Genomic DNA, 144179 nt, shown 5'->3' with positions numbered 1-144179 from the left:
GGTCCCTCAACCTTCTTGATCTTTTGTAGATGTGGAAGCTTGGTTTGAGGGTTGAGATCAGACATTCATTCCAACCACGGATCTCTGCACCATATAGAAGTTGCAGGATGATTTTATACTGCAAGTTTCAGGACCAGTTCAACTAAAAATCCTCCTTTTGAGATGTAAAATTTAAAGATGGCCCCAGTAGTTCTCAAAAGATAACTTTTGTTATCTCCAAGTGGGCTTTCTATGAAAGAGTTTCACTAAAGGTCCCCCCAAGATACTTAAAGGTTCTACATTGTTCAATGGGATTTCCATCTATTGACTATTTAAATGTTCATGTTTTACTTATGCATTTTAATTGTAATGGCTTTTGGCTGCATGCAATAAACGTTATTCTGATTTAGATGTGCGAACTTGCTGCCACCAGAAGAGAGCTGAACGATCGCTGTGCAGAAGCAGAATACTACCCACGGTATTTTGGCTCCTGGCCATAACAGCAAGGACCATCGTTAATAGTGTTTTAATCATCCCCACCTTCTTAATTATAGTAACGCATTAGATTTAAAATAGCCTCAAAGAGTAAGAAGGCAGAAGGAAGAAATAAGTGATCTCACTAATTAAAGTTTCAGATGATTAATCCACAGATTAAAGCTTGTAGTTGCGGCACAACTCTTAATGGTGCTATGCCTTATTTTACCAGAATCGTACAAATGATGCAAGTATCCATATCCCTTTGAACTTATACTAGCAATGAGTGTCTTCATATTGCCTTGAAGGTAAAATTATGCTGTGCACAGGAAAAAATAGTGGGTCGAATGGTTAAAAGGGAAGACAAATTATCTCTGAGCACTAAGGACACAAGAAGGGTGGTACAGGATTTTTTATTTGCTTTGTCGCTATATTATTTATCACGCCAATGTTTTTTTTACTCTTTTGCTTTCCTTTTTTTGTTCTGTAGTTATGCCTATGAGAGGCAGTTTCAGTTGAAGTGCTGCTCCCTTTCTCAGTTCTTTTCACTGTAATTGTTTCAGTCTTTGAAAAGGGTTCCAGATGCAAGTTGACTATTCTTTTTCCAGCCGGTTTGAAGACCAGCAATGCATTTAAGGTTAGATAGCTCGAATTGCTGGGAGGCTTAACGTTGATTTCTCTGGGCAGGCGAAGCTCATGACAATTTAGGACTGCAGGTTTTCTGCGTCCTTCTGAGTACTTAATCTCATATTGTTTCATTGGTAAGGTCCTCTTTTCACCAAGGAACCTCTGCATGCTGTCTAGTTTGCCATTCATTCTTTCTCTCTCAACGTGAGTCTTCATCACCGGAATATAGTTGTATGGCTTCATGTAGGAGGCCTCTAACTTCTTGCAGCTTGAAACTGCATCTCCTTCAGAAAACTTACAATATTGGTTAGACTGATCTCTCGCAGATTGTGTTATCCAAGTCAAATTTGTCTTGGAAGCAGGAGCTGTACTTGTGTGAGATATATTAGAGACTGTTTTGCTTATCGTTGGTTTCTTGGATGTTTGACGGATCTTGCAGCATGCGAAAGGAGTAGCTCTCCCCCAGCCATATTCCTGGAAAAATAAAATGATGTTGCATATAAACTAAGAATTCTGCTACTGGAATTCCACTTTGTGGCAACCAGCATTTAATGCAATGTACTTAACTTTAGCCAGAATTTCTGTTTAAAAGTGATTCTGAATTTTGACCAAATTCTTATTTTGCCTTCTCAGGTGATGGAAACTTTCCATGCCATATGGCTTTTAAATAACTACCCATTGTACATAAATGTTGGGCATAATTTGGGTGGTGGTGTGATAGTCTGCATACTGAGTATCAGGATCAGGATCCAAAAATCTGCCAAAGTTAGCACTACATAATTGTACTGAGTACATTTTCCCTGTAAACAATGGGCCCACCCATTCCCTTCAGTTTACAAATAAATCTTTGCCAGTTTTGCATAGAAGGCTGCTACTGAAGAACGCCCAAAACTTCCTTATAATTTTTTTATCCTGATTTTTATAGGATCTTTAGGTTCATTTTAATTACAACCTAAATCAAGAAGTCTCTGTGTATATCAGTACCTGATGCTGAATACAGAATAATACAATCTCCTATCTTAGCGAGGCATGCACTGTGCATTCCATTATCGTTTTCTTTTTTCCACATCTGTTGTGGAAAGTTCAATGGAATCAAGTTTTCTTTAATCTCACATTCTAGCTAAATTGTAGAAGGGAAAGATCAGTGATGTTTCTCATTCTCACAAAATGTTAAATACAAATGCTGTGTTGTAGACAAAATACAATGAAGTGGATTTTTAAAAAAATTAAGGAATTAAAAGGAAACTGATAATGCAGATTTGTAACATCTGTTCTTTTGTGCTGTAGGAGAAAGGGGGTATTAACAGTGAGTATGTTTAGAATATTTATATACCATGTCACCAAAGAATGTTGCCACTTTGATTTCAATAAGCGAGTTAAGCGCATGATAAAGACTTCCCCCCCTTGGACTCAGTGTGGTATGTAGGCCTGACTGTTCCTGTTAAAACCCCCTGAAGAAGCCCTATGTTCTCTGTGCTACTGGGTAAGAATCCATTAGATTAAAGCATTTGGCTGGATCAGATTTTGTTCACTGTAGTGCCAGATTCCCCATCCAGGTTGCTTGCCAAAGCAGCAGAAAGCATAACTTTGATTCCTGTTGAACACTGTTCTTCAGCTGTCTCACTTGGTTTAAATGGTAAGTAAATCCTCTTGAGTTACTGCTTTTCACATTGCAGAGCAATAGCTGTGTTGGTCTGTCACAGCAAAATAAAACAAAACTCCAGTGGCACTCTGAAGACTTAACATTTATTTCAATATGCACTTTTGTGATTCAAGAGCTGACTTCTTCAGATATGTGAATAAGTCAGCTTATTCACGAAAGTGCATGTTGAAGTAAATGTTAGTCCTTAAGATTCCATTGGACTTTTTCCACATTAAAGTCTGAGTATTTTCATTTGCCCAAATAGCAAATGCCATTTACTTCTTATTTACCATAAATAAATGATTTCATACTTAGAAAACATCATGGTTTTCTGTTGTTAAGAGGCACAAAACAGCACTTTTTTCTACTTATGCTTATTTTCAACTACAAAGAAATTTATCATAAATATTAAGGCATACCATTAAGTCTAGTCTACATAGGTTGAATGCAGGATCCATGTAACCACCTATCCATTTCAGTATGTCATAAAATATCTTTCTCACTTAGCCAAATCATGCAGTCAACTGACTCACCAACTAGTCAGAGGCATATCATGGTACATTACAACTTTGCCTATATCCTCCCTTATCCAAAAGCTTGCTTAAAACCCTCTTGAATTAGATCACACAACCCCACAAAATTTTCTCCGGGGGAACATTCTTCATTTAACAGGTGCCAACAATTGGATTCAGACACATTAGTTACACAGATTTTTACTTCCTAAGAAATACAATTCAGTTATTGGCTTCATTCAATTTATGGATGGTTGTCCCCATAAGGCTACAAGGCATATACTTGTAGAAATGGAAACTTTAAGCACAATTCTTAAAAGCCTCTCATATTACAGAATTACTCATCATTGCATTAATGGAGGTAATTGTGTTTTCCTAGGAAAAAGGCTATTTGGGGGCATTTCTTCTACGTTGGTGGCATTTTAACAGTTTTGTTTAGAATGCCTTCATGCCATTTTAAAAAACTGAAAACCAAACCAATGCAGGCTTAAAGAACAGTGACTATCTTAATTCTCCAGCTTCAACTGAGAGTACTGATTCTTGCAATTTCAAGTGTATTGTGGCTAATTTGTTACCCAAACAGCAGACCTGTTCGTTCCTGGGCATGCATTCATGTTTGTCAAACGTAATGGGAGATCTGGAGTGTGGAAGGGATAGCCAGCAGCAGCTCCCATGATGTTTTCCGGTGGGTTACAAGCATGGAAATTGCTGTAAGCCATCTCCACAATTGCACAGATGACACTGTGGGGAGGACTACAGCTGCTTGCCAGGGCAATAAATGCATTTTGTTAACTAGTGGGCAATACACTTGCACGGACAAACACATTATTGGTGGATAAGACCCTTTTGCTGACTTCTTTCAAATACAGCATTTAGCTCTAAGGTACTGGGAGTAGGAGCCCTAATGGGTTATAACCTAATGGGTTATCTATATAGAGTATAAACAATGATGTACAAACTTTTTTGAGATTAAAAGTGATTTGCAAAATCACTGTTCAAATCTAAGTGGCTTTTGAGAATTTCGGATTTAGAGTGACACTGAACTATCAGAAATGCCATTACCTTCCCAGTATTCCAAATGCATCAGATAAGATGAAAGATAACTATGGCAGGTGAGGATAGGAAAACCTCTTGGACTCAAATACTGAGACCGTTCTATCACTGTGCACGCAAAAAAAGTATTTTATTGAAGCTTGTCTATATTATACAACGTTACCTAAATTTGGCACGAAGAGAGAAAATCCTACCAACCTTAAACTGAAAAAGTAACAATCTACACAAAGGAAAAAAATACAGCTAAAAGCTAGTTTTGTTTGCTTATATTCTTAACCACATATTGTTCAAACATAAATGGAAAAGTTAAAATTAGGGCATCTGAATATGACCTTATCAACTATTTTGCCGTGTTAGAACAGAACCTTTCTAGGTTCTGTTCGATTAAAGCACTTAGGCCTGGCCCACACAAACTGTGAACCAACCAAACTGCATACAGCCTGCCAAAATTCCCCAGTCTTTGCACCATGAACAGAAGTTTGGGGGCTGTAGCCATCTCGACAAGTCCTCAGTTGTGCAGGTTTCAGGAAGGCGAGGTCCAAGTACTCAGCCATCAAAGACAACTCAGCCATGTCTCTGTCTAGTTTTTCACTTTCCCAGTTTGGTGCAGCAGCATCAGAATCCTTGGGGAAAATACTACATTGCTGGCCCTGCAGTGGCTCCTGCCAGCTGGTTACACCAATGAGGACACCACAGTTTGATGCAGCTCATGCTCCTGTAATATGGAGGACAAGATGTGCTGAAACAGCAAATCCGATCCCCCAAATTAGAGCTGTATGGGTCTCCCTTTAAGAGCATGAAGGTTTTACTATGCCAGGGGGCCTCATCCAGACAACTGTAATTTACTGAGGCTTACCTCCAAAAGCCTGCACAACGTAAAAAAAAAGTGTTCAAGGATCTACATATAACAAGAGGCAGTAAATGGACAGTGTAAGTTTTGTGCAGTCAATTCTTAGCAAAATAGCACCTATGCTATTAACAAATGCCCAATCTGATTTACAGCAAACCTTCAATATTTTCTTTCATAATACAAAGAGCGTCAAACAAATCCATAAACAGCTCAGCATGAAAATTACAAGAAAATACTCAGGTCAGCCTAGAAGGCAATGCAGTTATTGCAACACGGCTGACCGTTAAGGACGGGAACAGTCCAGAAAGCAGAGGAATCTCCTGCGTATTTGACTCAGTTCCTTGTTTGGGTCCAGTGTGACTCCTGCTTCTGGTGCAAGGGTCCTGGTTTTCATTGGCTTTGCTGCCACGTGCTCCTTTTGTATGCAGAAAATGCATGCCGGAGAGATGACTCTTCCTTCTCATTGCAATCGAATTAGATAGGGCTGTAATTTTTCTATCGGATAAAAAACCACAGCGCCAACAGCCCTGGTCCGTGGTTCCTGAGATACATGAAGTCTTGGGAAACTTCAGGGCAAAAGAGGTTCTCTCATGAATTTTTGTTGGCCCCTTCAACACATCACCTGTCACGTCTATTTCTCTCTCATATTTGGGTTCTTTGGTTTTTAAAACCCGAGTGCAGGAAGTTGTCCCTAAAAAAGCATGGGGTGCTTTTTCATTTGCTTGGAAAATAACTGGCTTACTTTTCTTTGGCGAAGGGTCCAAGCTGTTTTTGAGAGCTGCGTCCTTCAGAGGTGGCAAAAACATTGAGGATTTGACAGCGGTTGCTTCAGAGTCTCCCAGATTACCTATTATAGGCTCATGGGTCTTCGTATCTTTACATTTCACAGGTTCTAGACTTTTTGGCTTTCCAGGAGGAAGTATGCTATACTCTCTTATTGGCACCATTTTCTTTTCTGCTTGGAATAGCTGACTTTCCTTCATTAGAAAAATCTTCTTGTCGCTTAGTGAAGCTTGAGTTTCCTTTAAGGACAATCTTTTTTTTTCTCCTTGGGATGTATGGATAGAATACAATTTTGCAGAATAGCTGTCTTTTTTCCAATCATTCACTCCAGGGTAAGAGCTCAGGGTGGTATTAGAACAGAGCAGAGTTTGTTTTTCGGGACTACTGTCTATGGTGAAACTTGGAATTAACTTGGGGTCTTGCTCCAAGCCTTTCTCAACAACGTGCATCAGATCTAAGCAATACAGGCAGCCACTGACTGACTCACTTGTCCTTGATTTTCTGGCTCTTTTTTGTAACTGAAGGTGAGCAAAAGGGGCTGTTTTACTCCAGCCTTGTACCTGAGAGCAAAAAGATAGGAATGCAGATTAAAAACAGGGCAGTTTTGATGCTTTTTTAAAAAAACAAATACAACTAGGGTTGTCAATCATAAAATGGTGAAATTTACCAGCAATTCTTTTCAAACTTTTAAAAAACCTCTAGGACAGTTTTACTGTAAAATTTCTACAGGAAAAGCAGTAGTCAAACCAGCTTTTCCTTCTACTTTACATTATTCTCTGTTCAAAACAATGCAGCTGAAATGCTTCTTAGCTTTGACAACATATCCCATTCAGAATTCAGATGGCACTGCTCAGCAAACCTTGTACCTTAATTCAGTCCTCAACAATGGCTAGAGAGCGGATCTATGGCCTTAAAACAGTTACCTTCTCTTTCAGACAAATCTGCAAATGTAGCTTATGGACTGAGTTTATTCGCAGATAAGACCGCTAAAAGAGGCTTGCCCCATCCAAATATTCCCAGAGCTATTGAAGCTGTCTTTACTTGTTTAAATGAGAAGACTACTTCTATTAGTGCTTAAGTAGTGGAAAGTCTCGATTTCATTTTACAGGAGAAAAGGGAGATGAATGCACTAAAAATAATCCATTCTCCATTTTGCCCTTTGAGGTAGGGTAGTTTAGGAGAAAATGACTGGCACAGTGTTACCCTGTGGATCCAATATCCATACACTACATTACACTGGCACTCTGTGTCAAGAAAGGCAGATTCAAAGAACAGGGGATGGGGACCTTATAGCAAAGTGTTCTTGTAAACAGCTTTGGGGGAAGTGGGATAAAAATGCCTAGAGGTATAGTGGAGTTTCACTCACAAGTGGAAATGTTGCAAGTATGTCATGCTAGAACCAAGTACCTCTTCCTATGGTACAGCTCTGTGTCAACAGTAGGAAGCCAGTTGTAAAAATCACAGGCACAGCCAGTGTTTCCATCAATCATGCATACAGGCAATAGTTCAACTGGGGCTGAAGCCACCAAAAGACATCCAGCCGTTAATTAAATAAACTCCATATACACACATCCACTGGAATCCACCACAGAATAAGATTCTGAATCAGAAAACATGGCCCAAAATAACACACAAGCAGTAAATACCTCTAGTGAGAGCAAAAAGCACATCATGTATTAACCAATAAAATATTTAAACTTTGATACCTGCTGCACAATTCAAAATAGAGAGTATAGATTCATTCCAGTATAATTCACTGCAATCCTATGTATGCTTACTTGGATGTTAGTCCTGCTAAATTCAGCAGGACTTGCCTCCAAGTAAACATGTAGGGCAAACTAATGAGAGACTTGAACTAACCTGAGTATCAGATGAAACTATAAATACTCAGTAACTATATAATAAATACTTAAGTCTGCGATATAAATGGAATTTGTTAAAGGATCACCTCTGATGTAAACTTAGAATACTAACACCATTGATTTCAGCAACACAGAATACTTCTAACATATTTATTCTATTTGACTAAGTGTTTAGAGACAATCACAAATGGTGTCTAAACTTTTAGTCAACTTAACTACAAATTCAACAAAGCACACTCTACTGTGACATCCAATCTTGGCAATTGGTTGACTCAGATTGAGAATCTCAGGAAGTTTAAGTATTTATGTATTTATACCCCACTTTTGTCTCCAATTGGAAACCCAAAGTGGCTTACAGTATCATTCTCCACTCCACCATTTTATCTTCATAACAACCCTATGAGGTAGGTTAGGCTGAGACTGAGTTACTGGCCCATGGTCACCTGGTGAGGTTCCATAGCAGAGTGGGGATTCAAACCGACACATCCCAGATCATCACTAAACCACACTGGCACCTCTCATGCATGTCAGGGGAGCCAACTAACTATAGTTCATTGCAACAGCTAAACTGGCCAAAACATTAAGCTGTGGTTTGTTGGGAACTAGGAAATCTTCGATTTCTGAGCTGCGTGCAAAAGAGCCCAGTCAAAAGAATTTCCAAGGTTCTTTACTGTAAAAGGAAACTGCAGTTTGTTGTTACATCTCTCAATGTAGCTACAAAGTTCACAAAGTATAAAATGGGTCCTTCTAGGGAGCTCTGAGCAGTTGCCAACTCTTCTGTATTTTCCCTTATAGGTCTTGGTTGGGCTAAGTGATTAATTCTGATCTGCACTGATCAGACTAAACATGTGCAGCTGTGTTTTCTAGCTGCTCTAATAATAATATTTGATTTATATACAGCCCTTCGGGACAACTTGGAAGCCCACTCTGAGTGGTTTGCAAAGCAACAGTCCCCATGACAGTCACCCTGTTAGGTGGGTGGGACTGAGAGAACTCTGGAAGAGCTGTGACTGACCCAAGGTCACCCAGCTGGCTTCAAGCAGAGGAGAGGGGAATCAAACCCGGTTCTCCAGATTAGAGTCCTGCTGTCTTAACCATTGCACCAAACTGGCTCCTAATAGATGATATGAGGTAGACCCAATCTATGCCTGCTTTTAGGATGTATTTATTTCCTGTTGCCCCTTCCGGGTATCTTATTCTTTTAAGGTTTTGTTTACTTAATTTTCCTCTAATGAGTTCTACTGGAAACATAAACTGTGTTTTGACACACTCAGATAAAAATATTCACAGTATATTCCACGAAATGTGTCTTAACTACTGGGTAAATAAAAACAACAATAAAGGCTGAAGGAATCAGTCAAAGCAACTGAGCTGTCCAGTTCAGCGACTACTTCAAGCAATAAAACACAACTGATTTATGAACATGGGTTTTAAAAGGAATGCCTTATCTATTGCATCGCATGTTGGAATTTTATCAGGCATTATGGAAAATCTAAATTTCAATCTTTAAAGCAGTTTTTTATATTCCAAAACTCCTTGCTTCAGCCAAGGAGGTTCACATACTTCCCATACCTAAACCAGCTTCTGCCCGTGTATCAACTGCAGCTGTAAACTGGATGCTTCAGAAGATCTGCACATTAAAAGGCAGATGTCTCCCATTCAGCTCCTGAGAAATCCATAAATGCCACTTAGTATGCACTTAAAAGTAGATCAGGGTGCCTGCCAGTAATATATATTATTTATTAAGTACTTAAAAACTGTTAGAAGTATGCATTTATTAAAATAAAGATCATTCAGATAATTTATTTCCGTTCCTGCTTTAAACATTTAAGATAGCCAGAGTGCATGGTCCTGGCTTATAAATGACGCTCTGTTATGGCAATTTGTTTTTGTTTTGTTTAGGAGTCTTTAGTTGTAACATAAAATTCTCACTCACTGCTTCCTCCCATCCTGTTCCATTAACACACTCCAAGGACTTCTCCTCTTGCTCATGTGCACTGTTACTGATGCTCAGGAGAGTGTAGATTTGATTCTTCTCCCTTCTCTCATTCGGATACGTACAGCGCCAATCTCTTTCCACGGTCCTCAAATTTGCAGCGGCTCTTTCAGAATTTTCACTTTGGTTCTGGCCAGAGGAATTCATTACAGTTGCTGACTCTGCAGGTTACACGCCTACTGCCTGTATTTTTACGGAAGATCGTTTTTTAAACAGTGTACTCCAGAAAATGATTTTGTATCACCATAAATGAAACAAAGCATAGACGGGGCTTTTATTGATCCGCTTTCATGTGTGTGAAGCCTTTCGAGTTGCATCAAGTAACTTTGATTTCTGCAATCCTTATGAATTCTGTTTCACCTAAGAAATAATCCTACAGCCAGGGCTTTTTTTTAACAGAGTGTGTGCTGGTATGGAGTACAGACACGTCTTAGGGTGAGAGGGGAGAAGATTATGAGTACTGGCATTTCTTTTTTTAGAAAAAAAAAGCACTGCATATATCTCAACAGAAATTGTTCCAATATATATTATTTCCTTGTTTATAATGTTCTGTTATTAATTACGGGTTTTTAAAAGGCGTCTATTCTATTACTTAGATGGTCAGAAGTACATTAGTCATTAAAAAAAACTTTCATACATTCCAAACAAGCCAGCTCAAAGTGAATCTCCACACTCCTGATTTTATCCCCCGTTCCTGTTTTTATGAGAAAGGCACAACTGCATATGACACCCTAACCTTTAAAAAACAGAAACAAAGGTGCCGCTACACTGCTGTTTTATTTTAATAGTGTTCAAATGCTAGCTTGAACTGGACATCCATCCCTTCACCTGCCTTTCATCCATCCTAACTTACTTCCTCGCTCCAGTTCTGAACTCCTCCAATAACTGTGCACTCTGCACATGTTCAGAGGCTCTCTAGTCTTCTAAAAAACCCCAAAGTCCCACTTTTCCAACTGCTGGGTCTTAGGATCTTGATCTAGAAAATCTATCACCCCTCCACTTCATTTTTTTAAAAAAAATCTGTACCATCTAACCTGATGAAGATCAAAAGCTTACACAATATTTGGGGTCCTTTCGGTTAGACCTAACAAAGGTATTACATGGATTTTTGTTTTGTTTGTAGTTTGGGATGAAACTAAACCACTACCCTCCAAACCCCACAGCTTTCTCTCAATCAGTGTTTACTTTGTTATACTCCATTATTATTATCTACATCATTATTTACTTAAATTATACCCCCATTATTATTACCTCCATCATTATTTACTTGTTATGCCCCATTATTATTCTTTATTATTTACTTGTTATACCATCATTATTATCTTTATTATTATTTACTTAAGTTATACCCCCTTAATTACTACCTCTATCATAATTTACTTAATATACCCCACTATTATTACCTGATCATTATATAAGTTATTCCCCTCAGTATTATTATTTTTATAGCCCACCTAATTTCTCTTTGTGTTCAAACAGCAATTACCTGCCTGGATAGAAATCTCATACCTCTTAAACGCCTGGCAACCCCATTCAAATTACTGTTATTAGTATTATTTCTATAGCCCATCTTTCTCCTCTGGGACCCAAGGCGGCTTACAGGCGCCCCACCCTGCAGCCCCAGCCCCCTCAACCCGCAACGGGTGACTCACCCCATAACACCGTATTCCCTCCTTCAGACGTCGCGGGCCGGGCTCCCGACTCCCGCGCTGCCCTAAATCTCACTCCCCGCCAGGCTGCGCTCAGCCTCCCTCGCCTGTCAGTCTCCCGGCTGTGCGGCGAGGGCGGGAGGAGAGCAGGGGGCGGTGCCAACCGTGACCAGCGGGAGGCGGAGGCGCGCGCTGCGTGGAGCCGTTGCCGTTGAGCTCACAGTCCCCCAGGCCGCGCCCTCCTCTGACGCCATCACGCCCGCCTCCCTTCAAAGCCGTTGCTCCGAGTGACGACAGCTCTGGAAAGGGGGCGGAGTCGAGAGGAGGCTTGGGCGCTCGCGCGGTGGGGGAGGGGGAGAAAGGGAAGACTTTTGAGGGGAGAAAATGAGAAATGTTAAGAAGGGAGGCTGAGGGGCTGAAGAGTAGGGGAACTCCCTGGCCTGTAGCTCAACTCCTGTTTTTATTTTTTGAAATATATATTTTTAAAAGGCTTTTGATATTTTACTCTTTTTAAAAAAACCGTTTTATAAGAGTACCCAGCAAACAAAACACTATGCAAAGCTATTTTCACCTAACCTCACTTGATAGTTCAATGTGGCTTACTCTCGAGTAAGTGTGTGCAGGGCTATGCTTCACTGTCTCTGGGTGGGGTGTGTGTGTATGCTAACCTTTAGGTGGAGCCTGGATATCTCCCAGAATTATAATTGATCTCCAGACATCAGTTCCCTTGGAGAAAATGGCTGCTTTGGAGTGTGGACTCTATGGCTTTATAGCCTGCTGAGACCCTCCCCAATCCCCCATCCTCAAGCTCCATCCCCAAATCTCCAGGAATTTTCCAACCCAAAGCTGGCAACCCTAAAAAAAATGCATCATTGTTCATCAATCACAGCTGTTAACTTGGCAGATAAAATCCAGATAACTTGGCATATGAGGCATTGATTTATCACGGTAATTAATATGTCACATTTCTGTGTGAAAAATGGAAGGGGTGCCTTTTTTAAGCCGGCATCTGCATTCTGCACTTTTCAGAAGCATAGGAATGGGAACTTGTAATGAGCAAGGGGAGAAAAAAATGAGACAATAATATTGTAGGAAGGATTACGGGAGGTACAATGGACTGAGGATCATATCCAAAAATGTAATTAGACTCTCAAGTCTTGTGTCTGTGACAACTGCATGGACATTAAGGAGGTTTGTTTCTTTAAGATTTTGGAAACTCTTATGTAATCCAGCCAGCTAATAAGTATTCACAGAATGTTTGGTGGACAGGCAAAATAGGGCATGTGACTCCTTTTACTAGATTCACTTGTTTGTGTGCTCTTTCATCAACAGAAGCTGGTCTAACCTCATTGTATCTCTTGTTCTGGGTCACTTTGCTAAATTAATCTTTGGTAAATCATGGGGCAGTGGCAAAGACTGAAAGAGATTTGGAAACAGTCAAGCCAAGCTAGTGATACATAGGCATCTGCCTTCACTAGCAAAACCCCCAAAACCAAAACGGTATTAGTTTTTCTGCCATCTATGAATCACTGATAGAGGGCCTGTTTCCTCAAGGCATTTTTAGCATATCCTACATGCATGCATTTCTCACTGCAAATCCAATAAAAATTAATAAAATATCTAAGGTGGAGAAGAGTCCACTACATGCAGGACTGTCCCATTTTCAGCTTTACATTCCTGGCTGGCTGTGATCATTCTCCTCCTCTGATCCAAGATTTCTTTTGAGCTCTTACAGCCCAGCTTTTTGTCTCATATATGACTTGGTTTATACTGTAGTAGCAATTATTAGAAAACATGTCCAAGCCTCTAGAAGAAGGGGTTAAATCTTTCATTTTTATACTTTTCTAGCAATGCATGGGCACTGCAATCACATGTAACCTTGCTCTGATGGTCCCTTCTCCTTGGCAAACCATCCTCAAGATGGAGTGCTTTGTAGCAAAGAAAGTGTTTAATCCTTCCTCTTTGTATCCCCCCCATAAAACCCTACCCCTCCCAGCAGATTCCATGCCAGTGTCCTGAACATGTGCTTACTTCAAAAAAACCATATGGCTTTTAAAATGTATTTCATTCTTTTTAATGATTAGCACTCCTCTAGCATTTTACTTCATGTAGGGCCAAGCTACAAGTGACAAATGACACTTGAACGGCAAGTGGATCGAACGGAGAGCAAGTGAACTTGCCGTTCAAGTGTCATTTGTCACTTGTAGTTTGGCCCGTAGTCTTTCAAAAAAAGAGTGGAAAAAGACAACTTAGGCTCTTCAGAAGTGCTTCACCAATTTAAACATCCTTGATTTTTAGGACATGCTTTCCTTCAGATCCCGTAGTTTTCAAAAAGGAGGGCAGGCAACAGATGGATGTTTTTTTGAACTGCCACAAGCCCTATCCTATCACTTTGTATACTTCACACAAGACTGGTGCCTGTACTACACAACATCAACCCAAAAGTTGTTCTTGTTGTTTCCGAGAAGTAATAATCTCTTCCATTCCTAATGCTGATTATGTTTTTTTGAGAAAGTACTGAATCTACTTCCTATACAACAACTTCATTTCACTTATGTAGCATCTTGATTTGCAAATACTTTACAGTATTTTGTTTTGTCCTCAAAAACAACCTGAGATAACGCTTATAGACAGGGCTTGAGGTTGAAAAATACTGTTATCCAAGTTCACCAACATGTCTACAGCAGAGGTAAGATCTAGAACACTGGGGAGTTTACATAAAACAGAGAAGATAGAGTTAATCTTTATCTTTCTCCTGCACAACTTAAATGACATATACTTATGAACTAATCAGATATTGTTTCAGTCTTACCCTCCTCCCCATAGACCCCACCCAATACTCCAATGTTTCAGCCATTTTTAAAGAAATGTGAACATTCATCTATGCATTCATCACATTTAAAAAGACAGCACAACCAATTTTAAGAGAGTTATGGAATCACAGAATGAGGTGAAAGTATGTACAATCAGTGCTGTACATACATCTGTGTGCAAAAAAATGTACAATATGAAAGGAATTATTAGCGAGTAACACCAGTCTACTCTAGTAATGTAGTTTTTATGCCAAAAGACCATCATAGCACAACAAACTTTTTTAAAAGTTCTGTCCCAAAAAGTTCATTCCAGAGTGCATAAGGATCACCAGGCAACAGTATTCATTTAACTGAATTCCTCTCATTCAGCAGTGGGTTGTCCTGAACATCACAGAGCTCTTGTTGGGAAGGTAGTAAACTAATTAAAGAATTTTAATTAAATTATGCATATTATTGAAGTCACAATATAGATACCTTTTAGAGAATGTGAGATAACTTTATTAAACTGTAAGTTATCACTCAATATTTTATTTAAGATCTTTATTCCCAATTCACTACCATATATCAGAATGAAGAGATGTTGTAATAAGCTGTTATACTTTACAGTCCAAGTGACTAAATGTTGACATCATTGATGAGCCAGTGTGCACCCTGAACTTATACATGTTTATCCAGAAGTAAGTGAGCAATCCTAAGCAGGTCTATTCAGAAATGAGTCCCGTATTATTCTGTGGAGCTTTTTCCCAGGGAGGTGTCATTAAGGATTGCGACCTAAATCTAACTTTAACAGAGCAAACAATTGCAGTCAGATTAGAACTGCAGCTCAGTAACCTGCCAATTAAAGACTTAGAGCCAAGCTACAAGTGACGCCTTACACAGGTTGGGCACTTGTCAGCTTCCCTCAAGTTTTGATGGGAAATGTAGGCATCCGGGTTTTACAGCTTGGCTCTCCATTACAGCTGCAAGACAAGGATGCCTACATTTCCCATCAAAACTTGAGGGAAGCTGACAAGTGTCCAACCTGTGTCAGGCTTCACTTGTAGCTTGGCTCTTAGTCCACATGTAGGTTTGCTAGCAATAGTAGATGGCTTCTGCGGTAATAAAGAGGTATGTGCAAGAGTGTTTCAGGATTGGTCACTTTAATCTGGTATATTTGTCATCAGTGGACTTTTTTGCCTGCAGGATCATATAAAGCATGAAGGAAAGTGACATCTTCCCTTCTCAGTGCTTCAGATGGCTTCATTTCATTGTTGACTAGTTCATATTACTTTGCTTAAACAAGTCTACTCCGTTCACCGTCTGTTTTTTTTGCACAACACACTTGTTAAAAGTTCATAAAAGATGAGTATGAGTAGATGCTTGGGAAGCCAAGATAAGTAGAAAAAGATTGAGCTTTCTGGCATATTTACAGACTTCTAAGTCTTCTGTGTATCTGCTTTAACAGGAACCAGCCTCAGAGAAAAATTAGTCATCACTCTGAGGAGGACACTACGTGACTGCACTCAAATACAGTGACTCAGGAAACTTTTCATCTTCTGATAAATATAGCTGCATACCCAACAAAGGTAAAGATATTCTCAAAGCACATTGAAATTATTTATAAAGGGCAATTAAGTTCAAGTTGCAGGTTGCTTTACAGCAGTCCAATATTAACCTCACACAGAAGGTATGCTTTTCAAAAGAAATACTCATGAAAATAATATGAGTTTGGCTTTTGTCAACTTCTGTACAGTTGGCCCTGTTCCATGGACTATATCATGTGAGGTGTGGAATGACCTCCCTGACAAGGCCCAAACCTGTATATTTCTTATGGCTTTTTGGAGAGGGGAGGGGCTGAGACTCAGTGTAAGATCCTCTGAGTTGTGTGCAAAAGGTCCCAGCTAAAAAGACCAGGCAGTAGGTGATGAGAAAAACCTGACACCCTGGAGATCCGCTGCCCGTCTGAGTAGACAATACTGACCATGATGGACCAATGACCTGGTTCACTATAAGGCAGCTTCATGCGTGTTCATGTGTGAAAGGATATAAAACCTGCCTCTTATGAAAGACCAACAGAATAGGTGTTGCTAGATCTAGTACTGCTTCTCTTTTTAAAGATTATAGCTAATGAAATTGTCATTTTAATTTTTCATTCTTTGTAGTTTGATTTACTTTGTTGGAACTCAAGCTCAGCCTTGTTGGAGAGACAGAACAAACATGTGCTAAATTTATTTATGTTATTTGTAGTCCACCTTTCTCACTCAAAGCAGATTACACAGGGTAATCCAATATGATCGACAGCTGGAACATTCAATAAACATAATAGGGTATAGATTGCAGAAATGTGAATTGCAGAAATCAAGCCGAAATCTAATAGAGTTGAAACAATGCTGAAACGTTAGTAATTTGACATGACAAAATAAATAATATTAACAGGCAGTGCACAGTAGTGGTCTACAATCCCTATCCCTTTATCCAAGCATCTATTTGAACAATTTCCTTACAACACAGCCCTGTTACCTGTGTATGAAAGCTCTCCAGAATAATGCAGTTTTGCAGTTTGTGGGAAACCAGGAAAGTGGGAGCTTTTCTAGCCTCTTCAGGCAGACTGTTCCACAAGGTGGTGGTCACTACAGAGAATGTGTGTGTACAGATAGCTGTAGATTTTGCCCATTTGCAAGGTGGCATTGCAGAAGACCCTGTTCAGATGAGTGAAGCTGCTGTGGAAGATCATAGGGAGAGAGGCACTCTTGTAGTTATAAGGGACCAAAGCCATAAAGAGCTTTCTATGTGATAACTAAATCTTTGAATTGCACTTGATACTTGATGGCAAAAATGCAAACAATTCATTAAGCAAAGAGGTTTCTATCAAACCTGTATTGATTTATTCCTCCAAACAGCCAATTTTCAAATACAAGCAGAAGGTACGAAAAGTACACATATCTCTAGGTGTTAAAAAAAACCTGGAGGTAAAATCTACAGTGTGTGTACGCGTGTGTGTGATATGTATTTATACGGAAGGATACATGTATCTTCTTTGAAGGTCATATTTACAAAGTATCAGCATTACTATGTACATGTAAGAGAGAGGAAAAGCTTTTTTAATCTGTGTTACTAATTTTGAAATATTCTGTTACTACTTGTTGAAAATTTCCCTCCTCCTACCCACTTCAGAACTTGTTCTGTATTACCTCTAATTTCAGGCACACCATCAATATCATTCAGCAGTTAAAAATCTAAAAACAAATATGTGTTTTTATATTTACCATTTAAAATCCTTCTAACATTTCAACGTATAGATGCTGGGTTTAGAATACGGAAAGGCATTTGTTAGCTGTCATCTCCCATGGAAGCTGACATTGGCATTTCCAGAGGCTACTGTTGGGATTTTATAGAAATACAGACAGCTAGATTTACTGTCCAGGTAGAAAATAAAATGGCTCTTCTTATTTATGTATTTACTTCATGTATACTCCATCTTCATTTTCAGTGGGGGCCCAACAGTGGCTGAAATTCCTCTTTTCTCCTCAATTTTGTTCTCACTACTCTGTGAGGTTTATGACTGGCCCGAAGGTCAGCCAGCCAGCATCCTTGGCAGAGTTGGGATTCCAACCATGATAGAAACTCTAACCACTACGCCACACTGGCTCTCAGATGGAAGACAGAACTAGCTGTGATATTTTTGCTTTGGCACTGTGGTCTTTTATTAGTTTTGCTGTTTTAACATGGCTGCTTCTCTTTCTTAGCATTACACTATTCTATGTGGTTTTTTAATGCATTTTGCCTTGAATACTCCTTAGTGGGTGTTGGCTTCTCTCTCTCTCTCTCTCTCAGTGGTCACGCATATGGCCATGGGACTCCTTGTCCCCTATCCCTTGTGTCATTTTTGGAATCTTTACTAATTAAAAAAAAAACAGGAGCACAACATATTAAAACAGTGATGAAATGAGACAAGTTGCTAAATTCCTTCTACTTTTATTAAGATGGCATTCCTTCCTAATGCTCATAATTTTTACATCATTAGAGTACTGTTTTATAATAGCATTAACTTCCTTTTAAAATAGACTAATGCTCAGATTAATTTGTAATCAGTGCCTTTTGTTCTTAACCGTGACTGAGCAGTTCTGCAGCTGAAGCGTGGTTGGCAGCATACTAAAAGTGCATTACATGGAATTAAACTGGATTTTAAACGTAGGCCGCCAGCCTCAGTTTGCAAACCAGCTGCGTAGTTCGTAATCTTATCTTCCCGAGCCGCGCTTTGATCCTGCTATTTCAGTAACTGATGAGCATAGGCAGGGTGGCACAACGCGTTTTAACGGCTCTGCCGGGGAATCCCTGCTGCCTCCTCCTCTTTTGGATCAGGCTAAGGACGGAGGGGAGGGGAGGCGAGAAGAGAGTTGGAAGAATCGTCACGATTAAAGAACGGGATGGCGATGAGGAAGGAAGGAAGCTCATGAGAGGCCGGGGGAGGCGGGGGAAGCGCAGTGGGAAGGGAGGCAGAGAAGTGGGGGCGGAGAGTAGCGCCGTGATGAATTGGGAAGCTGACACGAGGCCGGAGATGCGTATATTTTGCTGCATGACTCCGCCACGACGTCAGCAGCAGCAGCGTCTCGGGAGCCGCGGCACGTCCAGTCGGACTCCCCCGAAAGCGCGCCGCACTCTGCAGCGACACGCTCGCCGCCGTCCAAGGGCAGAGCACCGCGGCGGCGGCAGCAGCAGCGGTTCAGAAGCTTCAGGACCCGGGGGGGACGGGGGGCTGCTGCCCGAAAACGAGCCAGCGACGCCACTTCTCCCGAGTCTGAACCGCGACCTGCCGGGTCTGCAACTCAAGCGGGACAGAGGCGCAGCTTCTCCGCGCGTCGCCATGCCCTAAGGGGCTCCAAGGGGAGAGAACCGGCCGCAGCCGCCTCCGACGCCACCATGAACTGAACCGCCCGCCTGAGCCCCGGCAGAGGATGGAGAAGGCCGGCTCCATGCACGCCTCGGTGCCCACCCCGCCGCCGCGCCTCTACCTGCCGCGTAACTTCAGCTACAGCGCCTGCCTCTACGGCAGCCTGGCCGAGCAATGCAAGGGCGGCTGCAGCCCGGAACCCGAGCCGGTGGAAGCGCCCTCCTCGCCGCCCCTCTCGCCGCCCGTCACCCGAGAGGCGCCCCCGCGGCCCCCGCCGCGCTCGCCTTCGCCGCCGCCCACCTCGCCGCCGCCGCCCTCGCCCTCGTCCCGCGGCAGGGAGCCCACCCTGCCCTCGGTGCCCCCTAGCCCGACCCTGCGCCGGAGGGCCAAGTCCCTTCCGACGCCCGGTGAGCGGGGCTTGCGGCCGGCCTTGCAGCAGAGCCCGTCGCGCCGAAAGACGGTGCGCTTCGCTGACTCGCTGGGGCTAGAGCTCACTGCCGTGCGCCACTTCTGCCAGGCCGACGTGCCGCGCGTGCCTCCGCCGCCGCCCCCGCTGGCAGCCTCGCCGCTTGCCCGAGCCAACGCCGCCGCCGACCTACTGAAGACGCGCAAGCCGCCGGCGCTGGGAGAGCTGGAGCCGGTGCTGTTCGGGCCGCCGGCGCCCGTGCTGGAGCCCCTTTTCCCGCCGGCGCCCGGTTCGAGCGCCGGCTTCCTGGAGCGCGTCCGCCAGCACAAGGTCAAGCTGGAGTCGGTGCGGCCGGAGGCGTCAGCGCTGCGCGGTGCCGTGCGCGTCCTCAACCTGGCCTACGAGAAGGCCGTCTCGGTGCGCTACACGCTCAACCGCTGGGCCAGCAGCAACGAGGTGCCCGCTGCCTACCTGCCGCCCCCCGCCTCAGGCCACGCTGCCGCCGACGGCGGCCTAACCGACCGCTTCGCCTTCCACTTGCCTGTGGGCGCCGGCACCACGTTTCTCGAGTTCGCCCTGCGCTACCGCGTCGCCGGCACCGAGTACTGGGACAACAACGACGGCCACAACTACAAGCTGCGCGCCAGGCAGAGGACGCCTGCCGCTTCTTGCCTCGAGCCCGACGGCGCCTGGATCCATTTCATCTGAGGCCCAGGCTGGCAGCCTCCTGCCCGGATTCGCTGCCCTGAGGGCCCTGGTCTTTGCAGCGCCTCTCCAGGATTCGTGTTGGGGAGCAACGCCTGACACCAGCAGTTCTTCGGGAGACGCTGAAGAGAGGGACCGGAAAGCCCAGGAAAGAGAGCGCCTTCCTGAAGTGCAGTGGCAGTGTGGTGGCTTCATGCGCCTTACGGTCAGGAATCTTCTTGCTATGGCCAGTGGACATGGAGAACATTATGGAAAGTCTGCTTCCAACTCTGTGGCTCATTGAATTCACTTCCTTCATGGTATTTGTGGCTTGGCAGTTCACTTTCTTTCAGGCACAGATGTGACAAAACCTTCTCCATCCATCTTTGGCACTGCCCATGAACCACCACAAATGAAGTCTCTTTTTGCAGCTAGGTGTGCACTTCTCAACTTGCATCACAGGAAGTTTTTTCCACTGAAGCCTAGTGTAGTTTTTGCCAAGGTGATAAACTACATTGTTCCATAGCAGATTGATTGAATGTTCCTCCATACAAAACAGTTCCCTGCAAGTAGAGAACTAGAATGATAAGGGAGACCCTGTGCTATTATCCTTGTCCCTGACATGTTAATTTTAGATCAGCAGGAAAAATTTTGCATGAAGGAGCATTCATTCACATGATTCTGCAGCAGAAATTTGAAATGGTATAGCTCAGACAGAGGTTTGCCACCTCAGTGAGAACTGGCGCTCAAGTAAAACACAGGCTTCATATATAATTTAGGTTTGGGTCCATTAGCACTGTCAAGACCAACTTGATTTTAAGGTGCTACTGGACCTGAATCTTGTTGTTCTAATACAGACCAGCAAGGCTACCCACTAGAAACTGAGTTGTGAGCCTGTTGTGGAAACACACTCACCATCCTGTGTTTCAATTGTCTGTTCCCCTGAGGTCAATCTTTGTGTGTTTACCGCAGTAGCCTACTGCACAGAGTGATGATTGGCTGGAGACCGGTGATGTCACTAGTCCACTTCCCCCAAGCAGTTTCTCAACATTTTACAAACTGGTTTCATTTAAGGTGTATAAAAAAGAGTCCAGTAGCACCTTTAAGACTAACCAATTTTATTGTAGCATAAGCTTTCGAGAATCAGAGTTCTCTTCGTCAGATGCATGGAGGGCCCTCCATGCATCTGACGAAGAGAACTCTGATTCTCAAAAGCTTATGCTACAATAAAATTGGTTAGTCTTAAAGGTGCTACTGGTCTCTTTGATCTCGCTACTACAGACTAACACGGCTAACTCCTCTGGATTTAAGGTGTATAGAAATTCATTAATTGGATAGATGTACATGCAATTACTTAAAACTGAAAACAGGAAGGAAGCAAACCATACTGTTGAATGATTTACCAGCTAGTATGTCTGTTAAAGCTGTAGCAAAAGTAGGAGGAAACCATCAAGCCAAGTGAGGAAAGATAATGCAGAGACACCTGATTTGCTTGTATCCATCTGTACTTCCTGGTCAAATGTCTTTAGAGTTTTGCTGAACGGATTGTTTCAGTTGGTGATTATAGGTAAACAAGCTGCATTGAAACCCACAGTCTCCCAAGGATTTAAACTGTTCAGTCAGAAGAATGTGACGGGTATTCCTGCTCTCCTCTTCCATTGAGGGTTCTGTGTGCTTGAGAAAGTATAAATTGGCTTCCTTAAAGATCAGGAAAGACCTGATTTAGTCGAGTTCTTCAGCTTCCTCTTCTTCAACCTGGCTTGGTTTGGACCTCAAGAACTCTTCTACCGTTCTCAGGGGGTGTCATTTTCTCTGTAGTTCTTCCCTCACTGAGATGTGAGATGCTCGTTATTTGTACACCACCAGATGAGGTTTTCAAATTGTGTATTTCCAAGTAAATACAGATGATCTATGTTTTATATTTTGAGAATTATAGAGCCAAAACACACGTTAAGAAATACCTAGGTTCAGCACGTGTTCTCTTACCTCAAGGTTTGCCGGGATCTGTAGGCGTCCTGGAAGCTTAAAGTAGGCGTCCTGGAAGCTTAAAGATCTGTAGGGGTCCTGGAAGCTTAAAGTCCTGGAAGCTTAAAGGATCTGTAAGCGTCCTGGAAGCTTAAAGGCGTCCTGGAAGCTTAAAGCTTAAAATACAGGCGCCTGTATTTCCCTTCCCCTTTTTGCTGCTCTGTAAATGCTAAACTTTAAGCTTCCAGAACGCCTACAGATCCCGGTAAACCTTGAGGTAAGAGAACACGTGCTGAACCTAGGTATTTCTTAACGTGTGTTTTGGCTCATAGAAAAGGGAAGAGCTTTTCCAGTCTCTTTCAGAGAAGTGACATAGAGGCAGAATGCCCGGAAAGTGGTGTGTTGTAACAATTTGAAAGGCCCTCAGTTTCTTACACTGAGTTTCTTCCTTTCCTCCCTCCCCTCCTATTTGTTCTTAATACTAAAAGCATTTGTTTTGTATCATAGGCTATTAGGCCAAACTAAGGAAAGTTGTGTAAATCAGTGGCATCATATTTATTACTTTTGTCTAGGTGTCTGGAGTGAGACTGGAAAATTATTCTTAAATATTTGAGATGGGTGGGGTTAGAAGCCAAAATGAATGATTGAATACCAGCCAAGCAAAGGACTTCAACATGATACTGGATTTCACAGAGCTCAGACCACCTGCCAGCTGGATTTTTCTTAAGCTCTGGTTAACAAAGCAAACAGCACTTCTGCATTAGAAATGATACAACACACCAGGGATAATGTGAAACAATAGGGTTACCAACTCCAGGTTGGGAAATTCCTGGAGATTTGAGGGTTGAGCCTGAGGAAGGCGGGGTTTGAGGAAGGACCTTAGTAAAGTGTATTGCCATAGAGTCCACACTTAAAAGCAGCTGTTTTCTCCAGTGGAACTAATCTCTGTCGTCTGGAGATCAGCTGAAATTTTGGGAGATACCCAGGTCCGATCTGGAGGATGTCAACCTTGTGAAACAAGCACCATAACAGTGCTGACCTGCCTTGCTTGCTGTTTGATCCTATGCACATTCACTCAGAATTGTGCCACTGAATTCAGTGGGCCTTACTCTTCCAGAAGCATTCCTAGGATTGCATTCCTAAAGCCCAGGATTCCCCAGAATACAGTATCCCCCCCCCCAGCATTATTAACAGAGGGTCAGAAGTTCTATTTTTCAAAGAATGAAGGGTCAGAAGTGTCTGTGTTGGATTTACAATTCATTTATATCTTTAGTTACCTTTTAAAGTAGAAAGCATAGAGCTAATATTTTGTCTAAGCTCTGTCTTATCAGGGATGTGTTTTATTGTAATCCTGTTGACTGAAGAGAAGACGGCCCATTTCACAGGGTGAACCATGTGCCCATTTAAAGAAAAAAAGGGAAGCCTTTCTATTTGTGATTCTAGTCCGTCCCGAATTGGTGATTTAGGTTTACGATTTAACTTCACTGAACTCTATTTTGCAGTTGCAATTGGGTCTTCCCCTATGATAATCCCCTCCTTATATCACTGGCAGAAAATAAATAAAACCTTCCGGGACCAGTAGAGTAGTTCAGGAAGGGCTGGGCACATTCCTCCTGAAATCCTCTAGTATCAGCTCCACAGAAATGAATGGGTTGAGTGGGGCATAGCTGGCACAGGGGAACTTCCCAATGGATTATTCTCCTTTTAATTTTATTAAATCTTAAGCCTTTTTAAAAACCCATGCGCCTTAATACAAAATAAATGAAATGTTTAAAGCACCTTTCAAAAACTAAATTGGCCTTTTATATTTTTGATGGTGTGTGCACTAACCATCTTGCTTTCTTTCCGTATCAGAACTTTTCAGCATTTATTTTGCAAACCTTCCCACCTAGCTGTTCCTTGCGAGGATTGTGGCCTTAGACCAAGCCATCCGAGTTTGAGATCAGGGAGCTGTGCATGTTGGCCCAGGAAGAGCTTGACAGACTTCCTCACTCCATTGCCTGAGATTGCAAAAACAGGAGCTTGTCAAACTGATCAGTGAAGGATCACATTATGTCACCTGCTGTAGTTTCTGCTCATAAGCAAGCTAGAAAAAGTTTGCAAATCCCTAATGCTGCTATTTTAAACCTCACCTTTGACTAGTGTCTGTTCCTGGCAGGACCAATGCTTGCTTCTGTTTTATTGATAAAGGGATAAAGTTTAGTTTCAGGTATTTGTTTTTAAAGTTTGGCACCTGGTAATGTTATTTGCAATTGTGAGAGGGCTGTAAAGTACCTTGTAAAAGCAAACTACATGTGCATAGTTTGTGCTCTACTGTAATCCCTGGAGCTGTGGTTCTCATCGCTACTGCAGTACACTATTTTACCAGGAAACCTAAATGCATGCATTATACCATAAGGATTGCACTATTTCACTAATAGCCAGCAAACAATATTTGTGGTTTATGCTGCTGTATCAGATTTGTGTTGTTTTTAATAGTCATCTCTGTACTGGCCTTGCCACCTTGGTTTTGCGTTCCTGCACCTTTAACAGCAACTTGAGAAGAAAAAAAGTTGGACATAAAGGAGAACTTCTCTGCTCAATTTTTGTATGTCTGGCTGCCATTGAAAGCACAGGAATGGAGCAAAACGAAGAAAAGAGTGGTACGTGGCATTTGTGAATTTATATGCTTGTGCTCAAGTACTTACGTTGGGGCATTCCTATAGTGCTGTTATGAGCAGCTTTTCAAATGTCAGTGGTCTTAAGAGTGTGAAAATACATAGAAAGCCTAGAAGAATATATTGTTTTAGAAAGGGTGGCTACTGATCCACTTTATATTAGTATGTTGATTTTGTTTAAAAGAGCTTTTGGAAATAATTTCTGTGTTTTTTAAGCTGGAAAACCCTCATACGTATTTCTAAAATAATTTATTCTAGATTAGCTACCCTTGAGTAAGTGGGATGATCAGACCACAGTCATATGCTGTTCGGTCTGATCATACGCTTACACTTGGAGGCTTGGGTCATGTAAATGCAAACAGTTCGCTCTGGCTGCAGCACGGTTTGTTCCATCTGCAACAGGTACTTCTGTTTGTGCGAAATCAATGATTTTCAAGTGTCAGAGGAAGCAGGCGCCCTCTAAGATGGAGTTAAGCATGCATGCAACGCGTTCACAGGATCTATGTCCAAGTATCCAGATTTTCTGGAGTATTTACCAAGTATGAAGTTGCAAATAGCAGTATTCTAAGAGAATACATTCAAATTTTGTTATAATCATGATCCACTTTATATAGCTTCATAGGTTTAGGGGGAAGATACTGCATAGGCCAGCTCTGCTTTGATTAACCACTTTTGAAAAAAAAAGGCAAACGAGTTGTCTCAGAATGTGCAGAATTATTGACAATACCAGTGACATTATTTCTTGTTTGTGATAAAGATTAAAGTTGTTTGCTTTAGTATAGCTAAGAACCCTATGACTCTGACAAGAGCACTTTTCCAAAAACAATATTATCTGTATGTGTCTGTGTGTGACTCTAGTCTGTATGTTGTCAAAGCAGTTATCAGTGGTTGCTGCCTAGTGCTGTAATAAAGCCAGGCTGGACTTTCAGAGCAACAAACAGCACTGCTTTTAAAAGAGCTGGGCAAGGTTTGAACCTGATTTTGCTGAACACTTATAACTTCAGCAGGAACAGAAGCAACTTAATTTTTCCACATGAACCAAAACTGTATAGTATTCTCATATTGAAAAGAAGACGCTATATATTGCCAAGGTAGAGTCTTAAGAAATATATATATTTTCCCTAGAAGGCTTGGGTGTTTTTAAATGCAATATATTTTTAGAGAAATTGTCTGCTGTACTTGTGTCTCTGTCTGTACACAAACCAGCATACCCCACTATCCTTTTCCTAATAGCATTAGAATGCTTTCCCCCAAAGCAATATTTAGAGCAGTGGTTTTAAAACAGTGTGCCAGAGAATGCTTATCAGGGTTCTTCAGTAAGAAGATCACAAAAGGCAGACTAGCTTCCCAGAAACAGAGTTATTTGCCATTACCAACCTTCCCTTTCCACTAGACTATGCACCCCCAGGGGAATTTGCTTAGTAGTTCATTTGCGGCAAAAGGTATGGGCTACAATGCCTGGTTCTGTGAGAACAGGAAAACTTGCTCTAGAACGTGCCTGGAATCCTCTACAATATATTTGGGGGTATGGGAGGCTCTTGGGAGTTCTTTATTAGATACACCAGTGAAGGTGGAATGTTTGAGAAACCACAGTTATAGCATATATTATTTTAATATGCATATTTATTTTTAATGTTGCAGTAATAAATTAAAGCTGTTTATTGCCAGTTTAAAAACTGTAGCTTTGTGAAATGTGCCATTTTATGAAATGTGCAATATATTGTCCCAGTTCCTTTGGCCACAATAGGAAACCTTAAAATTCCCATAAACGTAGCACTCAGGTAATGATGTAATACCATCCCATGAGTATTTTTAAAATGAATTGTTCAACTGTTGGTGACCCCTTTAACATGAGCTACTGTTTTTGTTATAAGTGCATTTGATTGGATATGGGAAATGACTGAAAATTTGCATCTAGGACTTGTTCTTTGGAAGAATAACCACTCAGTTGCTTTTGCATATAAGCCACCAAATGGACAAATATGTGTTCATGCACAACATTGGTTTTTTATCAGCTAGCTGAAGCATAGTGTGATGAACCTTGCAGGCAAAAATCCGCTAAAACTGTCATTCTAAACAAAAAGTTAATCAGTAAATTCAGATTTTAGGTGCCTTCCAAAGATCATCTCTGTAACGTCTGACGTGTTCCTTAAATAGTTTCCTTAATTCTAAAGAATACATTTATGGCTTTTACTTCGGGGTGAGTTTATATCATAAACACAGAAACTAGACTAGCCATTTGCTAGCATTTTTTACAACTGTCAAAATGTCCCAGTGACAGTGTGCAAGAGTTTTCAAAAGCCTAAAAGGTTTTCAATTTTTAGCTGATTGTAGTGAAAGATGTTGCAATGAGAAATTTGTCTGTATGCATCTCTATAAAACACATTCATATTGTCTAGAAAGTAATAATGTGATCATAGATCATACATATGTGTGCAACTCTTATGCAGATGTAATTCTAAATATATGTGTGTCCTCTAGATGGTATCAAATTCTAATTTTTATGGAGTTGATTTTGCACAGAATTTATTGACAAATGTCAATCAAATGTCACTTTTATTCTGCATTGGTACACTGGATGGGTTTTGTCCCTTTTGCACATTTATAATTTAATTAATATGCACGGCTGTTTAGCAAAACTTGAATAAACTTGTGTTGTATGTGTAACTCATATGCAGCCTATATTGTGTGAAAGGCTTGATCTGTATTTGTTCATTACTGCAATTGTGGTAGCTTTGAAATTGTCCTTATTAACATTGTCAGAAAAATATTTTGTTATCATTAGGTTAATTTTCTGTAAATGGTTCAGAGGGAAACATTAATAAAAACAAGTAATGTATTGTCATATTGACATTAGCATGCAAAGTGAGTAATATATGTAGAAAAGTAAGAGACAAGCTACTAGCAATTCCAAAGAGCAATCCCTTTTTTCTTTAAATGTAACTTGTGAGATATTGAAATGTGTGGGCTTTTGTTCCAGTTAAATACAGTCCAAAAGTATCTTGTGTCCAGAGTAAATGCATATTTTTGCCATGGATTTTTCTATGTAATGTTCCCCTTCCTTTAAAAAAAAAAACTTCAAAAGTTAGAGCCCAGCCAAGCCCTAGTTAAGCACTTTGGGGCCCTATTGATTTCAGTGGGACAGTTAAACATGTTTAATTTATACTGAAATCATTTATGTTTAACTTCATATGCAGGCTTGGCTGTGCCTTCAGTTCTAAACATTACTGTATTGAGCCACCCTATAGAGAAGGAAAGTGTTGCATCAGCATCCAAACTCAAGCAGATGCTAATAAGGTGCTGTTTAAAATGGAGTAGCTTTTCAGGAACATTAGATAAGATCATTTTTGCAATGCAAAATGCATTGTTTAGATTTTTTTTTTAGTTTTTTAAAATTAATATTTGTTTATGGTACAATTATACTGAGGTTAATCTTAATGCTAGACAAAATCTCTGGCAAGTTGGCAACTATCCACTGTGGGAGCAGTGACTTCAAGTGTTAATATTCCCAAACTCTTATAATAGACAAAGCCCTGACCAGGCAGGCAGTAGCAAACCTCTTCTGTTAGTCTCTTGCCATGGAAACCTCACCAGGGGACACCGTAAGTCAACCATGACTTGAGGGCAGGATTTCATTCATTCTTACAATAGACAAACAAGTTATTTTTATTTTTTTACAGCCAAGTTGGTTCAATAATGCAAGCCCACCCTAAGGTTGCTACAGTATATTTGGTAGAGTAGAAAGTCACTATAAGCGTGCCTCATTTCGGGGAGTGGGGTGTTTTTTAAAGCTGTTGTTACTTTTGGAATGGTTTAAATGAAACATGAGTATCCTTTAAATTGTTTCTCTCTCTAAAGAGTGCAAGCCACAGGTCCCATTCATTTCAGTGGGACTTGCACACGACAACTTCCTGGTGAAATGTGCCCAAACTTGTTATAGAAGTATAATTTGTTTGTTTGTTTTTAGCAAGACATACACTTCATGGTAATAGGACTTTTATGTTAATGATTCCATTCACTTTGACTTTAATTCAGAGTTGACTTTTACCTGCTGAACATGAACTGGTATCCAAATTCTGTAATGTTTGTACTTCAGAAGTTGTTTGGTTTATAGTTTTCTGATTTTTTTGTAAAAAAAATTATTTCACGTCATTTTATATTAATGCCTTTTACTCTTTTTGAGGCCAGTGAATACAAATGTAATATATCTTGCCTTATGATAACATTACATACCTTGTCTACCTAAAAACGTTATCCAATCACTGGTTGTATTGATATGGTGAAAATATATTTATAAACATGTAATGACCAGTTGTCATTTTTAAAGCTGAATGGTGCAAAATATGACGAGATCGTAAGAATTAATGTATGTTCTGAGCTGTCCAGTTTTATAGGTAGAATCACATTCAGGTATTTCCTCTGACTTATTTCTGCAAGTAGATTAGAGACACCATTAGTCAGCTGCTTTTACAGCTGTGGTTGACAGTTGACTCTTAGCCATAGAATGACTCAGCAATAACCAGTGACCAACCCATAAAGCATTGGTCCATCTAGCCAAATATTATTAAGCAGATACATGTGCAGGAATTTTGTAGTAAGGAGATAAAGAACCATTGTGGAATGGCTAGAACATAAATATAGGTAGGTACTCTGATATGTTGTTCAATAGAGGTTTTTCCCCCTTTATTAACATTTAAAAATAAGGGCTTGGTTTTTGTATTGGTTGGCCAGAATGTTGGAAAATGCAAGCCAGTTTATTTCTTACTGAATAATTGTGAGTGTACTACCTGTTCTTTTTAGCTTGCATCTCCACAAGTAAAAAAAGACTAGAGACTTGTATTTTTAAAATGAAAACCAGAAATACTGGGAGAAGTCCTGGAATATTCCTGAGGGGATCCAGTCCTCACAGGCAAAATTCTACGTGCATCCCTTTTACAGAGTGTGTGGTGGTTAGTCACGTATGTCGTCTACAGTTTCTGTCCTCTTGCAGCCTCTTACCAATACAGTGAGACCCATATCAACTATATTCCAAAAGCAAGTTTAAGAAAAATGTTTGTGTACATGGCCTACAAGGTCAGGTCTCAGAGGCAGCTGATTCTGTAGGGCCACAAATCCCAAAGCCCCAGCCCAAGTTCTAATCAGCCTCAAATTTTGATTGGAAGGGAATTCACACTGGAAACGGCACAAAAAAGAAGCCAGATGAATAGTACCAGGAAGGGATGTGGAGGAACTGTCTCATAGACATAGAAAAAGATCAGTATCACACACAACCTGAACTATCAGCATTCAACTGAAAATCACCAATGGTTACTATGTTCTATGTATATAGAGTAGTCTCTCTTTTCTGCTCCCTCTCTCTGTCAAAATCCTTTGCATTGGAAGATTAAGTAAAAACACTTGATTCAATTTTACAGAATTCAATTTTTATACAATTTTATACAATTCCATTTTATACATATAAAATACTTTATATACTTTATTAAGACAGAAACATCCAAAATGAAGGTAGAGATTGCTGTTGTGTAGTTCTTGTGTAGGATGTTAACCTTCTTCAGTGCAGGGGTGGGAGGGAATGGATGGGGTGGGAGGCCAGTGATGAAGGGGTGCTGCAGCCTGAAACTCTGTCTCGAGGCTCTCTGTGCCGGTGAAAGTGGCAGAGTAAGCTGCAGAGAAGAGTGCAGTGGCTAGAGAAATTCCCAAAATTAGCTCTCCTTCTCACTTTCTGAGGCTTTCCTTGGGAGAGAGATCCATTATACTAAGCTACAACAACTACGTTTGCTTGCCATTGCCTTGTGCTTGGTGGTTCTGCCACTATAGGACAGATAATGCAAGTACTTGGTTCTGTTTTATGGTATTTCCCCACTGGCCCAAGGTTCTGCCTGGCTTCTATGAGTGACACCAGTTCTGTTGGGCTTGCAACAGTGTCCTGTGCTTCGGTTTGGTTTTGGTGGAATTCATTCCCCTTGTTTCACTTTGGTTCCGCGGGGATTCCATTCCTTTGCTTCAGTTTGGTTCTGTTGGGCTTTCTCTAGGTTCAGCTTGTATTTGGGACTGGCCAGTGGTTGCCTTGCCCAATGTGTCTGCCTGAGAGCCTTGGGAATTTTCCCAACATAGAAAACAATGGAGAGTGGCTAGAGGCACCTTTTTCAGGGGCCCATAGTATTGGCCCCCCCAGGGTATAATCTTCTTGAAACTTGGAGGGTCTTTAGTGGACAGCCAGGAATAGATTCTCTGCCAATTTGGAGTTTTCTTGAAAATTGTGCCCTCTTAGCCACCAGATACTTTCCCACTTTGGGAATAATGGCAGGATAAATTCAGAATTCTCTTAATTTTGCCAAACCAGATTAGAGAATCTTACCCAGATTTCAGAGATACCCTTTTGTTTGTTTGTTTCCCTGAAACCTGGATGCAGATCAACCAATTTGTGTGCGTGTTTGTATATACCTGAATTCATAACGATGGTTTGACAGTGTCTGGTCTGAGCTGTAGTGGCATGAACATTCCCACAGGCCTTAATTCATCAGATAACATGTTGTGAGAGAGCCCCTTAGCTGCCTTTCAGTTTATGTTCCTTGGCTTTTATGTTATAATGCACAAGAAATAGAGCCAACCAAAGGACTCCCCCTGGCCAAATACAAATTTTTCCATTAGGAAAAGTGACAATAAAAAATATAGCAGGCTGTTGAGTAGCAACTGCAACCGCCTATAAAATTCCTGACTCATTCTCTGCAGTGTTAAAATGGAAACTTCTCAAGGTGCCTTGCAGTTTTGCTTGTTTCTTTCCGTTACTCAGTGCTCGATTACTTCATGGCTGCCCTTGGTTATATTCTGATTGCTAATACTGAGACTATTCCATATTCAGTACTGGTTTTAATAATATATGCAAGATATCCTTTCTCTTACCAGGGTGCCACCCACATCCTTTTAAAAAAACATAAAAGTGTACATGTTTCCTTATTTTTCTGTTTAAGAGACAGTGTGCTGCCCTGATAGTCTGTAAAACCCAGAGCTGTTTTTTCTGGAAATGCATGCTGAGGTTCAAATGAGTTATTTGGCTCTTATGTTTTTGCTCTGCAATCCTAAACACATTGATTTAGGAGCAACATCTGAATTTTGTCAAAAGCAAAGCTTGAGGCAAATTTGAAGGGTCCTGCTCAGGTGAAGAATCTGTAGAAATTTGCAATGGAAACTTTAAAATGTTCAATAGGATTAAAACATTTCTCGTATGTGAGTTTTCACCTAAGTAAAAGGCTCTTGAAGATTAAAGTACCTATAATGGTTTTGATTACTCTTTCTTTGGTCATCCATGATGGCACAGTATTACTTTGGCTGCAATTCTGTGCCCAGTTAGGCACTACAGTGGGGCTTACTTCTGAGTAACCCTGCTGAGGCCTTTTATCTCAGTTTGTTGTTGAGTTTCCCAAGGCAGACAAAATATGAACTTTGCTCACTTACATCCTTTGTACCAAGTTGGAAAATCCCCCCATTTTCAAGGATAGTAGTTTAGATATTAAAGAAGATGGATGGACAAGAGATTACAGTGAGTATGAATATTGTATTTACCTGAAAGGGAGACAAGTATGTCCCCTCTAAAAATGTTATACACAAGTTTTGTTATTACTAGATATAACTAACTTGCATGCAAATTTAAGATGAACCCCTCTTGGTGGCGCACCTGGAAAAAAATCCTAGACTTGCTTTTGAGTAAATACGTATTTGTGGAGATGTAACATTTAGAAATTTAAAGGGCTTGCTTTTATTGAAACATTTTATCAGTAAATTGCTATGCACATTTCTGTAAAGGGCAAGAAGTTCTAGACCTAAAGCTACAGGACTTAAGGAGACCCTATGCTGCCTTTGGGACCTATTTTGTTAGAAAGGGGGCATATACATATTTTAGATAAATAGTTTCCTTTAGTTGAGAAATCACTGTAAGTGTAATTTTCATACATTTGCTTGATAAATATTTTGGATTTTTAAAATTCAAAATAATTTTAAACTCCCATTTTGGTCAGAACAGAAAAATTACAATAAAAACAGTACAATATCAAATTCAGAATAACATAAATTCAAATAATCAACAAAATAATTTCAGAGGGGTTGGTCTTTTGTAGCAACAGCAAATAGGAGCCCTAGGGCAGAGAAGGGACTTCCTTTGGCACATTCATGCATACACCTGCCACTAAAATTCACAGACAGAACTGGAACAGTCCCATCAAAACCACAAAGTGGTAACTCCCCCACTGCCCACCCCATGGTTGCAGTTCTTCCGAAGAGTACAGGGTCTAAAGGTGCTAGAGGAAATGTTTAAACCCTTTTTAAACATCATATACTGGGCACTCAAATCACAGGAGACAATTAGTAAAATCCAGAACAAATAGCAAACCAACCATAACACTGCATTTCAGAGTTTTAATCAACAGTATTAGTTTGTCCAGTTTTCAGTGAACTTAGACTGGAGTAATTCATCTTAGGGTTGCACTGTAAAAGAGGCAGAGCAAAGCAAGAGAAGGGAATTCTACAGGTTTAGTGCTACCACCAAGAAGGCCACCCACTGCAGCTTTCATAACAGGAAACCATCAGGGGCTTTCTAGGACATCTTAAGTACACCTTCCTGGGAGTCAGACCTGAGTAGGGTTCTGAGTAGACTTGCTTAGGATTGTTCTCTTTAATTTACTTAACTAATTTGGAACTATTCTTCTCAAAACCTTTTTAGAATAGCAAACTAAATCAAACATAGCCATTATTAACCTCTGCTCCATCCCCAGAGAGCTTCCTCCCATCCTATATTTAACCATCTAGCTGTATATTTAAGTAGCAGAACCATTTTACCAATCCCTTGGTGCTAGATCTCTTATGATACCTTTTAAATTTAACTTTTTATACTCAGTGGCTCTTTCCTAAAGCATGTATTCTCTTAGCAGTAACAAGCGCTGCGGGAGGAGGAAATGTAAAAGGCTTTGTCTAGCTGGCAGCTCTGTGTAGATAAAACATGAACGTATAAAGCACAAGTCACGTACGCATAGACAGTGTGCCATATAAAATTTAACTGCAATGTCCCACTTTGAATCTCCAAGATCTATTGGCATAATCTTGAAGGCGTGCCCAGTTAACAGAAATAGTTTTGAGACTATACCTCTGCAGAGTAATGATTTGCATGTTGAGCTAGGACCTGGAAAAGGTTCAGATCCTCATTCACTCAGTTATGACCTTGAGCCAATCACCCTGTCTCAGTCAATGTAACCTGCCTCACAAGGTTGATGTGAACTATTTATGCTGCCCTGCGTTCCTTGGAAGAAAAGTGGGTCAAAAACAGAACAACAGGAAAATGCTAATGTATAAGGCTTTTAAAAAGTCTCACTTAAGCTTTTCTCATAAAGACAATGAAAATCAATACAGAGTGCTTACCTGGTACTTTTTCTTAGCAACTTAGTCTTGAGACATTGCAACATTAACTTCCATTTACTCATAATGAAAAAGTTGAACACAAAATTGAGGAAGGAAGAACTGCTAATCTACTGTTTATACCTCACCTCCTTTTAATATATTGATTTGCCTTTGGCCTGCTGCTTGTGGGATAACAGCTCATATCCTGGTTGTTCTTGTTCAGTTTTTTTTTCTGTGTCATGTGGTTTTTAAGCACACATACTTTAATGCTGTTTTATATTCTTGTGATACTGGTTTACTTTTATGGATTTGTAAAATGTCTTGATTGCTCTACTTGCACAGAAAGGGCAAGACAGAAAAATAAGCATTTGAGCTGTAACTTTCAATGAGAGTGGCCCTGAGACCCGCAGAAATAGCCGTTGTATGGTTCTATAGAGAATTCAACTGCCATTTATGTAAACAGTCAGTGCTGTGTAATGGTCAGTGAATCGGGCTAGGTTCCCATCTCCCCTCTGCCATGGAAGCTTTCTGGGTGACCTTGGGCCAGACAGTTACACCCTCTCAGCCTAGCCTACCTCACACGGCTGTTATGAGGATAATACGGTCAAGGGGGAAAGGATGTAAGCCGCTCTTTAGTCCCCATTATTGGGAAGAAAGTGAAGTGTGAATATGTAAATAAGTAAGCAGGATTGTCCTGAGTTATATTAGTTCAGGCCACAGACATAATACAGGCGAGTTTGCATGTTTGAATGCTTCCTAAGGAAAGGGGGGGGGGGGAATCCTGCATTTTAGAAAACTAACCTATTGAACCTTCCTCCCTGACTTGCTAGTTTTCTTTTTAAAGTAATGTTTTTAAGGTTTTACATATAACATATACACACAAAATATTATACACATTTTACACATATCATACATGACATAGAGAAACAGTTATAAAAATCCATATGTAAACCAAGGGTCCAATGGTAGTAACTTAAGAAAGGTTGCCAACACAGAAAAAAAATGTTTTTGCTGTCTCCCATCTCTTAGGTGTACCAGCTCTGTCAATCTGGATAAGTTCTTTAAATACTATGTCTTTTGACCCCATAACTTAATACTTATTTTAGTATTGCTATTCCAATGTTTAGGTATTAACAACTTTGCAGCTGTTAACAGATCCAAAATCATAGTCCTCTTTATGATAGGTACATATTTATCGACCAGGCCTAATGATATAAACTTTGATGTAAAAAATAATTTAAAGGTGGTCATACACTCTCTTTACAGCTATTTTTAGCCAATAACTGAACAAGATCACCACATATGGTCAAAATCCTCTGACTTAGAGCCACACAACACCCATAATGCACTTCTCCAGACATCTTAATTTATGAGTGAAATACCCCAGCTATAATATCTTGTTAAAAAAAACTTGTAAAACCCTCAGTCATATTAACAGTAATTGCTTTAACAGGGCAAGTAGTAAAGATCTAATTTTTTTTAAAGCAGGTCAGTTCTTTTGATAGTATATGATTTAATGAACACCTGTATTGTTGGGACAACAGTCCCTTTGTTTCTTGTTTCTTAGGAATTATATTCTCAAACTCAGATTATATAGAAATCATAATTCAACTATTTTGTATTTATGTAGTGTCCCAGTTGTAAACACTGTTTAATATTGGTGTTTCTTTCTTGAAATTCAATCATAAAGATGCACTTCTTTATGGATATAACATCCAAAACCCTACAGCAAGCATTAAGAATCCAGCTTGCCCATGGTTTATTTGAAATTCAACATTATAAAGAAAAGAGGTCCATGGGGAAATTGACGGACTCAAATATGTATGCAGTTTATCCGACATTATCTAAACACCTTTTATTAATTCATTAGGGTATTTTATACACTTTAAAAGTTCTCTAGTGACAGAGAGATGGACAGGCATAGAAACCCAGTCAGATTTGTAGAAGGCAAGACTCACATCAAGACTCCAAAGATATACTCAAGGTTAAATTGCAAAAATAAAAATAAACACACTTTAACATTGCAATCCTACGCAGAGTTGTTCCAGTCTAAGCCCATTGAAGTTAATGGGCTTAGACTGGAATAACTCTATATGATTGCACAGTTAGTGCATTTATTGTGATTACTGTGATCTGAAATGGTGAAGAGGAGACTTCCTTTGACACCCCCCCCCTCCCAGTACTTCTGCATTCAACCATCGCCTGCAGCCCAACATACTTCAGGAAGTCTTCATTGCTAGACTCTGCTGATTCTGTATAAATTGCCAGTCAGGTCAATAGGATATCTCCTCGGTTGCTTTTATCTCTAATATGCGAGGTCTTATCAACGTGGCAGTCACTAAATTCAGAGTTAGCAGGGAAAGAGGTTGTTCAGTGGCCAAAGATTACCCTCCATCTGTCTTGCAACAATGGCTCATCTTTTTTCATTGCATAAGCTTTAACCCTTCAGAGTCTGAAGGACACAGTGGAAGCTAGGCACCAGGCATCCCGGTACAGTCTGCGCTCGGCTTCAGCCCTGGTCATTTCCCCAGCAGCCTCTTGTATTGCATTTAATTGTTATTTGTATAGGATTTAAATTGCAATGAGCTGCTTTGGGAGCTAATGTTTGGCTGAAAAGTAAGCAGATTAAAAATATCATAAATAAGTAAACAGTTTCCTTCTTAGCTGATTAGATAATGAGTCTGTACGGTACAGTACATAGAACACTGGGTTTCATTGGCAGGAGACTACAAACTCGTACAGACTTTTAAAAAACATCTTCCCTGTGCAAATAATTTCATGGAAGTGATCTGTTCATGTGAATGGTGTAACATTGGAGGAGCTGCTCTCAGAAGATCTCTACTTCTTAACAAAGGCAACCTGAGAAGCAGAACTTTTCACACATTTTGTAGCTTCAATCGTTCATGAGCAGCTGCTCTGTTGTTGCACTGTTCACAAAAGGAGATCACTCACCAAAGATGGAGTCTCCAACTCAGTTGGGAAATTCCTGGAGATTTGGGGGTATAGCTTGTCGAGGGTGGAGTTTGGAGAGGGGAGGGAATTCATCAAAGATGTGATGCCATAGAGTTAATTTTCTCCACGGAAACAACTCTGTAATCTGGGGGTGAGGTGTAATTCTGGCAGATCTCCAGGTTCTACTTGGAGGTTGACAACTAGACATGGGCGCGAACCAAAAAAATGTAACGAACCAGCGGTTTGCGGTTCGGTGCCAATGATGATCCTGAGATCGCAAACCGCAACTAACATTTCCTGTAACCGAACAGGTTCACGGTTCGTTAGGCGCAGAACGTCCCCCGTGGTACTTACACAGCCCATATTCCCGGGGAGTCTTTTGCAGGTTCTCCCCTACAGCCATCACCCATGTTTGGACAAGATTGCAAAAGGGATCTTGGAGTTATACCCTCTCCAATCCAAGGCCCCCAGGAAACTCCCACTCAACACAATTAGAGCCACCATTTGACGTTGTCCCAGTGTACAGAAGGTGGGTGTTGATGGCGGCTGCCGGGCCCGGCAGCCACGGGGAAACAGCAACAAGCCACCTCCCCTTTAGGGGGTGGGGGGTCTGGCCGCTCACCCGCGGCACCCCCCATGTGCCTGCCCGACAGGCCAAAGAGGAGCGCGCTGGTATTCCCGGCGTGGGTGGGAGAGGACATGTCATTGGGATGGGGGCCTGATCCCCTAGCAAGTGAGGGTCCTCACCCAAGGGTCCCACTGAGGAACAGTGCGGTAGCAGCCGACAGCACACACCTTCCTGCCTTGCTGGAAAGGACGGGAGGGAGAGGAGATGTCATTGGAGGGGAAGTGGGAAGATCCACCAACAGCCGCGAGGCCTCCTCCAAAGCTCCCACTGAGCTACTCTGTGGCAGCAGCTGACAGTACCCACCTTTCTGCCTTGCCAGAAAGGATGGGAGGGAGAGGACCTGTCATGTGGGGGTAAGTGGGAAGATACCCCTGCAACCGCCAGTCCAAAGTGGAGTGTGCTGGTATTCCCGGCACAGGCCGGAAGAAGGGTGATGACAGCGGCCGCCGGGCCTGGCGGCCATGGGGAAACAACAATGAGCCAGATCCCCTTTAGGGGGCAGGGGGTCTGGCCGCTCGCCGGCAGCACCCCCCATGGAAGGATGGGAAAGGAGATGTCGTTTGGAGGGGACAAAGTGCTCCAGAGAGGGAGAGGTCGAAAGAGGGTCTGTGAAGTCAGAAGATCCTAACAGCCACGAGGCCTCCTCCGAGGATCTCACTGAGGAACTCTGCGGCAGCCGCCAGCATCAACCACCTTCTTGCCTTTGTGGAAAGGATGGAATAGGACAGGACCGGAGAGGTCGTTGGGAGGGGACTCAGTGTTCCGCAGAGGGCGAGGTGAGAAGAGGGACCGTGTACTTGTGTGGGAGAGGAGGGCCGAGCCTGAAGCTTCCTGGCCTCATTGTGCAGCAGGACCAGGATGGGGAGTGCGCAGACTGTTGTGGCAGAGGCTTGTCCGCTCCCCCTGTGTCACAGTGGAGGCTGTCACCAGCATCACTCACCTTCCTGCCTTCGTGGAAAGGATGTGAATGGTCGTGGTGGCATTACCCATTCACCCCTGCCCAGAGGGGACCACCGCTGCTGTTGGCAGAAAGCGGCATCAGCTCGCAGCACCACACCTTCCTGCCTTCGCGGAAAGGACATGACTGGTCGTAGCGGCATTACCCATTCACCCCTGCCCAGAGGGGACAGCCACTGCTGCTGAAGCGATGCGACAGCAGCTGTCAACCAGATTGCGCGTCTGCAAGGTTCCCTCGTCCCAGCTGTCCCTCGGCTTGCTCCCCAGCCCGAGCACATCCCGCATCATGAGGTGTAGCTTGTGTGCCATGCACACCAGGCCCAGGAGGGATGCCTCTTTCAGGGCTGCCAACATGTTGGCTCCCGCGTCCGTGACCATGAAGCCACAGACAAACCCTTCCACCTTGGACGTCCACTCCCTCAGAGCCGCCTTGACAGTGGTGGCAATGTTCTTTCCGGTGTGGACCTCGTCCATCCCCCGGGCCTGAAGAAGAACCGTCCTGTAGCCCGGTGTCAAGCTGGGAACCTTTTTACGGCTGACAGATCTTGGCCTGGGGAGGCGGAGGTCCTCTGGTTGCCACCAGTGGGCGGTGATGGCAAGGTACCCGTGATGGCAGCCGCTCCACAGGTCGGCCATGAAGTGCACTGTTCTGCCTTGGGCGGCTGACAGGTCTCTGCACACCATGTCTCACACTGCTTCGTACAGGGCGGGCACAACTCGTCGCCCAACATGGTGAACCATGAGGCAAAGTGCTGGAGCAGCAGTTGGAAGCCCACGCCCTCCACGACCAATAGGGGGAAGCCTTTCAGGGCAATCGTCTGAGCCACCACATGAACGCCCGCCTCCTGAACCCTTGACCTCACCCTTTTCAGTGGAGCCAACCTCGACCATGATGGAACAACTTCCCCCAGGGCGGCCTGCCTGACCCTTCTGCTCCCACCAGCCACATCCTCGAGGAAAGGCTTCTTGCTCGGGGTGCATTCCGGAGACCCTCCCATCGATCCCAGATCAGACGAGCTGGTGGCCCTCAGTCTCCCCCCGACGGATGTTACGCTGGCCGAGGACGGAGACCACAGGCTCGGGTGGTGCCTCTTCAGGGCCGTCGATGACAGGTGCTTCAGGTCATTGCCCCTGCACACCAGGCCCTCACACACACAGCACCGCATCACGCGGGGGTCAGTAGGAAGGGACCAAAAGTGCCTCCAAACATTGAGGTTGAACCGTGGCCCACTAACGGTTCCAGGGGAGAAAGGACGAAGGGTTGCTGCTGGATGTGCCACGGAGCTGGCAATGGTAGACGGAGTGATGGGTGGACTGCAGGCAGGGACAGCACCACCGGTAGTTTGGGATGGGGATGGGCTGGATGTTTCCTCGAACCCCAACCATTCCTCCAAGTATCCCTCGGCCTCCTCCTCCCCCCAAATTTTCAGGAGTTCCTCTTCCATCACCGGCAAGACCTCTTTGGCCTCCTCCACAGCTGCAACTGGTGATTTTGGGGGAGCGGAAGTCTCTGCTGCTCCAGAGACCTGCACAGCACTGCTTCCCAATGCTGCAACTGGGACAATCTCTGCACTTCCCCCCATGACCACTCTTGTCCCCCACCCAAAGCCTCATCATGCCAGCAAACAATTGAGAAGAAGAACAGAGATGACACTGTGAACCCTCAGTCAAGGTGCCCACCAAGCTTGGCCCCAGGGCCTGGCAGCAGCCCTGGCACCAGAGGGAGGGAGGGACTAGAGCCCTAGCCTACCACTCCTGAACAGATCAGGCACTGATCAAAAATCAATGTGAGCCCTCAGCCGAGGTGCCCACTGAGCTTGGCCCCAGAGCCAGGCAGCAGCCCTGGAACTAGAGGAGATAGATCCCTATCCCCCAAATCCAAGCTGAATTTGTCTCTCTCCCCAAAGGCTAGCACGTGGCAAGCAAGAGCTCTGTCCCACTCCACTGCTCACTGAAAGTGAAAACCAGCCTGGGAGCCCATGGCTATTTATAAGCACAGGTCCCATTGAGCAACACAGGAGGTCTGTGTTTGGCCATCAGAGCTGCCTATCAGGGTTTGCAGGGATGAGATTGGAGTGCCCATGGCTACAGAACACCCCCTTCCCCCTCCCTCCCCTGGGTGTCTTCTCCCAACTTGTAACCGCTTTCCAGCTCCGTGGTTGGAAGGAAGACCTGCCTATCAAGGTAAGCTGGGCTTCGATTCAGGTTTCCAGGGTGACAGAAGGAGCGCAGACAGAGTTCAGGCATTCCCCCGGCTCCGTTGCCAGGGGAATTGATTGCTGGCGCCTGAGTGTCCGCCTTCCCGAACCGCGGCCGAACGCACCGAACCAGGCTTTTACCGACCGCTGAACCGCCGGATCGCAATCGCGCCATCACCATTTTTGTGGGTTTTTGAAGTTCGTAATGCGGTTTGTACCCATCTCTATTGACAACCATACAATAGATGCACTATAAAATGAGCCTACACCTGTCAGATCTGTGGCTAAATAATAGTTGTATCCAGACTACCTTCTGCAATCAGACAAGAGTCCGTTGTTTTCAAAAGATTTACTGAAAAAAGCAACCATTATAGTCCACTGGCCCAGATGCAATATCTGGGCTGGTACATGTGTATTGTTACGAATGAGAGGCAAAGAATACAGTACAAAGTATCAAGACTCAGTAGGCCCAGCCTCCCCCCACAGTTCTCAAAACAATCCCTTTGAAGCTGAGACAGTGAAATGGTTACCACATATAGAGAAGCATTCTGAACCTGACATCTTGGCAAAATGTCTATATAACCACCAACAAAAGGACCCTAAACCAGATCCTGTATCTACTTTGTTATTGACTGCTGTGGCTTGTATATGTGAATACATTTTTGAATAATGCTAGATTCTCCAGTACTCAGAACTGTTTAACCCAAATTACTTCAGGGGCCTTTTGCTGTTGGTCTTGTCATGCAGGTTTCCTCCAGGACATGGTCCTTTTCTTTTTTGCATTTAGTGAAATTGTCATTCAAGGCTCCACAGTGACACCGCTTACCTTCAGAGGTCAGGTGGGTCGTTATCAGAGACAGTATCCTCAACCAGGGTGCCTAGGCTGTGGAATAGCCTTCACTTAGGATCTTCTCTTTCTCCTCCCTTGCAAACCTATCTGCAAACATTAAGATTATTTAGAGGAGACCTGTAGCGTATGCCCTAACTTACTGAACTAAAATGGATGGGCACTAGAAACTTTTTCTATTTTGTTACGTAGACTGTAGAATTCCCTCTTGGTATTGACTCACCATTTTAAGTGCCAGACAAGAACATTAATTTTTCTCCCCAGACATTTGTTGATTGTGATTGAGTTCAATTTAGGCCTTTTCACTGATTTATAATTTGATTGCTTTGTCTGGTTTTGTGTGGTTCCAGCTTTGATTAAATTTATTCTCTCTTGCTTTGGGCTTCAGATCTTGCTGCCGGCTAGTTTTATTATTAGATTATTTATGGTTGGTCTTGTTACTGTTTTAAGCAATTATATAGCAACATTTTGTATCATTATGGTCTGTTTTGTTTCAGTGCTTGCTGTTATAAGCCTCCTCAAGAACCACTTTGGGTGGCAGGATACAAATATTTTAAATAAATAAATCCAATTTTTAAAGTGTTTTATTTGGGAAAGAAAGATATTTATGAAGGGAAGTTTTATCATCCTGCTGCTGTTTTATATTTTTTTGTTGTGGCTATTTATCTGGATTCCATTATTTTCAAGTGCTTTAAAGAACAATCCAAGAGAATTACTCCCGGGAAAGTATTGGGAATGCAATGTTAGCATAGGCTTTTAAATTAAAAAATTCTATTAGAATCGTATTTATGTACTGTCCAAATGTACAGTATAAATATTTCAGATAATGAAAACAGACGGTGATTTGGACTAATTATTTTGGGGTGGCATTTAGGAGAAATTTTACTTGTGCTTTTTCTTTTTTAAAAGAAATGTAAACTTTGTAAATAATTGTGCCACCTCCCACTCCTCTAAGATTCTTCAGTGGGAATAGTTAGAGGCAGGAGGAGAAATGCATCAAATGAATCTGAGATGGTGTGGGAACCCCAGCAGAATAGAAGTGGGACATGCTCAGAACTGTTTTTCGCTATTGCATGTCAGTGGTGATCTCTTGATGTGTGCATGCCATTCTTGTGCCCAGGCTTCAGCTAAGGATCATTGCACTAGCTTCAGTACTCCTTTTGTGGATGCTATAAGAAGCTCAGGATTCTGCTGTCTCCCCTACATCTTTTAGGAGCTGCACAGATCACATTTTGTGCTAATTCCCAGAGGCAGAACTCTTCCGTATCTCCTATTAGATCACATTTCTCTGGTAGCTGTTCTGCCCATCCACAGTTAGCCAGACACATGACCTGTGATTGAGAGTCACAGTCAACAGTCCATTCAGGAGCTAGGCAGTGTTATAAAACAAATGTCTTGCCTCCTGAGTTTTGTGAAAACAAAGACTTGGATAATGGTTGTTGGGGTTTTTTCCGGGCTGTCTTGCCGTGGTCTTGGCATTGTAGTTCCTGACGTTTCGCCAGCAGCTGTGGCTGGCATCTTCAGAGGTGTAGCACCAAAAGACAGAGATCTCTCAGTGGACACTGAGAGATCTCTGTCTTTTGGTGCTACACCTCTGAAGATGCCAGCCACAGCTGCTGGCGAAACGTCAGGAACTACAATGCCAAGACCACGGCAAGACAGCCCGGAAAACCCCCAACAACCATCGTTCTCCGGCCGTGAAAGCCTTCGACAATACAAAGACTTGGATATTTCAGGAACTGCAAAGCGGCTGCAGAACAGACTCTTCTGGGACCCTACAAGCAGGAAGAGCATTTTTTAGATGGAGAAAGATTAGAGACGTCCTAAACGCTGAGGGGACTTTTTTGGCTGTAGGATAGTGAAGCATAAGATTGTTGACAAACTCCCAAAAGCATCGCCTACACTTGGGTTTAGGTAGGGCTGGAGTTCTCCCTGAATTATAGCGGATCTCCAGGCTATAGTGATCAGTTCCCCTGAAGAAAATCACACGGGAGGGCAGATTCTTTCTGGCATCATGACTGTATTGAGCTCCCTACCCCAACACCACTCCCATATCTCCAGGTATTTCCCAAGCCAAAGCTGGTATAACCCTATTTGGATTGCTTCTTCAAAGACAATTAAGGAAGAGCATGCCATCAAGTCACAACCAACTCCATCCACGGGGCAACTCCATTTCAAGCAAGAGATAAGCAGAAGTGGTTTGTCGTTGCCTTCCTCAGTGTAGCAACCCCAGCATTTCTCAGATAAGCTTGTTCTTCAGTGGAAAGACTGACTTCATTGATAATGTGAACAAAGCAGTTAGGACCAGCAAGATATGAGAATATGAGCTAGCATTCATATAATTAAGTATATTCCTTCACCACATCCCATTTTACACAAGCAAAACAAGGAACATGTTATACTCCACTTTAGTTTCCTACCTTGGTATAATTGTACATCTTAAGTGACCAGAGTTAGCATTAAGCCAATCATAATAACGTGTCTTGAATGTTGACTAAAATGGGAAGACACTCTTTTTGTGGGGAGGGGAGGTGAAGGGGTGAGCTAGAAACTAGTGTAAGCTTTCATAGTGTGATAAGAGCATCAAAAACATGATATGTGATTGTGATCCATCCCCCAGTGATTTTACTTTTACTTGGCTCTTCAGCATATTTACTGGTACAAAAATATTAGATTGGGTTTTTTTACTGAAAACATGATGGGGATATGAGGTTCAGTAGCTCAAGAGCTGAGGGAGGAGTTTATAGAATTATAGATGTGGAAGGGACCGCCAGGGTCATCTAGTCCGACCCCCTGCACAGTGCAGGAAATTTGCAGTGCCGTGCAGTTGTTTTTTATTGTCCTGTTCCAAGTATACCAGAGGATAAGTATCTCTGGGACTTCATTTTTAGTTTCATTGGTTTCGTGACAGAAAAACATAGCCAGTATATACTAATCGTCACAAGATGATTTTACCTCAGGAGTATTGGCGGGGGGTGGGGTGGGGAGGAGTAATCTTGTGAAAGCATCCCTACATGGTGACATTGCTGGACCAACTCATATGGTGGGAGAAGCAGATCAACGGGCAGTATTCTAGCCAGCCTCTTTCCTTTTCATCCCCAGGAAGGAATGTGGGACCCCTTGTCCACAGGTCTACACACCCATCGTCCAGCCTTCAAATGTTTTGCTTAACTGAATTTTCTGCACAATCCAACCACTAGTAACCTGCATGCCTGGGTGGGGCGGAACTGTATGCCTGATGAGAGAACAAGGGAGGGTTTAGTACAGAAACAGCGCAAGTGAATTTTCCATGCACATGGACCCAGGGGATATATTAGTAATTCTGGGGCCCTGGGCAAAAGTCCAGGATGGGGCCCCACAATCACTGTCATCCCCCCCCCCCAGCCAGAGCCATGCAAGGGATGCCCTTTACCGCAGATGGCGTGAACAGGAGCTGTCACTGGAAAACGGGGTGTGTTAGAGCAGCAACCCAAGCCACAGGTGTTGCCACTGAGCCCCAGTTGTGGCAGTCATGAGCAGTCAAACTGCAGGCGGCTGCCCAAGCCCTGAATGGGGCAGCTGCAGTTGGTCTTCTTTCATCCCCTCTGTGGCGGGGGCAGGGGGGGAGAATCATAGGAAATCACACACACACACACACACACACAGCATGGGACCCAGGGCAGCTTCCCTGTTGCTCATTGGCTAAGATTGCTCCTGCATGGACCCTAGAGGATGTGAGTGCAGGAAGCATGAGCTTGTGGCACATACTAGGTTTCTGGGGTGGTTTGCGTGAGTAAAAATGCTTTCCCCTCCCCCAAAACCTGTGGCTTGATCAAACTTTTCTTTTTAGTAATTAGGAAGGAGCCCTTTTGGAATGCCATTTTATTATGTCAATGTTAAAGGCAGAAGACATCTGGTGTTGGTTTTTCCACCTCAAAAAAGGTCTGTGAGAAATCATACACTTTTAACAGTAATGATATCACCCAAGTTTTTTCCCCTTCCGCAGCCAGCTCCATTTCTGCCTTTTGTTCATTGACACCTGCTGTCAATTTGAAAAACCAGAGATCTGACAGCCAACCAGCCTGCCTTCCTGTGTCCTGTCTGGTTAGTTCTTCATGTCCTTTAAATGTCAGCTTTGATTAATACCAAGTAACCATGCCGGAGAGACCATTGTAAATCCCTCCTCATCTTAAAAGGAAGAAAAGTGAGACTCTTTTATTTCCTATCCCTAATCTGACTTAGAGCTACCCAGCAAAAAGAGGACTGGAAATGTCACTCATGTGGTGGTTGAGAAATTGAAAGGTGCAGCCTGCCCCAGTTTAATCTACAAAGCTGCTGTGGTAATTGGTTTAACCACTAATTTAATCTGACACAAAGAGGCTGTGTTGATACTCTTGATGACCCTGCTAACAGGAGCTATGGGGCCCAGCCCACCAAACACCAGCCGCTGTGTATCTTCCAGCCCTTTCAACAAAGATCACATCTTCAAAAGGTTTTAGGCTATCCTCTCAGACAGATTTGCAGAGATCAGACTGAGTATCAGCAGAAGAGTGCCACATACACAATTTGTTGTCCAGTTGCCTCTGGAGCAATGGTTTGCTTGGCTTTTGCAGTGCCAAAGCAATTTTATAATTGTACAGTAACAAACTTTTATAGTGGGCTTGAAGACTGTGAAGCCAAACACAGTTCAACAGCTAGGTATGGTGATATGCTGTACACAGCATGCAACCAGACTTTTGATCTGTCTCCTGTCTCGGCTGCTTTGGAATTGGCAAAAAAAAAAAAAAAAGTTTGTCAAGCATACATGAGCCCTTCGTGGGGAGGGCAGAATAGAAATCTAAATAAATTTGTGTTCAGCTTAATAGGTCACATATCCTACAAACCTGCTATATAGGTAACAGAAAGTTGAGAGCAGTGTGGTAGAGTTGCTAGAGTGTCAGACGAGGAGACCCGAGTTTGAATCCCTACTTTGTCATCAAATCTGTGCTGGGTGATCTTGGGGCACAGTCAGTCTCTTTCCATTTCACTTACCTCTCAGGGTTGTTGTAAGCTTTGTGTTGAGGAACCATAACAACAAACTGTAAATTAATGTATCTGGTTTTATACATTCTGGTTTGTGGGCCAAACTACTGCTGTTTTATCTTGCTTTCCGTACTTGAATAAATCTCAGAAAATATGTCTCACTGGGAGCTTCTGTGGAAGTTAATTAATCAGTGAATGCTGAGGCTTTTGGCTCACTGTGAGATATTGCTGCCGCTGCTCTCAAAAACTGGGCTGTGTATATTTTGAAAAGCTCTAAAGAAGAAGACACAAAGTAGTAGCTTCACCTCTTGTCCCCCTACCCCCTTTCATCCACCTCACCTGTCTACTGTGAGGCACGGAGATGTCTTCATCCTGTCATTTGTGATGACAATTTCTTTCACGCCTGGGCAAAGCAGGCAAACACACAATTGCTCGTGAATGCACCCTGGGAAGCCGCTTGGAAATAATGGTTCTGTCAGCTGCATCTGCTATTTTCCCAGCAGGCTGAACTCAGTGTTTTGCAGCCAACTGATTGAAAATTAAGGTTATCAAAGGAAAGACATGAGGCCCAAAGCAACCGCTTCATGTTCTTTTACAGGCTGATTTCATACTCTACCCACAGCACAGGAAAACATATGCTGAGTCCTGGATTGGAAGAACAGAGCAAATGACTCTCATACCGTCCTTTAGAAGGGATGTAGAGAACACTCTGGAGAGCCTCCATGTTTTTTCCCCAGCCTTCTCTGATCATCAGTCAATATTCAAAAAGCCTTATCTTTGATTTCCTTTCTGAATTCTTGGTTCATCATATCATCAACCTTTTATTGGCATAAAATATAGTAAAAAAAGGTTTTAAAAATCCTGAAAAAATCCGTATTACCTACAGGGTGATATGGAATCTCAGCTGATCAAGAACCGTGATAGAATAAAAAACACAATAAAAAAGGTACACAATAAGGTCTAAGTATTGTAAACGCCTACCCTTAACTTACATACATGTGAGAGGAACTCAGCAACAGATGCAGTGATTTAGGGGGACTTATCAGATAACAAAAAAATAATTTCGTTATCAATCGTGTATTTTGCAGAAGCTTTCTGAATCCTGAAAACCTTACTTTCAATACTAGTAGTTTGATACAATGGAGAGAGAAGGGGAGGATCTTGATAGTAAGTGAGGAGGATAGAAGTGGGAAGTCTGTTTATTCTTGTTTTATTCCTAAGAGAGTTTTCTAGTCTCTTCCCCTGGAGTTTCATCTAAATCAATGAAATGGAAGAACCAACAGGAATGATTCACAAGAAGTTTCCAGTCTAGTCAATTAAATTCCACTGATACTTATTTTTTAAAAGAAGGTAACCTTTTTAACATTATGACATTTCCTCTTTTTAGCTTATTAAAGGGTTGCCCATCTGGATGGCAGCCTTTCACTTCGCAAACATTTCATTAAAAAACTCATTCACTTTCAAAACTGTGTTGAGAGAAGTGTGTAACTCATCACTGACACTGGCCCACTAGTGGCCGCCATGCATCTAAGTAACTGGCCGTTTTGGCTTTTCCAAAGTTAATGGATATTATGAAGCACTGTATGAATCTGTAAAATTGGATTGACCATAAGTCATGCCATGACAGAATAAAAATCAATGTGTAGTGTAAACAACAACAGTTCTGCAATACCATAATCCTCAAATCTCTCCAAAATGTATTTGTATCCAGCTCTGCACCACAAACCATAATGAATCAAGCACTTATTAAACTACTGAAATCAATTAAACTCTGTGTTGGATTGCTACTTGTGTACATTTGGGCAAACCTGGAACTTCAGTAGGTCTTGAACTCTTGCACACAAACTTGTTGCTTCATAAAGCACCAATGCCCTCTATTGGATGGAGTGCAATACTGCCTCTGGTGAATGCAGGCAATGGGACCCAGCACTGTCACTCTGTTTCGCAAAGCTAATTTATATAGTACTTTCTCAAACTCTTTCAAGTACTTCATATGCAAGAGCTTCCTTTGTTAATCTTTTGGCATCTACTAAAGACTATTTTATGTACTCCAACCTTTGGCAGCTTGTGATTATCAAATTTAAAACTTGTTACCAGTATTATCAGATTACTGACTAATTTGCTATCGATTTCCTGTTTTTAAACTTGCTATTATTATTATTATTATTACTGTTATTATTTACTACTACTACTACCACCACCATAAACATTTGTGGACCTGAAATGGTACAGGCAAGGTAAAATATTTTAAATACAGATTTTCCAATGGGAATCTGGAAAAAGAAGCAATGATATAATGCAATGTTAATTGGAAAGGTCATGCATGCAACCCTCTAAGAATTTTTTTTAAAAACGAGTCACCCTGAGGCAAGACACCAGAAAAAGTTCTATTTCTACTGAAAATAGGAAAAGTCTGCCTCTGAGGCTATGCATGAGAATAAAGCCTAGATCCAAATTCAGTATCCTTTGCTACTGACCAATGATTATTGCTGTATTACAAGCATTTCTTTCCATATTTTGTGAACAATATACAATATAGAGATTAAAACAAAAAAGTACATAATTTTATGTTTAAAAAAACAAATGCTGTTCATTCAAATTTATTCCAGTTTCTGGAAGACTACAATAGACATCTCCTGATGCCTCCTAAAAAGAAAATGTAAGAATAATAGTTAAATGAGAAACCTATCAAACCTGACCTTGTGCGACAAAAATTTAAACAAGGAGCAAAGAAGATATCAAAACACTCTACCCAGTTTCTGTGAGCTAGCATTACTTGGGACACTCTGACCTTGGCTTTCTGTGCTTTAAAGCACAAAGAGTTGAAAGGGCAGGATTGGAGCCTGACTGAGTGTTGAAGCAACAGAAAACAATTCTATTGGGTTACACATTTTTAATAGCAATAAATGCTGATGATGATGATACTAACAACAAACAAACTGGGCTTTCCCCCCTAGCGTTTATAATCTGGCTTGCACAATACAACCTACCAACCAACCATGTATGGTGGCTCAGCACTGGCTCCCTGAACAGATGTTTCTGGAGTTATCAATCACTCTGTGGGAAGTGGGCTGCATTCAGCTTGGTGGGTCAAGCAGCAGAGAGTCAAGCAATTCATACAGTGCTTTAGTCTTCCAACTACTTCATGTACATTATCTCAGTAATACCTACAGCAGCTGCACCCAGCCAAAATTGTTTCAAAAAACAGCAGCTGACTGGATCAAAGATTTCCTCCTACCCTGCCGGACAGCAAAAAAATACAAGGTGTGTTGGCACATTCTAAGTGATGTACTAAGTGAAATACAAACAATTAATTAAACCAGAAGTGAAGTTTACAACACCAAAGGCAGGTTATATTTTGTACTTAGAAAGGTTTAAGGAGGCAGTACCCCCCCCCTTTACTATCATCTCTGGCTGTTGCCAGTACAAATGCCACATCTGCCAAGAATTTACTGAATGGCTTTTGCTAAGCCACCCTCTCACCTTCGGTATTCCTTTCTGCAGTGAGAGGAAAATACTACTGATCTCCTTTATAGAGCTGTTGGTAAAAGTTAATGTTAATGTACATAAAGCATTTTGAACAGTCTGTACTATGTAAAATGCTAAGTATTATGTTTGTTTTTGTTAAAAATGGCATCCCTAATCTGGAGTGCCTTTCCTCGCTGTCCTTTTCACTTTTTTCACTCATTCAAGTTATACCTTAAGTAAACTATTGTACTTATAAAAGGCACCCCAAAATTTGGCAAGATGCCAAATCAGTATGGTAAAGACCACCTCTTTTGCCATTTATTACTAAATTTACCCAGTTTTCCTGGGGGTAAAGTGTAGATGACCGGGGAAGGCAATGGCAAACCACCCCGTAAAAAGTCTGCCAAGAAAATGTCATGATGCAACATCCCCCCCATGGGTCAATAATGACTTGGTGCTTGCACCTTTACCTTTTTTACCTACATTCTTTGTGAGCCAGACACTACATGGAAACTTGAAACAACATAGCATTCCCAGAGGGTGTATAATCCAGAATGCTAGGACTTTGTAAATATGTGAAAAGGACAGGGTAGAAAAGAAATAGTGATAGCAGAAAATGTGAGGCTCTTTCAACTGAACATAAATAGCCAATTATAAATAGCATATCTTTATTAGCATGCCTCCACTTTCTCATCTAGTGAGGAAAACATTCTGACCCAGGTTTCCTGCACTTGGTGGCTAGACACAGAGTTTTTAGCTACAAAGTATCTGCTGAATTGGTTTGGCTGACAGAACCAAAGGACCCACAGTGTCAGGAGAGCTTCTAGCCAGCGAAGGGCTACTGAGCCCAGCGAGACATGGTCCCAACATCAGGGACCAAATAACCTAATAGGAACTGTTTTTAGCTGATGTGATGTATGGTTTGGAAAGTTTGTGATGGCCTATGGCTATAGACAATAAATTTATTATTATTACTACTAATAGCAATAGGCGACAGGGGGTAATACCATCCCCATTTGAATGGTGGGAGAAGCCACCATATATAAATTTCTTCAGTTAGATTGAGAAGATGGTTGCAAGCACTGGCAGGGAAGCACGTGAAAGCCAGATAAAAAGTGAGATCTCCTACTGGAATAAGCAGGATTCTCCCCACCACCACCCCACCCCACAATCTTGGATTCAAGTCTTACTGTTGCTACTGTTCACTACATCCACAGAAAATGTTCCACTTGAAGTCAGTAGCAGGAGCAATCATCCTGAGCCTTGGAAATTGACTGGAGGTCTCTGTCACAGCATCCTTTCCTATGAACGGGCTCCAGTGAGCCCTCCAAGCACATGATTGGCAGAAGAAGCAAAGCCAGACCTCTTCTGGCTCTCTTAGAAACAGATTATTTCGGACACCCCATCCCAGACTGTCTTTCCTCATTGGCCAAGGAAGGAAATCTAGACTTACTATGACTTTCCCTTTTGTTCTAGTGATGGAAAGGGCAGTTAGCCCTATCCAGTGGTTTGATATGGGAAGATTTTGGTCCATTGACACCTGCAGGGTTCCTTGGGGATTTCCTTGGCACATGAGGGGGCTTATCAACCTATTTCCAGTCTGTTTTTTCCCCTCTGTGCACTGATCTCTGATCATGAGATTGCCTTTAGGGGAAAGTTAACATTTACACAGGCTCCAAAAAGTTGAAACTGTGACTCAAATTAGAGCCAAGGCCACTCATGCTAGCAGAAAATTTTCACTCTTGGTTTCTAACGCAAGAGCACAGGAGCTAACCTACTCCGGACTGCCTTTCCATTACTGGAATTATAAAGGAAACTCATATTTTCCTATTTGGAGCCAATTTGCCAAGGAAAAGAATGCAAAATAGATTGTAGGATACCGGCTGTAGTTCACCTTTTTTTTTGCCCTGTACCTATCAAAAGATTATCGATGTATTATTTATCTTATGCTATATAGTCTGCCTTTCTCACTGAGATTACATTGTGGATTACACAATGTAAGTCACTGTAGTCAACAGGATGGGACATCCATATATCTACTTTTTATTCAAGGCTGGCCCAAAATAGTTTTGCTGCCCAAGCAATCCAAGAGGTATGCCCCAGAATCTGTCACAGGAAGCCATATACACACCACGCAGTCTTGCTCTCACTCTCACACACAGAGCTTTAGTTGTGCTACTTAAACAACTGCCATCCCATACATTTGCTTAGATTACTTGTACGGTCAGGTAACAATCCCAGAGCATCTCATCTAGGCCTTCATGGTAGTTACTAAAAGCTAGCTTATACAGGACAGTAAAGACTTTTGGACAGTTAGCTCATCATGGCTTAAGAGTATAACAAATCACTTTTCGGTTTCCCTTCCAGCTTGCAGCCCAATTTAGTACACTGGACAGTAAAGGGAATGCTCAGAACACAATACAGATGGTGAAATGCATTACAACACTTCAACTTATTTCAACTGAAGGCTGCCCCTGCACATTCCAAAACAGTACGAAACATTCATCCTTCAAATATTAATCCCATAGAGAGGCTGTTGGGGAGCATAAAACAGGAACAGCAAACACGACTGGCAAAGTCAGGATTTTTTATTAACTTCTGTTATCTGTTTCACGGCAAGGCACTATGCCTTATCTGCAGAAAAATGGCCGCATCTCAATAGTTTCAACAGAAAACAAAAGCTGATTCTGCTCTAAACATCTGGCACCTTTGCAAAGCTTTCCTATGACAATAACTGGTTGAAAAGAGACTGATGTATGGAGGCGGAGGGTGGAGAAGCGGTAACTGCAGAGCCAAGAAGAAACAGTTCTGAATTAAGGCTGTTGCATGTTACAATTCTACTTTATCAAAGTTTGGGTTTATTTTAGGAACAAAGGTTATTCTACTCCAGATGCAATTATGAATTTCAAACTTTGATATCATATAATTATGCTTATTACGCTAAAAATACAGAAACATAAACCACACTGACTAGTAGGTGTGCAAAAAAGGTGCAACTGTTCTGATTTGCAGTCACTTCTGAACAGTTCAAAAATCAGCATGAACTTGATTCAGAGGCAGCACATTTTCCTTGAGAATCTCCTCCACATGCTGCTCACAGCCGGACCTTCTGTACACTGCTAATTGAGGACAATCTAAACTGATGTGGCTTGTATTGGTTTATTTTAACACTCAGGTCAATCCTCCATTGATTTTATGTATTTCTCATATGCTTCTTCACTCATTAGTTCATCAAGTTCTGAAGGGTTGTCCACAGTCATCTTGATAAGCCAACCTGCAGGCCAGAGAAACCAGTTAGTATATATAAAAATTTTTTTATTGGATTAGACACATATAGAATTTATTACAGTCATTCCCTTAAATTTTCCAATTCTAACCCCCTCCCTTTCCCCCCCCTTTTGTTGACTTCCAACAGTTTTCCAACCCCTTGTCTATTCTCCCTCTACTCATTTCAAACTTATTGTACTTATTATAATATACTTTCAAACTCTTCTAAGCTTATCTATAGTAACATAGTGCTATCTCTATTTTCTTCCCAAATGGGTAAAAATATGACAATCTTAACTTATCTTTTTCAATAATAATAATAATAATCATTTTGGTATTCTGTACTCTATCTTACTCTTTCTAAGTACTTCAAAATGGGGCAAACAATTTGTCCCTCTTTATGCATAACTTCAAATACTTCTATAAACATTGCATACATTTATTATAAATCAATCAATTTGACTTATACTCTATATAATACTCTTTACTTTCTTTTACATGTCTTGTCCTTTTTGATTAACTAATTTCTCCATTATAAAACTATCCAACAAACAATTCATGTACACATTCAGCAAAAGTCTATCAATTAGACCTATATTATGTATGCTAATGTATATTTATTCTCCATTGTACAGTTATCTGCTGACATAAAAAAATTAATTAAATTCTATCCTTATAATCCTTATGATAGTAACACTATTGATACCCAACTATTCATACTAATCGAATAAAATAATTGCTTAGAATTTTTTCACTTTACTCTCTCCCCCCGGTATAGTCACTCCCCTCTCCTTTTGTTATATTTCAGTAATTATCAAACTGCCACAGTCCTCCCACCTCCCATTTTTTCACCAAATATCGTTTCAGCCTCTCCCAGTCCGTGTTAAACTGTCCCGGGTCAAGGTCTCTCAATTTTCTTGTCATTTTATCCATCTCCGCCATGTACAGCAATTTGTAAATCCAGTCCTCAGTAGTTGGCACTTCTTGTACTTTCCATTTCTGCGCATATAAGAGTCTAGCTAGCTGCTGCTGTCATGTAAAATAACAATGTCCTGTGTTGTGCTGGAATATCTTCCATTCCCAAGTTCAGTAGCAGGAGTTCTGGGTTCTTATTAACTTGAAATTGTAAAATCTCACTCATTACTCTTATTATTTCCCCCCAGTACTGCCTAGCTACCTCACAAGTCCACCACATGTGATACAGAGATCCCTCATGCTTTTTACATTTCCAGCATTTATTAGATGTATTCAAGTTCCCTAGCGCAATTTTCTTTGGTGTCAGATACCAACGATAAATCATTTTGTAGAGATTCTCTTTGATACTGGTGCATGTCGTAATCTTCAATGTATTTTTCCACAAATATTCCCACGCCTCCATTGTTATTTCTTTATTAAAATTTTTAGCCCACTTCACCATTTGCACTTTAACTACTTCATCTTCCGTATACCATTTTAACAGTACTTTGTATATCTTAGAGATTTCCTTTTTTTCTTCTTGTAGAATTGCTTTCTCTAAATCTGAGTTCTCCATTCTTATCCCTCCCTTCACACAGTCCGAGTAATAAAGATCTCTAACTTGTCTATATTGAAACCAGTCATAATTTGGAGACAACTCTTGTTGCGTCCTTATTCTTATTTTAGAAAGTTCTATTCGCGTTATCTCCTTGTACGTTAAGCACTGTTGTTCATTATCAACCGTTCTTGGATCTATTATGAAACCAGTTAGTATATATACTGCTTGGATTATGGCATGAACTCTTACATAGAACCTGTATCAGCTCACAATTGTGTTGGCAAGCAAAACTCTTAATAGTAATGCTACATTGGCTAAAGAGAAAAAACCCAGAAACAGCAAGGATTTTATAACTAGGGCTAGTGAAGACGCTGATGGACTGATTGTGCACAGGAAGTGCCCAGTCTGAATACAAACCAACATCACAAGCTACACCTCTGTCTTACAGGTAGACTGTCTAACAAAGTCTGAGGTTTACTGGATGAGGAGATTTGAAGTTCCCTTCCAAGTTTTCCTCAGCTTCCAGAAGATACACAAATAACATACAAACATGCATACATTTAAGACATCTATTAGCCACATTTCCACCTTGAGAAGCTCAAGGCAGCTTACAATATAAAACAGAAACAAACAAAAAATACATTTAAAACATAGTTAAAGCACGTTGTCATTTTTATAGCATTTCTTTCAGATGCCTAGCATATTTTCAGGTTAGGTTTTATTTGGTACTTAAACAAGAACTACAGGGGGTGGAGTGGGCTGGGGCAATGACATTGAGATTGCCACAACAGGGTGTTCGAAAAAGAAGAACCAGTTGCCCCCCAATGCAATTCAGTTTCTAAGTTGTCCAGAAAGGGCAAATGTGGATGCACTACACACTCAGTTGTCATGATATGTACACAGCCTGCATATCCCTACCTCTCAGGACCTTTTGCTATGTGCCCTTTATGTGTGAAAGCACTAATACAGCAGTATTTTTCCAGTGCTTTCATTTCAGGACACAGCTGTAATATTTAAAGTCCCATGAGGTGAGGCCAGTCACATGGGTCCTTCCCCACCTAGTTACTACTCCAATGCAGAAAGGACCGAACTGACCCCACTCTCAAGACTGGGTTAGGCATTGGAGCAGAATCATGGGGTGAAGCTGCAAAACAGTGGTATCCATATGACTGATGTTACCCGAGTCCTCAGCCATCTCCTTGAAGACTTTGACCAACAGTTAAGGTACAGTATGTATATCAGTACAGAGATTTAGTATCACACATAAACACTCATGAAGCTGCTTGCCCTTCGGTCCATCAAGATCAGTATTGTCTAATCAGACTGTCATTGTCATTCAAAGGTCTAAGGTAGGGGTCTTTCACATCACCTACTGCCTGGTCCTTTTTAACTGAAGATGTCAGGGACTGAACCTGGGACCTTCTGCATGCAAAGCCACAGCCCCTTCCTTGCTACTGACACTCACAATGTCCTCGACATACTTCTTAGTTCTCTCAGTCACTGCATGTTCCAAGCTACTACACTAGCTCACCCAATCAGTGTCAGAAGCTTCACCATCACAAGTGCAACACAATATAGATGACTTACTTCCACCGTTATCATCAATGACAGAAATATTCTGAGAAATAAAGTTTCTTACCATCTTGATAACAAGATTTGTTGACGAGCCCAGGATTATCCGCAAGAGCGGTGTTAATTTCTGTCACTTCTCCTGTGAGCGGAGAATAAAGTTCACTAGCAGCCTTCACGCTTTCCAAAGCGCCAAACTCATCTGAAACGCAGAATTGGGGAGAGGAAAACCATTTGATCGAGAACCATATACAATAGGCATTTCGAATGGCAATACAGAGACTGGAGTGCAATTTCTTTTTGTTTTAGAGTTCAGTTCAAAGTGCTTGACCTTGAAAGCCTAAATGGTACTTTTTTATTTGTTGGTAGCTCATGACTTTCAGCAGGTTTTGAACTTTTGGTTAACAGTATCTTGGATTGCTGATTATGCTATTGTTTTTCTCTCTTCGTTATGCTGCTTTATTCTTACAACGATCAACTAATTTAAACATTTAATCATAAACCGCATTGGGGAACTTATGAGGGTAGGCCAGTGGAGTAAAATATTCTCAAAACATACATTGCCAACTAGAATCTAAAGAAAGATGCAATATTAACCAGCCTTCAGAAAGGTCATGCAGCTCCCAAAGAATCCACTGTTTCCAGCACCTTGAACTGTGCCATCAAAAAAACCCACCCTAATTCTACTCAAAAGAAAAGCTACTTTTCTGTCTACTTGTTGGCCAATAGTATAGAAAAACATGATGCCCAAACCCAAATAACAGTGTGATTAGTTCAACATACCCAAAATGTTATATATTCTGAGACTACTGATCATCACAAGTTTGAAGTTTTCTATCTCTGTTTTGCAAACAGTAAGCAATGAGTGGGGGACCTGCAAGGACTTGTGGGAGGCATCTTATTTCCCTCCTATATCCTTTCCCTTCCCCTGACTGCATAGCCTCTCGCCCTTTCCCTGCTTCCTTCTCTCCTTCCCATCAATCTTTATCTCCCCCCCCTTCTTCACCTTTCCACCCTCCCAGTAGCCTCACCCCTATGGCCCAGTTGCATGGTGCCAGACTTGTGGGGGGTACTTCACTTCTCCCCATATTTCCTTCCCCACACTATTTCCTCTCTCACTCCCCCTGCCAGCATCCATAAACTCACCTTTCCCTAAGTCCTTTACTCCTTCAAACCCACTAAAGCTGGCTGAAATTGAACCCAGTGAAGACGGAGGTCCTGCAGCTGGGACGGGGGCTGCCAGATGTTGGGATCCAGCTCCCTGCCCTGGATGGGACACCACTGGCAACTTTGCCAGTGGTAAAGAGTCTGGGTGTGCTCCTGGATGCCTCCCTATCGATGGAGGCCCAGGTCACGGCGGTTGCCAAGTCTGCATTTTTCCATCTTCGTCAGATCAGGCAACTTGCCCCCTACCTGACGCCCCAGGACCTGGCTACAGTGATCCATGCAACGGTCACCTCCAGGCTAGATTACTGTAACTCACTCTACGCTGGGCTACCCCTGGGCCTGATCCGGAAACTACAACTGGTCCAGAATGCGGCGGCACGGGTCCTGACTGGTATACCTTACCAGTCACACATCACACCTGTCCTGCGCCAGCTGCACTGGCTTCCGGTTGAATTCCGAATCAGGTTCAAAGTGTTGGTTCTTACCTTTAAAGCCCTGAGTGGGTTGGGACCGGCATATCTTCGGGACCGCCTCTCCCTGTACGTTCCCCGGAGATCGCTCCGATCAGCGAATAAATATTTACTTGTGGTCCCCGGCCCTAAGGAAGCCCGCCTCGCTTCAACCAGGGCCAGGGCCTTTTCAGTCCTGGCCCCAGCCTGGTGGAACGCTCTGTCAATGGAAACCCGGGCCCAGCGGGACATATTATCGTTCCGCCAGGCCTGTAAGACAGAGCTGTTCCGCCAGGCGTTTGGTGATTGAAGGGGGCGGTGCCATGTCGGCCTCCCACCTTTGGGGTGGGGAAGGTTCTCCCCACCACTGCACCTTGTTAATTTGTTTTATTATTTGTATATTGATTTTAGTTTTGTTTTTATCAATTTTAACTGTTCACCGCCCAGAGCCCCTGGGATGGGCGGTATATAAATTGAATAAATAAATAAATAAATAAAAATAAACAACTTACCTTTTATCTGTCCCCCCCATATTCATCCGTATTTACTAATTTACTTCATTTATATATTGCCTTTCTCCACAATGGGGACCCAAAGCAGCTTACAGAGTTTTCCTCTCCTCCATTTTATCCTCACTACAACCCTATGAGGTAGTTTAGGCTGAGAGTGTGTGACTAGATCAAACCCTTCCAGTGAGCTTCCACAGCAGAGTGGTGAGTCGAACCTGGATCTCCCAGATCCTACTCTGAAACCCTAACCACTACACTACACTGGCTTGGGGGGGGTGTGTGTGGAAGGAAAGTGCCACTGTTGAAGTGGCAAGCTGCCAGACCTGGATGAGTCACGCAAGTTATGTGGTATCAAGTCATCTGGTGGCTGCTTCCAGGCCTGGCCCCAATGAGTCCTTCATCAAAGGTCAAAACAGCCAAGAAAGGGCCCTGCCCACTCCTCCTGTCTTTTCCTGACAGAAACCAAGCCTGGAATGCTGGCTAAACTGTTATGGTTGCCTAGGCACAGCCACTGAGGGCATCTGATTAAGTTACAGGCACTCCTTATATCATTTTGTTTTTTTAAATCCCCAATGTATTTTTCTAGGCTTCAGATTTTTCTGCAAACCTGGAGCATTTTTCTATCTCTGTTTTGCAAACAGTAAGCAATGAGTGGGGGACCTGCAAGGACTTGTGGGAGGCATCTGTAGGAAGAACAGTCTTGTCCAATCATGGTTCCAGTCTCTGGATGCAAGTATCCACAGATCAGGACCACTTGGCTATAAAATAGAGTTTTTAAAAGAAACAAACAAAAACCTCTATATAACAATAACAACAATTGCACTTATATTCTTTTCTTCTAGACGGATTAGAACCTCATTCAGAGCAATGAACAAAGCCAGTGTTATTTGCAATGCAAATCAAGCTAACAATAAAATTAGTGGCATACAAGATAGGGCCCATTAATCTTACCATGTTTTGCACTGAAGCTTTTACTGTTCCATATGCTCAGGGAAGCTCTGGGCTTGGTTTCTCAAGCAGCAGCCTGCACTCCATGACAAAGCACTTTTCAAACTGAAAAGTTATTTCAAAAGCAATGTATGGCACGGCAAGCAGGTGTGTGTGTGCACACCTCTAGCATGAAAAGGGGAAATTTAAATTTCAGTAAGCATGCTCAAGGCCTTAAAAGCACCTAACAGAGCTCTTGGGACTCTGTGCAAGTAACATTGGATTTGACATTCAGGGTTTTCTGGTAATGCTTTGGTGTGTTAGAAAGAAAAAAGGAACTACAAAAAATGCTTACCCTGTTTGTTCAATTTCATTCCAATTTCTGGAAGACTACAATAGACAACATCGCCTAACGCTTCCTTTAAAAAAAAAAACCACAGGAATCATTATCAAGTAAATTAAAAAAGCTATCAAAGCTTAGCTTGCACCACAGGAGACTAAACAAGGAGCAAAGAACACAATGTCTCTGAACTGGCTGGTGTTATAGCCCTTTCAATTCCCAATAACCTTCTCAAATAATTAGAGGCTGAACAATTTATCTTGCTGCCTGCTTCCAAGAAACCTTTGATATATGAGTGACATACCAGATTCTTTTACCCATTTTTAAAAAGGAGGGACCCACTGGAGGACAGTTTAACCCATTCAAAATTCCCCCAAAACTTTTGCTCCTCCCAATGAGAAACCCACCATTGCAAGAACTGCAATTTTGTGCTGACAAAGGGCTGACTATAAAAGAATTAAGAAATCCCGTGAAGCTGCTTTATACTGAATCAGACCACTGGCTATAACTGTCTACTCAGACTGGCAAGGGGTCTCAGAGCTAAACTCCAAGATTACACAAGGAGGAGCACGTGAAGAGAGTTGCAATGTTAGCCAGGAAGCCGAGTTTTAAAAGAGATCAGAAGGCTTTGTCAATTTCCCCTCTCTACAGAGCCAGGGAGATAGCTGCTCAGAGGGTTTGTTTCCTCTTTGCCTCTTAGAAGGGGAGGTGAAACTGATAGAGCCTTTAGGAAGTGAAGAGGAAATTAACAAACCCTCTGAGTAGCAATCTCTCTGGCTCTGTAGAGAGAGGAAATTAATAAAGCCTTCCAATCTCTTTTAAAACTCAGCTTCCCAGCTAACATTGTGACTCCCTTCATGTGCTCCTCCTCCTGTAATCCATCTCTTGTTCCTTGGCTCTCAGGTGGAAGTCTTTTACATCACCTACAACCTGCTCCTTTCAACTAGAGGTGCTGGGGATTGAAGATGGGACCTTCTGTATGCCAAAGAGATGCTCTACCACTGAGCTGCAGCCACTCCACTTCTCTGCCAATCCAAGAAGCTTACAAGGACTGCTTTTCTTTAAGAAGATATTTAACTTATACCCAAAAGCAAGCCTCAGAACTGCCCAACTTCTCAGAAGGAGAACCAAACTGTAGAATAAATGCAGTGTTCTTTGCCATGGTGCCTGCTAATATGTTTCCTGGTACCCACTCGCTTCTTCCCAAAGCATCTCTTCCTGAAAATGAAGGGCCAGCCTTGGCTTTCCTCCACCTTATTGAAGTAGAAGATGCTTTTAAAAAGCCCAGGAAGTTTCACTTTTGGGTCTGCAGGGAGAAACCTTTCCAGAAAATAGAATTCATTCATTGTGATCATTGGTTGTAACCAAAGCCATTTATCTAGGATACAGAATATTAAACTTTACCAAGGGTCCCCAACCTTTTTGTACCTGCACGCACCTTTGGAATTCTAACAGTGTGATAGGCAGAGCCAGCCCAAAAATGTCTGCTGCAGGTTACCTTCAGTCACACAGTGAAAATCCTTGTGCCAGGGTGGCAGCTGCTGCCAAAGCAACATTTAAAAAAAGATTAAATCTCCAATCAGAAGCCTTAATGGGCAAAAGCCCCACATGGTCGCACCCAGTTTCTAAAAACACTTGGCAGGCGGCAGGAAAGGTATTGGCTGGCACTGTGATGCCTATGGACACTACATTGGGGACCCATCAATGATCATTAAACATCACAATGGTTTTGACTCAATCAAGAGGCAGAGGTCTAAACATCACAATGATGGTTCTGTCTCACATGATGCAATTACTGATCAGAAGGGAGGTAATTTTTAAAAACTGTCTGTAGTGTTTGGGGAGGGGGGCGGTTGCAGGTGGAAGAGCAGCTGAAGCATGCCATAGGCAACAGAATCCTCATTTGCACAATTTCTGGCCCAGTGCTGGGGAGGGGAATCAAGGATGAAGAGGGCAGGTATGCAGAACACATAGCTCACCAAGCCATGGATAGCATCGTATTAGGACTCTCAATCCATCTCCTGTTTCTGCTGAAGCTACACATGCAACAGGAAGCAAAGCAAAGCTGAGCAGGCTGCATCCAGCTTGCTGGGCCACAAGAGTTAATGCTTCCTAGCGACTAGAGTGATGTTCAAATATCCTAGTGACTAGACCTGTGTTCAAATATCTACTCAAACGCAAAGCTCACCGGGCAGCCTTGCACTCACTCTTAGCCTAATCTGTGAAGATAAAAAGGGGGTTAGAAGAACAATTGTGCTGCCCTAAGTCCTGTGATGGAAATATGAGGTACAAGTGTAATCAACAGATTACGTTTTTAAGGGCTAGCACAATGTAGGACTGGGTTTTTTCCTTGCAAATGCATACTTGCATTAAATATTTCAGTACAGATGTTAAGCAGGAACCCAGGATTCTGCCAACACTGAAAACAGGGAAACATTTGTCCATATAAATTCTTATGCTGAAAAGTAGCTCCCAAAATTAAAGCAAGCAAGCTTGAATGGGGCCAAATTTCTCACTGAATCATAGTCTATAGATGCCAAACTAATGAGGATTTCAGGCACCAGCAAATCATGTTCCCAACAGACACCGAGTTCCAAGTCCACAATCTGACTTTGTACACAGGCTAGGCAATTACAACAATAAAGGATCCAGAGATCAAGGCCAACAGCAGGTTGACTGATGTACATTTTGCAGAACAGTGTAAAGCAAAGGAAAAACAGTACCTGTGCAAAATTGCTGATTCCTACTGTCCCAATACAATTTTCAACGGCTATCCATTCATGCTTATCGGTGAATCTACGGGCTATAGCAAAGCAGAAAAGAAAAGATGTTTCAATGTCTCTTTAAGCATTAATTTTTACTTCAAGGTTCTACCTTAAAACTGTTGGCACAAACTGCTTATAAAAACACCCCTTATGTTGAGTCCTCCAACGAGGCGGGTGAGTGGGTGGGTGAGGAATCTTAGTGTGGCCTAATTCCTGCATAATACACATGCCAAAGTGCTTACATCCCTAATCCAAGCAATTTCAATACACTTTGCCCCATCTAGGTCACATTCACAGCCTTGTCGTTTCCAATTATTTTCAAGAGATTTTCTGTGAAAGCAGAAATTTCCAATTAGGTTGTTAGAGATGGTGGGGGGCAACTGGAGAAAGAAAGAACAACTTTCAAGTCCAAGAATCCCTCAGAATCATTCATGTACCAGAAAACCATAGTTTGCCATTATGGCTAAACCATGCCTATGACAGCAGAGTTTTTAGACATGTTAACTAATTCAAGTGAAAATTATCTTGACTATGCACTCTTCGAAACAGTATCTGCCTAACATGGTTTCAGAAAAATAAAGACTAAACCACCAAGTACGTTGCTTGTCTCTAGAGACAGGGAAATACACTGTGAAAAAACAGAATTTGCTATTCCCCAGATCAAACTATGCCGCAATGAACATACTCAATTTTTGTTTAAAGAAATAGCTACACTAGTCAATATGGTTGGATTAGCCTTTGAGACTTGTGTTCACCTTTCTCTGGTTCTTTCCCTCCTTCCCACTCACCCATCTGCCTTTTTCTGCATCCTATCTTCAGCTTTATTTTATATACCTAATTTGTACCCCGTCTTTCTCCACAATGAGGACCCAAAGTAGTTTACACCATTCTCCTCTCCTCCATTTTATCCTCACAACAAACCTATGAGCTAAGCTAGGCTGAGAATGTGTGATTGGCCCAACATCACCCAGCGAGGTGCCATGGCAAAGTGGCAATTTAAACCTGGGTCTCCCAGGTCCTAGTCTGAAACTTTTACCACTACAGCACACTAGCCTTTGTGGGGTGGCTGCTGTCAAACAGTAGCAAGCAGCCAGTGTCAAGTTATGCAAGATGGGTGATGGAAAGTTGCCCGGTGGTTGCTGCTGAACCTGGCCCTGATAATCCCCCCCTCAAAACTCTCCTACAAAGGCCAAAACAGCCTGCCCTTTACTGACAGAAACCAAGGCTTGAAGGCTGGCAATACTGTTGTGGTTGTCTATCAAAGGCCAATAACAGCGTTCGCTTCTTAAGGCTATACAGGTACAGCTACTATTATGGGGGGGATTACCCTACTTTAAAAAAAAAAGATTTTGGGTTTTCCTGCAAACCTAGGGCATTTTTGAAGTTTTAGAAAGATCTGTCTTGTCTACTTATGGCTCCAGTCTCTGGATGTAAGTATCCACAGGTTTAGCCATGTGTAGAATTAGATACATTGATGATGCTAAGTATGTTGGCTGACAAAGAGGGAGTAATATAGAACTGTCACCTACTGGTACAAGAAATGTATTATAGGCCCTAAGTTCAAGCATATAATATTATAGCCTCATGGAAGTTGGCAAGTTTGGAGTAGAACATGACAGAAGTAGAGCTATTTTATTCGCACTTGCTTCCTCCATAATATATTTAGGATTAAGCCACATGTAATATGGGGAAGGCAATGGCAAACCACCCCGTAAAATGTCTGCCAAGAAAACGTCATGATGCGACGTCCCCCCATGGGTCAGTAATGACTTGGTGCTTGCATAGGGGAAGCTGAAATAAGAGAGGAGCCACATCATAAAGAGAGACTCCAGTAAAGGAGGTTTTGGCAGACAGAAAACTAGTGTCAGACAGAGAAGAATCCTCTGCAAGCCAGTAACACTCTAAATCAATCCTCCATCAAGGCATCAGCAAAAACATAAATAAGTAACCCCACCTGGATCAGCCCCAAATGCTGACCTTCATCTTAGAGGAAAATGTGTGTTTAGCTATCTCTGCAGAGATAAAATGCAGTTAAGAAATGTTTCCATGAATTGAACACCTGCCACCATTTAGGCTCATTCTTTTAGCTGTTGAGAGCAGTTTGCAACAAGAAATTGGACTGAGCGAGTGCTGCAAGTGGCTTAGGGGCTCGTTCACACATGCCTGTTCATCCCTGGATAGACTGGCATATTTATGGATTGCCTTTTGAATAGAAGGAACCTCTTTGGTGGTTTACAACACACTGAGCAAAATTCAGTGAAACTGCCTAAAGTTATCACATCTCAAACATTTTCCAGTGATACCAATGGTGAATTTCTACTCCTCCACTGCTGTGCCATTACTTATTATATCCAGTTCAAAGGCCCTCTGGTGAGTCTTCAGCTCCATTCAGACGACCTTTAGGGAAACAGCAGTTCTCAGCAGTTAATGGAGGAAGTTCCACAGCTGGAGGGCAACAACTAAAGACCCTCCCACGGTGTCCTACCAGCCAAATCTCTGCTAAGGCTGATTCCAGAAAGATAGCCCCCAGGGCCAATCTCAGGTTGGTTGATAAAGATGGAGGTGATGGCCTAAACCATTCAGGGCTTTAGTCAAAATCAGCACCATGTATGAGGGTTGCCAATACCAGTTTGGGAAATTACCGGAGATTTCAGGGCTGTGCCTGGAAAGGGAAGATTTGGGAAGGGGAGAGAGCTCAGCAGGGATTATCATCGAGCTGGCTCTCCAAAGCTGCCATTTTCCAGTCTAGTGATCCACTTATAATTCCAGGAAAACTTCATGCCCCAGCTTGAAGTTGGCAAACCTACATTCATTACACTGAGGCCAGAAACAGACTGGAAACCATTGTTAGATACTGTTAATATGACCACTGAATATAAAACGTAGATGCTGCATTCTGAACCAACTGAAGTTTCCAAACCTCATTCAAGGGGACCTCAATATACAGTATCTTACGACAGTCAAATATGGATGTTACCAAGGCATGTAAACACCCTCAAACTATACACACAATCAGGGGGAGTATAACCCTATCCAACTTGAAGAGAACCTCTACTCCCAGATAAGCCTTAGTCCCACCCACCCCCTTTTCTGGATCAAGCTTCAATTTATTTATTTTTTCATCCAGGCCTTCACGATTTCCAGATGTGTGCACTGGACATCACCATAAATCCTGTTAAGTATTCTCAATGCTACTAATATAGATCTTAAGGCTACAAGTTGCACAGTTCTGCACAGTTCTCCAGAAAGGACAGTAAAAAATAGAATCTGATGATTTCCTCTGAAGCTTCCCTTGTTTGATCAGAGGTGGAGGTAATGCTTCATCTCATCGGGCAAATACACTGAGCTCACAGACATACTTGTAAGGATACAGGAGTCTGAAAAGGTCCTAATCCATCACCTCTCCAACTTTGGCAAAGCAAACCCATAGGGATTAAAGGACTACACAGCAGCTTGAGTACCGGATAGTGGTAACCTGGGTTCGAATCCCCATTCAGTCAGGAAGTTGACTGGATGACCTTGGACCATTCATTTTCCCTTAGCCTATCTTACTCAACAATCAGGGCTGGCTCAAGGGATTCTGTTGCCCCAAATAGGTCTAGGCAGCATGGATGGGGAGGCAAAGGGTGACAAAGATTGTTAGGATTCCACTTAGAAATGAAGAGAACTCTGGCATTTCAATCCAGGCCTGCCAACATTGCATGTCCAAGGTATCTCGGTATATTTTTTATCTATTTGTTTGTTTTTATAGTCCACCTTTCTCACTGAGACTCTAGGCAGATTACACGGTGTAACTTAATATGATAAAGAGTTGAGAAATTCAATAAACAATACAATAGGATATCAACTACAGAAATCTGAAAAACAAGCAGAAATCTGACCCAGAGCTGAAACAAAACGTAAGCAATTTGGAATGGCATCATAAACAATAGTAACAGACAGTTCACAGTAGTTGTCTTCAGTCCCTATCCCATTACTGAAGCATCTCTTTGAACCATAGATCAACGGGCTATGGCCTTGGAGAAAGAACTTCTCATTGCGCTCCACCAAGAGGCTGTGTTCATCTGATGAACATGGAAAGATGCACACTGCAGATATGAACATACAAAATAATACCAGCTCCTCCCTTGACTGTCTGATTTCCAATGTAGAAAATTTAAGCACAATATTCAGAGTGTCTTTACATAGGGCAGCATTCAAATATACAAACCTCCCACCTTTAGTCTGAATTAATATAATCAAACACAATCAAATACTATTTCTGCAGACTTGAAACTGGCAGGCCAACATATTTTTAAGTATGTTTTTTAAATGTGTTCCTATGAGCTACCTGTGGTTCATGTTGTCTTATGTCAGTCCTAGAATTGCGTATGCTCTGTTTCAGCATTTCTTCAACTCTGTATTGGATTCTTCCTAATGTATCTTTGTAAACTTGTATTTATTAAGCCTAAGGCATTGTTTTATAGAAATGTCCTTGATATTGCCTATACTAATCTCACACTGTGTAACCCACCTTGAGTCTCAGTGAGAAAGGCGGACTATAAATGACATAAATAATAAAATATAATAAATAACCATTAAGTGTTGTGCAGAAGTAACATACAAGAAAGTTTTCATCGCTGGTCTATACAGTGAAGCAAGGCAAATGAAGTCCAACTGTCAAAGGCACCTTTCACACATACTTCTCTCCTGCAGAAGAGAAACCTCTACCACACTGTTTCAGTGCCCAGAGTACTCTGTACTTTATCCACAATTGGTAAGACAGGCTCCCTAACATCCACCACCAAAGCTTGCTCCTTTCCAAATCTGACATTAATTATCTCAATGACTTTACGCATTCACACTGGGTCCCCAACATGGTGTCCATGAGCACTATTGCGCCTGCTGACACGTTTCCTCGCACTTGCCAAATGTTCTTAGAAAGTGGGTGGGACAAGGTTCAGCAGGCTTCTGATTGCAATTGAGGATCTCATTGGCTGCGCAGATTTTTGAAATATTTTTAAACAATATGTTCATTTTAAAAGGCAACCTGTTAACTCAGCGTCGGCCTGAAATGCTGAAAAGTTCATAACAGAGTTATGCACAACCTTACTCCTCGACATTTTGTGCTTGGCTCCACTCTTGTGGCAGCCATTTTGTAGTTGCGCACAGTGCCCTGTGTGAGAGTTACAAAGGTGCCCACAGGATCAGAAACACTGGGGGGCCCTGCAATCATACTTACACTGCTCATTCACACACACACATTAAAAACCCTTCCTCTTGCTTCGTAAATTTAAAACAAACTGGTAGACCAGGAACTTTTTAACGAAAGCAGAAATCCCAAGTCTCTCCTAGCACATTACTCCAATCTGCTGCATGACTTTTTTCACAATCTCAAATGCTCCGTCCTGAATTGTACTCCATGTACCCTCCCCGCCCCGCACTCCCCTTGAACTCCCAGCCTATAACTTACCATATACCTTTATTTCCCATTTTTTCATGGACAATCTCATCTCAACAGGTCCCACCAGCAGTGCACATATCCCTTTAGGCACAATCCAGCTCAGCAAACCCCCACTGAAACAGAGAATCCTGTGTGGCCTTAAATACTAATAATTTTAATATGGCATAAGTGGTGTGTTGTAGTGGTTAAAGAGCTGGACTAGGATCTGCGAGACCCAAGTGTGAACGCTCGCCATCGTGGAAGCTGGCTGAGTGACCTTGGGCCAGTGGCACACTCAGCCTGACCTACCTCACAGGATTGTTGTGAGGCTAAAACTGAGGAGAGAAGAGAGATATAAGCTCCTTTGGGGACAAAGACAGAGCATAAATGAAATAAATAAATACATGGCTAGGTATCTATCAAGAAAAGAGAGTGAAGAAAGGGAGACTTGGTGTGGCAGGTAAGGAAATGTTTTTTACACACTGTGTGCAAAATACTAAGCGGTTCAATACGGATTATTATGGAACAAGCCCACAGCAATCGCATCCAGACCAAGAACAAAAGATCCCATCAGAGAGAGGTGATGACTGGCAAAGCTGATGCCTCAATCGCTCTAGCCCCGAGTAGCACCGACAAAACTGCGCTGCACGGCTCCATTCCGAAGCACGTTTTTCCAAGCGGGGTTTACTCCAGAGTAAGCAAACACAAAACTGCTCTGCGCTTACTCCTAAGAACATTTGCATGCGCAAAAGCGCGGTGCATGCCTTCCACCGCCATGCACATTTCCCAGAGACAGCGGAGCTTACTTCTGAGTAAGCACGCCTAGGATCCACGCCGGGTTACCCCCCTATAAATGGGAGTTAGCCGGGAGGTAGCAGCGGCGTTCCGCTCCTGAGGCTCTTGCGCGGAGGCTCGCGCAAGAGAGCGGCCCCCCGGTTCGCGCCCTCCCCGCCCCCGCCCTCGCCCCGGGCCAGGCTCCGCCGCCACTCACCGGCAAGCAGCAACGCGGGGCTGGTGCCGAGCCGCCTCCTCGGCAGGGCCGCCCCGCAGCCAGGCCGAGCGAGGAAGGCGCTCGGCGGCCTACTGAGGCCGACCCGCTGGAGCGCTCGCCACGCCGCAGCCGCCGCCACTGCCATCGCCGGGCCGCTCCGGAGAGAAGAAGCGGCCCGCCGAGGGAAGGCGGGAGGGAGGAGGCGGACGAGGAGGAGGCGGGCCCAGGCGGGGAGGCCAAGCCCGCTTCGCCCGGCCAGGCAGCGGGGGGAGGGAAGGCGGGCAGGGCGCAGGGGCCCCTCGCGGGCGGCCTGGCCGCCTTGGCAGGGTCCGGGAGGGAAGCGGGAAGTCAGCCTGCGCAGAGGGCCCTGCCAGTGCAGTCCTCAACAGGGCTGCTCCGGGTAACGGGCTAACTCCGCTGCGGATTGCTCTGGAAGTCGCCAGCCCAGAAGAGCCAGCGTGGTGTAATGCTAAAGTAGCGTTGCCAACTCTGGGTAGGGAAAGTCCTGGAGGCTTGGGGGAGTGGGGTGTAATGCCATGGAGGCCACCCTCCGAAGCAGCCGTTTCCTACAGGGGAACTGATCTCTGTTGGCTGAACATCACTTTTAATTCTGGGAGATCTCCAGGCTCCATCTGGAGGTTGGCAACCTAAGCCTCACATATTTGAAAGACTTCCATACACCCCAGCGCACCTACTACAATCCTTAGGCACCGATTTGTTGGCTGTCCCATCACTTAGTGGGGCCAGTCTGGCATCGACCAAAGCCCAGGGCCTTTTCCATCATGGCCATCATGCTTTGTCGACTGGGATGCCTGAGGAGGTGAGGGAGCTCCCACCTTGGAGATCTTCCGGCAGAGCTGCAAGTCTTGCTTATGTGCCAGGGCTTTTCCACCCTTCAAAGCAGCCACTTTCTCCAGAGGAATGATCACTCTAGGGATCGACTGTAATTCTAGGAGATCTCAAGGCCCAACCAGGAGTTGGCTACCGTATTGCAGGATAACTTTGGGCCAGTCACATTCTCAGCCCCACCTGCCTCACAGGTTTATTGTGAGCATACAGTGCAGGATGGGAGAACTGTATTTGCTCCCTGGAGCTGCTTGGAGGAAAAGTCGCATTGAAATGTGCTATAATAAATGGATATGTTTTGTGTAGCGATAGGTCCTGGCACAGCTGATCTATCCTGTGTGATATGTACACGTTTGTGTGTGTAGAGACACACACCAACAATCTCCTGTTTTCCAAATAACATTGGCTCACAGGAATTAAAAACAAATACAAATGGCACTAAATACAAACAAAAGTTCCATGGCAAGTAGATGCCTGGGCTCCTTCCTCCACACCCTCAAGGGCAGGGAGGGGGCTGTGCCTAGGTGTGACGGAGTGCTTCTTACCTTCCTTTTGAAGGCTCCACAGGAATGTTATAAACTCCTGAGTTGATAGCATGGAGAGGGACACGTCTTAATGCTCCTGTGTAGGAAAACAATCACTGCTAGTGGAAAATTAGCACAGCAATGAGTATGCTAAAACCTTCCACCCAAACAGGTTCATTTTCTGTTTGTAGGGACTTTTATGTGGGGAAGAGTTCAAAAGAGCCACCCCCCTCCTTTAGTGTTAGCAACAAGGGCTCTGAGTTAAGCAAGTGCCTGAGATGAATTTTGAGGCCTTTGGCTAACTTTGCTCTTGCAGCAAGCATTGAGCTTTTTGAGTAAAAGGGATTGTTCTCCTATGCCAAAGTTCCTTCTTCATTGTTAAAGATATACAATCCTTCGGTGACAAATAATCCCCCAGAGTGAGGCATCTAGACTCTGGTACTAATTTCATACCTAACAGCATTTTGTCACATTTGAACTTGCCAATTGACAAGTCTACCCCCTTGTCTTAAAAAAAAAAAAAGGCCCCTGTGCAAGCACCAAGTCATTACTGACCCATGGGGGGACATTGCATCACGATGTTTTCTTGGCAGACTTTTTGTTACGGGGTGGTTTGCCATTGCCTTCCCCAGTTATTTACACTTTACCCCCAGGAAACTGGGTACTCATTTTACTGACCTCAGAAGGATGGAAGGCTGAGTCAACCTTGAGCTGACCACTTGAACCCAGCTTGGATGAGTAATTTGGAATGGAGATGCAGAGGGTATGGGAAAGGTTTGTGTGGTCCCCACACCACTTCTTCAATCCAACCCCCCCTCCCAAAGCTTATCTCTCCCTTCAAAACAAAAACAAAAAATCACAAAACAGCCATCAGAGGTTTGTTAGGCCAGCAACAGAAACCTTTTAGGCCATACAGCTCTGGAAAATTATCTTTGTATTTTCATTTTAATGTGCCTCTTCTAATACAAGATTTTTAAAAATGCAAATAACGCTATTTGTATGCAGTATCACACTATTATACTATTTCTACACTGTAGCATTTAACAATCACATTTATTGATATTAAGGCGTAAAATTCATTTGCCTAACACATTATACTATCTAAGCTTATCTGCAATATGCAACACTTCCAAATAAAGTGTTTTACAAGAGTAATTACATTCTGAACTAATTGTGATGTTATCATTTGCTTTCAACACTCAAGCCAGAAGATACTTATTTATTTTACACTGTGGAATAATAACAGAATACAGCAGTGACACCTTCAAGCTGGCAGCATTTTTATGATTCTGTTTAGTACTCAATCTATGTTTAATAGGGTCAAAGATCAGACAGGTAACAACATACAATCTGATTAAAACATACAGTCAAAGTAAATCGTACTATTAAAAATCTATCCATCTAATAAATACCAAGTTTCCAGGGTCCAAATTCTTAAATATTTAAGACTTTATAATTAATTAAATAATTAAATATTTTCCCCTGCAAAATACTTCCAGATCTGTATAGCCTGCACAGCGAATTTTGCCACATTTAAGGTGATTTCTTGGTCCCTATCAGCTAAAAGCTTATCTAAATAAAATCTAGCATTTCTTCCTGGAAACTGATTGCAAATTGGAGTTATATAGGCAGCTCTTCTTAATACTCATTCTTGAATCCATCAATACAGAATTAAGGCCACAATCCTAAAGGCAATCATTAAAGAGCAGACGGAAGCCTCAGTTCGTGAATATAGTTCTGTTTTCTGCTCTAGCATTTTACAGACACAGGAACCACAATATCAAAAAGGCAGCTGCAATTGAAAACGCAAAGCAAAAGTGTTAAATGAAGGCAGTTGTTAGTTGCTTGCGGGTTCTTCTGGGAGCTTGTCGCAGGCAGGTTTAGGATCAGTTTTGCATTTAATTCCAAGAAAGCTACAGATTTTCATCAGCATCAGGTCAACAATTTCTTCCTCATCTGATGCCTTTAACAAAAGAAAGGTATTTCATGATAGCGTCTTCATAATGATAGTTTGTTGTGGGGTGGAATTAGCAAAGACACAGACAGGGAAAGGGTGTTTCCCTAAACCCTGATTAAAATTATGCCTATGCTCTATAGTTTAAAGACTGGTAACACTGTTTTCTGATGTCATTATAATTCCTGTTCTGTAGGTGAGTACGTATTTTTCTCATTTTTCAGATGGGGAATTGATGCTTAGGAAGAAGTGTCCTCCAGGGACTTTGTGGCTGAGCTAGTTTTTTAATCTAGATGTGACTGTCTGATATTGGCAATGAAGCACAATGCCAGCCAGGCTACAGAACCTCCTTCATAAACAACCAAACAACCATCCATCAATAAGGCTTTAGCCCTGTACCTAATTTGCCTGGGCACCTGGAATGAGTCAAAAACCTTCAGGCGACTAAGGTGGCTGAGAGAAGCAAACTGGATGAGAGATGGGGCCAAATCTCAGGTAAGTATGTAACTACAGACTTAGTTGTTTATAAACCATGAACAAGGAATGAATTGAGAAAGTTGATGCAACGCCTCAAAGACCAATCCTAAAGAAGCCTATTTGGAAATCTTTTTCAGGTCTATTCAGGGGGGCTTACTCCCAGGAAAGTGTTCTTACAATTGCACTGTACATTTAGAGAAGTCTCTTAATACACATGTCGAATTTTAGAGCCTGGGGTATGCTTAACGCTTATATAAACCAACCTGGTAATGTTTCTGCTCCTCGCTGAAAGCAACAAGGATCACTGAAATAAATAGATTCAGCACCACAAACGTCATGAAAATAATGCATGAGCCAATTAAGAAGGAGCCCAAAATGGGATTGTAATCCAGGACCTGAAATACATAAAGCATCGTGTTATATATTCTGGGGAGGAGAGAATGCTGCTGAAGCGGTTTAACAACTGCAAGTAGCCGTTGCCTCCTAGACACATTTTTGTGATCTGAATGCACTCTGGCTGGATACGAAATAAATTGCTTCACTAATACTGGTGTTGAATAGTGGTTTCCTTAAAGCCACTCGGAAAGTTCCAGGGAATTGCTCAAAAGTGGGAGAAAAATGGAATAAAGTTCAGAGCTGCTACAAGACGTCAACTAGAGACTTCCCCGTTTGCTGTCAGCTGCAATATGATTATATATTTACTTCACTTACACACCACTTTTCTCTCCAATGGGGACTCAACGTGGCTTATGACATTCTCCCCTCCTCTGTTTCATGCTCACAACAGGTAGTTTAGTCTGAGAGTATGTGGCTGGCTCAAGGTCACCCAGCAAGCTTCCCTACCAGACTGGGAATTTGAACCTGGGTCTCCCAGATCCTAGGCCGACACTGTTAGCACTACACTTTGCTGGCTGTCATGATGATATCACATTTCATGATGTGAAATGTAAGGCTCGCTGTCATGGAGTTAGACTACACATGCCATTGGGATAACTGATTAGATCCCCCAACAGAAAACTTTGCTACAAAAAGCAGCTATGAAGGAGGGTGATATGGAGTGGGGCCAAGGCACTTGGAAAAGGGGGGGAGCTATTCTCCCCCCCCCATGTTTTTCCATCAAGCAACTTCACTTATAGCCTCAATACAAGGAACAGGAGGGAGACTGCTGGTATTCAGATGGGCTGTACTAGCTTGAAAGCATTGATGTCCCCCAAATAGCAGCACACCCTAAAATTGCTTCTTGCCAGCCAACTAACTGCAAAAATCAGGTGTCTGGCTGGGTCCAAAATGGTTTCCCTCAATTCCCACCCAGGATGGGACACAAATTTCAGGGGCTTGGAGTAGCCACCAGCCATCAAAGGCTGCCCGGCTTAGCTTCAGCTACCAAGCTACATAAAGACTTGGGTTGGGGTCATTTTGCATCATTAGAAGGCATGCTTGCACCTTCTTGATAGTAGGAGAGATCTAAAGGTGTTCTTTGTAACTGAGTGTTGTAACTTGTCCATCCAGGAGCTGGGCCAGACTCCATTTGGAACATTACAACAAAACCAGGAGCGCTTCTGGCTTTTGCTTTATCCGGGTCTAAGGGAAGCCCCTGAAAGCATAAAAATGTGGTACCTCTTCATAGTTGAAGATTCCCAACTGAAGGCTGACCATTGTCTCTGCTGAATCAAAGAGGGTTTTGTACGAGTTCAGCTTCCAGCCATATATCAAGTTTGTCTGAACAAACAAAGGAAAAACAGTAATGAAGACTCTCTAACAATTCACCCAGGTCAATTTAAGAAGGATCATTCTAATATTTTTCTGCTCTCAAGCCAGTTAGAGAAGGACATTTTGTTTTAGAATGGTGTGATACATCCTATCTGCTTCAGCGATCGCAGTGGTGGTTCAGATTAGCTACATATATAAAGCTAGAACTCATAGGTGGTCCCTGAACAAGGGGGTGGGCCTACTTCCTTCTGGTTTAGCAATCTGAATGGTAGGCATACATGTCAATGAATCAAATGCTGACTTGGCTGTGAAATTTGCCCCTCCGTCAGGTAAAGAGAGGAAGGGAAGGTAAAGCTGAAGATGTGGGAGGGGAACAGAAAAAGGTGGAGGTGGACAGAGGCTGCCAAGGTAGAAATAGAAAAAAGTAGGAAGGATGGAGAGAAGAAAAGGGCTGCAGGCACTGCCAGGAGGAGGCAAAGAGGAAAAGCAAGAGGGAGAGAAGAAATGGGGAGACGAGATCTCTTGCAGGTCCCTCACTGGTATAGTTCTAAAAATCACCATACTGTTTAATCTTTTTTTAAAAGTATACTTAAAGCTGTTCTTTGCTTCTTCCAAATGCCTTTTATTCTCCAAGTTTAAATAAGTCATACACTTCTGCTTGCACAAAACAAAAATTGGACAGAGACCATCCATAATAGCTTCCCCACATTACAGTCAGAGCTCTAGGAAATAAAAACACTCTTACCATAAATGACAGATAAAATGATACGGGTGAGAAGGCTACTCACAGCTACAGAGTAGGCAAGGAACATGATGATAATCACAGTAGCGAATCCCGAGATGTCCCCCCAGGCTCTCCGCAGGGTGGAGGTGATCATGTTCAATTTGGGGTTCAGCCTCAGGAGGTGCCAGAGCTTCACGGTGGAGAGAAGCACCAAGACGGCGATCAGGTAGCCCAGAACTGCATCAACCGTTGCCGTCTCATTGAAACTGGCAAACCTGGGAGGACAGGTACCAGTCCATCAACACTCCTTCCAAGAGACGACAGTGTCCTTAGCTGCATGGCTACTTCTTTTGATTTAATTTCATTTATATTCTGCCCTCCCCATGCCAGCAGGCTCAGGGCAGATCACAATGTACATACAAATTTAAAATACATCTAACAATTCTTACAATTTAAAATTACAAATTGTAAACATCCAAAGATTTAAAATACAGACAGACAGACAGACAGACAGACAGACAGACAGACAGATAGATAGATAGATTAAACATGGGCAAATGTTAACTGTTACAAGCGATGCCACTTTTTTTGTTAAAAAATGGTTTGGAAAATGCAAGGAAGGCCATCACTTACTCGTCTTTATGCTCCTGGTAGTAGCTGATGTCCCGTAAGCCCAGGATGGTGCGTCTTGCAAACACCAACAGCGCACTCCAGCTGATTGAGATGATGGCCAGTTCCAGAAGGTTCCACTTGCTGCGGAAGTAGTTCCATTTCAGAGCACGCATGAGCTTTCCCTGCAGGCACGCATCATGTTCAGTTCCCAGGCATCAAAGTTTAACAGAAAGAGGGGAACAAGGCAAGATCAGAGCACTGCATCTTGTTCAGTGACCATCTGGAGGCAGTTCCATTCTGATAATTCAGATAAGGGCTGGGACAGATGTCGATTTGGAGGTAGTTCCAAATCCAAGAGTAGTTCAGATAAATGCTGTGATAGGTAACAATTTGCTGGGGGCTCCGGTGCCTTTCACAACTGCTCAGCATGCAGAAATTGAGCATGGAGACAAGCAACAGGAAAACTTTCTGATGCCTTAACAGTGTAATCCAAAGCACAATTACACCCTTCTAAACTCATTGACTTCAATGAATTTGGAAGGTCTTAGCTTAGTGTAGGATAGCACTAAACCATATACATGCACAGGGAGCTGGGTGCAATGGACTGTGGCTCAGTGCAAGAGCATTTAGTTTGCATGCAGAAGGACCCACATTCAATCCTTGGCATCCCCAGTTACAAGGATCAGATAGTAAGAGATGCAAAAGACCTCTGGCTGAGATCCTGAACAGCTTCTGCCACTCAGAGTGGTAATGATGACCGACCTTGTTGCACCAATGTGCTGATTCAGTATAAGGCAACTTCATGCATTCTTTGTGTGTTCATGCAGTAGCATAGGGGTTAAGAGCATAAGAGAACCAGTGTGGTGAGTGTCAGAGCAGGAAAGAAGAGAATCAGGTTCAAAGCCCATATCGGCATAAAACCTACTAGCTGACCATGGGCAGTCATTCCCTCTTTCCCTAACCTACCTCACAGGGTTATTGTGATGGTAAAATGGAGGAAAGGAGAACCAGTTACAATACCCTGAGCTCCTTGTAGGCTGTGTGGGATGAAAATGCACTAAACAAATAGCTGGAAGATGCCAGTTCAATCCTCAGCTTAGCTATGGATACTCTGATTGGCTGCTATTTCTGATCTCAAGTATGGTGTAGTGGTTAGAGTGTGGGACTTAAGATCTGGGAGACCCAGTTTCAAATCCTCTGTCACGGAAGCTTGCTGGGTGGCCGTGGGCCAGTCACACACTCATCCTAACCTACCTCACAGGGTTGTTGTGAGGATAAACTGTGGAAAAGGGGAGAAAGTTGTAAGCCCCATTGGGGAGAAAGGAGGGTATGAATGAAGTAAACAAATAAGAAAAGCAGGTCATACCAGGTAGCTCGTGAGGTTAGTTCCTAAAGGGATCACAGAGGCCTTACACCACTTCAGCTGTTTATTGATTTGTCTTCCTATTTTAAATTGAAAATAGCTGTGAATGTTTTAACAGGAAGTATATAAATGCATTATAAAGAAAATGCTCAGCTCTTACCATTGTTTGGAACACTGGGATTCTATTACTTAAAAAAAAAGGTGTGTATAAATCTTAACGCTCCCTGCGAAGGCTGTCCACCATCCTGTTTTAAATGTGTTGTTTTTAATGTATGTGATTTTTTAAAATTGTATTTTAATTTGTTGTTATCTGCCCTGAGCCTGCTCGCGGGGAGGGTGGAATAGAAATCTGAAATAAATAAATAAATAATAGCCGTCCTTAAGCATTGCAGTGAGGCTTACTAAGAATTATTAAATGCTTTTGAGTATTTAGGAATTTAATGAATGCCAAATATTGTTATTAAGTCATCAGAAGGTATGCAGGAGAGGGGATGATTGATTTGTTTACGTATCTTGCTCGTTCTAACTCTAGATATCAGTGCGGGTAGCAACTTTACACAAAATACATCTAGTTAATAATATATCTCAGTAAAAGCACAATATATGCTTGAGTTCCAGTTGCATTCTGGGCATCAACATTCAGGCCAGATAAAATAGCTGTTGCCATGCTTTGAAGGAACAAGGTTCAGAATTTGCCATAGGCGTGTCTGAGATGGATGAACTCCACATTTGTGGTATTGATTTTTATGCTGTTATATTGGTTTGCTTTTTCCGGGGTTTAATGTTTTATTGTTTTGTTAATTATTAATCACATTTTGATTTTATGTGGGGTTTATTTTTGGAGGCTGCCTCAGAAACCTACAACTGAGAGGTAGGGTAGAATTCTTGTAAATAAACTTATAAATGTTTCTCAGAAGTCAAGGAGCAGCCACCAGAATTGCCTTTCCTGGCGCCTTTTTCCTATGTGAATGTGAAAGGCAGATGAAATAGTCAGTCGGCAATATAAACTTGGATGGACCAAGGGCCTGATTCAATATTAGGCAGCTTTATGTGTTCACAAGGGCTTTCAGTGTGATGATAAGCGAAGCTTCCTGAACGGTCCTACCTGTTCTACCATGTAGTAGATGACAAAGAGGAAATAAATCACTTCTGCTGCTACCACAAAGATATGTAGACCATCTGTGTATGGATAAAGCCGGACACTCTGCAGCTCAGCCCGTGTGAAGAAGGCCCCTGTGAAATCAAAGGGGGTGCGCATGTCACCATTCTGCTCTGCAGGCTAAATTTGGTTTCCCATGCATTCAAAGCAATTCTGTGTGGGTTTTGTGCTTCCAAAAAGCGGCACAGTGAGAGGGAGGTAGAGGCTCCCCCCTCCCCCACTGCCACGGTCCCAATCTGAATCAGGCCCTGCAATGCTCACCTAAAGCGTTGGTTTCAAACATGAGGCTTATGATGCAGAAGAGGTTCACATTGGCGTTGTAGACCGTAAACTCAACAAACACGGCTCTTGTAAAGATGTCCAACCAGATGTTGTTGAAGAGGTACTCGAGAATTCTGCCAACGAACAAACACAAAGAGTGTGAGAGCCCTCATCTATACTATGGTGTTAAAAATGGTAGGAAACTGCAAAATGTGTTGCACACCCACACACCAACATTTGTCCCCTTCCTCTAGTTCTCCTCCTCTCTGAGCTGATGGAGAAAGGAAGCCCAACTCCGAAATGGGCTTGGATGTCCGCCCATCACACACTGACGGGCATTGATGAGTAGATAACAATTTCAAAATAATGTTTTAATCATAAAGCAAAGAGAGCTGATTGGCTTTATAATTGTCCTTCATGGGCCTGGTTTATTAAACTGGAAGCTCTGGGGGCTGCCTTGTTTTATTTGTATGGCATAGATTATTTCTAGATTGTTTTGATCATGGATCTGGCATGTTGTTAGCTGCCATGGGATCCTAGGAGGAAAGGCAGGCTATCCCTGTTTTCAAAGAAAATTAATCAAATAAACAGTAATCTTTGGAGAGAGTGATGATGAACTTCTGACAGGAATTCCAGAGGAGTACAGTTCTCAAGTCCTGGCAATAGCTAAGCCAACTTTAATTTTGAAATGTGGACATGTCCTTAATATGTAGATTATGAACTTTAAAATATAGCTAAGAGGTATATGAATCGTTAGTCCAGCTAGTTTATTTAAATCATGTCTCTGCCATATGCTCACATGGGCCGTTTCCACATGGCTTACCTTCTTCCGAAAACTTCCGAAAAACAGCATCTTCGCATACTGTTATTGCGCGAAATTGCACGAGAAGGCGCTGTCTTCTGCGATAACAGCGTCTTCTTGCGCAATAACAGCGTCTTCCTGGCACGATTTTGTGCACAAAGACACTGTTTTTTGGACGTTTTCGGAAGAAGGTAAGCTGTGTGGAAACAGCCATGGTGACCTGAGGCCAACTAGATGTGAGGATGAGAGATCTGTGAACGTATCTGTTGTCGAGCAAGATTCGGGTCCAGTAGCACCTTAGAAACCAACTAGATTTCTACGGTGTGAGCTTTCCAGAGTCAGAGCTCCCTTTGTCAGATTCTAATCTCACACCTTGGAAAACTAATTGGTCTCTATGGTGCTACTGGACCCAAATCTTGCTCTTTTACTACACACCAACATGGCTTCCCACCTGAAAATCTCTGCTGTTGTTTTTAAAACTTTATATTGCAGAACTGTAGGGCTCTGATTTAGATTGGGATTGTAAAGAACACAGGGAAGACTTAACCCTTTCCTTCGCACACTTTTTGTGATCTAAATCCCTCATCTGAGAGCCAATACTTGTCCCAGAAGGGAGAAAAAATAATACAGACATCCTATGGGTTCTTGTATTTCTATCTGCAAAGGGGCAATAGCAAGGGTTCATGATGCAAAGACAGCATGGGAGAAATCCCGTAGGATTCCTAGGCAGTCTCCAATCGAGACCTGCAAGGTGGCTGTTTCATGTGCCTCCAGAGCTTGCCAGTACTGTTGTAAGGATATGTGTATGTAATGCATATGAAGCACTTCAGTATTCAAAATTCCCCATATCCATGAACATATGATTATCATTGCATAGATTGCAACAAAAGTATCATGGAAAGGGTACCTGGAAGCATTACGGGAATCTGTCCCCAGGTGAACCACATATCCTCCACCTCTGTAGACTGCCAGTTTACCCCAGATTGAGTGCCCTCTCAGTTTGGATTGGCTCTGATATTGCCATGCAGAACTCAGCTCTGAAGAATTATCCGTGGAAGAGACATTCCAGCATTCTCCATAGTCTGACCTGTCTTCTGCATCAAAAGAATAAGATGCGTGGCATTCTTGAACAGTCAGCAGCAATCTAGGATCTATGGGGCAGGTGTCACCCTTTACCCTCACTTGACGAATCCGAGCACTGCCCACCAGCTTGGAATTCCCATCTGTGATGAAGCCTAGTTGGGATTTAAGGGGGTGGCAAAAGAAGAACCAGAAATTGTTATTCACCATTCTACAAAACCCGTCACAACACTTTCGAAGTACATTTGACCCCTGCAAAAAGTTCTGTCCCTGGATTATTTTGTTCTTGTTGAATTACCAAATATTGTGTCATATTTAATACGAGGGAATTTTTTAACACAGTACTGCTATTTGGATGCTCAGTAAGTCTATGTCTTGCCATGCTGAGGCAGCTGAGTTAAATTCCCCAGCGGTTTCCTGTTGCTAGGAGGGAGCAGTACACCCTGGCTGAATCCACACACCCGCGGAGCGTCCCAGCATTGCACTAAATGTTCGCTAAACACCTGGAAGTGTAGCGTCTTTCTAGTGCGATTCAGAAATCGCGCTAGAAAGACGCTACACTTCCGGGTGTTTAGTGAACATTTAGCGCAACGCCGGGACGCTCCGCGGGTGTGTGGATTCAGCCCCTGTACATTTATGGAGGGAGCCATGGCTCAGTGGTACAGCATCAGGTTTGCATGCAGAAGGCCTCAGGTTCAAGTGTGGGCATCTTCAGTTAAAGAATCAGGTAGCAAGTGATGTGAAATTTAATGCTTCCTTAGGCCATAGGTGAACAAGATTCAAATCCAGCAGCACCTTAAAGACCAATGCGATTTCCAGAATGTAAGCTTGCATGAGTCAAAACTCCCTTCATCAGACGGAGACCTGTGACATTCCAAAGCTCCCTTCATTTTGACTCTTGAAAGGTCATACCTTGGAAATCTTGTTGGTCTTTAAGGTACTTCAGGACTTGGATCTTGCTGTTCTACTATAGACCCACCTGAAACTAGGCCATAGGAGAATCTTTTACTTTTTTGACCAAGTCTTGTTTACATTTTTATTCTGCAACATAATGTCATACACTTGGAGAAGAGGGCCTACTGAGCTTTCTCCCACCCACGTCTACCAACTTTCTGTTTTCTTTAGACTTGGGTATAAATCACATTGCCAACTGAATGTATCACTGCACGTATCTGATGAAGTGAGCTCTGCCTCACAAAAATTTATGCTATAATAAACTTAATTCGTCTTTAAGGTGCCTCAAGACTCCCCTATTATTTTTGCCTGATTTAAAAGTCTCATGGTTTGGAATGAAGAGGGAAGGAACTATTTATCCTATTCACAGTGGAAACCACAGGAAGATTAGCGGGTAAGCAGATGAAGCTGAAACATTAGGACAGGGTTTATTCTAACTGTAGGAGATAGTTTCAGGTAGGTAGCTGTGTTGGTCTACAGTAAAACAGCAGGATTAGAGTCCTGTGGCACTTTAGAGACCAACAAGATTTTTAGAGTATAAGCTTTCAAGAGTCAAAGCTCTCTCCTTCAGATGCTAAGGAAATAAGGTTCCCAAGCTCCAAGTGGTAGCTGGAGATCTCCTGAAATTACAACGGCTCTCCAGGCAACAAATCAGTTTGGCTGGAGAAAATCACTGCCTTTGAAGGTGGACTCTATGGCATTAAACACCACGGAGGTCCCTCGCCTCCCCCAATCCCACTCTCCTCAGACTCCACCCCCCAAATCTCCAGGAATTTCCCAACCTGGAGCTGGCTCTTCCATACAACAAGGAAACTGGAGGAGACTCTCTAATTTCTTTTGGTTTCCAAGAACAGTTTGGATGATAATCTGTCAGAGAGGCATTAGTACATCATCCCTCAGCATGGAGTCTTCATACCTTGATATGGGCCATATAAATTGTTGACTAAAGTTGTCCGGGCCCACTTGAAGAAATCCTGATAACTGAAGATATCTTGGAATCCATCGGTGAAGCTACTCTCGATATGTTTATTCAGGTAATAGGAGTTAGGATCACGCTGGCCGTAGGCAACCAACAACAACATCCACAAGAAACCCAAGTAGGCTGGAAAAGGACAAAGAGAGAGAGAGTGAGAGCAGTTGGGTTTCCATTTCAAAACCCATTTCATGGGTACCTGCTGGAATGCTATCATTGCCAGGCTATGATGACCCCTTATCCCAGGTCCTCTTTGACAGTCTGAAAGCAGTTCCCACAGATCTGTAGGAAGCTAGAATGTGGCTCCTGTTACATCTTTGACACAAGATTCTAGGATGAGATATGGAGAGATGGATTTTGTGAACCCCTGGCCAGCTGGCGCTTCTTCCTTGAATAAAGTTTGGTTGCGGGTCAAAGATAGGGTTGCCAGATTTCAACATGGAGATTTTGTATATACCGTTAAATAGGAAATGGGAGAGGATTCAATGGTGGCATCTCCCACCCCTTTCCTCTACCAAATTCTCCCCTTACTTACTGAAGGTCAAAATTACAATAGCCTAACTTTCTTCCTGATATGCTTGCTTTCTATGGTCAAGGACATTTTTTAAAATGGCCAAACACTCAGTCATGTGAGCTCCCACCTGCTGTCTGCAGAGTTTCTGTTCAAACACATGTATACCAGTTAAGAACTAGGGATGAAACTTTATGATACAGCTCAAACCTCATCTCATACTTTGTTTAACCTTGTGAATTCTCAAACTCTATTCCCATCCCATGTTGCTCTGTGGGGGGTTATATCAGGCTGACCTTGTTTCAACACACACACACACACACACACACACACACACACAGAATATAAGCACAAAAATACCCAATATTTCTCTAATCAGGGCAAATGCTTTCTGCTCCTTTATGTGGTTGTTCTTCATTTTCTCAACATCGGTAGCAGGGGGAGGCTGGTAGATGTTGCTCCCACTGTCTCTGCGGGCTCCAAAGAGAGGGTTTGAGTCACCTGCATGCAAAAACAGGAGATGGCAGCCTTTTACTGCATGGATCTTAGGGTTGCAAACAACTCCAGGTGGGGCTGGACCTTTCCTAGGATTGCCAGCTCTGGGCTGAGAAATTCCTGGAGATTGGGAGTGAAGCTTGGGAGGGACAGGGTTAGGGGAAGGGAGTGTAACTGGAGAGAGAAAGAGCAACTGAATGAGCACAAAGACAGTTTAGTTAACAGCAAGGCTGGATGAAGATACAATGAGGCCCTAACACAGGTTAGTTTGAGAGGCCCCGTGCAATAAAAACGATACATGGAAAGGACACAGAACATAAATATGAAAGCTTTATTTCTGCACATCTACTGTGGGGGTCCTCCTGATCCTGGCACACCATATACTGCTCCTACCGCTAGTGGGCCCTATCATGAGAAGAAGGGAGCGGGCTGCAACACTAAAATCCTCCTCCTCTCCACTAGCCTCTGTTCCCCTGTGCTTTGAGCAGCCTCAACTACAATCTCCCTGGACTGCCTCTTCAAATAACCAGTGGGATGCCATGCCCTCGTGGCCCTTTCCACCCCTCCAATGTGACCTGGAGGTCCTGGGGACTGAAGGAAAGCACTCATTGGCCTGTGCAGGTTCCTTCTCCTTCACCCCTCTGGCATTATGTCAGAAACCTTTCCCCACCACCTCATTTGCAGAGCTGGCTCTTACTTCAGAGGCCAGTTGCCTGCTGGGTTGCTTCTTTCCTGAGCAGCCATCCCTGCAGGCTGTCCCCTGTGAGCACCCCTGGTTGTACTGTGGCTTGGGTGGGTGGTGTCAGACCACCCTCACTCCTGACCAAGCAAAGACCAAGCAAGGCCAGAGGCTCAAGTGTCTGCTGCCATTGTAAAAGACACATACAAGGACATAAACACAAAACAAAGACATGTACAAAGACAAAGTCACACACACACACACAAATCTAAGCCTTTTTTTTCTTATTTAGATCCGTCTCGTATTGTCCGGCCCTACACAGTGATCCCTATCACGATGCCAAGGGACACACTGGTATCCACCAGTGTTTCCTGGTAGCCACTTTTCTTCTTCTCCAAAACATCTGTTCCCTAAAGCAAAGGGCCGATGTTGGCTCTCCTCCCTTTCTTGAAGCAGGAAGCTCTTCAGAAGATGCCAGAAAGGCATCACCTTTGTGCCTTTAGGACAGGAGCAGCCTTTCAGAAATATCATGGGAGGAATTTCCCTTCTATGGCTGGCTTGGAACTTCCCAACTTTTTGTGTCCCAATCCATTTTGTGGAGGTAGAGGTGCCCACTACCTCCTCTCAACAATCCAGAAATACTCACATGGTCAACTAAGCTGGGCCCCCCTGCCCCAAACTGTAGCTTATGCACCTTATCCCAAAATTTGGCAATGGTTACAGGGCATGTTGAGAGAACCTAAACAGGCCTAAGGTCTAAGACAGTAGGGTTGCCAGCCTGCAGGTGGGGGCGGCTGGAGATCTCCTGGAATTACAAATAATCTCCAGCCGACAGAAATCACTTCTCCTGGAGAAAATGGCTGCATTATACCCTGCTGAGGTCCCTCCCCTCCCCAGACTCCACCCTCTCCAGGCTCCACCCCCAACTCTCCTGGCATTTCCCAGGTATGAGTTGACAACCCTATCAGATAGGCAGAGTACCTTCAGATATGTGTGTCCCCAGCTACAATCTAGAACATATCGGGAAACCCCAGCTATAAGTTCATTACTATGACATTGTCTATTTTTGTCATTTCAAAATTAAAAATCACTCTCTCTTCCCTCACAACTTCAAGTTGATTTTAATAATCTTGTTGCCAAATGGATTTTATGCTAGGAAAAATTAAAAAGCACATTAGAATTCGATGGAAAAATATTTATCTGATATCACAGTTTTACAAGTTTTAAAAATTGTAACCAACCTGCCTTGAGTACTTACTGAAGAAGGAAGCTGGATATTACATCTTTTAAAATGCACAAGCAAAACATCAGCCAAAAAAATAAAGAAAAAAGAGAGAAAAGAGAATCTCTAGCAATACAAAATAGCCACTTACCCAGCACCAAGAATGAGAGGCAAAACCCAAAAAACGATTGGGACATACAAAAGGCTACTGATATTAAATGACATAAATGATTCAAGACTCATCATGGCTGTTGAAAGAGGCAAGAGGAGAGAAAATGCTTGGCTTGAGGAGAGATAAAAATAGATGTTCACACAAGGGGAAGAAGGCTCAGAGGAGTGAAGAGCTGGCTGTCAAACTTCCACTTCAGAAACATTACAAATACGTTTGGCAAACATCCAGTATGACTTGGTCAAGGGCTAATTTTCTCAGTGCAACTGCTGTGGTGAAAAGCCATTTCACCGGAGCACTAATGGACATGCCCAGTGCATAAATTCCAAGAGAGTATAAGAATGTTAAACACTAGAGATGGGCACGAACCAAAATATGAACCAAAATTAAGCATGAACCAGGCCAGTTTGTGGTTTGTGAACCAGCGGTTCATCAGATCCCATTTCTGATGAACCGCCACGAATTTTAGGCTGGTTCGTTTGGTTCGTTTTTTGGTTCGTCACTGCAGATAGCCTGGTGCCAATCAATCAGTTTTTCTAGGCAACAGGGGATGGACTTCCTGCAGACCTTCTGCTGGCCCATAAGTGACCTTCTGCTGATCCAGAAGTGATGGTTTTCTGACCTGGATGTGACATTTTTATGAACCCAATGAACCAGTTTGCAAACCTGGAACAGGTTCGTGAAAGTTCGTGGTTTGTGAAATTTGACGAACCACATGGTTCAGTTTTTTTCCAATTCGTGCCCATCTCTATTAAACACTTTCCCTGAGAGGTGAGAGTCTCTAGGGCAGCCTTACAGGGTTTGTAGTTTATTTTAGATGAGAGAGAGACGACAGGCAACAGAACAATCCTATGCACACCTACTCAGGCAGAAGTCCCATTTTATTTAATGGGACTTACTCTCAGGAAAGTGTTCTTAGGATTGCAGCCTTAGAGTGTCTGTGAAATATTTACGTATGGAAAAATATACAAGCAGAGCCTACTGGAGCCAAGTAGAGTCCTAAAAAATTAAGCCGCAAGTTCCCCCAAAGCAGTATCATGGGCCTCTGCAGCGTACCTTCTCCAATCAAGCCACAGAGCATCAACATGCCCTGAGGTGGGGCAGGGGTGCAGGGCTCCTGGCAGGGCCATTACTGTCCCCTCCTGCCCTCAGTTCTCCACCACCCATGCGTTGCTGCCAGATGCTTGAGCAGCTAGACCACTGAAGACAAGGCTGTAGCACTGGTGGCTGTGAGCACTGGTAATGGGAGGGCTTGCAAACAGACAGGGAAAGTATACAGAGGCAAGGGAGGCACGTGGAAGGGTGGGAATAAAGGAAGGTGTGAGAGCAGGAAGGTGAGCAGAGATGGGAAGGGGGGTTCCAGGACTTCTGTGTCCAGCTCCCTCCCCCAAACTTGGAACCAGCCCTGTAAAAGAACTACCGGTCCAGCTAATTCCAAATTAAATAAATACATCCTTCTGCCTGGTGGGTATTACATTTCAAAGACAGTCCAGCCCATCAAGGACTGTTCATGTTGAATAGCTTGACAAACTACCTGGGGCAGACAGTGATCCGTCAATAGCTGTGTTCTCCTCGTCTTCCTGCTCCACCTTTTTCAGAACCAGGGCGAAGAAAGCAGCAAATCCCAGAACCTGGAAAATACAGGTTACAAATTGAGAGACACGTTTGTGCTGACATGATTTGTTCTGAAAATGGCTGAGTTCTGACATCTTGCTGTCCCATTTGCTCTGATGAAAAGAGAATGGTCCATTCTGTTTTGCTTTCTAAATGAAGACAAGGTCCATAAACAGAGACTCTAAACATGAGGCAACGATTCAATTATCTTCACAGAGAGACAGTCCAAAGATCTTACAACAGGTTTGAATCTGGTTGACTTGTCCTGGTTCCCCAACCCAACCCCCAAGAACTCCCCAAGATGATGTATTTTTATGGAGGTGCAGAGAACTGTATTAATGTTATCATATCCTACCTGTAGCCACAATTCCAAGAATCTATTAGAGGGATTCATTTAAATCAAACAGGCTTGAAACTAACTTATATTTATGATATAGTCATATCCTGCAGGGGCACTATAAATTAAATTTAAAGGAAAAGTCTGCAATCTCTCATCTACATAGATGCTTTCATATCAGTCCTTTTGATCTCAGCCTAGCAACAAGCAAAGCAAAACGGAGGGGGGGGGGGAGCACTTAAAGGATTGACAATATACATTAAAGTCTCTTCTTCAAAGGAAGAAAAATGGTTTGGATCCAACTATCTTTTTGCTGGTTCAAATAGATAGTGGCATTTCCTTTGACCACCCAGAAAAGTCTATACTTGGGATCATGCACAGACAAAAGCTGTATGGAATGGGAGCTGTAGCAAGGAGGGGAATTGGGCAAGATAGTGTGGAAAAACTGGCTGGATCCAACTCAGTGTTTATGAAATAATGACGCTCCCCAGATTATCCAGTTGTGGTCAAAAATGGAACATCCAACAGTGTCATCCTATATTAGCAAATGTAAGTAGTTTTGGCTCAATGGGAAAACTTATGGACAAAAGAAATCAAATTTTCAGACTGTCAAATGTTAAGAGAGAATTGGCACAAAATGTTTTTTAGATGGTATATCACTCCCAAGGATCTTGCAAGAACCAATAAGGATTATAGTGGAAGGTGCCGGAAACGCCAATGTATGGATGCAACGTTCTATCATATGTGGACATGTAAGAAGGCAAGACAATATTGGATTAAAATTCATGAAGAGATGCAACAGATATTAAAGTTTTGCTTTGTGCTGAATTCTAAAAATATCTTACTTAGAAATATTACAAAAGTACATAGCGAACTTTTTAAATATATGGTGAAAGTGACAAGGGTAGTATTCGCAACAAAATGGAAGACAAATTCTTGTCCAGATTGTCTGAGTGGATTAACAAATTGCGTGAATATGTGTCTATGGCCAAATTAACTTCCTATATGCATAACAGACCAATCTTAGAACTTCAGGAAAAATGGAATGTCCTTTTTGGTCATGTAGCTGATAATTAAGAAAAACTAAGAATAGTTTTCATGGAAGCAGACTAATTAGAAAATTAATATTTTAAAACGTTTAATATAAAATATTGAGAATAATGCTGAATATAAAATGCTGAGTATAAAGTAAGGAATATAAAGTGCTGAGTATATAGTGAGTATAAAGTAAGGACATGGAGAGGAGCAATATTTTCGAGCCTAAACGTGCTGTTATATATTCTGTTTATGTCTTTTTTATGTATTGTTATTGTCTTTTTCTTTTCCAATAAAGTTTTTATCTGGAAAAAAAAAGGAAGTAGTATTGGGGATATTAGTTAATGCAGCAATGCTGCACAGACAGGAAAGTGTGGAATCATGTGGTGAAACACTCTCCAAGCCAGTATATTGCAACAGATAAAACTTAATTTTATTGAAGCTGATTCACATCCACTTGCAATTTTGTAGTAGCAGAAGAAAAAATAGAAAGCTAGGTCGTTTCCGCACGGCTTACCTCAACCCGGAACGCTGCGCAACATGCCAAAAAAACTGCGGAAGATCATGTTTTCTCGCGTGAGTTTTGCACGATGTTGCGCAACATCGTGCAAAACTTGCGCGAGAAAACACGATCTTCCACGGTTTTTTTCAGCATTTTGCGCAGCGTTCCAGGTTGAGGTAAGCCGTGCAAAAACGGTCCTAATCTCAACAACAGTGTTCCCTATTACAAGTGGACAGCTAATCCAGCTGCAGATGCGTAGGGGTATTGGTGTGCCTCTTGCAAGCTTGCACAAGAGAACTCTGCATAAACATCTTGCTTCTTGCAAGACCAGCAGAAGAGAGGGAGCAAAAGGCAAAGAAAGGGAAGGAAGTGTGGGAAACTTCCAGATCAGACAAAGAGGGGCAACAAAAACATATAGTCAGTTTCTAATGTAAAGGGGGAAAAACTGCCCCCAGTGTGCAGGCATACTGAGGGTGGAAATAAACGAAATACCTAGGGACGTTCAAGTGAACCTAATTTCATGTGTCTCCCCTCCAACTTAACGATGCACTAGCTCACACAGTCATACTTCAATTTGCTCCGCATGCGTACATTCACACGTTCAATATCAGTTCCTCCTCGACTGCTAAAAGTATCCCAGGCTCCATTGCTTCTTTTTAAAAAAAAAATATTGTTAGGCACCAATGTTTTCCATTTTTCTCTTCTGATTACAATGTGGTTTGAAGTTGATGCAAACAGTTCATTCTGTTTCTATAAAGAAATAGCTCTGGCTATACTTTTTTTTTTTGCTACCCCTGTAGTTAATTTTTGATAAGAAATTCTGTATTTGCAATTGCCAATAAAATCCCCAGTTTCCCCCACCTCCCACATCCATTCATTGAAATGCAGATTTTGACACTTTCTCACACCTTAAAGAAATGCAAATTGGAAAGTCAGGGATCTTACAATACTTGCTCTACAGTGTCCATCCCTGAGAGTTCTCACTGCGAACTCGAACTTGAACTCGGTGGTGGTGTTCATACTTATTTGCAAATGCAATCACACAAAGAGCTCCTGTGAAAGCAGCATGAACGTGTGCTGAACAAGAGGCAGCCTGCGCATGAATTGAGGACCACATATAAAATCTTGCACTTGAGCATCCCCAGGTAATTTGCAACATGTACTTCCACTCTGAGTCACCTCTATTCGAACAAATAGCAACCAATAAATAGCCAAATAGCAGCCAATTCCTACCTAGCTAACACACATGAGAGATGGGAGCTTACCTTTAAGGGCTGTGTGATGAAAAGGCTTTCAAAGAAGGAGATGGCCATGGAGATCAGCCACTTGATGGAGTTCTCCTTGCCATAATGTAGCCCATAAAGCATTGTGAAGAATCCAGATACACCACTAGTGACGGCCACCAGGAACCAGCCAATGAACACAGACCACCAGGGCAGGCCTCTGGGTGTTGGGTCCCTCTTACCCTCTCCTGGAAGGCTGGGAGTAGGTGAGCCCCTAGTGAACCAAGAAAGTTGAGTAGTTGCCTCGTAGAACATGTGCAACAGACCAAAGCAGTGTGTAGTGAATTAACAAATGCAGAAGTAACAGTGACCCACTGCAAAAACTTTTGAAGCCCTTGGCATGCTAAAAATAGTAGTCAATTTTTGAGGGTGGGCGGGGGGAGTAATTCTTTAATCAGTGTGTAATTAAATTATGGGATTCACTGCCTGTGCATGGATGACTTTAAAATAAGATAAGAGAGATTGATAAAAGAGAGGTCTGTCAGTGACTATCAAGCCACGGTGTCTAAAAGGAACCTCTGTATTCAGAAGCATCAAACCTCTGAATACCAGCGCTAGGAGACAACATCCAAAGGGCATTCAGTGCCCTTCAGGGCTGGCCACTGTTGTAAACAAGACAGTGAACTAGATGGATGACTGGTCTGATTCTGCAATATGTGATATTCTTCAGGAATACGAGGAAGAAGATGAGAAGCACTTCATTTTGCCTGGAAGCTACAGGTGTGGCTGGCAGCTGGCCTTCCTTGAACCCATTGCCTTACCTCTCACTGATCGATGCTGCAGGACAGAGCTGACTTTCCAGGAAGTCCTTCATATGCTGAACCTGCCGTACAGCCTGGGAATAGCTTTGTGGGTTCTGGAATCGGTGAGCTCCCAGTAGACCCAGTTCTGTCTCTACATTCTGCAGCTGCATGTAGAGGCAACGGTTGTAGTCCCGGTGTTTCAGCCTTTCACCCATCTGTCTCTCTGGAGTTGGGATCCTTTCTGTGCAAAAAGAAGGAAATGGGTTTCGTTTATATTTTAATTCCTTTGCAGAGCCGGATTTACACACAAGCTTAACTACAGTTTAGGGCTTCAGATTATAAGAGGCCTCTAAATGCATTTTTTTAAAAAAAAACCCTAAATTATAAGTTGTACGTAAAGCAATAGGATTCTTGCCCAGGCTAGCTCAGTCTTGTCAGATCTTGGAAGCTAAGCAGGGTTGGCCCTGATTAGAACTTGGATGGGAGACCAGGGTTGCTAGGCAGAGGCAGATAAAGAAAACCACCTTTCTGCACATCACTTGCCTTGAAGACTTATGGAGTTGCTATAAGTCAGCTTCAACTTGATAGCACAAAAAAAAGGCCTCTTAAATGAGATGTTTGTGGCATCAGCCATGTGCCTTCATTCAACGCTGTTCCTTTGTGTTTACTTCCCCCAGAGCCATTGCCTGCCGTTTCGAAGCCAGTTCTACCCCCTTTCCAAAGAAAATGTGCACAGTATGAAGGAAGGGGTATAAATAGTTAAGGAAATCAAAGAGGGCAAAATAAGCACTGCTATTTGGGGACGTTTGGATGAATTTATCTGACTAATGCTGTACGGAATATAAATGGGAAAGCTGCACAGTCCTAACTTTCCCCAATCGGTTCACAAAAATCCGGACAATTATTTTATTATTTATTTATTTATTTATTATTTATAAATTATAGCATGCCCTGGCCCGGATGGTCCAGGCTAGCCCAATCGCACCAGATCTCAGAAGCTAAGCAAGGTCAACCCTGGTTAGTACTTGGATGCCTGGTTAGTACTTGCTATGCAGAGGCTGGCAATGGCAATCCACCTCTGCTAGTCACTTGCCTTGAAAAACCTAAGGGGTTGCCATAAGTCACCTGTAACTTGATGACACTTTACATACATACATTGTAGCAGAATGGAGAAAAGTAAGGCAGGGTAAATTTATAGAAATGTAATGTTTAATTTTAATGTATTAGAAAGGCCAGTGTCATGGCCCGGTCTGGGCCCAGCGAGAGTGAGGACTCCTAGGGAGGAGAGGAGCTTTGTATAGCCTGCTGGGACTCCTCAGGAGAAGAGGAGATCCATGTAGCCAGCCCTGACTCTGCAGAAGCCGGTGATCAGAAGCTGCAGCTGCTGGTGAATCAGAGTTCACAGCCAGCAGCTGAGACAGAGCCACTGGTACTCTCCAGCCCCAACACCACAGGGGAAGCCCAGCCAGGGGCTTCCACCCCCCCCACCCCCCGTTCGCCCATGCCTAAAGAGCGCCGCAGACAAAGGCAGAGGCTGGATCTACAGGAAAGATGGTGCAGTGCTCGCCTTCTGAGCCGACGCCAGCTGTTGGAGAGTGATGATAAGTAGCATCAGGATGGAGCCCCAGCAGCTGGCTGGAAACCACGCCTGGCTATAAAAGCCAGTCAGGAGCGACTGCCAGGCGTGGAAGTAAAGTGTTACACTACCAGCAACCACTCCATGTACCGTGCTCGTGCTCGTGCTCGTGCTCGTGCTCGTGCTCGTGCTCGTGCTCGTGCTCGTGCTCGTGCTCGTGCTCGTGCTCGTGCTCGTGCTCGTGCTCGTGCTCGTGCTCGTGCTCGTGCTCGTGCTCGTGCTCGTGCTCGTGCTCGTGCTCGTGCTCGTGCTCGTGCTCGTGCTCGTGCTCGTGCTCGTGCTCGTGCTCGTGCTCGTGCTCGTGCTATTAGTAACTGACCTCGGACTGGCTTTTGGATTCTAGACTTGCTCCTCGTGTTTACCTCATGCCCTGACTACGGACTGGACTTGGCTTTTGAATCTTGGACTCCCCCTTGGCTTTTGTGTGAGTGCTCAGACTGTAGACTACCAGCTTGGGTGAGCCCAGCCCATGACAGCTGGTTTCTAGAAAACAGGTGGCCATTATCTTTTGTTTTGCTACAGTTCTTTGTGTTGTGATTATTGTGGTAATGAGAGAGGAAATTTAAAAAAAAATACTGTCTCCACAGGAGGAGATGGAAATGAGAAGATAGCATTAGGCATCCCCTGAATGTTTGTACCACTGAAGCCGAAATCTCTGGGTAAGTCCTTGCCCTCCTGTCATACTGAAGATAAGGGTAGGCAAGAGGCAGTTTTACAAGGCCACACGTCTAGCACCTCCAGTACCCCCAACTTTGTTCAGCCTGTGAACACTTTGGAATTTTGAGAATTGGTAGCCACAGAATGGCTGTCATGGAGGCTGGAACCAATCACAAAATGTTGGGAGGCTCCAAGTCATTCTCCTACGATACAGGCAGCAGTTTCTGAACGAATGCTCCCTGCAGACTCAAAGGTGATGCCACCTGTTCCAATGATGAGGTAGAAAGTCAGGCTTAGCTCTTTGGTTTGGGGAAGTGGTTGCCAGGAAACATACAAGACACCCCACACAGAGGCTCTCTGGGCTATTTAGAGACTGTAGGGTGTACTCCAAGATGTTTTCTGTGTGTGTTCAAAACTGCCAAGCGTGCACGCGTGCACACACATGCACACACACACACACAGAATCTGCTTCTATTGGCAAACAATCCTCTCAGTATTAGGTGAAATATCAACAGACCATTCTGGACTGTGAAAAAGCCACCTGCCTAACAACACACGCAGTTGCTTTTTACTGAGTCAGACCATTGAACTATCAAGGCCAGTACTGTCTGTTCGGACCGGCAGTGGCTCTTCACAGACTCAGGTGGGGGTCTTTCACATCACCGAGTTCTGATCCTTTCAGCTTGAGGTGCCAGGGACTGAACCTGGAACTTTCTACATACAAAGCGGATGCTCTTCCACTGAGCCATAGCCCCTTCCCTAAAGGAATTGCTGGCCAGAAGCTACAAGAGTATTGTGCAAACTGGTGAAAACAGCAAGAGAAGCCATTGCTAGGACTGCATGCTGGCTAGATTGGTTTCTGTCCTTGGCAACTGCTCTCGGATTCACTTACCGGAATCCCATGGTAAATGAAAATTGCCAGCTTGTAAACTGACCTTGTAAATCTACCAAACCGAGACTGATGATAATGGGGTCATCTTTCTTCTTGCTCTCCTCGTAAAATTCCTGTCCCACTCTGTTCTGCTGACAGATGATGTCCTCCACTAAGGCCAAGAGCTTATTGATGTCTGTAGATTTCCCCCAATCAGGCTCTAAGGAAGGGAATGGAGCCCTGAGGGTTTTAAACAGGGAGTTGGCAATTCTCTTGATGTCCTGCATGGAATCAGAGAGAGGGAGTAATTGTGAAAAAAGCGAATGTGCTGAAATTATGGAACATATCACCTGATCAAGCTCCACACAGGGAACAGGCAGTGTTTTCCCACTCTCATCCATGGCCTATCTACAAAATACTGCAGTGCATTCCAGATTCTGTGCAGCGTAGCCACTATCTTGGCTTTCCTCAAAAAATGTGGGGACTGCACCGTGCTGAGGGCGCTAGGAATTCAGAGATCCAGAGTCCCCGTCAAGAACTACAGTTCCCAGGATTACCTAGATAGAGGTGTCTATTACACCAGTCTGAATCTGCCATGCAGATAGGTTGATAGAGCCAGTGCAGGAATGTATTACGCCTGTCCAATTTATGGAACTTACCTTGATCACGGCCTCAGGAGTGAGTGATATACTCTGGGTAGATTGATGGGGAGGAGCAAGTAGACTGGGGGATACCCGTCCACTTTTCCCCATCTTCTTCTCTCTGTTAGGCCGAGGCTGGATGTTTCTGAAGATTTGCACAATGAACAAGTTGATGGGGAACATGAGGAGAGAGCTCTCGAAGCCAATCATCACCTCTTGCCACGTGAATTCTATCTTACCTGGCAAAGTCAGGGAGAAAAGAGGGGTTCTGTTTGCAAAACGTGAGGTTAAGACTCTTTCTGTATGCCCCTTACTCAACAGATTTGCAGCCTACTTAAGCAGCTCAAGGAGGACAAAAATCATGAAATTTTATGTAATGTGTAGTTTGAACCTTGGCCAAATTATATAAGATGCTGACTATGTGGGATTGGATTCCCCAGGGTCTGTGATTAGGGCAAATATGATCTGGAGAGCAATCATGGTAGATGGAGGGAATGGGTGGTTGAAATCACATTGTCCCAGGAGGAACTCAGCATTGTAGGAGAAAGTGTGATTTCCCAGGAATGTATGGAAGACACCAGCTGGATCTTGTAAGAAATTGCCACTAGCTGGCTGCATGTTCCCACATGCCAAAAAAAATGCTATCTGGCAAAAGTACTAACAGACTGAGAAATATTATTTGTATTACGGATCTCAGGATGCTGCCAATACTTCACAACAACACTGCCAGGTATGTTAGGCTGAGATATTGTTTTTAAAGTGTATGGCCTATGGCGGTATTCAGTTTAACAGTTAACTAACTAAACTTGCCCAAGATCATCCAGAAGGTATCATAATTGGGATTGAATCAGATTTTCTCAACACTGTAACCACTATATCACTCTAGCTAGTTTCTACTTCAGAAAGACAATAGAAATAACCACCTTAAATGTTCTAGGGCTAAACAGGATGAGTTCTGGTGATGTTAAGTCCTGCTTTGAAAAAGGGAGATTAAAGAGACTGCTGAATAGCAACTGATAATGAAGCTCAAGACAATGCATCTACCTGGATTGAATCGAGACCTAGGCTTCCTATCTCATTACCAATGCTGATTTCTACCAATGCTGATTTCTCCACATCCTTCTGCATACTATCCAATCACGCCTGCTATTGTCATTCACTGACTGTTGTTATTCGGCATTTGAAATCACTCCACTCCACTCTCCAAAATATAAGGACAGATGGACTCACATTCTAGCTGTATCTGAAGAAGTGAGCTGTGACTCATGACAGCTCATACTCTACAACAAATTTTGTTAGTTTTATTTTTTTTATTTATTTTATACAGCTTCTATTCCACCCTCCTCACAAATGGGCTCAGGGCAAATCACACCATTTAAAACACAATACATTATTAAATATGGTTCCATAAAAATGCATAAAAGCTTTTATAAAATCATACAGTTTGATACAAAAATTACAATAGATAGCTTCCCCCAGTGGCGGCAGTCACTGCTTAGTTACTTTTAAAAACATGTGCACGGGGTGGTGGACAGATCTAATAAGGAAGTATGACTCATTCACCTCCTTCTCCTACATGGCCGGAAGAGGCCTAGCCCAGCCTCAACCATATGTCTGGTGGAACATTTCTGTCTTATAGGCCTGGTGGAAAGATAACAAATCCTGCCGGGCATTGGTTTCAACAGACAGAGAATTCCACCAGGTTGGAGCAAGGACCGAAAAGGCCCTGGCTCTGGTCGAGGCCAAGTGGGCCTCCCTCGGACCAGGGACCACCAATAGTTGTTTCTCCGCTGATTGAAGCATCCTCTGGGGTATATGTAGGGAGAGGCAGTCCTGCAAATATGCTGGTCCCAGTCCGCATAGGGCTTTATAGATTAATACCAAAATCCTGAACCTGATCCGGTACTCCATTGGCAGTCAGTGCAGCTGGCTCAGTACAGGTGATATATGTGCCCCATTCGGGACTCCCGCAATAACACGCGTAGCTGTATTTTGAACCAGCTATAACCTCCGGACCAGACTCAAGGGATGACCTGTGTAGAGCGAGTTACAGTAATCCAATCTAGAGGTGACGGTTGCTTGGATCGCTGTAGGTGCTATTGGACTCTTGCTCTTTCCTACTGCTACAGACAGACTAACATGGCTACCCATCTTGATCTATCTGCTTTGAAGATGACAGCCCTAAAGAGAAGTCACTAGACAGAAGATCCTTTTCCAATGGCAAGGCTTCATTGCTCAGCAAACCAATTTCATTTCTGTATTTCCAAGCACAGGAGCTCATATGCAATTACCTAAATCCATTTTCTGGTCAGCTGGGTCCTTAGGCACCCCCCAGAACATGATGCTGGTCAGCATGGTGCACAGGAGGAGTGAGAAGCAGCAGGACACTCGCTGGGCTCGCGTGAAGGAGCTGCGGGGGGAGCGGCTGAAAATAGAATACCAGATGTGTCCATCTTGGAAACCCTTGGAGGTCTTCATGAAAAACAGATTGCTAAAGGAAAGAGAAAAAGATGTCAGACTGAGCCATTGGGGGCAACACTCTGCAGTGGCAGGAAAACAACTGCAACCAATATTCTGGGATTCTTCAATGGTAGGAAAAGAAAACTTCTATATTCTCAGGGGGCACTATGGTATCTGTCCTGACCTGGATGGCTCATGCCAACCCAGGGCCAAGCTACAAGTGATGAATGACACAGGTTGGACACTTGTCAGCTTCCCTCAAGTTTTGATGGGAAATGTAGGCATCCTGGTCTTGCAGCTTGGCTCTCTGACTGCTGTCCAATGGACTTTTCAACTGTCACTTGTCCAACATTCCGCCAAGCTGCCTACATTTCCCACCAAAACTTGAGGGAAGCTGACAAGTGTCCAACCTGTGTCAGGCGTCACTGGTAGTTTGGCCCCCAGACTCCTCAGATCTTGGAAGCTAAGCAAGGTTGGTCCTGGTTAGTGCTTGGTTGAGTAACCACCCAAGAAGTTCAGGTTGTTACACAGAGGCAGGCAATGGCAAACCATTCCTGTTAGTCTCTTGCCTTGAACCCCCATGGGGGTCTCCATAAGTTGCCTGTGACTTTTTGGCATCACTATGTTATTTAGTCTAGCCACTACTCCCCACAAACATGTTATGGAGACTGAACTTTTATTTTTAACCAGTATACACCAGTTTAGTCACTTCTATATTCATCTTTCATTTTACTTCACAAAAAATAAAACATTTTTAAAAACGACTTCAAAATTATTCTATGTTGGCTGGGTTTGTGCTCTTCCAAGCGCTAGCCAATTGATACCAGCCACAACCACCTTTTCTACAGTTCAACTGGAACCATGTTCCAAATTTGTAGTACCAGAGCATTTGCAGAGGGAAAAAGGTTACATCCTTAATGTGATAGGTTGCATCCAAACTAGCCGCACTGCTAAAAAAAAAATACCCTAACTCACCTGAACTGCTTCATATCCTGCTCAGTGGCTACAGGGAACATCTTATCTAGGACACAATCTCCAACATCAATGGCTAGCCAAGAATTACAGAGGAAATACCATTTATGATCTGTGGCAACATCATGGACTAGCACACGGTTCACATACCTAAGAAAAAAACAATGCTGATTTGGAGTATTTCTCCATAAGATGTCTAAAAGCACATCGAGTCCCTCGTGCAATATCCATATCATGTGTGGTCGCTGGTAATGTAACTGTACATCCTAGCTAAAGTTGCTTTCAGGACCCATTTATAACAAGAGGCAGCATTTAGCATCCTGTGAGCATGCCTGTAGCCATTAGCAACTAAAAGCGCAAATGTGGTTGGAGTGTGTGTGTGTGTGGAGCTTTCTGTGCTTGAGCAGTGTGGGAGGAAAGGAGGGAGGCTACTGTGTAGTGCTCAGACCATGTATGTATATAGGTTTATTTATTTACTTCATTTATACCCCACTTTTCTTCCTGATGGGAACATAAAGTGGCTTTCAACAGTCTTCTCCATTTTTATCTTCACAGCCACCTTGTGAGGTAGCTGAGGCTGAGAGCCTGTAACTGGCCCAAGGTCACCCAGCAAGCTTCTATGGCAGAGTGGGAATTCGAACCCAGGCCTCCCACATCTTAGTCTTACAGACTAACCACTACACTATGCTGACTCTTGATTGAAATGAATTTGAGGGGGGGGCAGACTCTTATGCAAATATTCCTAGCTTGAATGTGGTTGCAAAACTTGAATTTAGATGCTTTCCATCACGACCCAACAATGTGGTTCAGGATGGAGAATAAGCCCATCACTGGTTACGAGCCATGGTGATTAAAGGGAACTTAAGAAGCTGTAAACCTCTGAATACCAGTACCAGGAAGCAACACCAGGGGAAGGTCTTGGCCTCTGGGCCTCGTTTGTTGGTCTTCCAGGGCAATTGGTTGGTCACCATGTGATATAGAATACGGTAGATGACCATTGAGCAGATTCAGTAGAACTCTTGCTAGGTTATTAACTTAAGGTATCAGAATGTGACTCCTCCTCCTCCTTTCGCTAATGTGAAGGTTCCAGGATTTGTTCCTAGAAACAGAGAACTGTGGGACACCGCTGTATAGGAGGTGATTCTAACATTGTTCTAATAAGAGCTTTTTTCTGGGAAAAGAGGTGGTGGAACTCAGTGGGTTGCCCTCGGAGAAAATGGTCACATGGCTGGTGGCCCCACCCCCAGGAGTTTAGATTGCCCCCTGCACCAGCGCCCCTCTGTCTGGAGATCGGGGGCAGGGCCACCAGCCATGTGACCATTTTCAAGAGGTTCCAGATTCCAGAACTGCATTCCACTGCGTTCCGGCTGAAAAAAAGCCCTGGTTCTAATGGAGATGTATTCAGAGTATCATGACAAATAATACGGCAAGCACCAGCTGGCTGCCTCCGTCTCTTGTGCTAGACTATCTCAGGAAGCCTCTACAGATTGCCTTCTGTATCAAGGCTTTCTCCCAAGATAGCTGCAGCTGCCATCTTTATTAGTCCTACAGTGCCTATGGAGGCCCTGTTCCTCAGCCGTACAGGTCGTTTAAAGATCTCCAGAATGGCTTGGAGGTGGCTGCCCTGTCTGTAGCAGCGCCCAGCATCTTCTGGCCCAGCCATATTTACATCTGGACAGGTCAATCATGCCATGAAGGTGCTGTCCAGCCCCATTCTCCCACATTTTATATTTTTAAAAATTACACCCAAGATGATGAGTGCTATAATAGAACAGTTTTATAAGAGGGATAACTGTACTTACAGTGAAATCCTAAACAGAATTACTCCAGTCTAAGTCCATTGAAATCAATGTGCTTAGACTGGAGTAACTTTGCTTAGGATTTCACTGTTAGTGTGGTTTTCAGGAGTCCTGGGAAAGCAGCGTAACCCAGTATTCCTCATGCCATGGGATACTGCCTCAGTTACAGTTCAGATGCCAGGTAGGGTTGCCATTATAGTCATGGTGAAAAATGTCTTGCCCTTTTAACAGAGGCTTGATGTGTAGAATGGGGAACTGAAGCTTCTGGAAAATTACGCCCAGTCAAGCCCCTATTACAGGTATATTCCCCCCCCGCCCGCCCACCCGCTATTGGCAATGCTCCCTGACCTGGATAGCCTAGGTGAGCCTGATCTCGTCAGATCTCAGAAACTAAGCAGGGTCGGTCTTAGTACTTGGATGGGAAACCTCCAACGAAGATCAGGGTTGCAGAGGCAGGCAATGGCAAACCACCTCTGTTAGTCTCTTGCCTTGAAAACCCTGCCAGGGGTTGCCATAAGTCAACTCTGACTTGAGGGCAGTTTCAACCACCACCACCGGCAATGCTAATGCCTCAGAGGGGAGGAAAAATGAAAACATGCCCAAGAAGGGGAGTGGGGAGAAAAAGAGAGTGACTCTTCTGCCTTTCCCTTTAATCCAAGCTGGAGAAGAGTTCATGGGGCCATAACCTTTTGCCTCCTACTGTAGGCAAAAATTACAAGGTTTATATTACAAACTAAGGAATGACGAACTTTGGCAACATCAGTAGCATATATTTTGAAAATGTAACATTGGAAATCTCCCCTAGATTCTGAAAGAAGAAATCCAGTTGTTGTTCTAAGAGTTTTTATGCCAATGATGGGTGGGATTGGAGCAGCAGTATTATCTTGGTCTTTGGAAAGGATGAACGATATACGGTCTTCAAGAGCCTGTGGGAACAAAGGGCAATGGGGAGGAATGCTCAAAAATATGTAGATAGTAAACTGGTCATTTCCTTCCTGGAAAATCTGAGGAAAAGAGACACATGTTGGCAAATGGAGGTTTAAAGGAAGTGTCTTTTTCTCTTCCTCAGTCCCCTTTGCCTCTGGCCTACCAGGACGGGCTGTCTCCCGAGTTGTCGTGCCACAGCCTGATGCTCTGTAGTTCCCCCAGAGGAAAGAGAGTACAAAGAAGGAACACATCCACTCCTCCTCGCTCAAAGACCGGCATCTCGGGATCCACCAGGTGATGTGGTTCACTCTCGCCTTCCTGGCTATACAAAGTGAGGGTCACCTGGGACAATAATGAGAGGCGGAGACTGGCTCAGTTCCTGCCTTATACACCGGCATCAGCTTGCTGTTCAGTTTGCACCCATGCCCTGCTGCGTCTGGAGGTGCCTCCTTCTGCACTGAATGAGTGTTTGAGCACAAACCAAGGGGAATGCATGGACTGTGCTAGAAGCTATCTAGCTAATGCAATTAAGCTTGGGGCAACATTTGTGCACTCTTGTGGTGTTCAGGCCTAGCTAGTACTGTTGCAGTTTCTCCGGGTGCAAAAGTTTCTTGAAATAGCTCCCGCACGTGCACACACACACACACAAGGTCACTTACTGAATCAGAATGTTGGTCCATCAAAGTCAGTATCGTCTATTCAGGATGGCAGTGGCTCTCCAGGGGGGTCTCAGGAAGGAATCTTTCACACCTGCTACCTGGAGATGCCAAGGACTGAACCTGGGATCTTCTGCATATAAAGCAGAGGTTCTTCCTCTGAGCCACAACTCCCCACCTCCCCTCTGAACTCACTTCCCAGTAGCAATGCATAGGAGAGAACTGCAAAATGACAGAAGTCGCAAGCTTATCCGGCTCTTCACTGGTACCTGGGAAGTCGTGGCTGCCCCTCGGCGGTGCCCTGTGAAAACAGTGACTAGATAGCGATACTGAGCAAAGGGGTCGTTGTCCCCCAGCACTGTTATCTTCACCTAGAGAGAAAAGAAAGCAGCAGCAGCAAGTCAAATGAAAAAATGCATGGAAGAAGGTATTAAACAGGAGAGGGAATGCATCTTATTACTGAACCAGTGTCTGCCAGTTTAAACCCGACATGCAAGACTCTTGAGTGATGCTCAATTTTCTTTAGCCTGAACTGAAAAGCACCTTGTCGCTTTTGACCTGTCCACGGCTGTTCAATAGGTTGTTTCACTATATTCCTTCCTAAAATGGCAGGGCAATGCAATCAGCTTTTGTGCATATGCATTCTCTCACTACCTGATTGAGCACGCCCGCCCCCCCCCCCGCCTTATGCTGCTACAATTGGCAAGAAATAAATAATTAAATCAATCACAAATCAGATAAACCATACTGGGAGAGCCAGTGTGATCTAGTAATTAAGAGTGTTGGACTCAGGTCTGAATGCCCACTCTCAAGAATCTTCTGGTTATTTAATGCCATGAGTGGGTTGTACACGCGCTTGCATGAAATGTGCTGTCCCAATTGAATCCCCACTCTGCCACGGAAGCTGGCTGGCTGGCCTTGGACCAGTCACCCTTTCTCAGCCTCATCTACCTCATAGGGTTGTTGTGAGGATAAAATGGAGGAGAGGAGAACAATGTAAGCCACTTTGAATCCCCCTTGGGGAGAAGGGTGGGATGTAGGTGAAGCAGGTAAAATAAAACAAATAATAAATCATTCATAAACAAATGCCGGGTTAAAAAATTATGTTGTTCAGTGTTGATCTAAGTAATCCTTGATGACATTAATAGCTGCTGGTCTGTTTGGATTTGGCAGTGTTTCAGGCATGCTCGGTTTCGAGAAAACCCAGTGCAAAGCTGTAAAGCAGGCATTTGAGTCATTCAGTGCAAACCAAACACATCAAGGGGTGTGGCTTACATATGATCCAAATACTAAGTGAGATTTGGGTCCGGTGGTACCTTAAAGACCAACTAAATTCCCAGGGTATGAGCTTTCAAGAGTTAGAGCGTGCTTGCTTGCTCTGACTCTCAGAAGTTCATCCCTAGAAATCTAGTTGGTCTTTAAGGTGCTACTGGACCCAGATCTTGCTCTCTCACTACAGACCAACATGGCTACCTACCTAAAACAATACACAGTGATGGTTGTTGTGGATTTTCCGGGCTGTATGGTCGTGGTCTTGGCATTGTAGTTCCTGACATTTTGCCAGCAGCTGTGACTGGCATATTCAGAGGTGTAGCACCAAAAGACCTCTCAGTGTCACAGTGTGGAGAAGATGTTGGCAGGTAATTTATATCTACTCAGGAAGGTGGGTTTGGGCTGAGTCAACCTGTGGGAGTTTCCCAGGGTGTGGAATGCTAATGGAGGGAGGCTTCACTGTATCCTGAGAAGGTTCTTTTGCATATGGATTGGTGCTTGATACACAGTGAATTCAACATGTTTTTGGTAAAATTGGCAGCATCCCTACATAAAACAGCATTCAGCACTTACCGTGTTGTTTATAAAACAATACTCAGTCTAGAAGCAGATCAAAAATTCCCCAGCTTACAACAACCCTCAGAGCCTAATGAGATGAGATACAGGGAGATCGATGAGTAGATTGGTAAATTGCAGCAGAAAGGGAGGATTCAAACTGGGGGTGGGGGGGACAGACTAGGAAAAATCCATTTGCAGGCCTTCCAACCTCTAGCTTAGACCTTAGATGAATACAAAGAGAGTTATCTGAATGAGTTCATAGCCCCTTATCTGACATTTTAAACATTTTGCAATTATACCATTATTGACCGAAATGGGCTAAAAAAAAAAATATAGTCTCTCAGCTTGGCTCTGTTTTCCATCCGTCTTTTCGCTCTGAAGACTGCTGATTCAAAAGTTCTTAACATGAAACACGTTGGTCCGATAACACACAGCACCAATATAAGTAACAGACGGTGTGAAGGGACCAGACTGGCATCCAAGTTCTTGAATGTGGCATAGCACCACCTTGTGGGGACTGTCTGTATTTAAGATGCTTGCAGAACTGGGATGAATAACGAGAGCAGCAGTTACCAATATGGCAGCTGAGGGTTATTATACTGGCTCCCCAGTTCTCTTTCTTGGAACTCAAGGTGGAGTGTATTGAGGTCCCAGGAGATCCGTCTCCCATGCAGGGAGTGAACAGGCCTAGCTTCAGCAGGGCTAACTTCTGATCATACCCTGTGTCGGGGCTTTTTTTCTGGGAAAAGAGTTGGTGGAACTCAGTGGGTTGCCCTCGGAGAAAATGGTCACATGGCCGATGGCCTCGCCCCCTAATCTCCAGACAGAGGGGAGTTTAGATTGCCCTCCACGCTGCGGAGGGCAATCTAAACTCCCCTCTGTCTGGAGATTAGGGGGCGGGGCCACAGGCCATGTGACCATTTTCAAGAGGTTCCGGAACTCCGTTCCCCCACGTTCCCCCTGAAAAAAAGCCCTGCCCTGTGTCCTCGTGCTAATTTACCTGTTATCTAGCATGTGACATATTAAAGGCCTCTTCACACATTCTTTTTTCAGATCTATCCAAAAATATTTAAGTGTACACCTAAGGCAGGAGTTCCCAACACGATGCCTCTGGGCCTTTGCTCTCACCTGCTGAGAGTTTTTAGAAAGTGAGCAGGGCCACGTGGGGCTTTTGCCCATCAGGGCTTCTGATTGGCCACTGGAGATGTGATTGGCTATGTATTTTTTTAAAATGTTGCTTTGACAGTAGCTGCCACCACAGCACACGGATCTTCACTGTGTGGCTGGAGGTAAGTTGTGGCAGCCATTTTGAGGTTGGATTCTTCTCCTTTGGCAACTATTTTGTGTACCCACCACACTGTCAGAATCCCAAAGGGGCTCACATGCTCAAAAAAGTTGGGGACCCCTGGCCTAAGAGCATAACAGATGTGGCAAAGATCCCTGCTTGTACCCCTCTACTCCACCCAGCCAACTGTGAAGCATTCCTCCAGCCCAGGGAGGTTCCCTCTGGTGGAAGGAAGCATCCTTGAGTCAAAGAAAGGCTTCAAACTTTGTTGAGCGAAGAATAGTGGAGGGGCTGTGGCTCAGTGGCAGAACACCTGCTTTGCATGCAGAAAGTCCAAGGTCTAATCCACAATGTCTCTGGCATCCACTAATAAGTCAGATCCCTGTCTAATTGTTGCTAATGATGGAGCCACAACAGCCTTTGCAGTGAAGAGAGGGAACTATTGGTATTGCAAAGAAGCGCTAGTTGATTAGAAGACTTACTTTGGCATTGTCTTGGATGTCTTTTCTTCTGGCCCAGATCAGAACCAGCAGGTACACAAGGAAGATGCAGCCTACGGTTGACACGACCACGGGATTGTCCACAAACGTGGCAAATAACTCCACAGTTTTGCTGACGTCAATGGTATTGGGCATGACAAAGAAGGAGCTCCCAAAGAATGTCAGATGGTTACAGAGACACTGGGTGCCGCTGGGGGTTGTTTTGGGCCCAACCTGCAAGCAGAGGATGAGCTGCCTTTATGATGTGCTACCTGTCCCCAGTGCTACAACAATCAGAAGCAGCCAACTACACTTGTATGTAGCAGAAGCGACATTCTCACAAAGCGATCCATTTTGCAACATGCCATAACTCTGCAATCCCCATTGCAGTTATTTGGCTTCTCTGCACTTACATGACATCCATAGTTATTCCAGTTTCCTTGGTGCTCATCCCAGAACACACACTGGGATACAAAGCAAGTGACGGAGAGGTTTATGTCACTGAGGGCTATCGGCCCCAGTTCTGTTTCCGCTCTCACTATGAAATAGTATGTTCCTTCTCCAAAAATGAGGTCTTCTGGGTGAAGAATCCAGGAATATGCCGTTTCTGGAAAAGATAATTCTCAGATGAGGACTGGGGACAGTACAATCAGATTAACTATTCAGTCATTCAGTACGGCTGCTTTAACTTCACATAATGGGAGAGCGGACCATCCGTCATCCTTCTGATATGTGCAGTCGCTATTTTGTGTGAACAAGGCAATGCATGTATTTTCCAGCTTGGGTATGTGCAAGCCTGTAATTCAAGTCATCTGGACTTCTGATTGTATGCATTATTTACACAAAATGACAACCCATGTATCAAGAGGATCACACATAGCACAATCTCCCCTTGCATGTGGTTGGACCACAAAAATGTTTATGACTCAAAAGGGCTCCAGAGTAGCCAGTTTTCACGTCATTTCAAAGCTATCTGTAAATCTCAGTCCTAACAGATAAAACCTTGTTTGGGAAAGCCATGGAACAATTATTTGGATGGTCAAGTCATGTGGTCTGTGGTATGAAAAAGAATGTTACCTCTAGTGTTTCTGCTGAAAGGAAGATGTGTTATCAAATCGTGGTCAGTCTCATTGGGATAATAGCCATATCCCAGATACAGGATAAGTGGAGTGTCTTGGTCCAGCTCCAGATGGATCACTAAAGTCGTATTTATTGAGGTCACATTGACTTGGACTGCACTGAAGTTTCCCAGATTCAACACACTCCTGTCTTCTTGGACTTCTGAACTCCTTGGCAGCATTATCTGCATATAAAGTTAATGACTCAACTCTGGAAATGTACCTAAGTCTTGAAAACCTTATCAATAAGTACACCATCCAACTGACAGTCCTACTGAAGTATAAATGTGTGATCCTCTTTGGGATATGTGATCCCATTGTCTCAAGGATAAACTATACATTCCAGAAAGGCTTTGAATACATGTCTATTCACTGGTTCCCCATATCAAAAAATCCCATCTGTGGAAACCATCCAGAGAAAAATTACCTCAATGTCTTCTGTCAGGTTCCTAACTGGAATGACCGACCCATCTAGGCTAGTGAGGGTGAGGCCTCCCACAGTTCCTTGGATATTAAAGCTGTCAGTTGAGGAAAAGGGATTCATGGAAAAGCTCACCATCTACAAGAAAGGATATACTTGAATAATCAAAGGCACTTGCTCAAATCTGCACTGAGCTACTCAAGAGCTCAGATCTAAACAGAATGATCCCATTCCAACCAGAAACTCATTTGAAATAGGCAAGAAATTGGAGGAATTGCGTATCTATTCCCACGAGCTCTGGAGTAGGAACCCTGAAGCTTGTTGAGCCTATGGGCACTTTTTGTTATTCTGAGAAGAGATAGTGAACACAACCACAAAATGGCAACCAAGGGATGGCAGCTGCCACAAAATGGCTGCCATGAAGGCTAGAACTTATCACAACGTGCTAGGAGGTTCCAAAACAAGCATCCTGCTATGATGGAGGCAGCTGTTTCCAGAAGGTGCCTCCCTGCAGACACAAAGGTGATGTCTCCTTGGCACTTTTAAAGCACCTCTTGCTTCGGTGCTGTGGAAGAAATCTGGGACTATCTGTTTGCTCTAGTGAAGAAAAAACAAGTGGGAGCTGGGAAACATATCGGTGGGTGCCATGTTGGGAACCACCGCTCCCGAAGCTTGTGTGAACTGACAGGCAACCTTTTGGGTGAATTTGGTGGTACAGCTGAAGACCAAGATTAGATCTTACATGGCCAGGTGTCATAAGTGAGACAAAGAAGAAAAAAAGGACCCCAGAGCAAAATAGAATCCTAGTCAAAACTGCACTTGCCCGTACGTCCACTGTCTCATGAATGGCTTCTGAGATGCTGAGAGAAGAGGCAGAAGGCAAGGTGAAACTGGCTGTGCTGGAGTTGGAGACATTAATGGAGGTGCTGTCCACATCATCTGTCTGTAACCTTTCCAGAGAAGGATCAGAAAAAGTCAAAAAAGAGGAGAGAGGAGATGGAAATAAGGAAGTGGGGCCCTACAAACCACTGTATGGCCCAAAATGGCCACAATGTGCAAACTGAAAGGCACCCACACCACTAAAAATATTGATCCAACAAACAAGGCAAAGAAGGGGAAGGACGGACTGCACTGAGCCAGAAAATGTCTGACAACCAGGGCTTTTTTTCAGCAGGAATGCAGTGGAATGGAGTTCCGGAACCTCTTGAAAATGGTCACATGGTTGGTGGCCCCGCCCCCTGATCTCCAGACGGAGGGGAGTTGAGATTGCTCTCCGCGCTGCTGAGCGGTGCGGAGGGCAATCTAAACCCCACTCTGTCTGGAGATTAGGGGTGGGGCCACCAGCCATGTGACCATTTTCTCCGAGGGCAACCCACTGCGTTCCACCACCTCTTTTCCCAGAAAAAAAGCCCTGCTGACAACATTGGATCCACATACTGCCTTTTTGTCAGAAGTCACTTCGCTTTAATCAATCAATTCCTCCCAGAAGAAACCTTCCCTGCATGGGTGGTTAGGTCTGCTTCAGCCCCTAAGCAAGGGAATTTTGGGTGGTAGCTCTCTCCTTACGGAATGGGATGCCCCGTGAGGTGAGGGCAGAATCATCTTTGCTCCTGTTTAGGGAAGGCTGAAAAGTAGAGCTCTTCATGAGGGCTTTTCATGGACCTTTACAGGTTTATTTATTTTTGCTCTCTGTTCTGAATTTATTGTTATTCTAGATTTTAGGTTCCTCTCTGAGAACTGTGATTTATTTTCAGTTGTCAGTAACTTTTGAGCCAACAGAAAAAGTGGTAGGAAATATTTTGCCCACATTCTTCTCCTGCATGGTGGGTGTTCTCTTAAAACATCATCATCCTGGCTTGGCCATTTGAGTTGCTTGTGCAGACTTTAGGAGGAAATGCTTTGGGGAAGAAGGACGTGGGCAGCAGATAAACTGGCGCCATGGTACAGATGAACACCACGTTTGAAATCAATTGATGGTGGTCATCAGAGTGGAAAATCTAGTATGTTTTTGTTGCCACTTTGCCATAAGTTGAATGGTGTGTGTGTGTGTGTGTGTGTGTGTGTGTGCATGCGTGCTATTCAGCTACCAACATTACTGATTTCCTTTGTGGGAGTTTAGAAGCTTTGGGGAATAACAGCAAATATCAGAGAGGAAAGGGGGGCAATACCTGTTGATATACATAGACACCGAGGGCTCGGTCAGCACTGTGGGTTCATTGTCGGGGAGTTTCCCAATGAGGAGGGCACTCTGGAGATTGTCCACAGTGGTCAGTAATTGCTGGGACACCAAACTCTAAAATGAAAAAGACAGCCATATTTTGGTAGCAGTACTGAATGCACTGTTCATTCTTGTCCTGTGCTGGCTTTATTCCTGAAGCACCCTGGTCCTGAGAACAGCTGTGAAGATTTATGGGATGGAGTGGTAAGAGTCCCATATAATGGCAGGACTAAGTCATTCGTACTGGCACTGAAACCCAAGTTTTATGCTGCAATAATCGTAGATTGTTGGTTATGGGGCAATAGGCCTCCCAAATACCCAGCTGGGTGGGGAATTACCAGACCCAGTCCCAATTTTCTGTCGCAGAGGAATTGAGGAGTGGGAGGAATAAATGTTCTCTACATAATGACACTCTAGGAATTTCTACTAGTCTCTGTGGTAAAGACCACAGAGATTAGGGGAGGCAGCCTAGAGCATTGCTCAGAAGTGACATTACATCTTCCCAACCTCTGCCCTCTCTGGACACCGTCCCCAAATCTCCTGGCATTTACAGAGGCAGTGTTGGGAACCCTATGGAGTAACCAAAGTGACTCTGTTTTGTAGGCAAGATAATTGTCAGTGCTCATGTTGCACTACGCTATCCTGTCTTTTTAGTGTTATTGAGCACACAGAAAAGAAATCTCACCTGCTTGGACTCTGAGGTAGAAGCCTCCTCTGTTCCGTTCTGCACAGTAGCTTCAAGAACATTATTCACTGCGCTAAACAGGTAGATGACAGCATCCTTGCGCATCTGATCATCCTCCCCATCTTCAGGGGTGACAATCAGCAAGGATTCACTGACATCCTTCAGGGTATTGCCGGCTTCTACCTGAAAAAGAAAAGAGGTCCCATATCTCTGTCTGCTTGATGGATATTATGCCTATGGTTGCCTTATGGGCTAAAGCCTATGGGAAGGAGGATGTGGGTAGAGGAGCCATAGCTCAGTGACAGAGCGCATGTATTTCATGAGATAGTCCCAGGTTCAAATCCAGCTCAAAAATCATAGATAGAAGGGCTGGGAAAGGTCTGCTTTTGCCACCTGAAGGTTACTAGCTCCCCATTCAGAACCTCAGGCACATATATGTCTCCACACAATGTCCCCTCTCCTAAAACATTTTAATTCTATTAGTTTTAAGTAGTAATTTCCCCTACACATACCAGTGATGGTGAGTGTAAAAATTGATAAAAGGAGCCCATTCATGTGAGGACAATGATTCGTGACCTCACCCTGAATTGGCTTTGCGATGAGGTCACATAGTCAAATCTGATTGGCTACACGACATTGTGACACTGTTTACATGTTCGCCAGTTGGCTGGGGAAATACTGCTTTCTCTCCCCTTGAAGTTCAAATTCTAACCAAGTCTGGAATCCACTTTTTTTTCTCTTTACGAAGGTCACCCTCATACCCCAGATTCTTATATCAATAGTCCATTGGCCACATTTCAAGGACCGCATGCAGATAATCAGAAATACACATCACCGAGCCACTCACCTGCGCAGAGGAAGAAAGCTCTTCACTCCTGTAAGTGACTTCTTTGAGCACTTCGGACATCTTGAGCGCCGTCTGCATGGACGTTACATTGACAGCTGACAGAGTGGTCAACATTAGCTCTCTCAGCTTGAGAGGGAAGGAGAGATTGTTGGGGAAAACAAAACAGATAGTAGATGAGATGGAGGGTGTTATCATCTATTCACATATGGGGGTGGCGTCCTCATTATTACACAAAAAAGTGCCCATGTGAAAGGAACTATAACTGCCCACTCCCCTGCTTACCTCTCTGCACTTCATTGTTGGAATCATTCTTTCATATGTGCGCCAATTGACGCAAACTCTGCCTGTCCAGCACAAGGACTTTGTGTCAGATGGGAGTTTTGTATCTAGCAGATACACACAGGCCCAATTCTGATTGTGGCCTTGGAGCATATGGAGAAGCAGCCTCCCCCAATGATGTAGATTTCATGTCCTGAAACCACCCCATGGAGCAGCTATTTGCTCCATTTCAAAATTGCGTAGGTATGGCTACTACACATAATTTTGGCAATGGAGCAAACAGCAGCTCCCCTTGAGATGTGAAAACGGTACAGGGGAGAGGCTAAAGTGCATGTGCATTGGAGTTGGGATCAGAATTGGGCCCATGTTCATCTGGGAGGCACAACACTTCCATCACACATCTGTACACAGTTGTGCTGGGCATGAGGAAGTGGTAATGTGTGAACAGGTCTTAGCTTACTTCTAGTGTCATAGCAAGGCTAGGTGGAGGTAGATTGGGATGTTGAAACAGCCCTGGAGCTAGCTGAGCTAAGTGGCCCCTGGGGTGGTGGCAGCAGGACACAGTCAGTCTATTCATCTCATATCTGGGCTGATGCAATGATGATCCATAGATGGGCTGAGCCAAGCAACCCTGTAGTGCTGCCAGCAATACAAGGGACACTTGGATGTGTTTGCTCTTGGCTGCCAGTGACCCTCTGCAGCAATGGGCCACTGGATACTTTTTGGTCAACAGAAGGTCCATTTCAACCATGTGTGCTGGCAGGAAAACAAGCTATGGAGAAGAGCAAGGTAATGCAAGGAAGGGGGCAGTTTTAAGATGCAAAATGCATTGGCTGACCTCTTTCCGTGCATCTGTCCGCAGAGATGAATTAGCGCTCTCGTCATTTGTCTCTTGGTTAAGGACTGAAGATACGGACTTGTACAACTGGAACAGGGACACGCTGCTGTTCCCTCCTTTGAGGATGGTGTTTGATTTTTCTGATAGAATGGCCTGCAGGGTCTGGTTCCCGGTGTTTATATCTCCATCTTGAACCTGAAAGAACAAGGGGAAACTACTGAGGAAGTTCCTTCCGTAACCACCCCCAAGTTGCAATACTATGCAACTGAGACTATCCCCTTCATTTATAATTGGTGCATCAATTTGCAGTTCTTTTGTCCAGATTCTTAATTGTGGTCATACGGCTTCCCAGGGGGCGATCTACAAATGGGGACGGTCAGAACTTTGAGGGGGGCAATTGTGATTTTAGGTCGCCCTTTCTCATAGAATCATAGAGTTGGAAGGGGCCATACAGACCATCTAGTCCAACCCCCTGCCCAGTGCAGGATCAGCCTAAAGCATCTCTGACAAATATTCATGCAGCCTCTTCTTATAGAAATCCAGCCTCTTCTCTTGCAACAGCTGACGGTCAGCAGATAATTGTTTGAGATTGCTCGTCCTACCCTGAAAATAAAATCCCATCTCCTACATTTCTCCTCTAGACCTTTAAAAAAGTGGCACATGGCAAACAGGAATAAAAAATTAAGAAGTTGTCTGATGGTCAACAGCAGGGCTTTTTTTCTGGGAAAAGAGGTGGTGGAACTCAGTGGGTTGCCCTCAGAGAAAATGGTCACATGGCTGGTGGCCCCGCCCCCTGATCTCCAGACAGAGGGGAGTGTAGATTGCCCTCCGCACCGCCAAGCGGCAAGGAGGGCAATCCAAACTCCCCTCTGTCTGGAGTTCAGGGGGCGGGGCCACCAGCCATGTGACCATTTTCAAGAGGTTCTGGAATTCCGTTCCCCCGCGTTCCCCCTGAAAAAAAGCCCTGGTCAACAGGCACAAAAGTTTCACTGAATGTATGCCTGAGATCTGTGCATCATAGGTATATATAATAAATATACCCATATCAATAAAATTGCCTTGTCTAGTGTGCAGATTTTATAACCTGCAGGTCACTTGGGGAGAAATAAGGTGATAATGTTGCCCATGTAGTGGGTGGTAGTGGATTAAAGGCTGGCCCAGTGTGATTACAAAGGGCCCTTGGCTTGAATGCAAGTCAGCCTTGTGTGCGGAGTACAGCTTGGCTTGTTTTTCTAGAGTCCCTCTATTGCTCTGTCTGTTCAGTATTATTTGGGTTCCGATTGTGAAGACTGAGCAGGGGTACTGCTGGATAATAGATTCTCCTGCCTAGCAAGGAATGCCATTACAGGTTTCAGTAGAGGGACACCATGAATTTTCAGAGCGAGCAGAGTCACAACAAGGTTTAATGATTTACTGTTGGATGCATTCAAAATTAAATTTCTTAAAGCTATGTATCGGAAGAACATTGGTCATGCGGTTTTTATGCCTCACATTAATCAGATCTGTGCGCATTATGTGCTGTCAAGTTGCTTCTGACTTACAGGAATCCTATGATATGGCAGTTACTTAATCAGATATGGTAGTTACTCAAACCATACATTTTGAACAAAAAGGGCAGTACGTATATTTTCCAGCTTCAGTACATGACATCAGAAACCCAGGTTTGTTGTGGGTACATTTTTATGCAGACCAAAGCTTGAAAATATGTGCACACAAAATGATGACTGCATATCAGGAGGACGTTGTCCCGGTACATCAGGAGTACCAAAATAGAATAACTGAAAGTGGCTCTAGTCTAAAATTCTGATGTGGGGACTACCTAATTGCTAGCATCGTAACGTTTGTTGAAATTGACAGTGTGGTCTGACCTGAAGGCTTGGGAAGTGTAGCAAACCCCTCCATACCAGGAAAATGGAATAAAATGCTCCCACCCTTGCCTGATTTAACTTTCAGCTCATTTTTGTTGAATGGCATCTCCCCTTATGCTCCCATGTGCCAGTTACACTCTTCAGGCAGCTTTCAGCTTGTGATGCACTTTCTTAGGATTGTCCATACAGCAACAACACAGAAACAGGGCCGATTCCAGATGACTAACCTTAAGGCGTTTCATGCCGCCCTCTTCCGGATCGCGACGGGGAAAATGCGAAATATCGCGTTTCCTCGCGCGAGTTTTGCGCGATGACGGGTTTCCATGATGGGTTTGCTGTGAACGTGATGAGTGTTTTTGCTGGCTGCACTTAGGAAGGTGTAAGTTTTAACCAGTGCATTTTAATCGATGCGTTGTTCTAACTTTGTTAAAGGACTCTTATATTTTGCATCTTTACAGCTTGTCATTGTGCTATTAGCCACCTAGAATCTCAGGAAATAAGGCAGCATACAAATATTCTAAATACAGGAAGGCTAATCCAAACAGCTTTCAATGGTTTGCAGAATGTGCCTAGGCCTATAATTTGGCAAGTCTGTAGTGAGCTGGAATTCAATAACTGAAGCTGAGAAACCATTTTTAAAAGCTTGTCTTTGCACCCTTTCTCCCTGAACTAGACACATGGTCTCAGGTCTCCTTGGTGCTACAATAAATGGACACAGCTATGCCTTTGGAATGATTTTGCCAAAGGCCCTAACTTCCATCAGCGGTCCCTGTATGCAAAGCCAAAGGGATAAACCCGTTCACAGCAATCAAATGGCGTATTCAACAACAGGCAAATCTAGTTTTGTCTGCTTTCCCAGATTTTGGAATTTAAAATGCTACTAGAACAAAATGCACATACCCTAACTGTGGCCTTTGTGTGGACGGTGTCCCCATAGCTGTTACTCACACCAATGGTAATATGTAAAAGGAAGTCATTGTCCTCTTTGCCAAGTGGAAGGTAAACCGAGGTTAGGTCAGGATCTTGGCCACAGTGTAGGAGAGAATCTGGAAGGAGCAAGAGGGAGGTGAAGTGATCCAACAGACAGTGTGGGAAATGGATCCACTGCAACACATGTGCTTTAGACCCTCAGTGCTACTTCTGTAGCTTGTGGAGAGGCACATTCACAATTACTGTCAAATGAAAGAGCCACATTTTCTTCCATCCTTGGCATGAGGCCTGTGATTAGGAAGATTTGCAGCTTATCTGTTTCTCCAGCGGCAGCTGTTTCAAGGTGGGGACCCTCTGCCAATCACATGCCCTAACAGGCAAGGTCCTTTCCCACTTTCCTGAAGCATGGATCCAATGCCCCAACGTGGAACAGTGCTCAGAAGAACCACAGGCGGCAGCATGTCAAAGAGTCACTGGAGGTTCTGAAGCCACTGAGTGAGCATCGCCGCCTTAGACAAACTGTTTAGATAATGAACCATCACTTACTTGGCTCTAGATAGAAACAATATGTCAGTGAGGAGCTCTCCACTGGAAGGCACTGGTCCTCCAGGCAGGGAGAGCGGCAGGAGATGGAGAAGATGGTAAGCACTGATCCTTCCTTCGGGGATACAGTACATACTGGGACTGCAGGAGGAGGCACGGTGCTTACGACGTAAGTTTCTTCACCGTATTTGTGCTCACTCGTTGCTGGAAAGTTTAGAAAGAAACAGCTGAAGTTAAGGTCCCACAAACACATGAAGCCGCATTCTAGTAGATCAGACCCCAAGTCTATCAAGCTCAGTCTTGTCTACTCTGTCTGGCAGTGACTTTCCAGTGTCCTCTAATTGGAGATACCGGGGACTGAATCTGAGACCTGCATGCCAAGCACGTGCTCTGGATTAATTACTTGGGCACATGCTAAAAATCACTTTATCCTCCAGCAGTCGTGTACATTCCCATTTTTATCCCAGGATAGTTGGGCTGGGAAAGATTCCCAGACGTGCTCTAAGTGCATCATTGAATTGTTAGATATGTTTCTGATTTGTTAGTGTTGCAACAGTAAACTTTAGAAAGATTTTGATCACCCTGTGTGTTGACCCTGCAGGACAACTGGTTGGCCAGTGTGCTAAGCTAGATGGACCACTTGTTTGATCCAGCAGGGTTCTTCTTATGTTTTTAAATTCCCTAACTGGACAAACTGGAATGTTTTTGCTAAAGAAGCCAGAAGGGAATTCCTGCTTTGTATCTTATTGTGAGTGTGTATATGTAAGGTACTGTCAAGTTGCAGTTGACCCCTGCTGGGGTTTTCAATACGAGAGACAAGCAGAGATGGCTTGCCATTGTCTGCCTCTGTGTAGCAACACTGGGTTCCCTTGTTGGTCACCCATCCAAGTACGAACTAGGTTTGACCCTGCTTAGCTTCCGGGTCAGGGCATATCTTATAGGCACTGTCTAAATTCTGGATCTCATACCTGTCACTTTAATTCTAAAGGCTTCTCTTTGCGTCTGCAGGAAGGAATTGTTCAACACCAACACTGTTGTATTGCTCTGAAGCAACGTAAGATTGCTCTGCCGGAAGCCGTTCAAGTTACAGCCTGGCGGGAGTGGACTGGGCTGGAACAGAAGAGGAAAGAACTTGAATTTTAAAAAGCGGAAGAGTTTGGATGAGCTTCCCGTTGTGTCTCCTGAAGCATCTTTTATTTGATCTCTGCACTGGATTGGCAAGGTGTTTCACCCAGGGCTGGCCTCGCCTCTCTTAATTAAAAGAAGACAAAGCGGAACCAGTTTCTGGTGAGCTGGCTTGCCAGTGAGTGGCCTTGAAGGGTGCCCTCCTGCCTCAATTGACTAAATTGGACTGGTGTGCCAATTCAATCAACAAATATCTGAATGAAAAGCAGGATTTTTACTTACTGGCATTGCTTGAAAACCCATTGAAACTACCCCTCAACCAGACATGCTTGTCTTTTAAAACAATATGACTTCTGATAGACGAGGTAATTTTTCTCCTGAATGAACATTGTAAGCATTTCATCCTTGTACCCCAAGAGATATACATTTAGAATGTGTAAAAATCAAAATACCCCTCCTTCATGAGCACTCCCTGTGATTTTTGCATGCATTACTGATTTCGGCATGGTTTATGAAGAAGGCAAAACAGTAACTCAAGCAGAGCCACAATAGTCAGCCGCATTTCAGGCCTAGAAATTCTGTTGTGTCGTACAGTGGTGCGCTTGAATGATTCAGTCACATGGCTGAATTGTTTAACTCTAGTTGACTGACTGGAAAGAGAAAAGGCCAGAACATAAATCATGCAGAGACATTGAGCCAGACTCCTTTGTGGGTAAGAATTTTTACCTCATAGGAACATCTATGAACTTGTGGCACACTAGCAGTTCTCTGGTGGAACACTAGTATAGCCTGGCAGCAGATTAGGAATTGTTCCTCTTTAGAGAATGTGTGTGCATGAATACAGAATTTGTGGTATGGGCAATGGGCTCACCTTTCTGTGGAAAGTATTATCTAAATACCACTTATAGAAAGTATCCTTTGAGTCTGTCTCTGCAGACACTCTGAGAGTAACATCTTCAGTGATATTCACCGGCTTGCAGTTCACATTGCAACTAGAAGGAAAACAGGAAATGTAATTAGCCAACACAACAACATGAAAGAAGCAATGATGGAAGGTACGTGGATATCATTAATGCTCTTATTCAATGACTGTGAGGGCTGGGATCCTTAACTTCATTTGAGAAAACCTTTTTAAGAGCATAAGAAGAGCCCTGCTGGGTCAGACCAGTGGCCCATCTAGTCCAGCATCCTGTTTCACACAGAGGCCAACAAACAAGGCATTAGGGTTGCCATCCTCCAGATGGTAGCTGGAGATCTCCTGGAATTGCAAGTGATCTCCAGGCCACAGAAACCAGCTCACCTGGAGAAAATAGCTATTTTGGAATGTGGACTGTATGATATTGTACATCACTGAGGTTACTTCCATCTCCAAACTCAGGTGTCCCCATCCCCTCCCCCCCAAATCTCCAGAAATTTCCCAACCTGGACTTGGCAACCCTACAAAGCATAGAGGCCTTCCCCTGAGGTTGCCTCTGAATACATACCCTAGTTCTGGTCACCATATCTCAGAAAGGACACTACAGTGTCAGAAGTGAAGAAGAGGGTGACCGAGAGTCTCTCTACACAAGACATCTTACACAAGAATGCTCAAGTGCAGAAAGACACAATGTTAGCTGGGAAGAGTAGTTTAAAGCTTAAAGTAGTTTAAGGCTCTGTCAGTTTCACCTCTCTACAAAGCAGACAAAGATCTCTCCTCAGAGTGTTTGTTAATTTCCTCTTTGCCTGATAGAGCCTTCCATGAGGCAAAGAGGAAATTAACAAATCCTCTGAGGAGCAACCTCTGCCTGCTCTGTAGAGAGGAGAAATTGTTGGAGCCTTTGGCTCTGTCTTTTTAAACTACACTTCCCGAATAACATTGCATCTCCCTACACTTGAGCATTTTTGTGTAAGATGTCTTGTGTACAGAGACTCTGAGATAATTAAGGGGTCAAAGCAACTTTTTTCCTAAACTGAAAAGTTTGGGACTTTTCAGCTTAGAAAAAAAGGCAACTAAGGGGAGACATGGCAGGGGCTTATAAAATTTTATATGGGGTGGATTGAGGAAACATTTTCTCCCTCTCCCATAATACTAGAATGTGTTCCTTTGTCTATAATGGACTTGAACCTTCAGTCACTTTACCAGCGTATTTAAAGTCCATGATGATACCCCAATACCGAGATTTTTTTGGCTGCTAGATTGAACGCGGTATCAACTCCAGAAATGAAAGGTCGCTTTTTGAGAATTACCTTTTCGGAACACAGGTATTTCTGCAATACAAGGAAGATAGGCTCATCTAGTTATTGTTTGCCTGAATTTAAGTGAGGAGAGACAAAGATGGATTACTTCAATACTTGAGAAGAATGAGCTCACAAATATTAATCAGAGCCTTTCTTTCCTTTTGCAAGATAAGGACCCATACATTATCAGGTCACTGGCATCCTAATTTTTAGTAATCCAGTATAAATTACAAAACTTTTGTAATTGGAGAGTGATTCTTTTATTATTATTATTAGTAGTAGTAGTAGTAGTAGTAGTAGTAGTAGAAGAAGAAGAAGAAGTATTTTGGTTTTTGTTTGTAAATGCGGGATTAGGCTCAAGGCTGTGGCCAAAAGAGCTTTACCAGGAAAGGAAGGAAGCAAGCAGGGCTTTTTTTCAGCAGGAACGCGGTGGAACGGAGTTCCGGCACCTCTTGAAAATGGTCACATGGCCGTTGGCCCCGCCCCCTGATCTCCAGACAGAGGGGAGTTTAGATTGCCCTCAGTGCCACTGGCACAGAGCGCAATCTAAACTCCCTCCTGTCTGGAGATCAGCGGGCAGGGCCACCAGCCATGTGACCATTTTCGCCGAAGGCGATTTAAACTCCTCCCTTGTTCCAGCTGACCCAAAATGACGTCATTGCATGGTCTCGGAAGTGTGTGCGCACTTTGCACATGCACACGTGGTACCAGGAGCACCACCACCTGCAGGGAGTTGCCCCCTGTGCTGGCAACCCACTGAGTTCCTCCACCTCTTTTCCCAGAAAAAAAGCCCTGGAAGGAAGGATACTAGAATGTGGGAGCACACAGTGAAGTTGATGAGCAATAGGTACAGGACAAACAAAAGGAAACAATTCTTTGCCTAGCAAGTAATTAAATTGTGGAACTCACTGCTGGTGGATGTAGAGACGGCCACAGGCAAAGGGGGTTGGACAAATTCATGGAGGAGAAATCCATCAGTGGCCACTAGCCATGGTGACTAAAGGGAACCTCCACAATCAAAAGCAGTACACCTCTGAACACCATGCTTGGGCTGGGAGGCATCATCAGGGGAAGGCCTTGGCCTCTATGCTGTACAGGACAACCAGTGGATCACTGTGTGAAGTAGGATATTAGACCAAGTGGACCACTGGCCTGACCTAGGAGGGCACCTCTTGTAATGTTCTGTTCATAATTCCATTTTCGGGCCCAATCTCTCTGTAGAATAACAACTGGGCATAAAGTGGGATTGGGGGTTGCTCCACTTCCCTTCTTCAGCTTCACCATCTCTATTTTCAGAACTGCCTTGCCAAAAGAAGAAATAAATTGTCGCACACCTGATTTGCATGCTCAGCTCCCGTTTGGCTGTCAAATAGAGACACTGCTCATCCTGCTTCGTCTCCTTCTCTGGAGTTTGAACAGTAACTTTCACAGTCACTGCCGAGCTTGGAGAAGGCAAGCAGGTGGGCGGAATCCATATCTCTCTTTGGTCAGTGAGGATTGATCGCCGTTGAATACATTCTGTCCACTCTGGCCAGCAGTAGCCTGCAAAGGTATTTTTCAATGGAAGCATTGGCATTTCCAAAATAAAAGGATTCCTTTCCCACCCTTAACAGCAAATGGTGGGTGTGGTTTTTGGTATGCCACAGATCTGATAGTTCAAGGAAACGTCTTTTGCTCTGCAAAATAACCAACCTTCCTAAGCCTGTACAAAAGAAACCCATAATATTCTACAGAAGTTTTGTGCTTTGGGTAACCCTAGATCCACAGAACGAGCCCTTCTACAAATGTATAAAGTAATCTAAACATATCAGCTAACCTAATCTTGACAGATTTTGGAGGTTAAGAGGGTTGGCCCTGGTTAGTATCTGGATGGGAGACCACCAAGAAGGTCCAGGGTTGCTAAGCAGAGGCGGAGAATGCAAACCACCTCTGAACATCTCTTGCCTTGTAAGGGAGGGGGGTCGCATAAGACGGCTGCAACTTAAGGTTACTTTCCACCCCCAAACATTTACACCATGGTCCACAGGGGTCCCCAACCTTGTTAAGCCTTCAGAACAGCATTTCAGGGGGGATTTGGAGTTACTCTGGGAGGTGAAAGCAAGGAACTTGTGCTTCTGTACATGGGATTTATTTTATTTAAAACATTTTTAGACAATAAAAACATTAAAACAGTTTAAAAACATACAGATAAAGACAAAACAATTAAAAGCAATTACTACCAGCATAGACACATGAATAAGAAAGATGGTCAAAGAAAATCAGTGAGGGAATGCTGGACAAAACAGAAAAGTCTTCCCCTACTTTCAGAAGACAATGATAGAAATGGACAGTCGAATCTCCCTGGGGAAGGAATTCCATAATTTTGGTGTCTGTGCCCTTTCTTGGGTTGCTATCCATCTAATCCTAGATGGTGGGACATCCGAAGCAGAGCCTCCAAAGATGACTGTAGTGGCTGGGTAGGTTCATATGGGAGTAGGAGGTTTAGTTTGGATCCAATTTAGATGGGATTAAACCCAAGTAGTGGTCACCACTAGAGATGGGCACGAACCAAAATACGAACTGAAATTAAACACGAACCAGGCCAGTTCGTGGTTCGCAAACCATGGTTCATCAGATCCCATTTCTGACGAACCGCCACGAACTTTTAGGCTGGTTCATTTGGTTTGTTTTTTGGTTCGCCACTGCAGACAGCCTGGTGCCAATCAATCAGTTTCCTAGGCAACAGAAGATGGACTTCCTGCAGACCTTCTGCTGACCTGGAAGTGAACTTCTGCTGGCCCGGAAGTGGCCTTCTGCTGGCCCGGAAGTGACAATTTTCTGACCTGGATGTGCTGTTTTCACGAACCAAATGAACCAGTTTGCGAACCAGGGGCCGGTTCGTGAAAGTTTGTGGTTCGTAGTTCGTGAAATTTGACGAACCACAAACCGCATGGTTCGGTTTTTTCCAGTTCGTGCCCATCTCTAGTCACCACCATAAAATGGCTGCCATGGGACATACCAATCACAAAATGACTGCCATGGGAGGAGGGTTGCCAGCTCCAGGTTGGGAATTTCTGGAGATTTGGAGGGTGGATTCTGGAAAAGGCAGGATTTGGGGAGGGGAGAAACCTCAGCACAGTATACTGCCATACAGTCCACCCTCCAAGCTGCCATTTTCTCCAGAGGAACTGATCTCTTCAGCCTGGAGACCAGTTGTAATTCCAGGAGATCTCCAGCTACCATCTGGAAGTTGGCAACCCTACATGGGAGGCTGGTGCCAAATCAAAATACTGGAATAGCTCCACAAAATGTTGCAAGATTCCAAGCTAAACAACGTAAGCAGCTATATGGGTGCTCCCTGCAGACAAAACTGATGCTTCCTAAACATTATTCTGCTCACAGAAAAGTTGAGATCCGCTCTTTGCCTCAGGAAAGAAGGAAGTGGGCACCAGTAAACACACTGATAGGCACCATGATGCCTTTGAGCACCACTTTGGGGATCCCCAACTTAGAATATCACTTTGCTTTATTTTTGAATGAGAATTCCGGCAAAGGGTGCAGAATATGCCTCAGCACTATAGATTTATGCCAAGGCAACCCCGGCAAGAGGCTTTCAAGGCAAGTGAGTAAAAGTGCAAGTGAGAAGCAGAGGTGGTTTGCCATTGCTTTCCTCTGCAAAGTCTTTCTTGGTGGTCCTCCCTCCAACTGACTCTACTTAGCTTCTAAGATCCAATGACATTGGACTATGCTATGCTGCCTTCTGTGCCTTAGCACTACCAGGAAACCAAAAGCTGTAATACACATACCGCAAGACCACGAGTACAGGGAGGTGTTGCTGTCTTCAGGCCAGCCAAGATTAACTGCTGCAAAGATGCCAGCGTGGCGACTGGGCTTAATGTATATTCGCTTTTCCCTGCTGTTATCCTAAACCAGAAAGAAAGGCTGCCATTAGAGACGTGCATGGTGGCATCTCATCTACAGTATTCCCATGTTATTCTTGCTTCAGGGATCCCTTTGCCCATCAACGTTTTGTTTGGAAGCTCCACAAGTCTGCCACAGATCCATGCCACAGGAGATTCTGAGGTATGTTCACATACTTCACAGAGAATGCAAGCTTCTCAGAGCCAAGCTACAAGTGACAAATGACACTTGCCTGGCAAGTGAACAGACTCACGTATTCCTCCCTGTTCACTTGCCATTCACTTGCGCTCCGCTTGATCAAGGAGAGAGCAAGTGAATGGCAAGTGAACAGGGAGGAATGCACGTGAGTCTGTTCACTTGCCAGGCAAGTGTCATTTGTCACTTGTAGCTTGGCTCTGAGCCTTTCAATAGGAGATTGGTAGCAGTGGGGCAGTACATGTTTCTTGCTCTGTTCAGCCATTCCAGAAATGGCCCCAGAAACACAGGTAAGTGGGTATATATGTGTTTCTGTATGCTAACCAACTAATTCATAAATAAACAGGGAGCTGAATTCAGGCCTCCAAGACCTAAACCCCACCAAGCCGCATGGTAACTTATATAACTAGTTAATTCCTAAAAAATATTTTCAAGAGGAACTTCTCAGCTGTTTTCTTTCTTCCCGCCCTCCTACTATCTTGACAAAGTCTTGCTAATACTCACAGATCTCATTTTGGCACTCATGTCAGCTTGCTGTTTGTCTTCAGGAGGGTCTGTTTAATATAAAGAATAAATCCAAGTGTTTTAGAAGCAACTGTCTAAATATAGCAGGTGCATTTTCCTATATGAATCATGATTGATTTCACTGAGCTGTAGAAAGATCATAGTCATCAATGGAAGATTTAGCGTTGCATTTGGAAAGGAACAGGTCACAATTCAGCACTCCGCTGCCTTCTGTTCTCCTCATCTGTTCTCTCTGCTCCAATCCGGCTCCCTGTTGCTGAGCATCACAGCTCAGCACCATCCCTCTCCCAAACTATTTCAGTTGTGCCCCAAGTCACTGCTGGACTACCTGATTAGCTTTGCACTGAAAGTTTGCTTGCCTAACAGAGTGTAGTTTGACCCTTACATTAATTGGATCAATTGATTCTTTGTTCTGCGTAGGGAGAGGGAAGTATATCACTGCTGTGAGGCCTTCCTTTGCAGAGCCGAGAGCTTGCAATTATAGCACGAAATGATCATCTGATAATTCATCATTGGAAAGTAATGATACAAAATGGACTCCTAATAAACTGGAATCTCTCTCTGCCTTTTGGAATGTGATAACCATAAGATTGTGTAGAAGAGTATGACCCTGTAGCTAAGGGGAGAGAGCAGAGAAACAGCAAAATATAGTTCTGGAGGAGTTGCTGCTCTGGAGTGATTCCGCACACGTTGGATAATGCACTTCCAATCCTCTTTATAGATCATTTGGAATGGATTTTTTTGTGTGCGGAACAAAAAATCCACCTCAAATGATTGATAAAGTGCATTGAAAATGCATTATCCAACGTGTGCGGAATCAGCCAGTGCTAGACAGATGCCTGGAAGTTTCTTGCTGGAGTTAGCTGAAACTAGGGTTGCAGCATTGTAAAACCGCACAAGGTACTTTCTTGGGATCTGCCTGCTGTAGATGTTCAACATGTAAAAATGCCCAAGGCAAGTCATCATAACATCATTAAAACATCATCACAATGCAAACAGTTAAAACATACAAATAATTCTAGCTTCAAGAATAGTTGCAGATAAAAACAGTGACTGAACAGCAGTAAAACATTCAACCACGGGGGCCATTAAAAGAAGCATCCCAAACGGGAAGACTGCTCTTGCTTTCATTACCAGAGCTGTTGGACGAGATGGTGACTGTTCCTACATCAATGCTCATATTTGAGAATGCGTTCATGGCAAGCACCTTGACAAGAAAAGTACCTGAAACAAACACATTACTGAAATTAAATAGGGGTAAAAATATATAGGCTGTCATCAAGCCCATTTGTGTTTTACCATCCCTTGAAATAAATACATTTTTTTTCCTTTCCTTCCACAAATTAAAGGAACTTCAGTTGGTCATGAAACGAACAGGGCTGCAAAATGAGAGTATCACATTTGGCTACTTCCATAAACAGTCGTGGCTCGTATGAACTGAATTTGCGTGCTACCAAATCAACCCATAGCAGTCAGCATGCTCAGATTATTTGGGGCTAGTTGAGTAGCATGCACAATAATCTTAAATAAATCTATGTTGCATCAACATAGTTTAGGGTTGTTCAGTCTGGTAGGACTCAAAACGCTGAGCCTTAACAAGTGACATTTTGGTGATTTGACTACCAAATATGTCCCACTGGTGCTTTGGTCCCGCGCTTCAATGCAAGGAGTGGAAGCAGCAACATATATTGCTCCTTTCATACGTTACCTCTTTTCTCTGGGGTTATGAAAGTAGCAGAAGAGTGTCTGTTGGTACTAAATGGGTGGATACAACTGGAGAACATTCACAAAGTCCCAGATGAAAACAGCAGATTCCATAGCAATCTCCTACCCCTTTCTCCCATACACAATGGTGATGAATGAATGACAGCCCAATCCAATGTGTGTTTACTCAGAAGTAAATCCCACTGAGTATAATGGAAATTACTTCCCAGTAAGCATTCCTAAATTTGCTGCTCTAAGCCGTTTCCACACTACTCTCCTTCATCCGGAATGCTGTGGAATGTCACGAAAAAAACACGGTAGCGTCTTCTCGCGCGAGTTTTGCACGATGTCACGCAAAACTTGTGCGAGAAGACGCTATCTTCCGAGTTTTTTTCACGATGTTCCGCAGCATTCCGGATGAAGGTGAGTAGTGTGGAAACAGCCATCAAACAAGTCCAAACTGGCTAGTACAATTCGAGGAACCGGAAGAGGCCGTTTCCACACGGCTTACCTCATTCTACAAAATAGCGAAATCTCGCGCGAAGATGCTGTTATCGCGTCTTCTCGCGAGATTTCGCGTGAGATTTCACTATTTTGCAGAATAAGGTAAGCTGTGTGGAAACAGCCAGAGAGGGAAAGAGTGAAAAAGCTTTTCTAGAGTTCAGCAAAGCACATTTTGAGATGGTTAAGAAAGGGTCACTTGGCATAGATGCTCCTCTGTGTATAGGGAAGGAATTGGGAGACAATGGAAGCTGGCATTTAAGAAGCTAAGTGGGACAGACCTTCTTTCCACTTACCCAAACACACACATTTTCAGGCCATATATGGTTGTTTCTATGGAGAATTAATTAGGATTGTCAGGTGTGGAATCTGAATGAAGGGCTGGAGCCTTGGAGTTCCATAGCAAAGCCTAACAACTTAGAGGCTGGTACTTGGTATATTAGGGACGGAAGTCTCTGGATGCTATTTAGCATAGAGTTCCCCAACATGGTGCCCATGGGCACCATGGCTCCCAATGACACCTTTACTGGTCCCTGCTGAGTGTTTTTAGAAAGTGGGTGGGACCAGATAAGGCTTTTGCCTAGCAGGGCTTCTGTTTGGCCATTGGAGATCTGATTGGCTGCGCAGCTTTAGCAGCAGCTGCCATCACAGGACAAGGGTCTCCCTTGTGTGACTGAAGGTAAGCTGTGTGTATGCAAGAAAATATTTTAAAACAATATGTTCCTTTAAAAAGGCATCCTATGAAACAGAGCTTCTGCCTGAAATGTTGAGTTTAATAAACGATGATGATGATTATGATGATGATTAGAGTTATGCATTTTTGATGCACAATGTGCTTTTCACAATCCTCATTACATTCTTCAGAATGATGAAGCACAGGTATCTATTGCTATTCTTACTTGTGAACATGATTATTCAAGCCAATTGTTTGAATGTCCTTTGATATGGCAGTACCTTCCAATTTCGCTGGAATCCTGTAGGTTTGGTTTTCTCTTTCAGGACCATCCTTCAAATGGGAAAAGGTTTCATTCAGTCCAATCACCTCAAACCTCAGCTTTTCGGGTTCCCCATGAGGTGCAGAGACCTTTATCTCCAGATCTTCTCCTAATTCCACTAAGCTGGAGGTTAATGTGGCTTGAAGACGAGCGATTGGTTCAACTAAACGAACGGTAAGGCCTTCTGAAATTTCTGATTCTGTGGTATTGCTGGAGGCAACAATCTTGAGGTGATGTACCCCAGGGCCAAGCAGCTGTTGAGATGTGACATCCAAGGTCAGATTGTGGGGAACTATACCTGCCTGGACACTGGACTCCATCAGAGTTTTGTTATCTGCTACCACTCTGTAGGTCACGCCACTACCTGAAAAGTAGAAGATTTCCAAAAGATTTCCATGGGGTACAGTTCTGTTTCTCTTCACTATAAAAGTGAAGTCTAATTTGTCATTGTTATATGGGAATCATTCTCACCCTCTCTTTCCATTTTAAAAACAAATAGTGTGATTGCTCCATTGGTATTTCCCAAACTGTTTTTTTTAAAGAAGGGGAACATTTATAGAACAGTTTAGGAGATGTGAAAAATTAAGGGGATCAAGGGAGGGGTCTGTAATGAGATGAGAGAATAAACACAGAGCCCAAACCCAGATTTTGTTCCCAGCAGTCATCAGCCCCCAGTAGAACCACAGATGGCAAAAAAAGGCTCAGCAGTGGGGAGTGGGGCAGGAATAAGTAGAAATCATTGACCACTCTTCTGCAAGTGGAAATGCCAATCCATTGGAGGAACTGTATGGTTGGATACATCATAATGCTCGAATTCTTTCCACTGTGGTAAGAAAAGAGCATTGGTGGAAATTTAACAAATTATACTTTTATTATACGTGCCCGGAAGACCGCGCAAAACTCACGGCATAAAAGTGGCTTCCTAGCGCGATTTCCTGGCACAATCCCGTTTAATGGCCCCTTTTCTGACGTCATCAGGGCATTAAAGGAGATCGTGCCGGGAGATCATGCTAGGAAGACGCTTCGTGCTGTGAGTTTGCACGATCTCCCGGGAAGTGAGTGAAAACGGCCAAAGTAGAAACAGAAACTATAAAATAGATACACCACTTAGAACTTTCTCATTCCATTATATCTGACTCCCAAATCCTGGATTTTGTCATTCTAATACATAATCAATGCTCATCATTTCTCTGTGAATCTGTCAGGAATTTAATTGAACAAATACCACCTAATATGTCAACTACATCATTAGAACAGTATTAGAACAGTTTTTAGCAAGCAACCCTCCTGAAGGGAACAAGCTTCTCACATTTCCTACTCTACTGAAATTAAATGAGCAACACCCCTGCTCCGACCTGAGTTTAGTTCATTTTTTTAAACAAAGAAAATATGCATAATTAGATCTTCCATATGCAGCTTCCTTATGCTGAATCAGACCATTGGTCCATCTATGATCAGCATTGTCTATTCAGACCGGCAGAAGCTTTCCAGGGTTTCAGGTCTTTCTCATCTCCTACTGCCTGGTGTCAGGGTCATCGTGGCCCCTGCCATAAGCCAAGCTTCATGGTCAGCCCCTGCTGTGCTTCTGCCATGCTTAAGACTTAATGTTGGGGTTTGATATTCATTGACATGCTGTGTAAAATCTTGTATGTACAAGTTCCTGTTAGCTGACACTGGCCGTTTCCACACTACTCACCTTCATTCAGAACACTGCGGAATGCTGCAAAAAAACGCGGAAGATAGCTTCTTCCCGCACGAGTTTTGCGCGACATCGCGCAAAACTCACACGAGAAGACGCTATCTTCTGCGGTTTTTTCATGAAGTTCCACACCATTCTAGATGAAGGTGAGTAGTGTGGAAACAGCTATAATTTCTTCTCTACAAGCAGGCAGAGGAACTATGTTGAACTTTCACCAAGAAAAGAACTGTTAACGTAGATATATAACCTTGCATTCCAGGATATCTCTAGTGTAGCTAAATTCCTTTCCGTATTCGTTATAGATAGAAGAGGGGGCAGGGAGGGGGGAACGGGGCTGTGCTTAACTGTCTATATATGTTGGGTATCGAGAAACAGTTTTTATTCCTACCAATGAACGTTTTGGGTCGCTGAAATGAGGATCTTCAATAAATCTTTAACATGAAGTCTTGGACTCTTGCAGTGAAGTTACTGAGATTCAACTGGCAGGTCCTTAGACCTGGTCCTTTAACTGGAGATGCTGGGGGTGGTACTTGGGACCTTCTGCTTGCAAAGCAGAGGTTCTTCCATTGCACCACAGCCCTCAGGTCTTCTTTGTCACATCTAGCCCTGCTGTTAGTTTGTAGCAAAGGGAAAGATGAAGTTCGCTTCACAAAAACATCCCTTTTGAGAAAGCTTCTGCAGGGGCAAAACCCTGAGGATTTTAATTAATGGATGTCTGATTTATGCAAAGCAACACTGTCTTGTTCAAACTACTATTGAACAGGGAGAAAACGACAGCTCTGACCTCCGTTAAGGGCCACTTGGATCCATAACGTTTCCTCGTAAAGAGTTCGGCAATGAGAGCCATTCCCGGCTTCGTACTTGCTGAAGCAGCCGGTGACAATCAGCTCATCCATTTTATCTTGGACGGTCGTCAGTGTCTGGGCCGTCACGTGCCATTCGCTGGTGGTGCATTCTACAAAGATGGTGAATTCACCTGGAGATGTGTAGCTGTAGGTCACATTGCTAGACAAACTGAAAACACAAAGACCGTGTTATATGCAGAGCTCTCAAGAGCAGTGAAATTTGGAAGTGCTGAGCACAAACCCACAAACTCCTAACTGGTTAATCCTTTGCACACTTGGATGGGACTTCACCCATCACTGCATTCAAACAAGGAACTTCCCACACGTTTTATGGCACCAAAGCAGAGTTTGCTGATATATACTAGATAAAGAGCTCCAGCCACCTCTGACTCCCTGGTGAGTATTTCCAAACACATAAATGTTCCATCCATATATTACATTTTCAAGGGTAGGTGTACACTTACGAATTATAATGTATGTAGCTGCCCTTATTTCTGCAGAGGTGAAAATACTAACTGACTGAATAGGGGAGTTAATTGGTAGTTATCTGTTTTTACTGTTTTAATGTAAATTGTACTTGTATTATTTGATATTGTAGTGGTCCACCCCGAGCCTGCTTGTGTGGAGGGCAGGCTATAAATGGAATAAATTAAATGAAATGTCACATGTAAACCAGCCTTTAGTGGCTGTCCAGATGAATTGGAAAGTTGAGCTCAATACCGAGAAACATTTTAAAAGATCAGAAGCATCCCCCAGTCTTTTGTATCAATACGGCTATTGGCTTAAGCAGAGTCATTTGCAGAAGATCGATGCTGATTCAAAGTGTGTAGAATTCCCTTTTTTCTCTAAACTGATAAGAGATGAACAGCACAGCCTTACAAGGAGTAGTAGCCCATTGGCTTCAATGGGCTTAGAAGGGTATAGATGTGTTTAGGATTAGGCTGCAAGGCTGCCAGAACTACAAGATGAAACTGAAATAAATGCTTTAAATGTTGCACACTGGCATGCGTGTACATCTGCCTAGCTCTGTAAAGTCTCCTCTGAGTGGCAATAACTTCTCTCAGCCCCTTTAAAGGACATGCCCAGAGCTGAACATGTGACTATCAAAGTTCAAGGCATACACTCTGCCACTGAGCTGTGTAGCCTTTCCCTTGGGACTAAAATCCTACCAAATTAACCACAATTAACATGCATAGAATTTGCTCTTGCAAAGCACATTGCATAAATTGCATTCTTACCACCAGGCTGCCACTTTGTTTTTTATTTTATTTTATTTTATTTTTTGCAAGCAAAGTAGCTGTATTCTGTGAAGATTATGTATAGATTATGTGAAAAGATGTCCAAAGAATTCATAGGCATCTGAAATAAGGGTGCACTTTATAGGAGTTCTTCTTACAAAGCGCTGAAATTTGCAGATCTTCTTTACCCTCCATTAGCCAAAAGAATTATTTTCCTTTTCCTTATATCTCCAGTTTAAACAACCAGCTGTGAAAAAAACTTTGTTTTTAAGTATCCTTGGCAGCTTGGAAGCTGTTGGGTTTGGTTTTTTTAAAACAAACAAACAAACAACGGATCACATAATTGGAGCAAGATCTTAAACCACTTGCTTGAGCGACTACAAAAGCTTCAGCTTACGTTGGCGGGTAGTAAGGATCGATCGTGTTTCCATCTCCTGTGCTAATGATGCATGAGAGGTTGCCAGAGTAGGGAGAGAGAAGCCATTTCAATGAGATCGTGATGTTCTCAGAAACAAAGCTTGTCTCCGTCGCAGCCAGTCGCAAGCCTGTAAAACCATGCATAGAACAATACCGTCGCCATCTGTGTGCATTCATGAAAAAGAGTCATTTCCCAGTTCTGTATTTATATCCTGCTTTTCAGACTATTAAATCATTCACATCCAAAAGACAGGCAGACCCTACCCTGAAAAATTGAAGCTGGGTGGAGGTAGGTAGGTAGGTAGGTAGGTAGGTAGGTAGGTAGGTAGGTAGGTAGGTAGGTAGGTAGGTAGGTAGATAGATAGATAGATAGATAGATAGATAGATAGATAGATAGATAGATAGATAGATAGATAGATAGATAGATAGATAGATAGATTCCTTATGCTGAGACCATTGGTCCATCAAGGTCAGTTTTGTCTACTCAGACTGGTAGCAGCTTTTTAGGGTCTCAGGCAAAGGCCTTTTCATATCACTTACTATCTGATCTGTTGAACAAGAGATGCTGTGGATTGAGACTGGGACCTTCTGCATGCCAAGTAATAACAACAACATCATCATCAACAACAACATTCGATTTATATACCACCCTTCAGGATGACTTAACACCCACTCAGAACGGTTTACAAAGTATGCCATTATTATCCCCACAACAAAACACCCTGTGAGGTGGGTGGGGATGAGGGAGCTTGGAGAAGCTGTGACTGACTCAAGATCACCCAGCTGGCTTCAAGGGGAGGAATGAGGAATCAAACCCGGTTCTCCAGATTAGAGTCCCCCTCTCTTAACCACTATACCAAACTGGCTCTACACCACGCCCCCCTCTCTTTACAGTTTCTGCTTTTGAGGTCAGTGTGCAGTGTGCAGTGTGAAGGAAGGCGGTTGGTGGCCCTGACATTCCAAAGGGCTGATTAATTTCAGCTGTATGTGGAGGTCACTGAGGAAACGTTTCTCTTTGGCCCTGAGCTGTGAGGGCTACTTACCTTCCATGCAGTGATACTGAATAGACAGGTAGCTTCCCAAACCTGGACAAGGATCTCCAAAGAAGGTTCCGTCAGCTGCCACTTGACATGCTTGCAGCCCATGACATTGCCCTGTGAAGTTTGATTTGACAGTGAATGCCATTGCAGTGATCTGGGTACCCCTTTCATGGCTGGATCCAGATTTGGCTGAGAATCAGCCCCCCCAAGAAACATTCATGTAACATGACAGTGACACACTGGTTTATCATGCTCCGGGAGCCAATTTTTGGATGAAAAGTTGGACAAAATGACAGATGTAAATATCTGTCCTGTCAGTTACAAGGCCAATCCAGTGGATTGTTTTATCTGTCCAATGAAATTTCCTCCCTGTGATTTGCATACCCCTTTTAGATCTTGTTGGATGTCATGCACAATGCTGAAGCTCTAAAGCTGGACTTGCTGAATTTGGGGACTCTTTTGAAATGTTGATAGAGTGAAGCAGGCGCCAACACAAAATGGCTGCCACAGAAAGGTTTCCACAGAGACACAGGGAAATCTGTTCAACAGCCGAGCCAAGGGCACAAATCTGTGATGCACTGTACCCAAGATGAGCTCAGCTCTTTTCTGAGTCTGTAGGTTGGTACAGGCCCTGACCTGGATAGTCCAGGTGAGCCTGATCTCATCAGATCTCTGAAGCTAAGCAGGGTCGGCCTTGGTTAGTAACTGGATAGGAGACCTCCAATGAAAACAAAGGTGGCAGAGGCAGGCAATGGCAAACCACCTCTATTAGTCTCTTGCCATGAAAACCCCACCAGGGGTTGCCATAAGTCAACTCTGACTTGAGCGCACGCTCCACCACCAGGTTAGTACAGACAGAGTGACCAGACCTCCATGTCCCCCCCCCCCCCATTCCACTGAAAACCCTCTGGGTTTTAACCCTTAAACTTCTAAAAATGCCAGGAAACATATTGGCGGACACCACATATGGGATTACTGCTCAGATGCATTCATTACCTGCCACTTCATCCTTTACGCTGATCCAGCTACATTCTTCTTCCACATCAAACTGCAGGGGAGTCTCCAGCACGCAATAGTGGGGAGTTTTCCGTCCATAGAAACTTTCCCCAATCTGAATCACGTCCCCTGACCCACACTGTACCGTGGCATTGAAATTGTCACAAGCCATACTGTGGCCCGATTCTAAAAGAAGAAGGACGTTATCATCAGCTGAGTTAACCTTGATACAAGCTCTTAATGATTTACAGTATTTTTACCTGCAAAATTACCTCCCAACATGGCTGCAGTTGTTGAGCTAGGGATCTGAAACTCCTTCTTTCACATATGGATCTATGACGCAAATACCTCATTTTACATTTTAAACCCACGATAAAGTGCAATAAACCCTGCTTCTATAAATCCAGTGCACACGCTTTTTAAAATCCATTACTACTCTGTCCATGGCCCTTTTCACACTACGTACCTGCTTCCAGAACATCGCGAAACGCAGCGCAAAAAACGTGGAAGATAGCGTCTTCTGGCGAGAGTTTTGCGCAACATCGCGCGAGTTTTGCGACCGTGCAAAACTCTCGTGAGAAGATGCTATCTTCCGCGTTTTTTGCACTGTGTTTCGCAATGTTCTGGAAGCAGGTATGTAGTGTGAAAAGGGCCCAGATTACCTCACCCTAGTCTCGTTACAGTTTACGGCCTTTTCTTTTTCAGTCACTTTGATGGAAATCATAAAGATCAAATGCACTTCCAGAAAGAGTCTCCAGGTGGCGTGCATGAGATCTAGGACGCTACCAGGAGAGAAAAAGTCAAGAAATTATGGCAGTTTTCACACGTCTTACCGGCTGCGCAAAATCGCGCAAAACTCACGGAACGACGGTGTCTTCCTGGTGACTTGCGTCACAAACCAGAGTCATGACAGGAAATCGCGCCAGGAAGATGCCGTCATTCTGGGAGTTTTGCGTGATTTTGAGCGGCTGGTAAGACGTGTGAAAATGACGTATGTTTACTTTCTGATACTTACTTACTGGCCGAGTTGGAATTTTGGTTTGCAACCAGCAACCAGGAAGGAAAAGGTAAGGCTTTGGTGTACCCCTCAGCCATTTTAAAGTATTGTTTTAGCTATGGTTTGGTTGCTTGGGGTTTTGGCTTGGGATGCTTGAACAATACCCATCAGTTCACCTGTCAGCTGATAGATATGAACAGGAAGCTGATTTTTTGTCAAGCAGTCTGAATATTTGCAGACAGTTCAAGGTTGTTCACCGGGTTACAATACAGTACACTGCTCCTGGCGATGTTGCAGTCAAGCACATTCATCTCACAGTCTGATGGAGTCCTACTCTTTTGCCCCTCCCTCTGGTGAGGAGGACACGAGAGGGAGCTGCTCCCTGTATCTTTTATAGTTGTGTATAGCAGAAAGTATTTTGACAAGGTCAGCTTGTTGTGCAAGAGTAAGAAAAACTAAAGTTGCTACTTCTGTACCACAGCAAATGAGGGTAGAGGAGTCTGGCTCTCTTCCTTTAGTAGCTGCTCACTCTGCTCTGCTGCCTAGGATTTTAAGATGGGAGGCAAGAACTTTTCATAGGCTAAAACTAATAATTTCTATTGTTCTAAAGGTGTGTGTAAAATACCATCAAGTCACAGCTGACATAGTACGGCAATCTTGTAGGGTTTTCAAGGCAAGAGCCGGACAGAGGTGATTTGCAATTACCTCCCTCTGGATAGCTACCCCGGACTTCCTTCGTGGTCTCCCATCCAAGTACTAACCATGGCTGACCGTAATTAGTTGCCGAGATCTGACGAGCTTGAGCTAGCATGGGCCATTCAGTTCAGTTCTATTGGTAGTTTCCTTTAAATGCCTTGATTAGCAATTCCAGTGTGTGTACACTGCCTTAATTATATGCTGCCATTATCTAATGGCTCAATCTAAACCGAACTGTATCTGTAGCTACATAATCAAGCTACAGTTTATAACTGTCTAAATAGGCTTGTAACATCATTTGCTGTTAACTTTTAATTAGTGTTTAGTGCATTTTATCTCTCCCTTCCTACTAAGGTAAGATATTCCAATAACCAAAAATAAGGACAAAATCAAACAGAAATCTTTTGCTACAAACGCCACCCAGGTATCAGCATTTTTTACTCCAAAGGTCCTATTCAAGGAGGTTATAAAGAGCTCTCTAAATACATAGAAATGGGCTTAAGGTCTTTTACCAAACTCGCAGATGAAGTCAAACTCCTGGCTGCAGTTCTCTGTGACACCCCACTCGTAGCCCGAGTTCTTCACGATGTACCCGCATGCAGAACTCAGGACCAAAGGTGGATCTTGGTGCCACTTGCTGTAGGTGATGTTGGAGGTATCCAGCCAAATCATGGGACCTGGGTGCAAAAGAATCTCACAGTCACTGGTTATGGATCACCAAATGTCTGTCCCACTGTGTCGGGCTGACCAGGCTCTCCTTTCTTAAGTAATTTCAGGTGGCTGGCCTTGTTGGTGTGCAGTAGAACAGCAAGATTTGCATTCAGTAGCATCTTAAAGACTGCCAGGATTTCCAGGGTATAAACTTTAGCAAGCCAATCTTCCTTCATCATATTCAAAGAGTCAAGCTCCCTATCTGACAAAGGGAGCTTGGATCTCAAAAGCTTATACCTTGGAAATCTTGCTACTGGACTCAGATCTTGCCTTTGTTGGGTAACGCTTCTCTCAACAACAGCAAAACAATCATTGGGGGGGGGCTTGTACCAGTATTACTCAGCTGAGGCTTCAGCACAATTCAAATGTTATAATAAACAGTTTAAATCAAATTTTTGACTAAACATGGAGGGCATCACCTACATGTTGGGGGCTAACTAGCTCATCAATTGGCTATCAACAATCGCCGTTTCAGTGGTGGGGAGACAGCTCAGAGCTCCAGCCCAGCAGATTCTTCTTCAGACATTGCTCTTGGTAAAGGATAGTTTGCTCAAACCACATCCAAAACATTGTAAAGTGTGCAAAAACTGTGTCGTTATGAGCACCTAGACTTTTTCTGTAATTATCTAAATTTCAACTATTTCGGTTGGGTCTGACATCTCGTTTAGTTCTGTATGCTGTCCCGCTGAATGCATATGATGCACGGTGCAACGCACAATCGGTGGTAAGTGGGAGAGTGCTTAACACCTAAGAGAGAGAGAGTAACTGGCCCAAAGCCATCCACTAAAAATTAATAGCAGAACTTGAACTCAGGTTTCCTCAGATCCTAACTTGACACTCTAACCACTACACACGCTGCCTCTTGTGTCCTGTGTGTTCTCTCTCTCCCCACCCACCTCAGTACTATACAAAAGAAAGGTGCTTTCCCCCCTTACCTTCCGTAGTTTCATTCAGAGAGGAACTGTAAGTTATCCCGATCCACCACTCCTTGTCCTCAGAGATATGCTCCTCCAAGAACTTTTGGGTTTCTTCATTTTCAATAAAGACAAGATGGCCTCCTCCTCTCTCACACCAGCTCTGGGCACTTGTGAAAGAGCGCTGGAGTCTCACAATCTCATAGCACGAATGGTTGAAAGCCACTTGATACTTAGAACAAGGTGTCCCCTCTGCAAAGAGTAACTCTTCTGTAGTTGAGCATAAGATGAGAGAGGAAAGGGTCACGATGAAGATCCACATGTTTGGTTCACTGGTTCACCAAGTTCGGCATGGCCACTGATAACACACCAAAGCACTACTTCTTGTGCCTCCTGCCTGCAGAGATTTGGGGTGTCATTTGATTGTGGCATCTCTTTTCCTCACTCCTGTTGTGAACAACGACAGCAGAAACCCTAGGACAGCTTGCTCCCAATAAACAAAGGTTGTGTCTGTGATTGGGGTGGGTGGGTGACTCAGTTGATGTGAAGAAGGACAAACAGATAGGACAAAGATCATTGTGCAAATGTCCAGCTCCAGATGAAAATGGTGGGCCTTAATTTATAGCCTCCTGTGTGACTGCCAAAGATTACTTTGATATATACAGAAACTGGCCGTGTGGTAACCACAGATAAAGCATCCCTGTAAAAGAAGCCATTGTACTTTAACGGCTGAGCATTTGACAGCAAAAGTCAGAAATATAGAGCATTGGTTTGGCATCATTAGCAACCAGGAATTCTGTAACCAATACCAAACACTGAAATTGTACATCTTTGCATGTATGATGTCATTCATGATTCAGGAATATATGTGTATGATGATGCACATATAGAACCAACTCCAGTCGTTCTTGCCTTCAAAAAAACAATGATGTTGGGAATCAGGCCTGGGCCATGTCTGGTCATAGCCTGGTTGCAGGTGGGATGTGTGAAATCCTAATGTTGTGCCCTGCTTGCAGATTTTTTTTCAGTTGGAAATTGTGTTGGGTTGGAAACTGCAGCAGCAGTAAGTGGGGGAAGGCTGGAGCAAAGTCTCTAAGTCAGCTACGTTATTTCATCTGCTTGTCCCACCTATTCCTCACCTCTGTGAAATCTAAACTAGACAGCAAGGTACCAGAATAACAAAGAGATCCAAATCTTACCAAACATTAACAGATATGATCAATTATTCCATTTATTATCATAATGACATTAACAAAAAGTGCCTTTTTCTTTTATATAGTCAATGTTCAAATGCACACCCCTACAAACAGTCTTATGTCCTAGAATGAGCTACGGTAATCTCATTCTGCACATTTTCATCAATAACTAGGAAAACATCAGTATCCTTCTCTAAAACTGATTTTATTCAGCATCTATTGACCAGTGTCCATGTCATTATGAACCCACATGAAATAGGAATCTGTGTATGCTGCTGCCTTACACCCCAGAATATATATCAAGGTTTATCATAACTGGACTTACATTCTGTACATGTTCAGAGGCTATAAAGTATTTTTTACTGTCTGGAAGAAGGGAAAGAAAGATGAATGGGTATAACTCACCTCCAAGGCATGAAGCCATCCAGTATCACGGAAATGCAAAGGGCTGTAGCCAGAAGAAGGGCAATAGTCAGGTTGCACCTTAGCTATGGGGCTTGAGACACCAAAAGGAAAGAATGAACCTTTCTTTGGGGACAGGAAGAAAGTATCTACAGGGGATGGGGGAAAGGAGAGATATTAAAAACCCCTGGACACAAGGAAGAAACTGTCTTTGTCTCTTGGTTCTCAGCCATTTTACTGCAATCTTTTCCAAGCAGTCTCTATGTCACACTGGACTACATCTTGAGCACATGTTGCTGAGACCACCTGTGGAAGAGCCCCAACCAGTGAAATAAGGTAATTGTTGCTTTCTAAATGCTCGCAGCTTCAAGTATTAACAATCTATCCTTATTTTACCATCATTGAAGAGGGCAGCATGTAAAAGTCAGGCTGAGAAGACTGCATATCATCACCTTTTCTTTTAATCCTTGCGGATTGTGTTTACATATGCTACAAGTGCTTTTTGTTTTGTTATTAAATTTCTTTTCATTTCCAGTGGCGTTAGTCTGGTCTGTGACCCACGATAAAGCCCCTGTTCAGTCACACATAGCAAGAGTGGAAAGGGGAAGGAGCAATATTTGATCCCTAGTCAGCTACAGTGTGCGAGTAAGTGCTCTTAGACCCCTCTCTACTAAGTGCAAAGGGAAAAGGAAAAGGAAAAAGGAATAGATGCTCTTTTAAATAGCAAGCGGCAAAGGGTGGTGGGGCTCAAGCCCTCAGATGAAACATGCTCTAACAATCGGCTTGATGGTGACAAGTGATGCTCAGAGAGCGGGAGAGGGGCAAAATTTGAGATAGAGTTGCCATTTCCAGGTTAGGAAATTCTTGGAGATTTGAAGGTGGAGTTTACAGTTCAGAGGGACCTTAGCAAGATATCCATAGAGCCCACCCTCCAAAGCAGCCATTACCTCCGGGGGAACTAATCTCTGTAGTCTGGAGATCTGGCTACACCTGGAGGCTAGCAACCCTAATTTGGGAGGAGAGAGAAACGAAAGCCTCGCTGAGCAGACTTGGAACAGCAGCAGAGCTCTCTCTTACTCCCACACGGGCAAAAGCAAGCATGTGCAAGGTTGTTTTACTACGCATGCATTGACACATATTATGCCTTAAACAGTGGAAAAGGTCAAACAGAAAGCCAGGCAGCCATCTAGATGCTGTGGAAGAGGCGGAAGATCCTCTTGTCACACCAATATGCAAGTTGCTGCTAAATTCATTTGTACCACCAGTCAGGAGGGCTGTACTGTAAGGAAGAGGTCTCAAAGAGATGCATCGGTAAAGAGACAGAAGACCATAGACTTCACTAGTAAGTGCTACTTTGTACTATCTGTTGCTTTAAGCATGACCCTACTGGGTAGTTTTATATGTCAGTCTTAGAATTGCTTTTATTCTTTCAGCATTTCTTCATCTCTGTACTGGATTTCTGCTGGTTTTAAAGCTTTGCAAAATTGCATTTATATAACCTTTTGCATTGTTCATTGAAATTCCTTTGAAATTGACTGTGCTGACTCACAATGTATAATTCGCTTTGAGTCTCAGGGCCAAGCTACAAGTGACGAATGACTCTTGCCTGGCAAGTGAACAGACTCTCATGTATTTCTCCCTGTTCACTTGCCATTCACTTGCGCTCCACTTTTGAACAGGGAGGAATACACGTGAATCTGTTCACTTGCCGTTCAAGTGTCATTCGTCACTTGTAGCTTGGCTCTCAGTCAGAAAGGTGGACTGTAAATAATGTTGTGAAGAATAATGCTATGTTCTAACTTATACAGATGCCATCTTTCTTGAGACTTTGATTCAGAGGCTTCGTGTCTGCACAAGCCTCTGCTTGGAAAATTCCTTTCTTCCACATTCCCCCCTTTTCTTGCTAAGGGGCCTCTGAGGGCCAAGCTACAAGTGACGAATGACACTTGAACGACAAGTGAACAGACTCACGGGTATTCCTCCCTGTTCACTTGCACTTCACTTGATCACGATCAAGCGGAGCGCAAGTGAAGCGCAAGTGAACAGGGAGGAATACATGTGATTCTGTTCACTTGCCGTTCAAGTGTCATTCGTCACTTGTAGCTTGGCTCTGAGAAGCTGTTTCTCTGAGGACTAGCTATTTTCACATGCTCAGCTCCTAGTGTCCTTGAGATAAGATAACACTTTGCAGCTTGTTAACAGTAGAGCCTCCATGGTGGAGTTCTCCTTGAATTAATTACTTATCAATTCACACCTGCAGGACTGAGAGAGTGTGCCAAGAACTAAAGACTTGTCACACCCCTCCTTCCTCACGTATGCGCCTCCTTCTTAGGTGATGTGAGCAGATGGTACCTGATTGGCTAACCAGGCCTGGGCCACTCTGTTTTCAACTGACATAAATATGAGTGATTCCGCACACATTGGATAATGCACTTTCAATGTACTTTATCAATCGTTTGAGGTGGATTTTTTGTTCCGCACACAAAAAAATCCATTCCAAATGATCTATAACAAGGATTGGAAGTGCATTATCCAACTTGTGCGGAATGACTCTTTGACTACTCAGTAATGGAGCCTTAAGCTTTCAGTGGGTTTCAGTAACATCAACTGTAACCTATCTACGGCTTCACTTCTGGCTCAAGAACTCTGATTTGGATGCTGAGGCCTCCATCTATTCGCTTTGCTGTGACACCTAACTACTTTGACTTTTGACCAAAGACTGTGGCTTCCACACCTGTGACAACTTGTTTTGCCTCCTTTTGAATGACTATGGTATGTATTAGTAAGAACTTAAAAACTATAGGATTTATTTGTGTTCTCCTCACATTCTGTCTTGTGGTTTTATTTAACCTTTGCACCTTAATAAAAATAATTATATTTCATTTCTGTTTGGGTTTAGTGACTCTGTAGCCTCAGAAGCTACAAATCACTCTGTTGAACTCACTTTGTGAATGTTCATGAACCACCTACCAAAATAACATTCTGGCCGTTTCCACAAGTCTTCTCCCCCTCCTGAAAAATAGCATAAAACTTACAGAACGACACACCTTCATGGCGCGATTTCCCGACATGACTTTGCTTCGTGGCGCATTGTCGTTCAGAAAACTCGCCATGAAGCAAAGCCATCCTGGAAAATTGCGCCATGAAGGTGCGTCATTCCGTAAGTTTTGCATTATTTTTCAAGAGGGGGAGACATGTGGAAAGGGCCTCTGTTTTGTGAACTCTGCTTGCAAACCACTTTTGCAGGGTAGACTTCTGTTCTGTTAGTTCCCTAATAGGCTACGAGTTTTGTCCGTTTACTCCTGTGCCTTGGGCTAGACAAAGGGATTGCTGGCGGCCTACCTAGGCAATTGTGAGATTTTCTCTCATTGCCAGTTTTGTAATCTGTGTGATACCGGCCTACGGGGCAGCCTGCGGCTCTTCCCCTCAGCTGGGTTGAGGCAAAGGGACCCTGTACCCATGACAAAGGTAAAAAAAAAATGGTTGTTTATTTGCAAAAATTTGGATTGCAGATTATGGAGAGATAGAGTGCTAGCATGTGTACAGTTCTGCACAGAACAGCCAGTCCATTAGTGGAGTTCAAGGTGAGGCCAGTAGATGTGATCACAGTCAGCCCCTCCACATGTGGATTACTTACAGACTTTAGTTAGCTGCCCAAGCCTGTGCTGACACAGTGAATAATCTTTGGTTTATGATGAACTCTCTGGTGCCGCACAACCAGTGACATGAAATACTTGTTCTGCTTTCATTTGAATATATTTTGCTTCTAACTCTATTCTGTGCCTGGCATTCTAATAAAATATGTTTCCAGAAATTCCTGTGAAGCTAAGCTCTAACATCTTCATAACTCTGCTCCCCTAACCTTAGTTTCCTAACCAGTTGCCCCGGTAAGTAAGAGAAACTTGGAATGCTAAATGTTTAAGCAAGCCTCTATGATTATCCAACTGTTACAAGTCCCAAGGGATGAATTCCAGACCGGCTAAACAGACACCATAATTACCCAGAGCTGGGCGGGGCATGGGAATTTGGCCAGATCTAAGTGAACTTGCTGACTCAGTAGGTAAAGCAGACCAAAGTCTCTTTCATACGTAATCTGAGGACTTAATTTTCTTCTTGCTCTGGAAAACTGTAGTTTCAAAGAGAGCTGATTGTGGGGTGCTAGAGACATTATTTCCTATGATACGCAGCTTCCTGCTCTGTACAGTTCTGGTCATCATATCTCAATGATTATTTTAGAGAGGAGGAAAGTGCCAAAAAGGGCAACCAAAATGATCCGGTGGTTGGAATGTCTTTCTTATCAAGAAAAGCTAATGCATTTGTGTGTGTGGAAGGGGGCACAGTTACGTTTCGGGAAAAGACAACTGAGGAACATGATAGAGGTTTATAAAATTATTCATAGAACAGAGAATGTGGATAGAAAGAACCTTTTCTTCCTCTCTCATAAAATTAGAACTTGCAAGGCACCAAAGGAAGCTGGCGGGCAATAGATTCAGGGTGGGAAGAAGGAAGAATTTTCTCATTCAAAAAGCAATGAATGAGAGGAATTCACCGCTATACGTACTATAGATAGGACTGATTGGATGACTTCCATGTCATTCCAAGGAAACTCCCCCCACCCCAGTTCTGGAAGCAGTTTTGGTACTACTAAGGTGTTTTTTTGTTGTTGATAGCTTGATGGTTACCTATATATTTCCCTCACAAGGAAAACAGCAGCTCCCTGGGGCCATTTCAGATATGGAAAATGGCATGGCAGGGGGTTAAATCCCCTCTCCTATGCGGCACCTGTATTGGTCCCCCGTGCACTGGGAACTCCCAGCACACATCTTCTTGCCATTCCTCAGGGCAGTGGCCCTCGGTCTTTATGCTCCACCAGGTAAAGCCAACTCTCCCAGTGAAATGATCCAAAAGTCTGGCAGCCAAACAGCAAATGAAACACTCCCTCTTCTCTTGTTCTTGGGGAAATGTTGAATTTCAAGTCCCTGCAACTTTTGATTCCCAAACCCCCGTTTTGATTTCACTTCTCGCTTGTGCACCTTGAACTTATGATGCAGCTTTATTTTTGTTCCATAGTCCACACACTAGATGTTTCCTGTAAAAACAGACTCATTTCTCAACATTATCGGCACATCTAGAAGTCAGCAATTTACATTACATGTATACTCTGAAAATAAATGACATACATTGAACACCATATCAACTGGGTCTAAAAACATACATGATACGTATGCATTTACAAAAGGGAAAAAAACAAAAAAGCAAAGCTGTTGCTAAGACATATAAACAGCCAAAAAGAGAGCCCACAAGGAGAGCTGCTTCCTCTCTGTCCCCACCCCTCTGGCTTTGTTCTCCCCACCCAGGTCTGCTTTCCCAAGCCCACCTGAAACCACAAGAGAGCGGAAAGTCAAAGTCTCTCTGCACAAGATGCCTCAGTGCATGTTCGTCAAGCATAGGGAGGCGAAATGTTAGCTGGGAAGCGTAGTTTAAAAAGACAGAGCCAACGGAGATTACTCCTCGGAGGGTTTGTTAATTTCATGTTCACCTCTCCAAAGGCTCTGTCAATTTCACCTCTCCAGTCTGTATGGGATCACACCAGAAGGCAGTGAGGAATGGAAATGGGCTGAAGATGCCTTCTAGAGCTAGGCTTGGACCTGGAGAGGTTATAATGGACTGAAGTTTCCCTTCTGGCATTTTGCAACCCCTTCACACAGCTCCAGTGTATAGCAAAGCCTTTACCCTGCCACTGGCTCTGTCTTTTTAAACTACCCTTCCTGGCTAATATTGCATCTCCAAACACGTGTTCTCCACATGTCAGATGAGGCAGATATGTAGAGAGACTCTCAATTAATCCCCACAAGCTCCGCTCCTCCTATTAGCTCTCTTCCCCCTCTTTTCACCCCACTTGCTCAATTTCCCTGCCCTTCCTCACTGTCAGACAGTGATAAGACCTCCAGCTTATATAGAGTGTAGCGGGGAATCTCCACAAGGGTTTATTGTCCTCTTTCAAGAGATCTCCGGGAGGTTCACCCAGTGCCTGAGGGAGGGAGCTAAACCCTTCAGCAGATTCCTTCTGCACACGAAACTCCTCTACATACTCTGTGTGAGGCATGGGCCGCAGTGTGGTTGGGAATTGCCTTGGCAACCCAATATATTACTCTCCTGAGTTTTTCTTACAAGATCTCGATCTTGCATATTCCCCCCCACACTTTTAATTTCAGAGGTGAACTGTCATAACTCCCCATGGGCCCAATGTGTAGATTTTTAAAAAAATCTGCAATAAGGGAGGAATCACAACTGGACATTAAGTATATAGCTATCTAAAAGAAAAAAGTCAGGAAACATCTTGGTATTAAGTTTAAGAGGGACAAGAAAACATGTTGAATTTGCTGAGGATTGTTACTGTATTGGAGGCAGAGATCATGTCTATGAGGCAGATATAAAAAGAGGCTTAGAGCTCACCAGTCCTGGCATGAAGAGATAACTATCAATCAATGTAATTTCAATAAAGACATCCTCTAAACTTATGGTTTTGCTGTTGCACTCTTTTAGCTAGTGATATATAATCCAGGTAAATCAGATTGTCAATACTATCAATTTTACTCTGAATGGTTGTCCAGTTTGACTCGAACTGGATCATGTGATGTAAACTGAATTTGATCAACAGTCCATGTTTAAAAACAATTACATCTGCTTGTCCTCAG

General features: G+C 43.4%; 4 protein-coding genes across 4 annotated transcripts; 1 reads left to right on the top strand and 3 right to left on the bottom strand.

The window, feature by feature from the left end:
• Positions 1–5373: 5373 nt before the first annotated feature.
• Positions 5374–9925, bottom strand: C16H16orf46 (chromosome 16 C16orf46 homolog). Its single transcript, XM_055000251.1, has 2 exons — positions 9719–9925; positions 5374–6480 (listed from the first exon to the last, which is right to left on the bottom strand). Exons 1-2 carry the CDS (start codon positions 9923–9925, stop codon positions 5374–5376), a joined length of 1314 nt encoding a protein of 437 aa, XP_054856226.1.
• A 9249-nt stretch (positions 9926–19174) lies between these two features.
• On the top strand, positions 19175–20527 carry LOC129344330 (protein phosphatase 1 regulatory subunit 3E-like). Its single transcript, XM_055000924.1, has one exon. It carries the CDS (start codon positions 19175–19177, stop codon positions 20222–20224), a length of 1050 nt encoding a protein of 349 aa, XP_054856899.1. The 3' UTR covers positions 20225–20527.
• A 32306-nt stretch (positions 20528–52833) lies between these two features.
• GCSH (glycine cleavage system protein H) lies at positions 52834–69364 on the bottom strand. The gene is made up of 5 exons (XM_055000476.1): positions 69180–69364; positions 62725–62804; positions 60017–60080; positions 56680–56811; positions 52834–53534 (listed from the first exon to the last, which is right to left on the bottom strand). Exons 1-5 carry the CDS (start codon positions 69322–69324, stop codon positions 53437–53439), a joined length of 519 nt encoding a protein of 172 aa, XP_054856451.1. The 5' UTR covers positions 69325–69364; the 3' UTR covers positions 52834–53436.
• Positions 69365–72386: 3022 nt separating this feature from the next.
• On the bottom strand, positions 72387–136205 carry LOC129343868 (polycystic kidney disease protein 1-like 2). The gene is made up of 43 exons (XM_055000250.1): positions 135905–136205; positions 134771–134935; positions 132566–132751; positions 131573–131683; positions 130510–130657; positions 128814–129043; positions 126290–126694; positions 124265–124354; positions 123110–123159; positions 122296–122413; positions 119845–120052; positions 117165–117285; positions 116137–116278; positions 115172–115372; positions 114596–114741; positions 111828–112022; positions 110711–110836; positions 109864–110046; positions 109129–109253; positions 107784–107910; positions 106967–107098; positions 106499–106724; positions 105835–106028; positions 105425–105655; positions 102097–102198; positions 101335–101513; positions 98449–98595; positions 97305–97504; positions 95032–95252; positions 94437–94653; positions 91227–91449; positions 90448–90679; positions 87229–87325; positions 83490–83630; positions 82562–82747; positions 80519–80846; positions 78810–78943; positions 78495–78622; positions 76048–76208; positions 75479–75689; positions 74598–74699; positions 73244–73375; positions 72387–72512 (listed from the first exon to the last, which is right to left on the bottom strand). Exons 1-43 carry the CDS (start codon positions 136203–136205, stop codon positions 72387–72389), a joined length of 7428 nt encoding a protein of 2475 aa, XP_054856225.1.
• Between the last annotated feature and the right edge of the window lie 7974 nt (positions 136206–144179).

This window comes from Eublepharis macularius, chromosome 16 (assembly GCF_028583425.1).
Source record: "Eublepharis macularius isolate TG4126 chromosome 16, MPM_Emac_v1.0, whole genome shotgun sequence".
NCBI classification, from domain to species: domain Eukaryota; kingdom Metazoa; phylum Chordata; class Lepidosauria; order Squamata; family Eublepharidae; genus Eublepharis; species Eublepharis macularius.
The sequence above is the reverse complement of the archived record's forward strand: the minus strand, read 5'-3'. Positions and strand labels throughout refer to the sequence as shown.

Bases quoted from the DNA above. Each gene is read 5' to 3' on its own strand.
- C16H16orf46 (XM_055000251.1), bottom strand. From the start codon at position 9,925: ATGAATTCCTCTGGCCAGAACCAAAGTGAAAATTCTGAAAGAGCCGCT. The intron at 6,481-9,718 runs GTGAGTGAGAAT...TTTTGCTCTCAG, and splicing joins GAACAGGATGGGAGGAAGCA to GTACAAGGCTGGAGTAAAAC.
- LOC129344330 (XM_055000924.1), top strand. From the start codon at position 19,175: ATGGAGAAGGCCGGCTCCATGCACGCCTCGGTGCCCACCCCGCCGCCG.
- GCSH (XM_055000476.1), bottom strand. From the start codon at position 69,324: ATGGCAGTGGCGGCGGCTGCGGCGTGGCGAGCGCTCCAGCGGGTCGGC. The intron at 62,805-69,179 runs GTGAGTGGCGGC...GCTTTGCTATAG, and splicing joins CCCCGCGTTGCTGCTTGCCG to CCCGTAGATTCACCGATAAG. The intron at 60,081-62,724 runs GTACTGTTTTTC...TTTTTTTTAAAG, and splicing joins GAATCAGCAATTTTGCACAG to GAAGCGTTAGGCGATGTTGT.
- LOC129343868 (XM_055000250.1), bottom strand. From the start codon at position 136,205: ATGTGGATCTTCATCGTGACCCTTTCCTCTCTCATCTTATGCTCAACT. The intron at 112,023-114,595 runs GTATGTGCATTT...TTGTTCTTTCAG, and splicing joins ACACAAAGGCCACAGTTAGG to GTTCAAGATGGAGATATAAA. The intron at 94,654-95,031 runs GTAAGTTCCATA...GATTCCATGCAG, and splicing joins CTCCTGAGGCCGTGATCAAG to GACATCAAGAGAATTGCCAA.